This window comes from Lacerta agilis, chromosome 2, assembly GCF_009819535.1.
Source record: "Lacerta agilis isolate rLacAgi1 chromosome 2, rLacAgi1.pri, whole genome shotgun sequence".
NCBI lineage: Eukaryota > Metazoa > Chordata > Lepidosauria > Squamata > Lacertidae > Lacerta > Lacerta agilis.
In genome coordinates, this window is record NC_046313.1 from 117,369,082 (window position 1) to 117,503,419 (window position 134,338).

At 45.9% G+C, this 134,338-nt stretch overlaps 5 protein-coding genes, 1 non-coding gene and 1 pseudogene across 8 annotated transcripts; 4 read left to right on the forward strand and 3 right to left on the reverse strand.

Annotated features, from left to right (window-relative positions):
* Positions 1-8,728: 8,728 nt before the first annotated feature.
* Positions 8,729-54,138, reverse strand: LOC117042578 (annotated as a pseudogene).
* A 5,221-nt stretch (positions 54,139-59,359) lies between these two features.
* On the reverse strand, positions 59,360-63,599 carry LOC117042195 (zinc finger protein OZF-like). Of its 2 annotated transcripts, none has more exons than XM_033141715.1 (2): positions 63,213-63,599; positions 59,360-61,157 (listed from the first exon to the last, which is right to left on the reverse strand). In XM_033141715.1, exons 1-2 carry the CDS (start codon positions 63,563-63,565, stop codon positions 60,134-60,136), a joined length of 1,377 nt encoding a protein of 458 aa, XP_032997606.1. In that variant the 5' UTR covers positions 63,566-63,599; the 3' UTR covers positions 59,360-60,133. The 2 variants fall into 2 exon arrangements, with proteins under 2 accessions (XP_032997606.1, XP_032997604.1); XM_033141713.1 differs by having other exon boundaries at positions 59,368-61,143; positions 61,855-63,599.
* Positions 63,600-69,337: 5,738 nt separating this feature from the next.
* TRNAI-GAU lies at positions 69,338-69,410 on the forward strand. The gene has a single exon. It is a non-coding gene; the product is annotated as a tRNA-Ile (tRNA).
* Positions 69,411-72,742: 3,332 nt separating this feature from the next.
* LOC117042238 (zinc finger protein 420-like) lies at positions 72,743-80,506 on the reverse strand. Of its 2 annotated transcripts, none has more exons than XM_033141768.1 (3): positions 78,427-78,678; positions 77,626-77,703; positions 72,743-76,477 (listed from the first exon to the last, which is right to left on the reverse strand). In XM_033141768.1, exons 1-3 carry the CDS (start codon positions 78,466-78,468, stop codon positions 75,908-75,910), a joined length of 690 nt encoding a protein of 229 aa, XP_032997659.1. In that variant the 5' UTR covers positions 78,469-78,678; the 3' UTR covers positions 72,743-75,907. The 2 variants fall into 2 exon arrangements, 1 of the variants encoding a protein (XP_032997659.1); XR_004426057.1 differs by lacking the exon at positions 78,427-78,678 and adding an exon at positions 80,426-80,506 and having other exon boundaries at positions 76,222-76,477.
* Positions 80,507-92,685: 12,179 nt separating this feature from the next.
* On the forward strand, positions 92,686-94,729 carry LOC117042579 (zinc finger protein 239-like). The gene is made up of 2 exons (XM_033142118.1): positions 92,686-92,817; positions 93,837-94,729. Exons 1-2 carry the CDS (start codon positions 92,784-92,786, stop codon positions 94,727-94,729), a joined length of 927 nt encoding a protein of 308 aa, XP_032998009.1. The 5' UTR covers positions 92,686-92,783.
* A 5,223-nt stretch (positions 94,730-99,952) lies between these two features.
* Positions 99,953-113,258, forward strand: LOC117042217 (zinc finger and SCAN domain-containing protein 31-like). Its single transcript, XM_033141746.1, is given in 6 exon segments — positions 99,953-100,045; positions 104,740-104,871; positions 106,157-106,719; positions 108,906-109,043; positions 111,978-112,419; positions 112,422-113,258. Coding segments are annotated over 4 exon segments (1,548 nt in total). The 5' UTR covers positions 99,953-100,045; positions 104,740-104,871; positions 106,157-106,224; the 3' UTR covers positions 112,895-113,258.
* A 9,562-nt stretch (positions 113,259-122,820) lies between these two features.
* On the forward strand, positions 122,821-125,212 carry LOC117042219 (zinc finger protein 501-like). Its single transcript, XM_033141747.1, has 2 exons — positions 122,821-124,525; positions 124,631-125,212. Exon 1 carries the CDS (start codon positions 122,853-122,855, stop codon positions 124,335-124,337), a length of 1,485 nt encoding a protein of 494 aa, XP_032997638.1. The 5' UTR covers positions 122,821-122,852; the 3' UTR covers positions 124,338-124,525; positions 124,631-125,212.
* Positions 125,213-134,338: the final 9,126 nt, after the last annotated feature.

Sequence of the window (134,338 nt, forward strand, 5' to 3'; positions counted from 1 at the left end):
GTGTGCATTGTCTCCATTTATAGGGCATAGAGTCTTTTCTACAGAATAAGTTACATTTGGTGTGAGAGAAACCAAGGCCTTCAGCCACATCCCTCACCAAATGACTGAGAGACTTCTCTCCCCCTCCCTTTCACACTCCTCAACCCCTTTCACAATTGTCCCTCAGCCCTAATTTTTCCACACATTCCTTTTGAACATTTCTATGACCTAAGAGATGTGGAAAACCACCTTCATTGGTCACCTTCCACATGTGTCACAAGCCAATGCATGAAATGCATAATAAAAACAGCTTACTGCAGGTGCAAACGACCATGGAAAATGTGGTGAGTTTTTAAAAGCAACACCAAATGAACGTAAACACAGAGAGGTTTTCATCCAGCAGGAAAATCTTATCAGTAAAAAGGTCTTCAAGAGATTATGTAAAGTTCAGGTAGTCCGCGCCTGTTGAATCTCAGAAGGGATTCTGAGCCACAGGAAAAGGGCAGCCCATCATTTTGGCAGTGAAAGGGGGACGATAAAACTCAACTGACTCATTACACACAATGAGCAGTCCAGATTCACTCTCTCTCCCTCCTTGCATCTTACTTCGTATGCACTGTAAATTATACCTTCATTACTTTAATACAAATTTACATATGAGTACCAGAATTTACATATGAGTACCAGAACATTGTATGCACTCCGTACATTTAAAATTGCTTTTCCCCTTTGAGTTTTTTGATGTGAAGGAGTGAACCCTGAGTGAAATAGGGGGACGAGGGGGCTGCTTTGCCAGGAGGGAGAGAATTTAAGAGGAAAGTGGGGGCTGTGGCTGTTGGAGCGGGGGTGGGTGGTGGTTTTAAAATAAAAAGACGACGGCACATGAGAGGAGGTCGGTCCTTCCTCCCTCCCCTCTGGCAGATGCCAGGGGCATAGGAAGGGGGGTCGATGGGGGTGGCCCGCCCCATGTTCCATCATGGAGTGGGTGACAAATTATCAAGAAACCATTACTGCCCTACTAGGGCAGTTTATAGAAATCTTTAAAAAAATAAAAAGCCTGCCCCAAAGGTCTTATCTTGCTATACTAGGGATTATACAGCTATATATGAAATTCCATGCGTATCAGTTAATATCTTGACCCTCCTCCACGAAAACAGCTGTTTACTTGGCTGTTTTCCTATGTTGTGAAGGCTGAGATTTCAGTTCAGTGGAACACTTACTGTTCCCAACCCTAACCCTGCAGAGAGCCATCTAATTAGACTTTAATTTGATCTTGACATGCTTTCAGAAGGTAATTTAATTATTGTTTGATTTTATACCAATGTTATGTATGTATCTGATGTTAGCCGCCCTGAGCCTGACTTCGGCTGGGGAGGGCGGGATATAAATAAAAGTTGTTGTTGTTGTTGTTGTTGTTGTTGTTGTTGTTGTTGTTGTTGTTGTTACTTGTTATTATTCCTTTGTAAGAAAATATGAAGTAACGTAAAACAATTTTTGCAGGCAAAAAAAAAAAAATCAATTAGGGAGGGGGTGACAAGAAATTTTCTGCACTGGGTACCTTTCTATGCACCTGATCTTTGTACACCTCTGGCGGACGCTACGAGCTCTCCTTCCCGGCTGGGGCTCCTTTCCCGTGGATTTCAGACCCAGCCTCTGTGAGGGAAGGAGGCATGGGGCAGCGAGGTGCGGGCACTCCTCCTCGGCCTCCGCCTCCTCCCCCCTGAGATTACCCCCTCCGTCTGCGCAGCGAGGGATCTTTCTCCCCACAAGCCTGGGGCTGAGCCTGGGATCTGCTTCTCCCCTAGTGGAAGGGAGGAAGCGGGAGGGTTGCACAGGGCAGGGATGGCGCTGCCACTCACTAGCTCCTCCTGACTCCCTTGCCACTGGAGGCTGCGGCCCAGGCTGAGGCCCGCTCCCGGGGGGCTTCCCAAGCGGGGCGGTGGCGGCTAGGCAGACCTTCTGCAGGCCCCGGCCTCGCGGCTGCTGCTGCTGCTCCTACCATCTGTTGCCCGGTGTGACGGATTGGCCCTAGGGTGGAGGAGTTATTACCTTCCGCCTCAGAAGGAGTTAATCCACCTTCAACTCTGTGGGATGTAAAAAGGACAGGAGCAGTCAAACACAACTTTTGCTAGAGTAGACATAAAGGTTGTCTCAGTCCTCCAGCCGGAACTTCCTGGACTGAGACAAAACTCCCTTGTATGTAACTTGAGATGGGTGCGGCCTCTCCTTGAAGAACCACAGGCCGGGCCTCCATTTTGTCTCTTCAGTCTTCTTCTCTCTCATTGCCATCTTAACAGCAGCATTACTAAGATGCACCCTTGGCTCTAGGCCAAGAGAAGAAAAGGGGGACTTTCTCCCATAAGGAGATAGTCACCACGTGTTTAGTAACTTTTAAGTCTGCCTCTGGGATCCTTTGTATGAACAGATGACTTCATGTGAGTAAACGTTTTATACTTTCCTGAAGACTGTGTAGTGTCTTATTAAAAGAGGGATTAAAAGGGGAAGACACCAGGATAATATTTCTAATGACTCTAGCGAGTCTGTGCAAGCTATCCGCTGTGTGTGTGCTAAAAAGGGAATGTGAACTCTGCAGATATTATAGAACTTGTAAACACAAGTTGGGACTGGATATCTTAAACAATATATCCTCCCCCACATCCCTTAATATTCCCACAAACTCAACTGACAGCTCATCCTTTGGAGGCTGGACGGTCCCTGGTTTAAAAGGAGGGAACAGCCATTTTGACAGTGGAGAAGAGGGAGGGTGTGTGTGGAGACAGGGAAGAAGAAGGGTGTGGGGCCAGGATAGTGGTATGTTAGGTTATGATTAGTTTAACATGAAACTATAGATCGAAAGATGTTTCTGTATTACTGCAACTAAGATTGTGAATGCATGAATCTTTAAAACAACTATGTTCTCAAGAAAATAAATTTCAATTCTTTTTGGTTCCAAGGAGGAATCGTCATTATTGGTCCAGCAGGGTATCAAATCTCACAGAGGTGTGGGCTCAAGAAAGGGCAAAACTTACCTGAGGAAAGGGAGGTGATAGTTTGTGTCCTAGAGTCACCCAGAAAAGCGTTAGATGGTGAAAACCTAGAGTGCCACGAAGTTGCCAGAGTGTTGAGGCAAATCGAGACAGTGGGGATCTGAGCTGAGGGAGGCCCTTTACTGTAGGCAAGAGGTTGTTCATTTAAGTAACCCAGAGTAGTGAGGATACCAGGCCACGAAAGCTGGAAAAAGACTCTCATTACTATTAAGCCCTTGGAGTAAGAGGAGTTTGTTTTGAGGCGAACCAAGTGGAGGGGGGTTGGTTTCACCCCTGTACCATTTTGGACAAGTTTTTAGTAATCGAGAGGTGGGGTTCATCGCACCTGGCACCTCTGCTCTGCCTGCCCCGGCTCCCTCCTTGCCAGGAGGGAAAGAGCCCCGCTGGAGCTCCCGATTGGTGCAGCCGCGCCATCTGCCCTCCCACTGGGGCTACCAATTGGTGCGTCCGGCGCTTTCAGTTGCTTTGCCACTCCCCCCTTCCTCCTCCACTGCTGCCATCCATATAGTTTGTGGGGCGCAGCTGGCAGGACTCGCTGGGGTGCCCCCCAGAGGGCAGCGCCCTGGTGCAATGCACCAGTAAGGCCAAAGGGAAAGACGGCTCTGCTGATCTGTCTGACATGTTGTATGGGATAATCATTGCAGAAGATTATTGTACTTTGAGGAGACAGTGGTCAGCTCTTCTGTCTCTGGTTATCTCTTCCTGTCTCTGGTTACTTATTGCTTTCAATATCCTTGGTGAAGAGGCCCATGATGCGTCTGGTTAAGCCTGTGTTAGTCCAATAGGACACAGGTCTATAAAATATCTAGTTGTGGAGCATGCTAAGTGGGAGTTCCTCATAGACTGTGGCCCCAGTGCTATGCATCAAGACTACCTGGGGGTCACTTCACCACTTTTGACTGTGCTTCCCTGTGGCCGATTTAAGTACTTGCTTGGTAATGTATATACTGATTGCTATTTGGAATAAAATATGTATTCTTCTCAACCACTTGCGTTTGTATTGATTCTGAATCTAAATTTTAAAAGAACCATCTTGTATTTGGCAAGACACATGCTTGGGGGCAGGATATCACCTTGGGAAGGCCCTGCAGCCATGACTGTACTGTGGGCGCTCCAGTTGGAGAACAGCCTTTACCAAAGGTGTCATGGGCTTTGAAGACACTCAAACTCAGGACACAAGGGAGAAACATGCTAAGAGGAAGGCACGCTTGGCAAATTCACACCGTGATCAACTCCTTCCCAGAAGCCAATGTCCCCACTGTGGAAGGACGTGTGGATCCAGAATTGGCCTCCACAGACACTTACTGTACAGACTCATTGTTAAAATTGTGTTTATGGAAGACAATCTTACTCACCAAAGAAGAAGAAGAAGACATCTGAGGGGATTATGGTGGGCTCACTCACCTCAACCCTTATGCCTCCCTCCCTGGGTCCAACATGCCATTGGAACTGAGATTGATACAACAAATGTGATTTCTTATGAATTTCTAAAGTTTTCCCTTTGAGCCAGTCCATAAGATACATTAATCAATGAATTGCGACATTTGGGAATGTGCAGCAGAGGCTCTTTGTCTTTGCCTCGAGGTGTGGAGAGGCAAGGAGAAGCCCTGTGGAGTGGGGAGATACAGCCCCCTAAGTGTGGAGACGGGATGAGAGACCCTCTCCCACCATCTACCCAACTACAATTTCCATAGTTCCCTGGCAAGAAGTGTGGGTTGGTGACCACTCTGGGAATTGCAGTCAAAGTCAAATTCTTTATTGCATTAGCATTTAGCCATAGCATAAACCCAACAAACAAAAACCAACAGTGCCAAATACAAACAACAGAGTACCTAAATCGCATTTAGCTGCAGACATAACGGCATAAAACTTAAATTACAATAAAGCAAATAGAAGTAATATCTAAAACACCTGAGGCCGCTTATCTAAAATTACTAATAAATACCAAGCAAATAGAAACCTGGGGTAGGCTCTAAAGGTTGAACTAAAACAAAATGAGGACACTGGTGATAGTCCTGATCTAGGTCGCACACCCTGTCAAGAGAATCCTGAGTTTCAATGCCTGCAGAATAAAAACGGCCACTCCATGTGAGACTTGGGGGTTTGCGTCTACTAGTAGGAATTTCAGGCAGTCATCCTTGGATATAATGGAGGGCGGGATAAGGAAAAGAAGTTTGGGTCTTATTGAATCGTATAGGGGACAATAGAAAAGAAACATAAAAGGTCCTCTATCTCTTTCATATTGCAGGGGCAGAGGCACTGATCAATAGGGATCTTAAGGTGTATACCCTGGAGGCAGGCTGTGGGCAGGGTATGGAAGCGGGCCATAGAGAAAGCTCTTCTTAATGCAGGCTCCGTCAGATCACTCAAGTTGTTGGCGAATGATCTTACGGCCTTCACTCTAGGGAACCACATTGAGAGGTGGGCTGGCTTGGACTGTGCCAAGTCCATAGCTTCATCTTTAGCTAGAATCCAGTCATGAATTTTATACTGATCCCAGGATGACAGCTCAGGAAATTCCAGAAGGGAATAACGAATAAGGATGGCCTCCATGTGTAACTATGGGGAAAAGTTTTAAAAGCCGGGGTTCGGCTAGTAAGGAAGTTGGCGCATCTGCTAATTTTTTATAGAAGCTGATGATCCTAATATGAGCTCTCGCTACAATGGAGGGAAGGCCCAGTTCCATTCTTAACTGGGCTGCTACAGACCCCTTGGGAAGACCGATGATCTTTCTCACAAAGGAATTTTGCAGGGTCTCTATTCGTTGTAGGATTTTTAGATTCCATCCCCAAATTTTGACGCCATATAGTAAAATCGGAAGTACTTTGGTAATGTAAGCCTTTCTAATTGGCGGTACCAACTGTTGTGATATTAGTACAAGCCGAGCTGCGAACGCCTCAGCAGCGAGGTCACCTGACTATGAGTCATGTATTCACCCTGTGGGAAACACACTGGCCATACCAGCCTCCCACACATGTGATGTCATTGTAATGTACTGATGTACTTTACTTTCTGTTCCGGCTCAGAGATGCTAGACGCAAGTATAGACAGCTCTGTATTTATGAGCTGGCTACGCAGAGACATATTCTGCATTTTAACTGCAATAAAGTAGTTTTAGCCTTAAAGGCTTGTGTGTGTTGTTCTTGACGCTGGGAACAATCACATATTACTGATGTGCCCCTGGACTCGAGTAGCCAGGAAGGCACAGAGGCTTCGTTCCTGCCTGGGGGTCAGTCTAACAACTTGCCCCCCCCCCGGGAAGTCTTTTGCATAAAAGAATTTCTCCAGGGCTCCGATGGTTCTGCGGGCAGCCAATATGGTTGTTTTTAAATGAGCTGACTGAAATATGATACCTAAGTATTTAAATGTCACACATTGGCTGATGGAATGGCCCTCTATATTCCAGAAAGGCTTCTGTTTTGGTATGCTGAAAGACAGCACTTTAGTTTTAGAGAAGGTGATTTTGTTTTTGTTTTTTTTTTTTTTTAAATATTTATTATTATTATTTTATACTAAATTACTACAAAAAATACATATACATTCAAATACATTTTTCAGTTTTGGCTAACATAGCCGTGACTTCCCTCAGACCTTCCACATGGCATTCAGAATTATATCTTAATATTATACTTCTTTAATCTACCATTGCTTACATTATCATAAATCTCTTACTCTAACTACCATACTTAACAATAATATTTCTACACATTAACTACAAAGCTTCTTGAAATCCTATTAGCATATTCAACTGCAAATTGTTTGTCAAATAATTCGTAAACTTTAACCAGTCTTTGATGAATTTCTGGTCCCACTGTTCCCGGATTCTTCCCGTCATTTTGTCCAGTTCTGCATATTCCATCAGTTTCACTGTCCAATATTCATTGTCAGTATTTCTTGTTTCCACCTTTGTGCTAGCAAAATCCTAGCTGCAGTCACTGCGTATTGGAAAAGTTTAACATCCTGTTTTTCAATGTCTATACCTATAATACCTAGTAAAAAGGCTTCAGGGTTCTTAACAAAATTATATTTCAACAAGAAGGGGGCGACCGAGGATGAGATGGTTGGACAGTGTTCTCGAAGCGACTGGCTTGAGTTTAGCAAAACTGTGGGAGGCAGTGAAAGATAGGCGTGCCTGGCATGCTCTGGTCCATGGGGTCACGAAGGGTCAGACACGACTGAACGACCAGAGCACGCCAGGCACGCCTATCCTCCACTGCCTCCCACAGTTTGGCCAAACTCATGCCAGTTGCTTCGAGAACACTGTCCAACCATTTCATCCCCTGTCGTCCCCTTCTCCTTGTGCCCTCCATCTTTCCCAACATCAGGGTCTTTTCTAGGGAGTCTTCTCTTCTCATGAGATAGCCAAAGTACTGGAGCCTCAACTTCAGGATCTGTCCTTCTAGTGAGCACTCAGGGCTGATTTCTTTAAGAATGGATAGGTTTGATCTTCTTGCAGTCCATGGGACTCTCAAGAGTCTCCTCCAGCACCATAATTCAAAAGCATCAATTCTTCGGCGACCAGCCTTCTTTATGGTCCAGCTCTCACTTCCGTACATTACTACTGGGAAAACCATAGCTTTAACTATACAGACCTTTGTCGGCAAGGTGGTGTCTTTGCTTTTTAAGATGCTGTCTAGGTTTCTCATTGCTTTTCTCCCAAGAAGCAGGCGTCTTCTAATTTCGTTACTGCTGTCACCATCTGCAGTGATCATGGAACCCAAGAAAGTGAAATCTCTCACTGCCTCCATTTCTTCCCCTTCTATTTGCCAGGTGGTGATGGGACCAGTGGCCATGATCTTAGTTTTTTTGATGTTGAGCTTCAGACCATATTTTGCACTCTTTGGATTCTTATCTCATTATACATAACAAAGCTATCTTTAGCCATCTCACCCCTTGCCTTTCCCTGCAAGACTAATTGCAGCCGTTAAGAGTCGTCAACAGGTTTTCCACACCTATCAGCTGATCACCCATTCCCACCACCCTTCTGAGTAATACCCCTCCCCACTCCCTCACTATATTTAAGGATCTGGTGACTTCTGTTTCAGTGTATCTGAAGAAGTGTGCATGCACACGAAAGCTCATACCAAGAACAAACTCAGTTGGTCTCTAAGGTGCTACTGGAAAGAATTTCCTATTTTGTTTCGACTATGGCAGACCAACACGGCTACCCACCTGTAACTTTATTTTCCACAGTTGTTCTCATAAAGCAATTCGGTCAATATTGTGTACTACATCTCTGGCCCAGCTTATCATTGATGATTCCATCATTTCATTCTTTGTATCCCACTCAAGTTTTGTTCTGCAGATCCATTTTTAAAAATCTAACTTAAATGTTGCATTCAGCTGATGGTAACTTGACCAGTCTACCTCCCACCTAGAGGAAGAAGTTCCCTTTATACGGACCCCACATACAACACGACCCTAAACCTAACCTCCTAATACATCTACCTCAGTGGGTAAACTATTGGTCTGCAGTGTCAAAGTTTTACTGGACGTTTGGACAATATTGGCGAGAGCACCTGTAATCTCACAATCACCACTTCCCCTGGAATAAGAATCACTTCCGTCCAAACCAGTATGTCTGTAATTATGACAATCTGACCAATGACTTAAGCCCTATATCGTACTGCTCTCCATGGATTTCCCCCCGCATATAGCACATGGTCCCATCCCCTGGACATTCTCATACTTACAGAAGTCCATATCAAGGTCATGGAGGAATAGATTCCGAATCTACCTTTCTATTATTTACCCTGCTGTGAGTCCTTGAATTGACTTTTTGACGAGTGAAATTCTATCCACATTCCATGCGCTGATATGCTTTCAACCCTGTATGAATTATTTGGTGGGCCGTGAGAGTGGCACTCTGATTGAAGCTTTTCCCACATTCCAAACACTAAGAAGTTTTCTCTCTTGTATGAATTCTTCGATGGGAAGTCAGATGGTGGCTGCGACTGAAGCTCTTTCCACAGTCTAAGCACTGATAGGGTTTCTGCCCTGTATGAATTCTTTGATGGGAAGTCAGATGGTCGCTGCGACTAAAGCTCTTTCCACATTTAAAGCAGTGGTGGGGTTTCTCCCCTGTATGAATTCTTTGATGGAAAGCGAGACCGCCACTCTGGCAAAAGCTCTTTCCACATTCCAAGCACTGATAGGGTTTCTCCCCTGTATGAATTTTTTGATGGGAAGCGAGACCCCCACTCTGGCGAAAGCTCTTTCCACATTCCAAGCAGTGGTAGGGTTTCTGCCCTGTATGAATTCTTTGATGGGAAGTGAGAGAGTGGCTTTGACTGAAGCTCTTTCCACATTCGAAGCACTGATAGGGTTTCTCCCCTGTATGAATTTTTCGATGGGAAGTGAGATGTTGTCTGTAATTGAAGCTCTTCTCACATTCGAAGCACTGATAGGGTTTATGCCCTGTATGAATTCTTTGGTGGGAAGTGAGACTCTGCCTGTGACTGAAGCTCTTCCCACATTCCAAGCACTTATAGGGTTTTTGCCCTGTATGAATTCTTTGATGGGAAGTGAGACTCTGCCTGAGACTGAAGCACTTTCCACATTCCAAACACTCATAGGGTTTCTGCCCTGTATGAACTTTTTGATGGGAAGTGAGACTCTGCCTGTGACTGAAGCTCTTCCCACATTCCAAGCACTGATAGGGTTTCTCCTTTGTATGAATTCTTTGATGGGAAGTGAGATTTTGTCTGTGAATGAACCTCTTTCCACATTCCAAGCACTGATATTCTTTCCACCCTTTGTGAATTATTTTATGGATCGTGAGATGGGAGCTTTGACTGAAGCTCTTTCCACATTCCAAGCACTGATATGGTTTCTCCCCTGTATGAATTCTTTTATGGGTTGTGAGATGGGAGCTTTGACTGAAGCTCTGTCCACATTCCAAGCACTGATAGGGTTTCTGCCCTGTATGAATTCTTTGATGGGAAGTAAGAGAGGTGCTTTCACTGAAGCTCTTTCCACATTCGAAGCACTGATATGTTTTCTCCCCTGTATGAACTTTTCGATGGGAATAGAGACTCCGCCTGTGACTGAAGCTCTTTCCACATTCCAAGCACTCATAGGGTTTCTCCCCTGTATGAATTACTTGATGGGTAGTGAGGTTATCCTTCCGAATGAAGCTCTTTCCACATTCCAAGCACTTATAGGGTTTCTGCCCTTTATGAATTCTTTGATGGGAAGTGAGATTTTCCTTCAGACGGAAGCATTTCCCACAGTCTAAGCACCGATATGGTTTCTCCCCTGTATGAATTGTTTGATGGGAAATGAGACGGTTGTTTCGACTGAAGCTCTTCCCACATTCCAAGCACTGATAGGGTTTCTCCCCAGTATGAACTTTTTGATGGGAAGTGAGAATGTCCTTTCGACTGAAGCTCTTCCCACATTCCAAGCACTCATAGGGTTTCTCCCCAGTATGAATTCTTTGGTGGCAAGTGAGTTTCTGACTGTGCTTGAAGCTCTTCCCACATTCGAAGCACTGATAGGGTTTCTCCCCTGTATGAACTTTTTGATGGGAAGTGAGACTCTGCCTGTGACTGAAGCTCTTCCCACATTCCAAGCACTGATATGGTTTCTCTCCTGTATGAATTCTGTGATGGGAAGTAAGATCACCACTCAGACGAAAGCTCTTCCCACATTCCAAGCACTGATGGGGTTTCTCCCCTGTATGAATTCGTTGATGGTAACTGAAGCTATCCCTCTGAATGAAGCCCTTTCTTTGAAGGGAGGTAGACTGGGAGCTCTGATGGATGTTCTCGCCACACTCTGAATATTTATCTGACTTCTCCACTATGTGGATTCTCTTGTGGTCCTCCTTGTTCTTCCCTTCCAGTTCACCACCATCTGTAATGAAGAGAGAAGCTAATTAGAGCCTCAGTAAGAAATGGAGCTCCAGATTATTGAACAATGTTAATGAATGCTTGTGATAGAGGAAGAGTTGAAGAGAGTTAGAGGTGAGGCCTTACTATAGTTTTCACTGCCTTTGTTGGTGGTATTAACTAACATATTGCTTGGCTTTTATCTAGGATAGATTTTGTTTAGCTCAATCATGGAGTCCACTCCATCTCAAAGGTCAGTCATCTCTTTGGTCAACCAAATGCAGACAGAAGCCAAAACAACAAACCTGACAGAAGTTACTTAAACTTCCCCCCCAAAAAATCTGAAGCCAACATTTAAGAAGGCCTGGGCAGTTCAGACAAAGGCATTCCCCAGGCAAAGAATATTCACAGAGAACAGAGTTGATATCCCTGCATTCAGGGCTCATAATGGGGATGTTAGAATCCAAGATGCTGTTGGTCTCCATCAAAATAGTGGAGGTTCATCACATAGAGGTATGTATGGAATTTAAACCACAACAGCTCCTGAATAGACATAATTTGATATTGAATGCTCTCTGTTCTCTCCTATTTCCCATATTAGTGTTCCAGTTTAATTCAGTTTATAAACCCAGAACTCATACACTTGCCATTAATAATGAACCATATGTTATAGGCATTCCTGCATATTTATTCTGCTAGTTTTGATATACAAATGACCTGGTCTACATGTTTGTATCATTTATTATTCATATGTTCCTTGTTTTTAAAAGCAAATAAAAAGTTATCCCAAAAAGAAAAGAAAAAGGCAACACACAGAGGCCCTGTCTGCATTCAAACTGCAAAGCAGGATCACGTTACTAAAAGAGTTGTTGCTTCTACTGCTTTGTGATGGAGCGGTAAGTTGTCTGACATTGGTAAGGCATTCTAAAATGTCGTACCAGGGGAGGAGGTTTTCCGTGTCAACATGTATGGACAATGCGTGTATGATGAGCTGCAGACCAAGGTCCCTAGACAGCGTGTTTATGATGAGCAGCAGACCAAGGTCCCCCTATATTCCTGTATAAGATAACCCTTGACCCCACTCAGTGTACCCACTTTTAGGTTAGATTCCTGGGATGGGGAGGTGAGCTGGAAAAACTGTATAAGAACTACTGGAAAACTGACTAGCTTTGTACTTGCTTGGGTGTTTGAACACTGCAAGTGCCTCTGCATGCAGAATAAATCTTTCTCTCGTGTCTCTTGACTGCTTCCGCCTTTTCTCTCTGGGCGCAACCTGAGGAACCCTGGGGAGCAAATAAGGCTCCAAGATCACAGCACTAGTATTAGACATTTTGAGCTGCCACTACATCGTGATGGCTGGGGAGCTGTGATGTATTCCTAGCTCAAATTTCCTGCAGATGACAAAGATTCAGGAAGGCAGGCAGGCAGGTGGAGGAGCCCGAAAATATGCTCACCTTCTCAATCTCCATCCACCTGCCTGCCTCCCCCGCTACCCCCAAGGTGAGCAAGCCCCGATACCTCTCCAGCTCCATCCCTTCATGTCCCCATCTCCACTCCCCTGGAACTCACCAGATCTCTTGGAAGTCCCTGGGAGGGAATGCTCGGAAGCCGTGAGGAGGGATGCAGGAGACAACCTGACTAGGTCAACGGTCCATCTTCCCCCTTCCATCCTCGCTAGCTTTGCAGGATCCGTCTCTTTTATCCTTCCTGAGGAGTCAAGAAGCCACAACAAGCTGCAGGGTCCTGGGAGAGAGGAAGAGGCAAAGGGAGCCTCAGAGGCCCTGCAGGGATTCTCCTGCCCTAGATATTCCCCTGCTCCTGGAGAAGCACAAATGGGGCAGCCCCTTCCCAACAGAAACCCCATTTTAAACATCTCCAGTGATTCCAATTTCATCTGTTTACTCCTCACCCCACTTTGTAAGGCCGGCATGGTCTGCACAGTAGTGACCAAAAGATCATTGAACTCAGTGGAGCTTATGGACAGAACTTGGTTATGGACAGAACTTGGTGCAAAAACCAGTCACCATCCTGTCCCCAAGCCTGAAAACTGCAACACCAGGCATGCTTATCTATGGTATCATAAGGCAAAAGTTCATAAATGTTTTCATAGTCATAATAAGAAGCTCTATTCTTAAAGTTTGGAAAAAATATAAAGATTTATTTGAAAAGAAAACAGCATGGTGACTTTCCCCATTAGAAGCAGTATCTTTGGAAAAAATAAATATAAGGATAAATTGGCTGACATATAGAGAGCTGTTAACAGAAATTGACAACCAAATAAAATTAAAAGACTTTGAAGAAGTAAGAGAAAATGTAATAGACTGGTTACAATATTTCCAACTAAATGAAACTTTAAAAAATCATAAAAAAGAAAGGATTTAGTTATCAAGTGTCAAGATTTCAGAGAGAAATAGTAGAAGGTAGTACAAAACTGCTGTCAAAAATGAACAATCTGCTTTTGGAATGGGACACTAAAGAGGAACAGGTCAAATGTGTTATGATAAAATGGGCGAAGGATGTGGGACATAATATATTAATGACAGATTGGGAAAGGCATTGGAAGTTAGATTTGAAATTTTCTGCATGTACTTTACTGAAGCAGAAATACAAAAAAATGGTGTATAGGTGGTATTTGACCCCGGTTAAATTAGCAAAAATGTACTTCTCACTTGCTGGATCAACACCTTGTCATGTTGAGTGGGCTTAGAAGCGTAGGAAGTCGCTCGGGCACCCGGAGCGGCAAACATGATGTGCACCCAGGGGGTGGGGGGTCACTACGAAGTGCGCATGCTCAGCGTCACTGCATACATGCGCTGTACATGCGCTGCACATAGCGGGTTGCCAGCGGTGCCGTTCCAGCGCTGTACAGATGGTGCCGGGATCCTCTGCTTTAAAGAGGCGTGGCTTCTAGTGCTGCGTGATGGATCAATAAGTTGTCTAACATTGGTAGGGAATTCAATCACGGTACTGGTTTTAGACATTTTGAGCTGCCAATATGTTGTGGTGGCTGGGGAGCTGTGATGCATTCCTAGCTCAAATTGCCTGCAGGTGACAAAGGCGCAGGCAGGCAGGTGGAGGAGCCCCAAAATGTGCTCACCTTCTCCATCTCCATCCGCCTGCCTGCCTGCTTCCTCCCACCCCCAAGGTGAGCAAGCCCTGCTAGCTCTCTGGTTCCATCCCTCCATGTCCCCATCTCCCCTCCCCTCCCCTGGAACTCACCAGAAGTCCCTGGGAGGGAACGCTCGGAGGCCGTGAGGAAGGATGCAGGAGACAACCTGACTAGGTCAACGGTCCATCTTCCCCCTTCCATCCTCACTAGCGTTGCAGGATCCGTCTCTTTCATCCTTCCTGAGGAGTTGAGAAGCCACAACAAGCTGCAGGGTCCTGCGAGAGAGGAAGAAGCAAAGGGACCCTCAGAGGCCCTGCAGGGATTCTCCTGCCCTAGATATTCTCCTGCCCCTGGAGAAGCACAAATGGGGCAGCCCCTTCCCAATAGAAACCCCATTTCTAAACATTTCCAGTGATTCCAATTTCATCTGTTTGAGCCTCATTCTTCGTAAGGCTGGCATGGTATGCACAGTAGTGATCCGAGAGTGGACCCCATTGAACTCAGGGGGCCTATGGACAGTTGTTGTTGTTGTTGTTGTTCAGTCGTTCAGTCGTGTCCGACTCTTCGTGACCCCATGGACCAGAGTACGCCAGGCACGCCTATCCTTCACTGCCTCTCGCAGTTTGGCCAAACTCATGTTAGTAGCTTCAAGAACACTGTCCAACCATCTCATCCTCTGACGTCCCCTTCTCCTTGTGCCCTCCATCTTTCCCAACATCAGGGTCTTTTCTAGGGATTCTTCTCTTCTCATGAGGTGGCCAAAGTACTGGAGCCTCAACTTCAGGATCTGTCCTTCTAGTGAGTACTCAGGGCTGATTTCTTTGAGAATGGATAGGTTTGATCTTCTTGCAGTCCACGGGACTCTCAAGAGTCTCCTCCAGCACCATAATTCAAAAGCATCAATTCTACGGCGATCAGCCTTCTTTATGGTCCAGCTCTCACTTCCGTACATTACTACTGGGAAAACCATAGCTTTAACTATACGGACTTTTTAAACTATGGACAGAACTTGGTGCAAAAACCAATCACCATTCTGTCCCCAAGCCTGAAAACTGCAACCCCAGAGCATGGGCAGAAAATAGCCAAGTAGCTATTACATGTAGGTGCCCCCACGTTTCAATGCAAGAGATGACTTAGCAGTTGAGCTGGCTGGGCCCAAAACCTCTTTCTGCTCATCATGATATCTGCTGAGAGACCCTATAAGGTTGGTAATAGTATCTGGCTCCTGCTGTTTCTTAGCCCCCTACTCATTTTCCTTATTCATGTAAAATTGAGTGATTTTTTGCTTGTGCTTTCTTTAGAGAAGCTCTCTTTGGAGGAGAGCCCGTGGCACTGGGGGGAGACCAGAAATTTTGCAACCACTCCAAGTCAACACCATACTTCACCTTAATTCCTTATCATGTTTCCTTATACCATTTGAAGCAATTAAAGCTTTTCTAACTTTTTCTAGCGCTGTGGGTTAAACCACAGAGCCTAGGGCTTGCTAATCAGAAGGTTGGTGGTTTGAAACCCCGCCAACGGGGTGAGCTCCCGTTGCTCGGTCCCTGCTCCTTTCAACCTAGCAGTGCAAAAGCACGTCAAAGTACAAGTAGATAAATAGGTACCACTCCAGCTGGGTGTTCATCAGTATGTGGATGATACCCAGCTCTACCTCTCTTTTAAATCAGAACCAGTGAAGGCGGTGAAGGTCCTGTGTGAGTGTCTGGAGGCGGTTGGAGGATGGATGGCGGTTAACGGATGGAGGTTGAATCCTGACAAGACACAAGTACGGTTATTGGGGAACAGGGAGCGGGCTGGTGTGGAGGACTCCCTGGTCCTGAATGGGGTAACTGTGCCCCTGAAGGACCAGGTGCGCAGCCTGGGCGTCATTTTGGACTCACAGCTGTCCATGGAGGCACAGATCAATTCCGTATCCAGGGCAGCTGTCTACCAGCTCCATCCGGTACGCAGGCTAAGACCCTACCTGCCCGCGGTCTGTCTTGCCAGAGTGGTGCATGCTCTAGTTATCTCTCGCTTGGATTACTGCAATGCGCTCTATGTGGGGCTACCTTTGAAGGTGACCCAGAAACTACAACTAATCCAGAATGCGGCAGCTAGACTGGTGACTGGGAATGGCCGCTGAGACCATATAACACCGGTCCTTAAAGACCTACATTGGCTCCCAGTATGTTTCTGAGCACAATTCAAAGTGTTGGTGTTGACCTTTAAAGCCCTAAACGGCCTCGGCCCAGTATACCTGAAGGAGCGTCTCCACCCCCATCGTTCTGCCCGGACACTGAGGTTCAACGCCAAGGGCCTTCTGGCGGTTCCCTTACTGCAAGAAGCAAAGCTACAGGGAACCAGGCAGAGGGCCTTCTCGGTAGTGGCGCCCTCCCTGTGGAACGCCCTCCCATCCCATGTCAAAGAGAAAACCAACTACCAGACTTTTAGAAGGCACCTGAAAGCAGCCCTGTTTAGGGAAGCTTTTAATGTTAAATTGATTATTGTAGTTTAACATTCTTTTGGAAGCTGCCCAGAGTGGCTGGGGAGACCCAGCCAGATGGGCGGGGTATAAATATTATTATTATTATTATTATTATTATTATTATTATTATTATAGTAAATGGTGTTTCCGTGCGCTGCTCTGGTTCACCAGAAGCGTCATGCTTTGCCACATGACCCGGAAGCTGTACGCCGGCTCCCTTGGCCAGTAACGCGAGATGAGCACTGCAACCCCAGAGTCGGACATGACTGGACCTAATGGTCCCTTTATCTTTACCTCTGTTCTGCAGAATGCGGAGGCCGGACTGGTGACTGGAAGTGGCTGTTGAGACCATGCAAGACCGATCCTGAAGGATCTGCATTTGTTCCCAGTATGTTTCTGAGCACAATTCAAAGTATTGATGCTGACCTTTAAAGCAGAAAACGGCCTCGGCCCAGTATACCCAAAGGAGCGTCTCCACCCCCATTGTTCAGCCTGGACACTGAGGTCCAGAGCCGGGGGTCTTCTTGCGGTTCCCTCCCTGCGAGAAGTGAGGTTATACAGGGAAGGAGGCAGAGGGCCTTCTCGGTGGTGGCGCCCTCCCTGTGGAACACCCTCCCATCAGATGTCGAGGAAATGAAGAACCACACAACTTTTAGGAGACATCTGAAGGCAGACCTGTATCAATTAGTTTTTAATGTTCGGTGTTTTTTATGTTTTTATATGTGCTGGAAGCCGCCCTGAGTGTCTGGGGAAACCCATTCAGATGGGTGGCAGGTAAATATTATCGTTGTTGTTGTTGTTGTTGTTGTTGTTGTTGTTATATTATTACTATTCACACAGGATGCTGATGGTGGCGGCAGTTTCTCCCCAGTACCTTCCCAGGGCAGGAGGGGCATGGGTCTTCCTAAAAATATTTAGCTGAGCAAGACTGGATGCGGTCTGTGCACTTGCTCAGTTGGGAGGGGGCAGATGTTTATCTGCTGATCCATCACAAGGTTGGAAACCAGATCTCACCCGGCCCTAGTGACTCCTTCTGTGCAAAATCCTGGGAAGCAGAATTGGTTCAGGGCGCTGAGAGTTGCAAGGAGACACCTTCAGTCCTGCTGCCCAAAGACTGCAATTCTCAGAGTGGTCAGCAATCCACACTTCTTGCCAGGGAACGCTGGGAATTGCAGTGGATGGGCAGATGGTGGGAGAGGGTCTCCCTTCCAGTCTCCACACTTGGGGGGGGGGCTGTATCTCCACAGGGCTTCTCCTTCCTCGGATCCCTTGGATGCTTACCTCTGTTATGAAATGCGACTTTCCCCCTAAATGTGAAGGGGGCTTATTTGCATGCCCTGTTTCTGCTGCCCCAAAGACCCCTCCCCAAAAAGGAAGGCAGCACCTCGATCCAAAGGAAGAACAGAGTTGCAGACCTGCTGGACACTCAGCCCCTCCCTGGCTTGGCAGAGAGGAATTGGGGGCAGGACCCTCTGCTCCCTGACTTGGGGGGTCTTCCCCCCCCATGCACGAGCTGAACGGGGGGGGGGCTTGCCTCCTCCCTTGCAGCCCTGGGACCCCCTCCTCCCAGTTGCATCCTAAGGGGGAAGAGAGAAGAGACTCACCAGATTCCAGGAGGGGCACCGAGGGAGTTTGTGCAAAGCAGAGAGAAGAAAGCAGCCTCCTCTTTGCTTGCAGGAAAGGGCTTCTGCTCTGGAGGACCTTGCCCCCCCACGCCCTCCACTTCCTGTGCTCTCTAGGAATCCAGCTCTGCTCCTTTTAACCATTGGGAAGCCGAGGGCATGGAGACCGCCCCTCCCTCCCTCTCCCTGCCTGCCCTTTTCCTGCTTCTGCGGAAACTGAGGTTCTGCACACACACACTCCCCCTCATCCCCCCCAAAATCCTGGATACGTCAGGAAGCGAAGGCGCCAGGAATAAAGAACAAGAGATTCTCTCCAGGGTGCAAAATCCCAGAGCGCATTTTCATGAACACAAGGGGAATCACAGCACCAAACAACAAGATGCTGCAGTTCAGGATACAATTTCAAGTTAGTCTCCAGTAGCTAAAAGGAAGCGGCAACTCAGTCACCTTTCGCAAGGCAAGTCAGTGTGGAATCATCCTGGAATGGCGGGGGATGGAAGTGTACCAGGAAATTGGAAGGGTGGCGGGGTGAGACAGACAGACACACACACACACACACACACACACACACACACACACACCAGTCTTGCCTATCCACACCTGGAGGCAAAGACAAAGAGCCTCCGCTTCACGTTCCCAAATGTCGCAATTCACTGATAAATGTATCTTATGGACTGGCTCAATTGGAAAACTTCATAAGAAATCACATTCGTTGTATCAATCTTCTCTCTTCCAATGGCATGTGGGACCCAGGGAGTGAGGTATAAGGGTTGAGGTGAGTGCGCGCACCATAATCCCGTGAGATGTCGTCGTCTTCTTCTTTGGCGATCACTTGTAGCCGAGTAAGATTGTCTTCCATAAACACGGTTTTAACAACGAGTCTGTAAGTGACTGTGGAGGCCAATTCTGGATCCACACATCCTTCCACAGTGGGGACATTGGTTTCCAGGACGGAGTTGATCACGGTGTGGATTTGCCAAGCATGCCTTCCTCTTAGTATGTTTCTCCCTTGCGTCCTGAGTTTGAGTGTCTTGAAAGCCCGTGACACCTCTGGTAAAGGCTGTTCTCCAACTGGAGCGCCCGCAGTACAGTCATGGCTGCAGGGCCTTCCCAAGGTGATATCCTGCCCCAAGCATGTCAGACAGATAACCTTCTCATTCACCATGCCTACCCACCCCATAGTGGGGCAAGACAAAGGCGTGTATTTAACTTGACTCAAGGACCAGGGAACTGTAAATGTTTTCCTTTGCACTGTGATGAAGTAAGTGTGAAAGACTATATTTGAGTGACAGGCACAACAACTGGATCTCAGGTTATACCTGAGACCACACCTTTTCTGTGACATATCTATTATGTCTTGATGATGCTTCTGGAAATGTACTATGGGAACTTAAAATACTTATCTATTGTTTGGGGCTTCTGGCTGCTCTCTGTCTCATTTCAGCAGGTGACTGGGGGGCGGGGATGAGAAATATGGAGAACAATATGCCATGCCAGTAGGGGGAAGCAAGATTCAGGAGATGGAAGAGAACTTCAGGAATCCAGGAGGAGAGTATAATCAGAAGAAAAACCCAGTGGAAGAAGGCAAGAAGACATATTGGCCCGGGATTAACCTCCATGAAATTCCAGTTCAGGAACACAATCTGAAGGGAAAGAAAAGCAAAATCTGCCCCATGTGTGGGAAACACTTAAGCTACAAATCTGATCTCAGCGTTCATAGGAAAATCCACACGGGTCTGAAGCAACACAGATGTTTGTAATGCGGGGTGAGTTTTAGGCAGAGCGCACACCTCACTACTCATCAGACAAATTTATAGAATTTTCAATTTAAAGCAAAAATCATTACATGGTTAAATTTTTCATACTCCCCCCTCTCCCACCGAGGAGAGCAAAATATCCAAACCCCGCTCTCACAGGAGCAGATATAATATCATTTCACATTTAACCCATCATTGAATCTGCACCAGTTAATTCATTTGAAGGACAAGCCGCAGCTGACCTCCCATGAAGGGATCCAGACAGGGGAGAAACCATATTGGTGCTCGGTGTGCGGGAAGAGCTTCCATCGGACGTCCAACCTGAAGTCGCATCAGAGGATTCACGCAGCAGACAAACCCTACAACTGCTTGGAATGCAGCAGCAGCTTTTATGAAAAATCATGCCTTCTCACACACCAGAGAATGCACACGGGGGGGGAGCCGTATCAGTGCCCCGAGTGCGAGAAGAGGTTTCACGATAAGTATAAGCTAAAGAGCCATCAAAGGAACCATGGGGGGGAGAGAGAAGCCGGTCACATTGCGGCGTGTCAAAACGGCTTCCGATGGTTCCCCCGTCTTGCAGCCTCTCAGAGAATTGACACAGGGACACCAACACATGATTATTGAGATAGAATAGCAAGGATTTGCCTCAGCCTTTACAAACATTAAAGAATCCACCTTGGAGATGAACCTTCCCCTCCCTCCCCCACTCAACAAATAATTGAGGTGGGAAATGGCTTAACCAATGGCTTCAAGTTACAGGGAAGTGGATTCTGACTAAACAAACAGGAAAACTTTCTGACAGTAAGAGCTGTTTGAAAGTGGAATGTTCTCCCTCAGTAGGTTGTGGACTCCCCTTCCTTGGAGGTCTTTAAGCAGAAGTTGGATGGCCTTCTGTCATGGATACTTTAGCTGAGATTCCTGCATTGCAGGGGGGTTGGACTAGATGACCCTTGGGGGTCCCTTCCAACTCTAAGATTCTATGATTCCAATATAGATCATTGGCAAACCAATACCTTTTAATTTTTTATTTTATTTTTGTATTGGCATTAAAAATGTACAAAAATAATGGGGAATACAAGACACACACCTCCAGCCCCACATATGCAGCCTCATCCTTGTACCCACAGTGGCCTCAGGTTATATATCTACATATGTGATCCTTTTTGATCCATAAAGGATCTGTTCAGTGTTCAGGGGCCTGCTTTATTCTAGGGTTGTGTGAAGTGTGGAATGTAGTTCAGATCGAAAGAAAACCTTACTATACACCAGGCAAATTCACATTTAAATGTATGGCGTGTGAAAAGGGGTTTAGTCAAAGTCGGTCACTTAAGAACTCACACAGGAGATAAACAAGTTGAATGTGAAGTCAAGCCTTAGTTCACATGAGCAAACTCATACAGGGCATAAACCATTTAAATGTATGGAGTGTGGAATGAGTTTGTTAGAAGGCACAACTTACTTTGCACCAACAAACTCACACAGGGTAAGACTTTCACTGATAGTAGAAGCCATGCAGAACATCAACAAACGGGGAAACCCATTTAAATGTATGGAGTGTGGAAAGTATTTCACTCAGGGTTCACTCCTTCACATCAAAAAACTGAAAGGGGAAAAGCAAATTTAAATGTACGGAGTGCATGCAATGTTCTGGTGTTCATATGTAAATTTGTTTACCTATGTATTAAAGCAGGGATCAGCAAGGTTTTCTGGCCATGGGCCGGATCATTCCCACGGATCGTCCATGGGCCGGACATGCGCAGCGCAATGCCAGAAATCATGTCTGCGCATGTCCGCGGCTCCGGAAATCACTTCTGCACATGCCCAGACACTGAAAATCGGGTCTGGGCATGCACAGATGCGTTTTCTGGTATCTAGGCATGCACAGATGCCATTTCCAGTGCCACTCGGCGAGTCCCTGTGCATACAATGTTCTGGTTGTTCATATGTAAATTTGCTTAGCTATGTATTAAAGTAATGAAGGTAGATTCAACAGGCGCTGACTACCTGAATTTAACATAATCTCTTGAAGACCTTTTTGCTGATAAGATTTTCTTGCTGGATGAAAAACTCTGTTTTCATTCTTTGGGTGTTGCTTTTTTAAACTCACCATGTTTTCCGTGGTCGTTTGTACCTGCTGTAAGGGGTAACTTGGGAAACGTGATATAGAATCATAGAATCATAGAGTTGGAAGAGACCACAAGGGCCATCCAGTCCAACCCCCTATATAAATGGCCGTGTCTCTCCATGTCAAGAAGGAGACACAGGCGGCTTCCACAGAAGGGTGTGTGAGCAAGACTTAAACACTTCAGCTGCCCAAGCAGCTTTGTCCCCACTGACCCTCACCACGGGGTCCATAACTGCATCTTCCATACCACTGGGAAACTGACCATTCCCTGTGCTGTTCATTAATGTGCTCGAAATACTATATTGTTAGTGGATAGGCTATGATTAGTCCTTCTTAAGACCTACAGTGTTTTGCTTTTGTAATCTGTTTTACCACTGTTCTTCCTCCCTTCCCCACCTTTTATTCTATCCACCATTCCATGCGTTCTTTTGGATGCTGTGTTTGATTTCAGGCAGGAAATGAGGGTTTTCATCTCATTACAGGAGACTGGCTTACATTCTACTATATTGTTAGTGGATAGGCTACGATTGGTCCATCTTAAGACCTCTTATGGGACGCGGGTGGTGCTCTGTCCCTGCTCCTGCCAACCTAGCAGTTGAAAAGCACATCACGTGTAAGTAGATAAATAGGTACCGCTCTGGCGGGAAGGAAACGGCCTTTCTGTGCACTACTCTGGTTTGGCAGAAGTGGCTTTGACACATGACCCGCAAGCTGTACGCTGGCTCTCTTGACCAATAAAGTGAGATGAGCGCCACAACCCCAGAGTCATCTGCAACTAGACCTAATGGTCAGGGTACCCTTTACCTTTAAGACCTACAGTGTTTTGCTTTTGTAATCTGTTTTACCTCTTTTATTCCTCCCTGCCCCACCTTTTATTCTATCTACCATTCCATGTGTTCTTTTGGATGCTGTGTTTGATTTCAGGGAAGAAATGAGGGTTTTCATCTCATTACAGGAGACTAGTTGCCATTCAGCCTTCCTCTGATGATCTGTCTTAAATTAAACCCTGGGCCACCAGCTCCCAGCATTTGTCTTCCCTCTGTTCCAGTAGCTAGTCCCAAGGGCTTTCATATTTTCAGTTTTTCGTATTTTCAGCCTTCTTGTTGTGGAGCATTCTTGGATTCCAACCTACGTTTGATCAAATTTTCCGTGGATTCCTCTGATGGATTGTGATGTCTTAATTTTCTTAGCTAGAGCTTTCTTAGCTGCTTTGAATCAACCATCAAACCAGCCAAGGTTTGTTGATTGTATTTAATTAGTAATTGTAGAAGTTATCTCTGATGGGCAGCTGAGCTGGACCAGAGTCAGGGGGTGCAGTGCCTCAGAATTCCATGAGAGGGCTGGTACCTCTCTCTGATTGGCTACCAAGACAGGGGGTGGAGCCAGCACTTTGGGAGGGGGAAAAACGAGCAGTTTCTGAGAGAGTGGAGGGATAGTTTTGTGGGAGAGGAGGGAGGGAGGAGGGTTGGTTCTGGTCTGTGTATGGAATCCACTCTGAGGAAATTATCCAAAGCTAGAGAAAGGGCACTCTGAGCTTAGAAAGACTAGTGTCTTGTGAGAGTATTCAGACAGGAGTTAACTGGAAGGCTGGAAGCAAGAAGAAGTAGAAGCTGTGAGGATACTGTCTACTTGGGTCTCATTCAGGGCCGTCTTAAAGGGATCGGCCGCCGTGGCGCAACGATCCCTCGGCGCCCCCGGCGGGCCGCCTCTCCGCCCACCTCCCCTCCCGTGCTGGCTGCCCCTCGGGAGGGGGGGCAGGGATGAGGAGCATGGCGCTGCAAGCCGCCCGCCCTCCGGAGCCCCAGCATCCGTGCCACGCTGCATTGAGGCAGTAATTGATGCAAAAGGGGCTCAAACCAAGTACTGAGTACATATGCATGCTTCTAATTTTCAGAGGTCCAATATTGTTCTATTTGCAATCCTTGTTTTGTTGATTCCATTTAATATTCTAATTTTCTGAGATTGTCAATTTGCGGTTTTCATCAGCTGTACACCATAATCATCACAATTATAACAAATAAAGGCTTGACATATCTTGCTTTGCATGTCATGAATCTATCTCATATATTAGTTCCACCTTTTAAGTAAAATTACTGAAATAAATGAACAACTTTTCCATGATATTCTAATTTTTCGAGTTCCACCTGTATAAAAACTGTATATAAACTGTATAAAAACATAAAAACTGCAAGATAACCCATTGTGGTTATATAGTCAAGACTGACTGAAGAAACTGACTACAGTGGTACCTTGGTTCTCAAACTTAATCAGTTCTGGAAGTCTGTCCGAAAACCAAAGCATTCCAAAACCAAGGCGCGCTTTCCCATAGAAAGTAATGCAAAACAGATTACCGTATTTTTAGCTCCATAGGGCGCACCGGACCATAGGGCGCACCTCGTTTTTAGAGGAGGAAACAAGGAAAAAAATATTTTTTCTGGTTTTCCTCCTCTAAAAGCCCTGTTTTTTTTGAGGATCAGGTAAAAGTTTTGCAGCTTTTTTGCAAAGGGAAAAGCCCTGGTTTTTTTGAGGATCAGCTAAAAGTTTTGCAGCTTTTTTGCAAAGGGGGGAAAGCAAAGCTCCTTTTGCAAAGGGGGGAAAGCAAAGAGGAAAAGCCCCGTTTTTATTGGGTTCAGCTCACATTTCTGCAGCTTCTAAAGGAAAGGGAGCCTTTTCTACAGTTTCCAGACAGATAATCTAATCAGCCAGTCACATGTTGCTGGGGAAACAAACAACCTCCCTCTGCAGCACATTCAACAATGGAGGCCTGGGCAAGAGGGCGGGGCTGAAAGGGAGCCGGGACTCTTAGCTCTCTCCTGATCTCTTTCAACACCCCCTTTTCTCTTTGTAAAATAAAAAGCATGATCCTCTTTTGGCCCCTGGGCAATTCAGCTCCAGGGACCACCATTCGCTCCATAAGACGCACAGATATTTCCCCTTACTTTTTAGGAGGAAAAAAGTGTGTCTTATGCAGCGAAAAATACGGTAATCCGTTCCAGACTTTTAAAAACAACTACTAAAACAGCAATTTAACATAATTATACTATCTAACGAGACCATTGAACCATAAAATGAAAGCAATAAGCAATGTACTGTACTGTACTATAAAATAAAGAAGACAGTACTGTAGATTAAAATTTAAATTATTTTTTTTCCCTTACCTGCACTGATGATAGCCATTGTTTGGATGGGGGGCTTTTATACATTTCCGCAATAACACAATCAATCAAAAATGAAGAACAAGCCACAGTCACAAAAATGAAAAAATAGAAGGACCATATATAAGCTCCAAATATCAACTCAGAATACTGCAATCGGAAATGGAAGGCTTTGATTACAATGGGGGGGGGGGACGCAAAATAGCATCACAACAGCAAAAATGGGAGGAAAAAGGGTTTGATTACAATGGGGGGGTGCAAATTAGCAGTGCAACAGTAAAAACAGAAGCTCAGGAGCATGTTCACCTTCCAAAGCAAAGTTTGTAAACCGGAACACCGACTTCCAGGTTTGCAGCGTTCGAGTTCAAAGTTGTTTGGGAACTAAGCTGTTTGGAAACTGAGGTACCAATGTAAATAGATATGGTTGGCATACATCCAGAATTGTAAGCAGTGTCTGGGTGGAAATTGCTGGAATGTCTGGGAAAATCCGGACGTATGGCAGCCCAAGTGTAGATTTCTGCAAACTTCACTTAAAATAGATACCCCACCCCCAGTTCCTTCAAGCACTCCTCATAAGGCCTGGTTTCAGACCCTTGATCTTCTTGGTTGACCTCCTCTGCATCATCTTCATGAAGTTTTCCCTTAGCATGTAGCAAGCTGTAAACCTTAAATTTACTTTCGACAGTTGTTCTCATAAAGCAATTCGGTCAATATTGTGTACTACATCTCTGGCCCAGGTTATCATTGATGATTCCATCATTTCATTCTTTGTATCCCACTCAAGTAATATGTTATACATTTTAGATAACATTTTAACCCTGGAGCCTAATAACTCCCTTTCAAACTGCGAGTTTTGTTCTGCAAATCCATTTTTTAAAATCTAACTTAAATGTTGCATTCAGCTGATGGTAACTTGACCAGTCTACCTCCCACCTAGAGGAAGAAGTACCCTTTATAGGGATCCCACATACCACACGCCCTAAACCTAACCTCCCAATACATCTACCTCAGTGGGTAAACTATTGGTCTGCAGTGTCAAAGTTTTACTGGACGTTTGGACAATATTGGCGAGAGCACCTGTAATCTCACAATCACCAGTTCCCCTGGAATAAGAATCACTTCCGTCCAAACCAGTAAGTATGTCTGTAATTATGACAATCTGACCAATGACTTAAGCCCTACATCGGACTGTTCTCCATGGATTTCCCCCCGCATATAGAGCATGGTCCCATCCCCTGGACATTCTCATACTTACAGAAGTCCATCTCAAGGTCATGGAGGAATAGATTCCGAATCCACCTTTCTATTATTCACCCTGCTGTGAGTCCTTGAATTGACTTTTTGACGAGTGAAATTCTATCCACATTCCATGCGCTGATATGCTTTCAACCCTGTATGAATTAATTGGTGGGCGGTGAGAGTGGCACTCTACTTGAAGCTTTTCCCACATTCCAAACACTAAAAAGTTTTCTCTCTTGTATGAATTCTTCGATGGGAAGTCAGATGGTGGCTGCGACTGAAGCTCTTTCCACAGTCTAAGCACTGATAGGGTTTCTCCCCTGTATGAATTCTTTGATGGGAAGTCAGATGGTCACTGCGACTAAAGCTCTTTCCACATTCCAAGCACTGATAGGGTTTCTCCCCTGTATGAATTCTTTGATGGAAAGCGAGACCCCTACTCTGGCAAAAGCTCTTTCCACATTCCAAGCACTGATAGGGTTTCTCCCCTGTATGAATTTTTCGATGGGAAGCGAGCCCCCACCTCTGGCGAAAGCTCTTTCCACATTCCAAGCACTGGTAGGGTTTCTGCCCTGTATGAATTCTTTGATGAGAAGTGAGAGAGTGGCTTTGACTGAAGCTCTTCCCACATTCGAAGCACTGATAGGGTTTCTCCCCTGTATGAATTTTTCGATGGGAAGTGAGATGTTGTCTGTAATTGAAGCTCTTCCCACATTCGAAGCACTGATAGGGTTTATGCCCTGTATGAATTATTTGGTGGGAAGTGAGACTCTGCCTGTGCCTGAAGCTCTTCCCACATTCCAAGCACTGATATGGTTTCTCCCCTGTATGAATTCTTTTATGGGTTGTGAGATGGGAGCTTTGACTGAAGCTCTGTCCACATTCCAAGCACTGATATGGTTTCTGCCCTGTATGAACTTTTTGATGGGAAGCGAGCCCCCACCTCTGGCGAAAGCTCTTTCCACATTCCAAGCACTGATAGGGTTTCTCCTTTGTATGAATTCTTTGATGGGAAGTGAGATTTTGTCTGTGAATGAACCTCTTTCCACATTCCAAGCACTGATATGCTTTCCCCCCTTTGTGAATTATTTTATGGGTCGTGAGATGGGAGCTTTGACTGAAGCTCTTTCCACATTCCAAGCACTGATATGGTTTTTCCCCTGTATGAATTCTTTTATGGGTTGTGAGATGGGAGCTCTGACTGAAGCTCTGTCCACATTCCAAGCACTGATAGGGTTTCTGCCCTGTATGAATTCTTTGATGGGAAGTAAGAGAGGTGCTTTCGCTGAAGCTCTTTCCACATTCGAAGCACTGATATGTTTTCTCCCCCGTATGAACTTTTCGATGGGAATAGAGACTCCGCCTGTGACTGAAGCTCTTTCCACATTCCAAGCACTCATAGGGTTTCTCCCCTGTATGAAATACTTGATGGGTAGTGAGGCTATCCTTCCGAATGAAGCTCTTTCCACATTCTAAGCACTTATAGGGTTTCTGCCCTTTATGAATTCTTTGATGGGAAGTGAGATTTTCCTTCAGACGGAAGCATCTCCCACAGTCTAAGCACTGATATGGTTTCTCCCCTGTATGAATTGTTTGATGGGAAATGAGACGGTAGTTTCGACTGAAGCTCTTCCCACAGTCTAAGCACTCATAGGGTTTCTCCCCAGTATGAATTCTTTGGTGGCAAGTGAGTTTCTGACTGTGCTTGAAGCTCTTCCCACATTCGAAGCACTCATAGGGGTTCTCCCCTGTATGAACTTTTTGATGGGAAGTGAGACTCTGCCTGTGACTGAAGCTCTTCCCACATTCCAAGCACTGATATGGTTTCTCTCCTGTATGAATTCTGTGATGGGAAGTAAGATCACCACTCAGACGAAAGCTCTTCCCACATTCCAAGCACTGATGGGGTTTCTCCCCTGTATGAATTCGTTGATGGTAACTGAAGCTATCCCTCTGAATGAAGCCCTTTCTTTGAAGGGAGGTAGACTGGGAGCTCTGATGGATGTTCTCTCCACACTCTGAATATTTATCTGACTTCTCCACTATGTGGATTCTGTTGTGGTCCTCCTTGTTCTTCCCTTCCAGTTCACCACCATCTGCAATGAAGAGAGAAGCTAATTAGAGCCTCAGGAAGAAATGGAGCGCCAGATTATTGAACAATGTTAATGAATGCTTGTGATAGAGGAAGAGTTGAAGAGAGTTAGAGGTGAGGCCTTACTATAGTTTTCACTGCCTTTGTTGGTGGTATTAACTGACATATTGCTTGGCTTTTATCTAGGATAGATTTTGTTTGGCTCAATCATGGAGTACACTCCATCTCAAAGGTCAGTCATCTCTTTGGTCAACCAAATGCAGACAGAAGCCAAAGCAAAAACAACAAACCGACAGAAGTTACTTAAACTTCCCCCAAAAAACTCTGAAGCCAACATTTAAGAAGGCCTGGGCAGTTCAGACAAAGGCATTCCCCAGGCAAAGAATATTCACAGAGAACAGAGTTGATATCCCTCCATTCAGGGCTCATAATGGGGATGTTAGAATCCCAGATGCTGTTGGTCTCCATCAAAATAGTGGAGGTTCATCACATAGAGGTATGTATGGAATTTCAACCACAACAGCTCCTGAATAGACATAATTTGATATTGAATGCTCTCTGTTCTCTCCTATTTCCCCTTTTAGTGTTCCAGTTTAATTCAGTTTAAACCCAGAACTCATACACTGGCCATTAATAATGAACCATATGTTATAGATATTCCTGCAAATTTATTCTGCTAGTTTTGATATACAAATGACCTGGTCTACATGTTTGTATCATTTATTATTCATATGTTCCTTGTTTTTAAAAGCAAATAAAAAGTTATCCCAAAAAGAAAAGAAAAAGGCAACACACAGAGGCCCTGTCTGCATTCAAACTGCAAAGCAGGATCACGTTACTAAAAGAGTTGTTGCTTCTACTGCTTTGTGATGGAGCGGTAAGTTGTCTGACATTGGTAAGGCATTCTAAAATATCGTACCAGGGGAGGAGGTTTTCCGTGTCAACATGTATAGACATTGCGTGTATGATGAGCTGCATACCAAGGTCCCTAGACAGCGTGTTTATGATGAGCAGCAGACCAAGGTCCCCCTATATTCCTGTATACGATAACCCTTGACCCCACCCAGTGTATCCACTTTTAGGTTAGATTCCTGGGGTGGGGAGGTGAGCTGGAAAAACTACTGGAAAACTGACTAGCTTTGTACTTGCTTGGGTGTTTGAACACTGCAAGTGCCTCTGCATGCAGAATAAATCTTTCTCTCGTGTCTCTTGACTGCTTCCGCCTTTTCTCACCGGGCGCAACCTGAGGAACCCTGGGGAGCAAATAAGGCTCCAAGATCACAGCACTAGTATTAGACATTTTGAGCTGCCACTACATTGTGATGGCCGGGGAGCTGTGATGTATTCCTAGCTCAAATTTCCTGCAGATGACAAAGGTTCAGGCAGGCAGGTGAAGGAGCCCGAAAATATGCTCACCTTCTCAATCTCCATCCACCTGCCTGCCTCCCCCGCTACCCCCAAGGTGAGCAAGCCCCGATACCTCTCCAGCTCCATCCCTTCATGTCCCCATCTCCACTCCCCTGGAACTCACCAGATCTCTCAGAAGTCCCTGGGAGGGAATGCTCGGAAGCTGTGAGGAGGGATGCAGGAGACAACCTGACCAGGTCAACGGTCCATCTTCCCCCTTCCATCCTCGCTAGCTTTGCAGGATCCGTCTCTTTTATCCTTCCTGAGGAGTCAAGAAGCCACAACAAGCTGCAGGGTCCTGGGAGAGAGGAAGAGGCAAAGGTTACAATATTTCCAACTAAATGAAACTTTAAAAAATCATGAAAAGAAAGGATTTAGTTATCAGGTGTCAAAATTTCAGAGAGAAATAGTAGAAGGTAGTACAAAACTGCTGTCAAAAATGAACAATCTGCTTTAGGAATGGGACACTAAAGAGGAACAGGTCAAATGTGTTACAAAATGGGCAAAGGATGTGGGACATAATATATTAATGACAGGTTAGGAAAGGCATTGGAAATGGAAGGGGTTAATTAGCTAACCTATATATATTCACCTGAATGTATTGTTAGTCCAGTGAATGTATTAAGTATAAAATAACTTTTTAAGTTTTTCTGTATGAAACTGCTCTGTAAAGCTGTGAACTTTGATCTGCATTGTATTTCTCTCTGGCAAGCTTTGCCTTACTAAGTGTCTGGAGATAACAGAGACCTTGCGCAGAGAGTAACTGTCCTCGCATAGAGAGGAATTGTTTGGGTCACAGATAGGATGGCCTTGCTGGAAGTGCGCATGAACCAACACTGGGCTAAATGTCCTTTTGCCTTATATGTATAACAAGAAATGTACAACAGGAAATGTTCCTTATATGGACAAGAGGAAGTTTTCTGGGGTGGGAAGAAAGCCAGAGAACTGTCTATAAGAACTGTCTGAAAATTGGCTAGTTTTGTACTTGCTTGGCTATCTAAACACCGAAGTACCTCTGCATGCAGAAATTAAATCTTTCTCTCTCTGAAGCCAGAAGCCTCAGGTCTTTTCTGCTTCCATGTTTTCTCACCGGGCGCAACAATGGGAACCCGTAGGGGCAAATAAGGCTCCATAACGTGGTGCGTTGGCCGGGAACCCTTCGCTGTTCCCCGGGATTGAGAAAACAGGGAGTCCGAGGCGTCGCCGCACAGCGAAAAGGCTCTCCTGGTCTGGCGTTTGCTGGCCCCAAGCGCGCTTCCTGCCTGTTTGTGGGAAGGGACTGGCTTACCCCAGGGGGAGAGCCAAACTGCACCGTGGCGACGGGAGAAAGAGAAAGCGGCCGCAGGGGGGAAGGGAAGTAAGATCTGCAGAGGACAGGTAAGCTCCACAGGGGGAGCAGCTTCCCAGGGAAGGGGAAGCGCAGGATGTGATCGATCTCCTGCAACGGCAGTGAGCCATAGGGCCGCCGTTAAAATCCGGTAGTGTGCAAGTAGAGTTGCCACCGGAGCCTGGCCGTGAGCCATAGAGGGCCGCCAGGAGCCTGGCCGTGAGCCATAGGGGGCCGCCAGGAAGCCAGCAGAGAGCAAAAGGTTGCCGTTGGCTGTGGGGAAAAGAAGGGGGGTGCCCTCTCTGAAGAGAGAGAAGGGAAAGTTAAGAATTTTTCTGTGATTTTACTCTGTGCATGGTGAATGGTGTATGTGGACACTCCAGTGAATGGTGCTGAGTGAATGAGACGCGGGGGTTCAGAACCCCTAAGCGAAGCGATTTGTGGCCCTTTTGGTGCATTTTTTAGCGAGGCAACTCCGTCTAAGTCACCAACTGGGTGCGAAGAAAGGTGTGTGCACGTGTAAACGTTAGGTGGAAGGAGTGTCCCAGGTCGAACCTGAGCTAGCTGAGATGGGGAATTGGAATTTTTGTTGCTGTGTAAAATTTATGACTTGTAATAATCTTATGAACCTGTTGAATATTTTTCCTTCAGTATGTGTGTGTGTTGTATGAGTTCTGTGTCTGCAGTGATTGTGCAGTGTGATTTTTGTGAGTTTTTCTGTATCTGTAGTGCCTGTGTGTGTGTGTTGGTCCCTGTTTGAGGCTTGCATTCATTTTGGAAAGGTGGGGCAGAAAGCAGCCCTAATCTGTGTGTTCCCAAACTCTGTGTTCCCAAAATTGTTTCATTTTTTGCTGCATTGCTAACGAAGTCTGGGAAGTTCGTTTTTCCTTGTATATGTGGTTGCACAGCGGCAGTCCTCTTGTATTTGTTGTTTTGTTTTGTTGTCCCTTCAAGGAATCTGTTTGAACCCCAGGGTTAGGTGAGTGTGTTTTGGAAATTGTTTGTGTGCCAAGGCATGTGTCTTCAATAGAATGGGCTGTAAAAGTATTTCTCTGCAATGTTAAGGTGAATGTAAAAGTGTGTCTGAAGCATTGAAAGGAGGGCTGCTCTTGCAATCAGGAATGTTTGTTAGTTTGTTTTTAAAGCTGGTACAGTCTTATTTTGTTTCTTAATTGACCTTTGGTAAAGCAATGAGAGTGGGGAGATGGACAGAAACAGAGAGAAGCCTTAGTTTAAACAGCAAGGATTTTTCTCTTTGCAGCAGTGGACCTTGCAAAGGAAGGGAATTTGCCACCCACAAGGGGGGGAGAAGATTATGTCTTCTGAGCAGTTTGATTGTTTCCAACAGAAGTTGATTAGAGGGAAAAGTTTTATTTTATATCCCAGGTTTTAAGTTTTTCAGGGAAGGTTTTGAAACAGAAGAAATGGCTTCTTAGCAGAATGTATTTGGGAATGTAGATGTAGGTTTGTGGGATGTAGAATGAAGGAGAAGAGAATGTTGAAATAGAATGGTTAGCAACTGACAGTGTAGCCCTGACAGTGTAAGTTAAAGTTAGGATTTGAAGGAAGTTTGAACCTCAGGAGGAAAATGGGGCAGAAATTTTGGAATGATTGGAAGAAAAATTGATGATAAAGTGAAGGTATACATATCATAGAATCATAGAGTTGGAAGGGACCCCAAGGGTCATCTAGTCCAACCCCCTGCCCAGCAGGAAACAATATTGAAGGCAATACACCACCCTCCATGCCAAGGTTGCAGAGCACATCTAGGGGGGTGAATCCATTGTCCAAACCATGGAGAGGACCGCCAGGTTGTTGCCATGGAAGCATGAGACAATGAGAGAGGCCTGAAGATGGCTCTGCTTCAGAGGTGGTAGATATATAGTAAGCCCTTCAAAGATTGTTTTAAAAAGACAGGAGTTTTTCCTATTTCCTGTCCATAATTTGTTGTTACCTAAAAGAAACCTGAAAATTGTCATTATTTGAATGAGCACATCAAGGGTTCAACTCCATTGTCCTAATGAAACACCGTTGTGAGGAGTTAGCAATTTTGCTAAGCTGGCCGCCATGTGTGAGATGATGAGAGTGACCTACCGATGGCTCTGAAGCGAGATAAATAGGCCAAGTTCTATTCTGTCTGACAACCCAACTCTGTCAGAATTTGTTCCCTACTGCCCTGTTCCCACCTTAAGTCCTCCTGAGGGTCAAAAATAGGTTGGTGGTGGTGAGTTAATTCTTGGACACAAGGTCCTGATAGACTTGGTGAGGTGGTAAGTAGAAAATTAGGTACTGAGGATCAATGGCTGGTGCTTGGATGCAGGAAAAAGAAGAGGAGGGGAAGTTAGTCTCTGATATGGCTGTTGGAATTGGTAATATAATTGGGATGGAGAAATGGAACATTAGGAAAGAGAAAACAGTAAGGAGAAAATAGCTATACCCAAACACCCTAGATCACTTGTACAATGTTATATTGGAAAAGATTAGTTGCTATGTAAAAGTTTTTTTTTTAAAAAAAGGGAGAATGTTCTGAAGGATGTCAAGATAGTGAGAATTGCAATGGCTCTAGTAGTGTGTCTGGAAGGTGATGTTGAAGAAGTGGATCTTATTTGGGAAAAATTGTATCTTTCTGTTCCCTGACATTAGCAGAGTTTTATGTTAAATTGGTCTGAAATTGTGGTGATAGTATGATTGTATTGTGTATTTGTTTATATTTGTGTGTATTCCAAGTTTAGAGTGTTCTAAACTTCAGCTCTCTATATTGGACAAACAGGCCAAACCCTACGCCAAAGGATAAATGGACATAAATCTGATATCAGGAATCACAAGACAGAGAAACCAGTAGGAGAACACTTCAATCTCCCAGGACATTCTATAAAAGATCTCAAAGTAGCTGTCTTACTACAAAGAAATTTCAGAAATAGACTGGAAAGAGAAGTGGCTGAATTACAACTAATCACCAAACTTAAAACCACGGAGAAACCTGGTCTGAACAAAGACATTGGATTCTTATCTCATTATACATAACAAAGCTATCTTTAGCCATCTCACCACTTGCCTTTCCCTGCAAGACTAATTACAGCCATTAAGAGTCGTCAACAGGTTTTCCACACCTATCAGCTGATCAACCATTCCCACCACCCTTCTGAGCAATACCCCTCCCCACTCCCTCACTATATTTAAGGATCTGGTGACTTCTGTTTCAGTGTATCTGAAGAAGTGTGCATGCACACGAAAGCTCATACCAGGAACAAACTCAGTTGGTCTCTAAGGTGCTACAGGAAAGAATTTTCGATTTTGTTTTGACTATGGCAGACCAACACGGCTACCCACCTGTAACTTGTCTAACATTGGTAGAGCATTCAATCACAGTACTGGTTTCAGACATTTTGAGCTGCCAATATGTTGTGGTGGCCGGGGAGCTGTGATGTATTCCTAGTTCAAATTGCCTGCAGGTGACAAAGGCACAGGCAGGCAGGTGGAGGAGCCCCAAAATGTGCTCACCTTCTCAATCTCCATCCGCCTGCCTGCCTGCTTCCTCCCACCCCCAAGGTGAGCAAGCCCTGATATCTCTCTGGTTCCATCCCTCCATGTCCCCATCTCCACTCCCCTGGAACTCACCAGATCTCTCAGAAGTCCCTGGGAGGGAACGCTCGGAGGCTGTGAGGAGGGATGCAGGAGACAACCTGACCAGGTCAACAGTCCATCTTCCCCCTTCCATCCTCACTAGCTTTGCAGGATCCATCTGTTTCGTCCTTCCTGAGGAGTCGAGAAGCCGCAACAAGCTGCAGGGTCCTGGGAGAGAGGAAGGAGCAAAGGGAGCCTCAGAGGCCCTGCAGGGATTCTCCTGCCCTAGATATTCTCCTGCCCCTGGAGAAGCACAAATGGGGCAGCCCCTTCCCAATAGAAACCCCATTTCTAAACATTTCCAGTGATTCCAATTTCATCTGTTTGAGCCTCACTCTTCGTAAGGCTGGCATGGTATGCACAGTAGTGACCTGAGAGTAGACTCCATTGAACTCAGTGGGCCTATGGACAGAACTTGGTGGAAAAACCAGTCACCATTCTGTCCCCAAGCCTGAAAACTGCAACCCCAGAGCATGGGCAGAAAATAGCCAAGTAGCTATTACATGTAGGTGCCCCCACGTTTCAATGCAAGAGATGACTTAGCAGTTGAGCTGGCTGGGCCCAAAACCTCTTTCTGCTCATCATGATATCTGCTGAGAGACCCTATAAGGTTGGTAATAGTATCTGGCTCCTGCTGTTTCTTAGCCCCCTACTCATTTTCCTTATTCATGTAAAATTGAGTGATTTTTTGCTTGTGCTTTCTTTAGAGAAGCTCTCTTTGCAGAAGGGCACGTGGCACTCGGGGAGACACCAGAAATTTTGCAACCACTCCAGGTCAACACCATCCTTCCCCTTAATTCCTTATCCTGTTTCCTTATACCATTTGTAGCAATTAAAGCTTTTCTAACTTTTCTAGTGCTGTGGGTTAAACCACAGAGCCTAGGGCTTGCTGATCAGAAGGTCGGTGGTTTGAAACCCCGCCAACGGGGTGAGCTCCCATTGCTCGGTCCCTGCTCCTTTCAAACTAGTAGTGCGAAAGCATGTCAAATACAAGTAGATAAATAGGTACCACTCCAGCTGGGTGTCCATCAGTATGCGGATGATACCCAGCTCTACCTCTCTTTTAAATCAGAACCAGTGAAGGCGGTGAAGGTCCTGTGTGAGTGTCTGGAGGCGGTTGGAGGATGGATGACAGTTAACGGATTGAGGTTGAATCCTGACAAGACACAAGTACGGTTATTCGGGAACAGGGAGAGGGCTGGTGTGGAGGACTCCCTGGTCCTGAATGGGGTAACTGTGCCCCTGAAGGACCAGGTGCGCAGCCTGGGCGTCATTTGGGACTCACAGCTGTCCATGGAGGCACAGGTCAATTCCATATCCAGGGCAGCTGTCTACCAGCTCCATCTGGTACGCAGGCTAAGACCCTACCTGCCCACGGTCTGTCTTGCCAGAGTGGTGCATGCTCTAGTTATCTCTCGCTTGGATTACTGCAATGCGCTCTATGTGGGGCTACCTTTGAAGGTGACCCGGAAACTAGAACTAATCCAGAATGCGGCAGCTAGACTGGTGACAGGGAGTGGCCGCTGAGACCATATAACACCGGTCCTGAACGACCTACATTGGCTCCCAGTACGTTTCCGAGCACAATTCAAAGTGCTGGTGTTGACCCTTAAAGCCCTTAACGGCCTCGGCCCAGTATACCCGAAGGAGCGTCTCCACCCCCATTGTTCACCCCGGACACTGAGGTCCAGAGCCGAGGGTCTTCTGGCGGTTCCCTCCCTGCAAGAAGAGAAGTTACAGGGAAGGAAGCTGAGGGCCTTCTCGGTGGTGGCGCCCTCCCTGTGGAACACCGTCCCATCAGATGTCAAGGAAATAAAGAACCACAAAACTTTTAGGAGACATCTGAAGGCATTCAGATGGGTGGCAGGTAAATATTATTATTATTATTATTATTATTATTATTATTATTATTATTATTATTATTATCATTACTATTCACACAGGATGCTGAAGGTGGTGGCAGCTTCACCCCAGTGCCTTGCCAGGGCAGGAGGGGCATGGGTCTTCCTAAAAATATTTAGCTGAGCAAGACTGGATGCACTCTGTGCACTTGCTCAGTTGGGAGGGGGCAGGTGTTTATCTGCTGATCCATCACAAGGTTGGAAACCAGATCTCACCCGGCCCTAGTGACTCCTCCCAAGAATCCTGGGAACCAGAATTGGTTCAGGGCGCTGAGAGTTGCAAGGAGACACCTTCAGTCCTGCTGCCCAAAGACTGCAATTCTCAGAGTGGTCAGCAATCCACACTTCTTGCCAGGGAACGCTGGGAATTGCAGTGGATGGGTAGATGGTGGGAGAGGGTCTCCCATCCAGTCTCCACACTTGGGGGGGGGGCTGTATCTCCACAGGGCTTCTCCTTCCTCGGATCCCTTGGATGCTTACCTCTGTTATGAAATGCGACTTTCCCCCTAAATCTGAAGGGGGCTTATTTGCATGCCCTGTTTCTGCTGCCCCAAAGACCCCTCCCCAAAAAGGAAGGCAGCATCTCGATCCAAAGGAAGAACAAGAGTTGCAGACCTGCTGGACACTCAGCCCCTCCCTGGCTTGGCAGAGAGGAATTGGGGGCAGGACCCTCTGCTCCCTGACTTGGGGGTCTTCCCCCCCCCCATTGCATGAGCTGAACCGGGGGGGGGGGCTTGACTCCTCCCTTGCAGCCCTGGGACCCCCTCCTCCCAGTTGCACCCTAAGGGGGAAGAGAGAAGAGACTCACCAGATTCCAGGAGGGGCACCGAGGAAGTTTGTGCAAAGCAGAGAGAAGAAAGCAGCTTCCTCTTTACTTGCAGGAAGGGCTTCTGCTCTGGAGGACCTTGCCCCCCCCACGCCCTCCCTCGCCCTCCACTTCCTGTCCTCTCTAGCAATCCAGCTCTGCTCCTTTTAACCCTTGGCAAGCCGAGGGCAGGAGACCGCCCCACCCTCTCCCTGCCTGCCGTCTTCCTGCTTCTGCGCCTGTGCCTTACCGGGAAATTGGAAGCCGGTAGGAGGCAAAGACTAGGAGGCAAAGACAAAGAGCCTCCGCTGCACATTCCCAAATTTCGCAATTCACTGATAAATGTATCTTATGGACTGACTCAATGGGAAAACTTGAGAAATTCATAAGAAATCACATTCGTTGTAGCAATCTTCTCAGTTCCAATGGCATGTGGGACCCAATGGCATGTGGCACCTCATAAGGGTTGAGGTGAGTGAGCCCATCATAATCCCCTGAATCATAGAATCATAGAGTTGGAAGAGACCCCAAGGGCCATCCAGTCCAACCCCCGCCAAGCAGGAAGCACCATCAAAGCATTCCTGACAGATGGCTGTCAAGCCTCTGCTTAAAGACCTCCAAAGAAGGAGACTCCACCACACTCCTTGGCAGCAAATTCCACTGTCGAAAAGCTCTCACTGTCAGGAAGTTCTTCCTAAGTTCTTCCTGAGGTGTCTTCTTCTTCTTCTTTGGCGAGTCAGATCGTCTTCCATAAACACGGTTTTAACAGTGAGTCCGTAAGTGACTGTGGAGGGCAATTCTGGATCCACATGTCCTTCCACAGTGGGGACATTGGTTTCCAGGACGGAGTTGATCACGGTGTGGATTTGCCAAGCGTGCCTTCCTCTTAGTATGTTGCGTCCTGAGTTTGAGTGTCTTCAAAGCCCGTGACACCTTTGGTAAAGGCTGTTGTCCAACTAGAGCGCTCGCAGTACAGTCGTGGCTGCAGGGCCTTCCCAAGGTGATATCCTGCCCCAAGCATGTCAGACAGATAACCATCTCAAAACAAAATAAAAATAAAAAATAGGAATAAAAAATTCCTACCAGTAGCACCTTAGAGACCAACTAAGTTTGTTCTTGGTATGAGCTTTCGTGTGCGTGTACACTTCTTCAGATACCTCGTGCATGCACACGAAAGCTCATACCAAGAACAAACTTAGTTGGTCTCTAAGGTGCTACTGGTAGGAATTTTTTATTTTGTTTCGACTATGGCAGACTGCAGCACATAGGCTAGGTCTGGTTCATAGGCAGTGGTTTTTATTCGCAAAATGTCACGCAGGTGAGAGTCACTTAGTCTTGTCCTCACGCGGTTCTTGTTAAAGTTCATAGCAGAGATTGTCTTCTCACACAAATGTTGAGCCACAAAAGCGATGCATGCCTGCTCAAAAAAATATTTATGCACAGTTTTTACACTTTATGCCTGTTCATTCACACATGCACAGGTGTATGTGCTCAGTCTGTTCTGTGTGCGCATGCATCTTAGATAGAAATATACGCCGTTGGAATGCAGTGAATCTCCTGACGCTGCAGGCATTGTGATCTCCGGCACAGTTAGAATTGGATGTGGACAGTGATGTGTGTACAACTTGTCGTGAGGCTGGTCCTAAAATTAACTTCTGGAGCACAACAAAGTCTTGGCACTCTACTTGAGTCATGCAGGTGTCCTTGTGTACAACGGTGCTTGCTCTTTGATGAGTATGCCTGGTATTAAAATGGAAAGAATCCCTAAATGTGTAAATGTGATATTGGTGTGATACTTGGGAGCTTAATCCTATTTAATTTTTGTTAGCTTTCAATGCATAGGGCAAGAAGATTAGTGAGATGTCTGCTGCCTCATCTTAAACTGAGATCCAAGTCTGATTATTTTTAAGCACCTCATTCAATAATACAGAACCCTGATAATAAAAAGGGAAAGAATAAATTGTTCTATTGTGGTGATGATGAGTATTCTCCTCAATGCCTATCTATATATATAAAAATGTTTCCATTGCGTGCACGCGCAACACCACCTTGCAAAGAAGTGTGCATGCACACGAAAGCGCATACCAAGAACAAACTCAGTTGGTCTCTAAGGTGCTACTGGAAAGAATTTTTTATTTTGTTTCGACTATGGCAGACCAACACGGCTACCCACCTGTAACCACCTTGCTCCGTAACTGCTGCACCAAACAGCATCAAATTAGGACAAAGCGTAACATGACCATTGAGGAAGGATCTAGCATAATAAATTTTTTAAAAAACCACACCTGTCATGCCTAAAATATAGAATAAAGGCAAAAAAAAAATTGGCGCGCACACTACGTGTCACCAGCAACAGAACTGAAGACTCCAACAGCATCCAATAGAAAGGCGGATTGCCTGTTGACGTCATCAGACCTGCGCCAAAAAGAAAACCCCGTCCACCATTTTATAACTGCCATCTGTAAGCACCCAAGGACTTTCTGACACAAACTGCTTAGTGGAAATGTGGGGAAAAGACGGAGCAGGAGGCAGGGCAGTTGCGGAAGAGAGGGGGGAGGAAAAAAATGCGGGAGCGAAATAAGCCCAAGGCTGCCTGAGAGGTCGCAGGGAGTAAGACCGGCTCTGAGGGGATTTTGTCACTGGGGTGCGTAATTTTGGGACTGGGGTGGGGGAGAATGCTCTTTTTAATGGTGTAGAGCAGTGTTTTTCAACCACTGTTCCGTGGCACACTAGTGTGCCGCGAGATGTTGCCTGGTGTGCCGTGGGAAAAATTCCAGCCAGAATATCAGCTTTGTGTTCAGCCAAACAGGCCCTGGTTGCGCACTGAATAAAGTATTTTATAATTTTTCATATTTCTGTTTACTTACTATTTCATAATAAAGTAATTATAAAATACTTTCTTTGTGTTTATTTGATTCCTATTCAAGAGAATTACTTTATATATAGTCAATATAGGCACAGAGTTAAAAAAATTTAACATTTTCTAATGGTGGTGTGCCTCGTGATTTTTTTCATGAAACAAGTGTGCCTTTGCCCAAAAAAGGTTGAAAAACACTGGTGTAGAGCATGGGGCCAGTTAACTGTGAGGAGGGGGGTGTTTGTGTGTGGGGGGTGCGCTTTTACAGTAAAAAAAACCAGAGCAGGGCCCGCAGTAGGCCTCCATAAAGTGGCCAGTGCCCTCACCTAAAATGGCCGCCGCAACTTCGCATGATGAACACGCACAGTCCCAAGTGATCAATACCACCGGCCCGGCCCCTTGCTGACCCCTACTCTACAGGGACAGGGAAGAACGAAAACAGGAGCTTCCAGAATACTTTCGGGGTCAGAATTTAAAAAAGCAAAAAAAAAAAAAAAAAAAAAAAACCCACCACTGGCCGGGCAGCTAGTATCCTATATTATTATGTCAGACATTTTTAATGATAGACTTTTCAGCTAAGCAAGCACAACACATTTTCTTTTTAAAAGATGTGGGGGAAGAGAATTCCTGAGCTGCCTATTATTGTTTGAAACTACAGTTCCCTTTCTCTGATCCTTTATTTACGGTAAAAACATGCAAGTTCCCCTCTCCCAACACTGCCTGTTATCAAGTGTAACACACCAGCTACACTGTTCACTCTGCTGTGTGTATGGTCTCTTTCTCCATTGATTTTTTCTCTCCTGAATTAGGCCTGTCAGGTGTGTCAGAATGATAAGTCTGCTATAAAAATCAATTCTGTGTGGCGTTTTAGGGGTGAAACTTAATTTTTGCAAATTTCTTCAGTGAGGGGGGTATTACAAATATCAATATGGTTCCAGTATCAAAGTAGTCTGGATCTTTACTTTAGATTATTACCTGAAGCAGATGTGGTGCAGAAAATGGATGCAGAGATCAGTTCTGACTAGAGATGTGAAGGCCCGGGGAAAAACCGGAAAAATTTGGAAAAAAACATTTTTTCCCCCTGAAGCCTTTTTCGTTTTTTTCTGAAAAATTGGAAAATTTGAAAAACTAAAAAAAATAGATTATGGAATGTTTTATTTTAACATGATGAATAAAATATTTTAAGATAAGGGGTTGAAATATTTTATAAACCATTTCTAAAAAAAATAATAATGTATGGTATATCAGATTATTCTAATTTCTGTGAGGACAAGCAAATCCCAGGTTACAAACTGAACTCTCCAATGCAAGAACAAGATACATTTCTTCCTTTAGGAGGTGCTGTTGTCACCAGAAAAGAAAAAGGTTTCAGTTTTGTTTTTGCATATGTGTGGTATGCATTGGTTCTGGTCCTCTTCACTAGGCCTCAAAGCACGGGAAGAAAATATAGAGCAACAAAAAGGGCCTGAAAGTATATACTTAATTACAGCTCAGAAAATGATTCTGATTTAATTTCATGCCCATTCATTGAAACTTAGTCCCACTTCCTTCTTCAGTTCTTTTTATGAGAATGTTTTTTAAATACTGTAGAGAGGAAATATGAATAATTGTTACTTCTGGATTTTTAAAAATTGTTTTGTGGTTTTGTTTTGTTTTTTGTTCCGCATAAACTAGTAAACAGTTCAGGAGATTGTTGCTCCATTTGTTACAAATACAAATATATTTTTTTTTTAAAAAGTAAATTTTGTTTGTAATACCGGGTAATTATTTGGATACACTATATTTTTAATATGCCAGTTGTGATAATTTTATGCCCATTAAAATTGTCCATAGTTATATTTTATGTTTCTAAAGTAACAGAGTGACTTTCAATCTGGAAAAGAAAAAAAAAGTGCTAATGTAGCATTTTTTTCAATTCCCCCCGAAAATTTCTGTTTCCCCCCCGAAAAAAATCAGAAAAAAACCGGGGGTTTTTTCCGAGCTTCAAAATTTCCGGAAATTTTACATCTCTAGTTCTGACTGACGGAAGCTTTGCCTACAATCTAGAAGTCAGTCATAGTCTGGAGGGCAGAGATTTTTCTAAGGAAAAGAAGACACTCCCAAACCCAGTGAAGGGTGGGGCGTGGAGAGCCCTTTGGTCTATTACTTAAAGTACTGGTACCCCAGGAGCAGGATTGTTAAAGCGGGTGGATAACTGAAAGAAAGTATCATCCTATAAAGGAACCAAACCTTAACATAAAAACGACTGAGAATGAATTAAAGTGAAACCACGCTGTATTCCTAAAGTAACCTGAGTTGAATCCATTTCTGTTATTTACTATCGTGCCTTAAATAGATCTTTATTGTTTATTTAAAGAAAACCTGTCTGAGGCTCCGACTTACTAGTTACCCCCCTCACAAAGATCCCCCCCCCGCAGGATACTCTGGGCTAGAAGTTTAAGGGGAAAGGGAAAGAAACCTTCGAGTAAAGGGTTGTTCAGTGAGGTGGGGGCAATTTATCTGAGTGAGAGCGGGCCAAACAGCAGGAACACATGGCACCAATCCTGGCCCGGCTGCATTAGTTTCCGGGCTGGTTTTGACCTATAAAGACACTGTACTGGGAGAGCCAGTGTGGTGTAGTGGTTAAGAGTGGTAGACTTGTAATCTGGTGAACCGGGTTCACATCCCCACTCCTCCACATGCAGCTGCTGGGTGACCTTGGGCTAGTCACACTTCTTTGAAGTCTCTCAGCCCCACTCACCTCACAGAGTGTTTGTTGTGGGGGAGGAAGGGAAAGGAGAATGTGAGCCGCTTCGAGACTCCTTCGGGTAGTGATAAAGCAGGATATCAAAATCCAAACTCTTCTTCTCTTCTTTAAGACCACAACACCTCAAGAGCAGCCTCCCCCATATGGGAGGTATAGCTGGTGCCATATTTCCTTTTTACTTTGGCTTTAAGGCAGGCATCCCCAAACTCCGGCCCTCCAGACGTTTTGGACTACAATTCCCATCATCCCTGACCACTGGTCCTGATAGCTAGGGATCATGGTCCCCACCTTTTATTCTATCCACCATTCCATGAGCTCATGGGGATGCTGTGTTTGATTTCAGGCAAGAAATTAGGGTTTTCTTGGCAGGAAGGTACATGGCATTTCCATGTGCTGTCCTGGGTCGTGCTGACCACATGACCCGGAAGCTGTCTGCGGACAAACGGCGGCTCCCTTGAGCGTTGCAACCCCAGAGTCGTCTGCGACTGGACCTAATGGTCAGGGATACCTTTACCTTACTACATATTCTATTCCCCCCCCCCTTCTTGTTTTCCCAGTTTTATATCAATTTTTTGTTAATTGCTCTTTCATTATTCCATTGGCCTGCCCATATTGCATCAGTTCAGGATCTATGAGCTTGCCTGTTGATTTTATTGCATTGCATAAATAAAGTTCAACAACTTTGACCTGAACCCCCCAAAAGGGGGTAGATCACTGCCAGTTTTTTTAACTCTGTGAGTAGACCGCAGTCTCTTGGGAGTTGGCCACCCCTGGCATAGAGTGTGCAAGTATAGCTCAGGTGACCCAAAATAATCAAAGAGATGGAACAATTCCCCTGTGTGGAAGGTTTGCAGCTTTGGGGGGGGGCTTTTTAATTCAAAGCAGGGCAGTCCAACCCCTCACACCAAATAGGCCGCAAGAATACCTTGACACGGGACCCAGGGGCCACTCACCAAATTAGAATTAGCGATGTGTGTTTATACTCCCCCCCCCCTCCATATCAGCACAGAGAATATTTAGGGTTCAGGGAAGACTTGCAGCCTCGTCGTTTTATTTAGCATGTTTCTTTACTTAAGCAAACACAATTCAAGATTACAAAGGAGAAAAATGTACGTTTCCCAAACTCATACAGAAAATGCCACCTAGCAAATCAGCACAAAAGAAAACAAATAATTCCCTAGGCGCAGGCCTGATTCTATCAACAAGAGAAGACTGAGTTGGTGCCCCCAAAGGTGGCAACATCTATACCCCGTCTCCCCTCTGAAGAGGAAATTTTTACAATACACATTCAAAATGATTGGTCATCTTCACAATTGCCAGAGGAAAATATCTCTTTTAGACGAAAGGAAAGCTATCCGATTTGTAGGAGATCTGTACACAGGGGGGAAAAGCAATCGTTCTAATATGAAGGCTACACATACAGCTGTTTTCATCGAAACATCCTTTACTTTGATATTTGATGTGCTTAGACTAAAAGCTGGCACTCAGTAGATCTGGATTTCTACCAGGTCACATAGTTCCTTTTCAGTCTAGACAGAGATTAATTGGCACATCGGTCCTTTAATTTGCCGAGCAGTTTGTTATAAAGATTTTATTGTTGACAGCAGAGAGACGCTTTGAGACTTGGCTTGTGTTGGGAAAGGCCAGGGGGTTGGAACGCACTGCTTGGCACTTCCGTCAAGGGAGCTCCTGGGTTCTTCACCAGCTCTCTGAACTGAATTACGCTGGAGAAAATGGGGTATTCTGGTTAGGTGGTCCAGGCTTGCTCCTTTTTCTTTGTGGAAGTGGAAGAACACAGGACATCCACAACAGCACAACAAACCACTGGCGGGTATAGGTGTTTGTGGGTGTTTAAATGGCCCTTTTGTGATTCGGAAAGATATGAATGATTTGACGCCATATCAGCAGATAAGTATAGTGATACGACTGCCCTGTAAACAAATAAGAATGAATGCCCAATGACACTAGATTTAGTCTAACCGCCATGCTTCAACTGCGGATGAATGCGGAATAATCGGAATAAGCAAGACATCTGGAAGAGACCATAGGCTTAATAAGGCCTGGACAGAAGCTTTAACCACAGAGTGATCAATTCTGCTGTCTCTCTCTTTATATGATAGATAGTAAGGGCCTCATTGTGATGGGACATCCATAACGGTCAAGCCCATCATGGAAAAAAACTGGGCTCCCCCACCCGTTTATTACAATTTTTCAATAATACATATAACAAAAATATTAGTACGCATTGCTTATTCCATAAATTTCTGTAATAAACAAAATGAGACAAAAACAAAGGCGGGGGAGAGGAAAGAGCAAGACATTGGACTAGATGACCCTGGGGGGGGCCCTTCCAACACTACAATTCTCTGATTCCAGGGAGAGTGGAACTTTCAATCCGTGGGTCAACACATTTCATTCTAATTCAAGTTGTTGCAAATTCCATGCTATTTCATATGGCTGATCCACTGTATGGGTTCTTTGATGTGAAGTAAGTTTACAGCTTGTACTGAAACTCTTTCCACACTCAGCGCATGTACAGGGTTTCTCTCCCGTGTTGTTTTTCTGATGTAAAGTAAGACTCCTACGAGAATTAAAACTCTTTCCACACTCCAGACATTTGTATGGTTTCTCCCCTGTGTGGATTTTTTCATGCGAACTGAAGTTTGCCTTTCGAGTGAAGCTCTTTCCACACTCCAAACACGTGTGTGGTTTTTCTTCTGTGTGGATTCTTTGATGTTTAGCAAGTGCTCCATTGTCCATGAAACCCTTTCCACACTCCAGACATTTGTGCGGCTTCTCCCGTTTATGGATTCTCTGATGTGAAGTAAGGTGCCCAGTTTGACTGAAGCGCTTTCCACACTCCATGCACTGATATGGTTTCTCTCCTGTGTGTGTTCTTTGATGTGAAGTTAAGCGTCCATTTTGACTGAAGCTCTTTCCACATTCGTGACATTCGTATGGTTTCTCCCCTGTGTGGGTTCTCTGATGTAAACGAAGGTGTCCACTCTGACTGAATCTCTTTCCACACTCTTTGCATTCGTATGGTTTCTCCCCTGTGTGGGTTCTCTGGTGCGAAGTTAGGAGGCCACTCTGACTGAACCTCTTTCCACATTCACGGCATTCGTATGGTTTCTCCCCTGTGTGAGTTCTCTGATGCAAAGTAAGGTGTCCACTCTGACTGAACCTCCTTCCGCACACTGTGCATATATAGGGTTTTTCTCCAGTGTGGGTTCTTTCATGTGAAATAAGGTTTCCAATGTAACTGAAGCTCTTTCCACACTGCATGCATTCATACGGCTTCTCCCCCGTGTGGGTTCTTTGATGTAAACTTAGGTGTCCACTCTGACTGAAGCTCTTTCCACACTCCGTGCATGTATACGGTTTGTCTCCCGTGTGGGTTCTTTCATGTGTACTAAGGTTTCCCATGAAACTGAAACTCTTTCCACACTGCATGCATTCATGCGACTTCTCTCCTTTGTGGGTTCCTTCATGTGTAGTAAGGCTTCTGCTATGAGCAAAACTCCACATGTATTTATATGGTTTCATCCCTGTGCTGGCTATTTGATGTTCAATATGTGCTCCCTTAGCAATCTCTTCCTGCACTCCTTGCATTTATACGGCTTCTCCCCCGATGGGGGCTCCGCAATATTTATTTAAATTTGGTTTATTTTGTAATATTCCCCCTCTCCACCCCAGGACTCTTTCCCTTGCTTATTGTCCCTTTGTCATATTCCACTGGGAAGGATTTCTCTCACTGTATCTCTCTCTGGTTTCCTTTGTGCCTCAAAGATATCCTTGGATTTCTAGATGTCTGTTTTCTTCCTTCTTCTGCTGACACCACTTATGATTTCCTATAATTTTATTTGTCCTGCTTTTGACCTGTTTGGGGAAATAAGAAATGAACATGAAAACCTGTTAGGTGTTCAAGCCTGCTACTCTTTATTTATCATCTCCAGAGTTCTCTCTCTTCCTCTTTCTATGCCCTGCTGAATAAATTGATCATGCTACTGTATGAAGACAATAACATAAATTCCTTTCTGGTCCCTCTTGATACCTCTCATTATCTCCCAAGCACACCTCTCCCTTTCACATGTGTGGGTTTATGAGGAATTTTTTATCGGGAGGAGGGTAAAGGAGTAAAACTCTGAAAGGGTAGAACAGACTAACTTCTTAGGAGAAAAGAGAAGACTGTTATCTAAATTTCAGTGTTTTTAGCTGGGAATGTGGAGACTGTGTTTCATTCTGGGGGCATCAAATTTGACTTTCACAAGTGCCACCTGTGGGCATCAGATTAGCGAGCCCTGAATTAGGTATACACACAGCCTCTGTGGTGAGCCAGTGTGGTGTAGTGGTTAAGAGTGGTAGACTCGTACTCTGGTGAACAGGGTTCGCGTCTCTGCGCCTCCACACGCAGCTGATGGGTCACCTTGGGCTAGCCACACTTCTTTGAAGTCTCTCAGCCCCACTCACCTCACAGAGTTTGTTGTGGGGTGGGGAGGGAAAAGAGAATGTTAGCCACTTTGAGACTCCTTAGGGTAGTGATAAAGTGGGATATCAAATCCAAACTCTTCTTCTTCTTCTTCTCTTTAGATCACCTGACATTTTTAGTTTAGGACTGCTCTTCTATGTTTTTAAGGTGCTCCCTGCTTTTGTTTTAGAGCTGTTTTATGTTCTCAGTTGCCTCTCTTACCCAGTAAGAGAGTAGATAAATTGAAGTTAAAAATGCATACCTACAAATAAATAATCTCGTAATATATCTTATGGCCTTGTGCGTCCTGTGCAAACATCTCCCCCCCCCCCGCCCCAAAGCAGGAGATGAGCTCAGATTTCCTGAGGAAGCAAAAGCATAACTGCTATTCATGACATTCACGAGACCACATAACACCGGTCCTAAAAAGACCTACATTGGCTCCCAGTACGTTTCCGAGCACAATTCGAAGTGTTGGTGCTGACCTTGAAAGCCCTAAGTGGCCTCGTGTGGTGTAGTGGTTAAGAGTGGTAGACTCGTAATCTGGTGAACTGGGTTCACGTCTCCGCTCCTCCACATGCAGCTGCTGGGTGACCTTGGCCTAGTCACACTTCTCTGAAGTCTCTCAGCCCCACTCACCTCACAGAGTCTTTGTTGTGGAGGAGGAAGGGAAAGGAGAATGTTAGCCGCTTTGAGACCCCTTCGGGTAGTGATGATGATGATGATGATAATAATAATAATAATAATAATAATAATAATAATAATAATATTTTATTTATACCCCGCCCTTCCCCGCCAAACCGGGCTCAGGGCGGCTAACACCAACAAAATCACAACAAAAACATAAAACAATTAATTAAAATACACAGATTAAAATACAATTTAAAATTAAATCTAAACTGCAGCCTCATTTTTAAGTAGCCCACCAATCACACCAAAAGAACGAAACATCAAAGCAGGATATCAAAACCGAACTCTTCTCTTCTTCTTCTCCTCCTCAGCCCAGTATATTTGAAGGAGCGTCTCCACCCCCATCCCTCAGCCCAGACACTGAGATCTAGCTCCAAGGGCCTTCTGGTGGTTCCCTCCCTACGAGAAGTGAGGTTACAGGGAACCAGGCACAGGGCATTCTCAGTAGTGGTGCCCACCCTGTGGAATGCCCTCCCGTCAGATGTCAAGGAAATAAACAACTATCCGACTTTTAGAAGACATCTGAAGGCAGCCCTGTACAGGGAAGTTTTAAATGTTCGATGTTTTATTACACTTTTATATTTGTCGGAAGCCACCCAGAGTGGCTTGGGAAACCCAGCCAGATGGGTGGCGTAGAAATAATAATAATAATAATAATAATAATAATAATAATAATAATGGCTCCAGCAGAAATCCCAGCCACACTCACGCCAATGTTGCAGGTTCAATCCCCATACGGGATAGCTACACGTTCCTGCATTGTAGGGGGTCAGACTACATGATCCTCGGGGTCTCTTCCAACTCTACGTTTCTACGATTCTAATTCAAAGGATAACAAGTGTTGGGTTTCTGTGTGTGGGGCTCTATGTGGGGCTGCCTTGGGAAAGTGCTCAGAAACTTCAGCTGGTTCAAATGAACTGCAGTCAGATTAAAATAAAATAAAAATTCTTTCCAGTAGCACCTTAGAGACCAACTAAGTTTGTTCTTGGTATGATCTTTCGTGTGCATGCACACGAAAGCTCATACCAAGACAAACTTAGTTGGTCTCTAAAGTGCTCTAAGGTGCTACCGGAAAGAATTTTTTTTATTTTGTTTTGACTATGGCAGACCAACACGGCTACCCACCTGTAACTGCAGTCAGATTGTTAACCAGGGCTGGTTATGTGGAGCATTAGACACCCTTGTTGCAACAACTCCACCGGCTAGCCGTCTGCCTCCAGGCACAATTCAAAGCAAGCTATGTTAAAGACTGTATTCTCTCCTGAGAACCTACCTGGGTTTTGAGATCTGCAGTGGAGGCCCTTTTTCTCTGTCCCGCTACCCTCCCAGGCACATTGGGTGGGGACACGGGAGAGGGCCTTCTTGGTGGCTGCTCCCCCACTTTACAATTGCCTCCCTAGAGAAGCCAGAGAAGCTCGCTCCTTGGTGTCTTTCCGCCGGCAGGCCAAGACTTTCTTGTCCCAACGGGCTTTTGGAAACTGACTGCTTTTCGCTGTTCTTATTTTATCCGTAAGCCGCCTTGAGTCTCTGTCGGGAGAAAAAGTGGAGTACAAATAAACATAACGACAACAACCTGGTAAGGTGGGCTGGTCTGAGAGAGGTTTAGCTGCCCCAACCCCAACCTCAACCCTAAACCAACCCGAGCTGTCATACGGGCCCCACCTTACAAAACTCTTGTGAGACTGTACCTTGAACCCTCAGCCAATAGTTTCTACTTTCTGTGGGAACGTTTATATAATATAGTTGCAGAGTTAAACGTTCTTTATTTAAACCTGCACAGCGGCAAACGGCTGCTGACTCGTTTGAGTCTTTCGTCCTTTTCTTGATTGTCTTTTTCCCCCAAATCATATTTATTAAAGTTTCCAATACAACAAAATCATATGAAACATTCCAAATTACATTCCAAATTATTTCTCCAATTAGCATTAAAACAAGAAAGGTTCCAAATCAACCGAATTATTATTTTAAATTTTATTTAAGGCTTCCCATGCTTCAAATTCCAGGTTTTTTATCTTGATCATCAATTCCTTTATCCCCTCAAAATAAAGATCCACATGAATCTGATTAATAACCAAAGTAAAGGATGTCATATAGAGGAGGGAGAAAGGTTGTTTTTTGCTGCTCCAGAGAAGTGGACACGGGGCAATGGATTCAAACTACAAGAAAGAAGATTCCACCTAAACATTAGGAAGAACTTCCTGACAGTAAGAGCTGTTTGACGGTGGAATTTGCTGCCAAGGAGTGTGGTGGAGTCTCCTTCTTTGGAGGTCTTTAAGCGGAGGCTTGACAGCCATCTGTCAGGAATGCTTTGATGGTGTTTCCTGCTTGGCAGGGGCTTGGACTGGATGGCCCTTGTGGTCTCTTCCAACTCTAGGATTCTATGATTCTAAAGTAATTTACTGACAGATTCATTCATGTACATATTTAGGTTACAGAACAAAAGATATAAACTATATAAACTATATTAGTGAGTCTCTCAACACATCTTTAAGCAGCAGCAGCCTAACCGACCAACAGACCAAAACTAACTAACACAATGTGGCAGTTGGTCCTCCCTTAGAATGTTGGACTTGACTGAAATCATCCCACACTTTCTACCTTCGCTGTAGACCCAAAGATTCCGGACTCGTAGTTTTAGTTTTGAATTATGGTGCTGGAGGAGACTCTTGAGAGTCCCATGGACTGCAAGAAGATCAAACCTATCCATTCTCAAAGAAATCAGCCCTGAGTGCTCACTAGGACAGATCCTGAAGTTGAGGCTCCAGTACTTTGGCCACCTCATGAGAAGAGAAGACTCCCTGGAAAAGACCCTGATGTTGGGAAAAATGGAGGGCACAAGGAGAAGGGGACGACAGAGGATGAGATGGTTGGACAGTGTTCTCGAAGCGACTAGCATGAGTTTGGCCAAACTGCGAGAGGCAGTGAAGAATAGGGGTGCCTGGCGTGCTCTGGTCCATGGGGTCACGAAGAGTTGGACACGACTGAACGACTGAACCACAACAAAGTTTTAGGCATGCCTCCCGAGGCATGTAAAAGTCGGCATGTCTTTTTCATCTGCAATTCTGCTGACAATTTACCAGGATGCAAATTTCATTTAAGAAGTAGTGGGGACTGCTCTCTCTCTGTGTGTGTGTGTGTATTTCTGTCAACGGTGTCTCAGAATTTTTTTTTACACATCACTTAGGAAGACAGGCGAACTAATGCCAGTGTCCTGGAAGAAGCAAATATCACCAGTGTTGAAGCAATGATTCTTCAACATCAACTTTGTTGGACTGTGTCAGGATATTATTACACGCTGAGCTGCAAAAGCAGCAGCAAGGCCGACGTGAATAGGTGTCTGTTTTTATCCTGTGAGAAAGCCACCAGTCCTATCCGCTTTCTCACACATGTGATGTTATTGTACCTTTACTTTCACTTCTGGCTCGAGAAATGCTGGACACGCAGATGCACAGCTCTGACTTACTCAGCTGGCAAGCAGAGACACACTCTGCATCTTATCTACAATAAAATAGTTTAGCCTTAATGGCTTGTGTGTGTTGTTCTTCACACATATCAATGTGCCCCTGGACTCGAGTAGCCAGGAGTGCACCCAGGCTTCGTCCCTACCTGGGGGGGGGGGGGGTCAGTGTCACAACTTGCCCTAGCGGGACGTTTGCTAACAGACTGGTCATGCTGTGCGGATGCCTGATTGTCGTCTTCCAAAGCAACTACTCTATTCCGAACTTAAAAATGGAAAGGGTAATGCTGTTGGTCAACAAAAGAGGTTTAGAGACTGTCTCAAGGCAATTTTTAAAAAAATGTGGTATAAACACCAGCAATTGGGAAACACTGGGCTACGAGTGCTCCAATTGGAGAACAGCCTTTACCAAAGGTGCCATGGGCTTTGAAGACACTCGAACTCAGGAAGCAAGGGAGAAACGTGCTAAGAGGAAGGCACGCTTGGCAAACCTTCACCCTTATCAACTCCTACCTGGAAACCCATGTCCCCACTGTGGAAGGACGTGTGGATCCAGAATTGGTCTCCACAGTCACTTACGGACTCACTGTTAAGACCGTGTTTGTGGAAAACCATCTTTCTCGGCTATGAGTGATCGCCAAAGAAGAAGAATTTGTGTGTTACCGGAGAGGGTGGTAGTGGCAGCCCCAGAAGAGAAGGACCCTTCAACTCAGCACCATTCTGCTCGGAGCCAGTCCTGCAAGAGAAGCCCAGACCAACCCACCAGTTCCCTCCATCAAACACCTGCAGAAACACCTTCCAAACTCCAGGTGAGGAGGGAAGCAAATATTGTTTAATTCCTCCAGCCTTTCTAACAAGGCCACTGACAGCCTGGTTCTCAGGATGCTAGTCAGTTCCAAATGCCACCCCACCCCCCGCTTAGCAGGAAGGAAGCCGACCAGGCTCCTTTATTTTATTTTATTTTATTTTATTTTATTTTCGGGCCAAGGAAAAAAGCAAAGAGCAGTTCACCTAATATGAAAATAACACACCTGAAAACAAACCAACCAAATATCCAAAATAAACTATACCACATTAAAGGTAAAGGCAGGGGTCAGCAAACTTTTTCAGCAGGGTCCACTGTCCCTCAGACCTTGTGGGGGGCCGGACTACATTTTGAAAAATATATATGAATGAATTCCTATGCCCCACAAATAACCCAGAGATGCATTTTAAATAAAAGGACACATTCTACTCATGTAAAACAGGCTGATTCCCAGACTGTCCACGGGCTGGATTTAGAAGGCGATTTGGCCGCATCCGGCCCCCGGGCCTTAGTTTGGGGACCACTGGGTAAAGATAAAGGGGCCCATGACCATTAAGTCCAGTCGCAGACGACTCTGGGGTTGCAGCGCTCATCTCGCTTTATTGTCTGAGGGAGCCGGCGTACAGCTTCCGGGTCACGTGGCCAGCATGACTAAGCCGCTTCTGGCGAACCAGAGCAGCGCACGGAAACGCCATTTACCTTCCTGCCGGAGTGGTACCTATTTATCTACTTGCACTTTGACATGCTCTTGAACTGCTAGGTGGGCAGGAGCTGGGACCGAGCAACGGGAGCTCGCCCCATCCTGGGGATTCGAACTGCTGACCTTCCGATCGGCAAGCCCTAAGCTCTGTGGTTTAACCCACAGCGCCACCCGCGTCCCACATTATACCACATTATTAGCTTTTAATACTTTCATTAGCTTTTAGTCTCCTTCCCCAGAGGTTTTTAAGCAGAGGTTGGATGGCTATCTATTATGGAGGCTTCAGATGAGTTTCCTGCACTGCAGGGGGTTGGACTAGATGACCCTTGGGGGGTCCCTAGCAGCTCTAAGATTCTAGGATTTCATAACAGGAAAGCAGCAGAGCCCTCCAACCTTCCCCTTTCCCAACCACGCCATATTCTCTGCATTGAGGAAAACCCCATAGGACTGTTGGAAGGGACTCAGTGCTGGCTGCAGCTGGATAAGTCTGGATTCTTTGAGATGGGGGTCCCTCTTTATTTTTGTGGGGAAGGGGAGGCAGGAGCAGCCCTGCTCCTGCTGCATCCATCTCACTCTGGGCAAGGCTGTTTCCTCTGCATCCAGGCGCTTGCTTCCCCCCCCCCAACCTGTGTCGTCTGTGCTCTGGGATTTGGGGGCGGTGGGGGGGGGGGCTTCAAAGGATTTCGTGCAACAGAAAGCCATGCATCCGCCTGGCCTCCACTTTGCAGCTCCTTTGCATGGATTAGCAACCCCCCACCCCGACCTTCTCCCGTGGATCCTTCCTTTCCCATTCCAAAAAATAAAAATAAAAATAGAATTATCCTCCCCTCTTCCCCCTTTTACCTGTTTGACCTCTCCAGGCATCAGCCTCCTCCCCCCTCGCTGAGAAGACGATTTCCTTCCCTGCGAAAAAGAAAGGGAGGGACTGTGACCCCCTTCCTCCCCTATGCAAAAAACCAAAAAAAACACAAAACCTCCTGCCCCTCTAGGAATCCCAAACCCTGGCCGGAAACCGTCTCTCGCCACTCAATCTCCTCTTTTCCACGCATTTCAAGTGCCTCAATCGCAACTTCGGGTTCGTTTTCGAACGCAGAGAGAGAGAGAGAGAGAGAGAGAGAGAGATTGAGATTGAGCCGTAGAGCTATTGGGTTGTACAGCAAACCCGTAAGACTCCTCCCTGCGTTCGAGTGGGAACCGGAAGTGATGGTCTCTCTCTCTCACTCACACACAGACACACACACAGCGCGCTGGACAAAGGGCTAAAAGGAGCTGAGATTTAAGCATTGAAAAAGCTGGGTGGAAAGAGATTTTTTTGTTAGTGGGGGCAGAAAAAGCTGTCTCTGCCTAGATCACTGGTTCCCAACTTTTTTTGGCCGTGCCCCACCTAGAGATGTGAAGGCCGGGGGGAAAAAACCAGAAAAAATTGGAAGAAAACTGGTTTTCCACCAGTTTATTTCCTGAAGCCTTTTTCATTCCCCCCCCCCACCAAAAAAAATGGAAAAATAAAAAATAGATTATGGAATGTTTTATTTTAACATGATGAATAAAATATTTTAAGATAAGGGGTTCAAATATTTTATAAATCAGTTCTAAAATATATATATATGGTATCAGATTATTTTAATTTTTGTGAGGACAAGCAAGTCCTAGGTTAAAATCTGAACTCTCCAATGCAAGAACAAGATACATTTCTTCCTTTAGGAGGTGCTGTTGTCACCAGAAAAGAAAAAAGGTTTCAGTTTTGTTTTTGCATGCGTGTGGTATGCATTGGTTCTGGTCCTCTTCACTAGGCCTCAAAGCACTGGATGAAAATATAGAGCAACAAAAAGGGCCTGAAAGTATATACTTAATTACAGCTCAGAAAATGATTCTGATTAAATTTCATGCTCATTCATTGAAACTTAGTCCCACTTCCTTCTTCAGTTCTTTTTATGAGAATGTTTTTTTTTTTAATACTGTGGAGAGGATTGTTACTTCTGGCTTTTGAAAAATTGTTTTGTGGAGTTGTTTTTGTTCCACATAAATTAGTAAACAGTTCGGAGATTGTTGCTCCATTTGTTAGAAATAAATATTACTTTAAAAGTAAATTCTGTTTGTAATAATTGTTTGGATACACTATATTTTTTAATATGCTAGTTGTGATAATTTTATGCCCATTAAAATTGTCCATAGTTATATTTTCTGTTTCTAAAGTAACAGAATGACTTTCAATCTGGAAAAGAAAAAAGAAGTGCTAATGTAGCATATTTTTTTTCAATTTTCCCCAAAATTTCCGTTTCCCCCTGAAAAAACCCAGGGTTTTTTCTGAGCTTCAAAATTTCTGGAAATTTTACATCTCTAGCGCCACCTAAGCATCTCTAAAATCCTGGTGCCCCCTCCCCCTGTGACATGTAATTATTATTCAAAAAATGAACTCCTATTCACATGGAGGAAGCCTAAAAGGTTAATAACTCATTCTCGAATTGCCCCCATGTGGGGCGTGTGCCCCACGTTGAGAACCACGGGTCTAGACTCTGGAACAAGTGAAGAAAAAAATGCTGATAATGTCTTTGTCTTAGAAAGCTTAGAAAACAAAGTGGCATTTTTTAACCTGTTCCTACCATCTGGATTTTTCTGGATCCTATCTACTGGAATCCAAATTCATCTCTCAACTATCCCCTAAGCTAAACCCACAGGAAACTGTGTTTCCACTTTTTCTTGGAGTTTTCATTTTATTTCCTAGTTTCTTAAATGCCTAGGGTCAATATGCGCTAGAATTTAATTAAGATATTGTGGTGTCAAAGCTGATTTCCTCAGAGGCGATAGCTAGACTCCTGTGCATTTAAACCATTGGAACTCACGAGGATATAAGTATGTATGTATATATGTGTTTTTGTTTGAATTAATTTGTTTAATTGGAAAATATAATAAATTATATTTTAAAAAAAAACAACCATTGGACCTTGTAAATCCTTAGCTACACCCTGGGTCCATCTTTATTCTAGGTCAAGACAGCATGAATCCTATTCACAATTTAAATAATCATCATCTTCAATGGCAATCACTTGTAGTCAAGTAAGACAGTCTTCATCCTCAATAAGTTGAAGAGGTCTTTGGTTCCAGTGGCCTCCATTTCACCTTGGAGGGATTTAAATTTTTAAGTAATCTAGTGATTATAATCTAGTAATCTAGTGCTATGCTATGGTTTTCCCAGTAGTAATGTACGGAAGTGAGAGCTGGACCATAAAGAAGGCTGATCGCCGTAGAATTGATGCTTTTGAATTATGGTGCTGGAGTAGACTCTTGAGAGTCCCATGGACTGCAAGAAGATCAAACCTATCCATTCTCAAAGAAATCAGCCCTGAGTGCTCACTAGAAGGACAGATCCTGAAGTTGAGGCTCCAGTACTTTGGCCACCTCATGAGAAAAGAAGACTCCCTGGAAAAGACCCTGATGTTGGGAAAGATGGAGGGCACAAGGAGAAGGGGACAACAGAGGATGAGATGCTTGGACAGTGTTCTCGAAGCGACTGGCATGAGTTTGGCCAAACTGCGGGAGGCAGTGGAGGATAGGGGTGCCTGGCGTGCTCTGGTCCATGGGGTCACGAAGAGTCGGACACGACTGAATGACTGAACAACAAAGTGATTATAGTCATGACGGATGCCTGTCTGCCTGTCCGATGAATGCGGGTGGCTGTTACTGCTAGAAGATGCCATGGAAAGTTCAGAGAACACAGTAGACCAGTATTTGCCAGCATGACACACCTGACAAAACAGCCAGAGACCTATTTTGTAAAATGCAATGCTGCTTTCTGGCTTAATTTCAACACCCGTAGGCCCTCCCCCCTGCTGCTCAGCAAGTTCAAGATTTCATAATCCCATCATCACTGGAAGTGTGCCCCCTCCTCACAAATCATCCTTGCCCATGCAGTGGTTGTTTGGGGACACTAGCTGCTCTCAGGGGTGGGATCAAATACTGGGCACAACTTTCCTCTGCACCAAGTTCCCCCCACCCCACTGGCATACCACCCCCTCTATCGACAGGGAGGACTTGACTGGCAACAGAAAGAACAGCAAAAGTGTTTTACCTCTTTAGGAACCAAAATTTTGTGTTTTTGCCATCAGAGAACTGACATTTTTTTCCGCTTGGTGTGTGTGTGTGTGGGGGGCGCTGTACCCTGTGAATTTTGCTCCCTGCCCACTCTCTCTCCAGTAGGGCCTGTTTTTCTACCAACACCGTATTTTTTGCCCCATAAGACGCACCTTGAGGAAAGGGGGAAAGTCCTGGTTTTTTTTAGGATCAGCTGAAAGTGGTGCAGCTTTTTTGCAAAGGGAAAAGCCCTGCTTTTTTGAGGATCAGCTGAAAGTGGTGCGGCTTTTTTGCAAAGGGAAAAGCCCTGCCTTTTTGAGGATCAGCTGAAAGTGGTGCAGCATTTTTTTGCAAAGGGAAAAGCCCTGTTTTTTGAGGATCAGCTCAAAGTGGTGCAGCTTCTTTTTCAAAGAGGTAAAGCCCTGTTTTTATGAGGTTCAACTCACAGTTCTGCAGCTTCTAGTCCTACAGCCATTTCTACAGTTTCCAGACAGATAATCTAATCAGCCAGTCACATGTCGCTGGGGAAACAAACAGCCTCCCTCTGCATTCAACAATGGAGGCCTGGGCAAGGGGGCGGGGCTGGAAAGGGAGTCTTATCTCTCTCCGATCACTTGCTAAACAGCTGTTCAGCGGCTTCCTTTCTACACCCCCTTCTCTCTTTGTAAAAAAAAGAGCACGATCTGCTTTTGGCCCCTAGGCAATTCGGCTCCAGGGACCATGCATTCGCTCCATAAGACGCACAGACATTTCCTCTTACTTTTTAGGAGGAAAAAAGTGTGTCTTATGGAGCGAAAAATACGGTAATTTGATGAGGATGCCCTCCACCTTCAATATTACCTGTCCCCCTCCATTAAAAAAAACAACAGAAAGAACAACAAAAACGTTTTGCCTCTCTAGGAACTAAAGACCCATGCTTTTGCCATCAGAGAACTGAGCATTTCTCCCCCTTGGTGCTGGGTGGAGGGGACGGGACACCTGTGAATTTTGCTCCCTGCCCATTCTCTCTCTCCAGTCATCCTCATCCTGCTTGGGGCCTTTTGGAAACCAGATGGGTATATTGGTTCAGGTTGTTGTTGTTGTTGTTGTTCAGTCGTGTCCGACTCTTCGTGACCCCATGGACCAGAGCACACCAGGCACCCCATCCTCCACTGCCTCCCGCAGTTTAGCCAAACTAATGCCAGTCGTTTCAAGAACATTGTCCAACCATCTCATCCTCTGTCGTCCCCTTCTCCTTGTGCCCTCCATCTTTCCCAACATCAGGGTCTTTTCCAGGGAGTCTTCTCTTCTCATGAGGTGGCCAAAGTATTGGAGCCTCAACTTCAGGATCTGCCCTTCCAGTGAGCATTGTATTTGTCCATGGAGTTTTCTTGGCAGGGATACTGGAGTGGCTTGCCAGTTCCTTCTCCAGGTGGATCACATTTAGTCTAAACTCTCCGCTATGACCTGTCCATCTTGGGTGGCCCTGCACGGCATAGCTCATAGCTTCCCTGAGTTATTCAAGCCCCTTCGCCACGACAAGGCAGTGATCCATTGGTTCAGGTACCTCCTCTTATACCAAGCTCAGAGTGACCTTTGTTGTTGTTCAGTCGTGTCCAACTCTTCGTGACCCCATGGACCAGAGCACGCCAGGCACGCCTATCTTTCACTGCCTCCCGCAGTTTGGCCAAACTCATGTTAGTTGTTTCGAGAACACTGTCCAAGAGTGACCTTATCTCTGCCGAGAACAAACTTAGTTGGTCTCTAAGGTGCTACTGGAAGGAATTTTTTATTTTATTTTGTTTTGACTATGGCAGACCAACACAGGTACCTACCTGTAACTTATCTCTGCAATTATTGCAGCTCCCAGATGAAATTTCCAGTTTCATGGCTGGTGATGCCTGGTGTGACCCATTTCAGCTTATGCAGTCAGCTGATATAGACACCTAGGTGTTTGGCTGAGGGGGGTAAACTGGTCAACCGGAGACCCAGATAACAATCAGAAGCAGAAATCACATTTGGGGAAATTGTTTTTTTAAAAAATCGTCAGCATAATAAAAGTGAATGCAATTCATTTTATTTAAGGTGCAATCATCTACCATTCTTCACAAAATAACACTATGCAACACATTGGTTAAATGGGAGAAAGAAGTTGTGAAACTAAATCTATGAAAGTATCTGGTAAAGTGGGCATTACCTGAAAGCTATAATCTAGCTCAGGGGATTAAAATTAACTATGAATTTAACCATAGCTAAGTATATGCATTCGCCCAGCTAAATTCTACCCCTCCTGTAATCTAATGTTTCTATATTCCCAGAGCGACGTCTTAATTTAACAGAAGCTGCCAACAGAGAGGTTAACCCCAGGGAACAAGCTCCTCTGGTCTTGGAGGCAGGTTAGACCCGAGGTCAAACTGGTGTCCAGGATAAACATCAAGGAAAATGCAAGATACAAAATTAGCTCCCATTGCAGCTCTTTTCCTATTCCATTCACTTAGAGGGTTTCCTCCATGGTGTGGGTTTTGTGGTGTGATATGAGACTTCCCTTATCATGGTTCTTTCCACACTCATGAATTTCTCCCCAACAAGGGTTTTGGATAGAAGTTAAGGCTTCCACTATATCTGAAACTCTTTTGATGTACCATACATTTAAAGAGCTTCTCCCCTGTGTGGATTGGTCGATGGGATCTGAGGCTCAGAGAGGTTCTTTCCACACGCCATGCATTTAAATGGCTTCTACCCTGTGTGGGTTCTTTAATGCTTAGTAAGGTCACCTTTCCCAACTGAAGTTCTTTCCAAACACCATGTATAAATATGGCTCCCCAGTGTGGATTCTTTGATGTAAAATAAGAGGGTAAGAACAACTGAACCTCTTTCAATACTCCATACATTCATGCAATTTTCCCACTGTGTGGGTTCTTTTATGTAAAGTAAGATTACTCCTTTGACTGAAGCTCTTTCCGCACTCAACACATTTAAACGGTTTCTCCCTGTTATGGGTTCTTTGATGTAAAGTAAGATTACTCCTCTGACTGAAACACTTTCCACACTCAACACATTTAAATGGTTTCTCCCCACTGTGGGTTCTTTGATGTAAAGTAAGATTACTCCTCTGACTGAAGCATTTCCCACACTCCACACATGTAAATGGTTTTTCTCCTCTGTGGATTTTCTGATGTAAAGTAAGTTTACTCCTCTGAGTGAAGCATTTTCCACACTCCATGCACTTAAATGGTTTGTCCCCTGTGTGGATTCTTTGATGTAAAGTGAGTTTACTTCTCTGACTGAAGTTCTTTCCACATTCCATGCATTTAAAGGGTTTCTCTCCCGTGTGGATTCTTTGATGTAAAGTAAGTCTATTTCCCTGACTGAAGCTCTTTCCACACTCCATGCATTTAAAGGGTTTCTCCCCTGTGTGCATTCTCCGATGCACAGTAAGGTCACAAGTCCTACGAAAGTTCTTCCCACACTCCATGCATTTAAACGGTTTCTCCCCTGTGTGGATTCTTTGATGTGATTTGAGGCTTCCCCTATCACAGAAGTTCTTTCCACACTCCATGCATTTATAGGGTGTCTCCCCTGTATGGGTTCTTTGATGCACAGTAAGGTCACTAGTCCTACGGAAGCTCTTTCCACACTCTCTGCATTGAAATGGTTTCTCCCCTGTGTGGATTCTTTGGTGCACAGTAAGGGCACTACTCCTAGGGAACCTCTTGCCACACTCCATGCATTTAAATGGTTTCTCCCCAGTGTGGATTCTTTGATGTGATTTCAGACTTCCCCTATCACAGAAGCTCTTTCCACACTCCATGCATTTATATGGTGTCTCTCCTCTATGGGTTCTTTGATGTAAAGTAAGATAGTAATTGCGACTGAAGCTCTTTCCACACTCCATACATTTATTTTTTTTTTTTTATAAGATTTTATTATTTTCTATTAAAACAAAGGGAGAACATAACATAAACAACAACATTCACAATATAAAAATACAAAATACAATACATAAACACAATACAAAAACATAATCAAACAATCACAATAAAAAGAAACATATACAAACCTTTAAACTAACATTTATCCTCTTACTTTTCTTGTTACTATCTTCTCTATTTTGAGGGACTTCCCCCATTCCCTCCACTGTCTTCAAAATCATATATATCTTCAAGGTAGCTTTGTATCTTGTTCTATTCACATTAACTCAATTTTTAATACACTTTACTTTGCTTAATCATATCTTAACTTTAACACCAAATCTTAACACGATTCCTAACAATTAAATTTTTCACACAAAAAATATCTTACCAACAATTTTATCTAACATATATCTACTAAAGCCGCTATTCTATTTAATTCTGCTCAGATATTCAATTTTACTGTTTTGACTAAATAATCCTTAAATTTCTTCCAATCCCTTGACACCTTCTCCTCCCTCTGGTCCCGGATTCTGGCGGTCAGCTCTGCGAGTTCCATATATTCCATCATCTTCATCTGCCATTCTTCCACCGTTGGTATCTCTTCGCCTTTCCATGTTCTTGCCAATAAGATTCTAGCTGCTGTTGTGGCATACATAAAAAACACTCTATCCTGACTGGGTACCACACTCCATACATTTAAATGGTTTCTCCCCTGTGTGGGTTCTTTGATGTGCAGTAAGGCTTCTGCTCTGGCTAAAGGTCATTCCACACTCCATACATTTCAGTAGTTTCTCACTGGTATGGGTTCTGTCATGAACAGTAAGGTTACGTCTTGAACCGAAACTCTTTCCACACACCATACATCTGTGAGGTTTTGCTCCTGTGTGCGTTATCTGATGTGAAGCAAGGTTTCCACTCTGACTAAAACTCTTTCCACACTCCATACATTTAAATGGTTTCTCCCCTGTGTGGGTTATTTGATGTGCAGTAAGTCTTCCCTTCTGGCTAAATCCCTTTCCACACTCCATACATTTAAATGGCTTCTCTCCAGTATGGATTCTTTGATGTGCAATAAGGCTTCCTCTCTGGCTAAAGCTCTTTCCACACTCCATACATTTAAATGGTTTCTCCCCTGTGTGGGTGATTTGATGCGCAATAAGTCTTCCACTCTGACTGAAATCCTTTCCACACTGTATGCATTTAAATGGTTTCTCCCCTGTGTGGGTTTGTTGATGGAATCTAAGGTTTCCACTTGTACTGAAACTCTTTCCACACTCTATGCACGCATATGGTTTGTCCCCTGTGTGTATACTTTGATGTACATTAAGATACCCACTGCTACTGAAACTTTTTCCACACTCCATACATTTAAATGGTTTCTCCCCGGTGTGCGTTCTTTGATGCTGAGTAAGGTCACCTCTCCCACAAAAGCTCTTTCCACACTCCATACATTTAAATGGTTTCTCCCCTGTGTGGATTCTTTGATGTGCAGTAAGGTTTCCACTCTGGGTAAAGCTCTTTCCACACTCGATACATGTGTAAGGTTTCTCTCCTGTATGGGTTCTTTGATGTGAATAAAGGTAACCTCTCCAACTAAAGCACTTTCCACACTCCTTGCATTTAAATGGTTTCTCCATTGTGTGTGTTGTGTAATGCAAATTAAGGCTTCCACCATGTCTGAAACTCTTTCCGCACACCATACATTTAAACGGTTTCTCCCCCGTGTGGGTTCTTTGATGTAAAGTAAGGGTATTCTTATGAGTGAAGTTCTTTCCACACTCCATGCAGTTGAACGGTTTCTCCCCTGTGTGGGTTCTTTGATGTAAAGTAAGGGTATTCCTATGGGTGAAGCTCTTTCCACACTCCTTGCATTTATATGGCTTCTTCCCTGTGTGGGTTTTTAGATGCTTAGTAAGGTTACTAATGCCACTGAAGCTCTTTCCACACTCTTTGCATTTAAATGGCTTCTCTCCTGTGTGCGTTGTTTGATGCTGAGTTAGAGTTCCACTGCGACTGAAGCTCTTCCCACACTCTAGGCATTTAAATGGTTTCTCCCCTGTGTGAGTTCTTTGATGTTGAGCAAGAGTTTTACTATGACTGAAGCTCTTTCCACACTTCAAACATTTCAGTGGTTTCTCTCCTGTGTGGATGTTGTAACGTATATTAAATTGAGTTGGGTGACTATTTAGTTTGCTGCGTTCTAGACATGCTTTCCCAGGGTTTTCTGTGTGATCTTCCTGTGAACTCGGGGGTACATGGACATCGGTGTCCTCAGTAGCCGAGGATTTAATTCCACCACTCTTCAACATGTTTCCTACATGCTTTTGGGGTGCCCCTTGATAAACAAAAGTCTCTTTCCATGCTTCTTGCTCTACATTTTCTGATGACACCATGGATGGCTCCCCATTATTCTCCCTGTTTTGCCCATTACCTTTTTGGAAGAGAAGGAGAAAAAGAAAACGTCATTCAAATTGCAAGGTAGAAGCAGACACTATGAATCTGGCCCATTTCTCTGCTACTCTGACTTTCTCCACACCCATCATTCTGCTTGGACACTGAGGTCCAGTGCCAAGGGCCTTCTGGCGGTTCCCTCCCTGCGAGAAGCCAAATTACAGGGAACCAGGCAGAGGGCCTTCTCAGTAGTGGCCCCCACCCTGTGGAACACCCTCCCATCAGATGTCAAAGAGAAAACCAACTAGCAGACTTTTAGGAGACATCTGAAAGCAGCCCTGTTTAGGGAAGCTTTTAATGTTTAATAGATTATTGTATTTTAACATTCTGTTGGAAGCCGCCCAGAGTGGCTGGGGAGACCCAGCCAGATGGGCGGGGAATAAATAAAAAATTATTATTATTATTATTAAACATTTTCAAGCATCTTCCCCTACTTCTTTCCATGCCCAGCGGAATCGGAGGTTAGCAAGGGATATGTGTCATGTAGTTTGTGGGGGGGGGGAGTCCCAAGGACTAGCTGGAGAAGCTTTCGGGTCCACATTTGTCCCTGTGGGCTATTCCAAGAGCCCTACATGGGCCAACTAGATGTGGACAGGAATCCAGAAGCAAGACATAAAGGGAACAGACCTCTCCTTCCTCTCTTTCCAGAAGAAAAAGAAACCCACAACACAACCTACCCACAACCTACCTGCTGAGGTCACCCCTTATTTGAGATCCTGGAGAAATGGATTGTGTCCTTCTTCCCAACAGGAACGGAGGTCTGATTCTTTCAAGGAAATAGACAATGATAGATACCTTTAATCACAAAACATCCAGCCATTTCTAATCAATCTGTATCTACGAGTTCAAAGCCAAGGAAAGGGATTATTTTGATGCTATGAATGACTAGGAGAGGCCTGTGTGGTCCCTGCTATTGCTCTTTAAATGTATGGTACATCAAAAGAGTTTCAGATATAGTGGAAGCCTTCTTTTTACAAAGAGAGAAGGTGGTGTTGAAAGGAAGCCGCTGAACAGCTGTTCAGCAAGTGAGTGGGGAGAGTGATAATGTATTATGTATTATGTATTTACTCCATAGGGACGCGGGTGGCGCTGTGGGTTAAACCACAGAGCCTAGGGATTGCTGATCAAAAGGTCGGCGGTTCGAATCCCTGCGACGGGGTGAGCTCCCATTGCTCGGTCCCTGCTTCTGCCCACCTAGCAGTTCGAAAGCACGTCAAAGTGCAAGTAGATAAATAGGGACCGCTCTGGCGGGAAGGTAAACAGAGTTTCCGTGCGCTGCTCTGGTTCGCCAGAAGTGGCTTAGTCATGCTGGCCACATGACCCGGAAGCTGTACGCTGGCTCCCTCGGCCATTAACGCGAGATGAGCGCCGCAACCCCAGAGTCGGACATGACTAGACCTAATGGTCAGGGGTCCCTTTACCTTTATTTACCCCATAACGTTATGCCCATAAGAAGTTCACACGCACAAGAAGAATAAAAGAAGACTGGTTAATTACTTGAAATGCACGTGTAAATGGTCGATACCAGGGAAATGCAACATGGTTTGATTTCAGAAGACAAAACTTCCCCCAAATGAAGAGGCTGGTGAAAGGAAGTTGGTAAATCATTCCACTTGATTTTATACTCTAGATCAGGAAAGGTACCAGGACGGCAAAGAGGACATTGGGATGGTTAATCAGCAGAGACAAAGAAGCAGCGAGAGACTAGAAGGCTTCCTTCAAAAAACTGAAATCTTGTCCAAATGAAGAGAACAAATGACACAAAGAGCAAATTCACGCCTCCAACGTCTAACAGCCAAGAGGAATAAAAAATGCATCCTTACCTAGAGAGGCCACCATCTCATAATTCTCCTCCGTGACTTCCTTGTGCAGAGCTCTTTGGCCGGGATCCAGCAGAGCCCACTCCTCCTCCGTGAAAAACACGGCCACCTCCTCAAAGGTCAAGAGGGCCTGGAAGAAGAAGAGGAAGAAAACAGAGCTTCTCTTAGATGCCCATCATCCCCACTCAACACAGAGGGAAGCTGGGTTGTCCCATCTGTGCCTCTTCCCTCCTCCCTGCTCCCGTTGCTCTTTCGCTACCTGAAGGAGCTGCCTGGCTCCTCTTTCCATCTTTCCACTAAGAAGAGATGGTCCAGAGGGTGTCTCTGAGGCCACAGTGGTGCCTGGGGGAGAGACTGTAGAGGAAAAGGTCTAAACTGGGACACTCAGGTGTTGCTGCGATGCACTTCAAATCAGGGAACAGCTCTCAAGTGGCACCATTGCAGGGCCTGCAGGAGAGACAGGGAACAGGTTACATGTCATCGTATGTACAGGAGGTTTATACAGTCACACCTCGAGTTTCGGCTGCTTCAGGTTGTGTGATTTCGGGTTGCGCACCGCGCCGAACCCAGAAGTAACGGAACGGGTTACTTCTGGGTTTCGGCACTTTGCGCATGTGCAGAAGCGACGGAATGCGTCACGCACGTGCGCAGACACAGCGGTGTGGGTTGCGAATGCGCCTCCTGCATGGATCGCGTTCGCAACCCGAGTGTCCACTGTAGTATTATAAGCTGTCTCAGCCTGTAGGGGACATTCAGCATATTTTCATCCAGATACACAAGTTAGTAAAGTTTTAGGATCAAATTCAAAAACACATAAAGAAAGTTACTTTTTTTTTATAAGAATTTTATTATTTTCTACAATAAACAACAACACATAAAGAAAGTTACAGGTAGGTAGCCGTGTTGGTCTGCCATAGTCAAAACAAAATAAAAAAATAAAAAAATCCTTCCAGTAGCACCTTAGAGACCATAAAGACACATAAAGAAAGGTTATTGTTAATAAATAATAATAATAATAATAATAATAATACTCTGCCCATCTGGCTGGGTTTCCCAGCCAGTCGTGGCCGGTTACAACACATAAAAATGGTAAAACATTAGACATTAAAAATTTCCCTAAACAGGGCTGCATTGATGCCTTCTAAAAGTAAGATAGTTGTTTATTCCCTTGACATCTGATGGGAGGGTGTTCCACGGGTCCTCTGCCTGGTTCCCTGCAACCTCACTTCTCACAGTAAGGGAACCAGCAGAAGACCCTCGGCGCTGGACCTCAGTGTCTGGGCTGAACGATGGGGGGTGGAGATGCTCCTTCAGGTCTACAGGGCCGTTTAGGGCTTTAAAGGTCAGCACCAACACTTTGAATTGTGCTCGGAAACGTACTGGGAGCCAATGTAGGTCTTTCAGGACTGGTGTTGTATGGTTCTGGCGGCCACTCCCAGTCACTAGTCTAATTGCCACATTCTAGATTAGTTGTAGTTTCCAAGCCACCTTCAAAGGTAGCCCCACGTAGAGAGCATTGCAGTAGTCCAAGCGGGAGATAACCAGGGCATGCACCACTCTGTGGACACAGTCTGTGGGCAGGTAGGGTCTCAACCTGCATACTAGATGGAGCTGGTAAACAGCTGCCCTGGACACAGATTTTGACCTGCACCTCCATGGAGAGCTGTGAGTCCAAAATGACTCCCAGGGTGCACACCTGGTCCTTCAGAGGCATGGTTACCCCACTCAGGACCAGGAAGTCCCCCACACCTGCCCACCCCGTCCCCCACAAACAGTACATTGGTCTTGTCAGGATTCAACCTCAATCTGTTAGCCGCCATCCATCCTCCAACCTCATAGAATCCTAGAGTTGGAAGAGACCCCAAGGGCCATCCAGTCCAACCCCCTGCCAAGCAGGAAACACCATCAAAGCATTCCTGACAGATGGCTGTCAAGCCTCCGCTTAAAGACCTCCAAAGGAGACTCCACCACACTCCTTGGCAGCAAATTCCACTGTCAAACAGCTCTTACTGTCAGGAAGTTCTTCCTAATGTTTAGGTGGAATCTTCTTTCTTGTAGTTTGAATCCATTGCTCTGTGTCCGCTTCTCTGGAGCAGCAGAAAACAACCTTTCTCCCTCCTCTAGATTACATCCTTTGATATATTTGAACATGGCTATCATATCACCCCTTAACCTTCTCTTCTCCAGGCTAAACATACCCAGCTCCCTAAGCCGTTCCTCATAAGGCATCGTTTCCAGGCCTTTGACCATTTTGATTGCCCTCCTCTGGACACGTTTCAGCTTGTCAGTATCCTTCTTGAACTGTGGTGCCCAGAACTGGACACAGTATTCCAGGTGAGGTCTGACCAGAGCGGAATATAGTGGTACTATTACTTCCCTTGATCTAGATGCTATACTCCTATTGATGCAGCCCAGAATTGCATTGGCTTTTTTAGGTGCTGCATCACACTGTTGACTCATGTCAAGTTTATGGTCTACCAAGACTCCTAGATCCTTTTCACATGTACTGCTCTCAAGCCAGGTGTCACCCATCCTGTATTTGTGCCTTTCATTTTTTTGCCCAAGTGTAGCACTTTACATTTCTCCTTGTTAAAATTCATCTTGTTTGCTTTGGCCCAGTTGTCTAATCTGTTAAGGTCATTTTGAAGTGTGATCCTGTCCTCTACATTTTACTCTCCCTATCATCCTGGCCCACCTTACAGAGTTGTTGTGTGAGCACTGCCCAAGTGGTGGGCTTTAGAACCCCTTTAACGCTAAGAGGTTCCCCCTGTCAATCTGGATGTTTTCAAGGCAGGGGAGGAGGGCGGACGAGAATCAGGCTGGCAGCCCCAGCAGAGAAAGACCCTCAGCATGCCTGAGCTGAGCCAATCCTGCAAGAGAGTCCAGATTCCCCCTCCCAAAAAATGTGGAGGCTTTGATCTCCCCCTCCAACAACTCCCAAGAGGATTCACCCAGCCTTGAGACTATTTAGAAGGCTTTTAAGTCCCTAATCCATTTCATATCCCTGCACCAAATGCAAGGACATTTGGAAGTCCCAGAATCCACCCCTCTGTTCAAACACGGATTAAGAAGAGGGTGTGTATAGGTGGTCCCATCACCTCCTGGCAAATAGAAGGGGAAGAAATGGAGGCAGTGAGAGATTTCACTTTCTTGGGTTCCATGATCACTGCAGATGGTGACAGCAGTCACGAAATTAGAAGATGCCTGCTTCTTGGGAGAAAAGCAATGACAAACCTAGACAGCATCTTAAAAAGCAAAGACATCACCTTGCCGACAAAGGTCCGTATAGTTAAAGCTATGGTTTTCCCAGTAGTAATGTACGGAAGTGAGAGCTGGACCATAAAGAAGGCTGATCGCCGAAGAATTGATGCTTTTGAATTATGGTGCTGGAGGAGACTCTTGAGAGTCCCATGGACTGCAAGAAGATCAAACCTATCCGTTCTCAAGGAAATCGGCCCTGAGTGCTCACTAGAAGGACAGATCCTGAAGTTGAGGCTCCAGTACTTTGGCCACCTCATGAGAAGAGAAGACTCCCTGGAAAAGACCCTGATGTTGGGAAAGATGGAGGGCACAAGGAGAAGGGGACGGCAGAGGATGAGATGGTTGGACAGTGTTCTCGAAGCTACTAACATGAGTCTGACCAAACTGCGAGAGGCAGTGAAGGATAGGCGTGCCTGGCGTGCTCTGGTCCATGGGGTCACGAAGAGTCGGACACGACTGAACGACTGAACAACAACAACAACAAGTGTTTAGGTGGGGGTTAAAGACTGTTATCACCTGGTGACTGTTCAATAGCCCAGTCAGCTTCCATAGGCTGGGGGTGAGTGCCATTTTCTTGTTCGTGTCAGACAGCAAAATGCTTTCAGCCCCCCAGAGGAGACTGGGTTGCTCTCTGCCTGGATAGCTCAGTTGGTGAGAGCGTGGTGCTGATAACACCAAGGTTGCAGGTTCGATCCCGGCCCGGGCTGGGACAGCTGCATATTCCTGCATTGCAGGCGATTGGCACCAAAAGACCCTCTGGGTCCTTTCCTAGCCTACAATTCTACGGAAGGGGTTTTTGTAATGTCGGGGGTGCCAACTTGAATAAAATATTTGCGGGGCAGGAAGGAATGGCTATGGAACAACTAGAATACAGTATGCAGGCAGCAACGGAGGATAACTAGAATGAGCCATAGTCAAAACAAAATAAAATAAAAAAATTCCTAAGGTGCTAATGGAAGGAATTTTTTTATTTTGTTTTGACTATGGCAGACCAACACGGCTACCCACCTGTAACTAGAATGAACCATGGAAGGGCGGGGTGGGAAGTTGATCGTGTATTGTTTTCCGCTGGTGAATGTAAAGGTGGAAACTCGTAAAAGTGAAATTATAATATATATAGGAGGAGCAGGGAAGCCCCACTTTGCACAATCAATCACATGACACGACACGCGCACACACACACACACCATTTGAATGGGAATGCCCATCAACTTGGGGTGGTGGTAGCAGTCACCTCAAATATTTTATGGGGGGCATCGAAGGGACCTCCCTCCCGCTCCTAGGACCTGGCTCCTCTGGGTGGGGTGGAGAGACCACACTTTGCAGCTGGATGGCCTGGATCAACGTCCCAGGGGGAGGGTGGGCGCTCCTTCCTGCTTTTCCTCCCATTCTCGCCCCCCAGCCCCAACCCCCTCCCCACCCCCCAGCAATGCAAATTACCCCCAAATGTGTTGCAACTCTTTCCCTTTCTTCCTGCTCCTCTCCAGGCCTGCTTCTCTTCCGGGGAAAGCGGGTTGCCCCCCCCCAATCGCCTCTCCACCCCCTGCCTCTCTAGTAGCCGGAGGTCATTGCACGGAGGGGGTGAGATCTCCCTCTCCCTGCGAGCAGAAACCGGTGGCGCCACCACTGTCTGCTCCCATCCGCAGATCACAAGCTGGGAGGGGCGGCTCTTGTGCTTCGTAGCTCTATGGGCCGCCGCGTTCGAAAAGGAACCCGAAGTGTCGCTGCCACGGCTTCCAAAGCTGCAGGGAGCGCTGCTCGAAGGCAGTTTCCAAGCGGGGTGGGGGGCGGCAGGGAAGAGTAGGGGAGGGGTCTCTAAAGTGGGGAGGAGAGACTTCAGAGGATACCCCTCCACTCTTTTTCCTGGTAGGGGAAACCCGCGAGGTCAGATCCCTTGGACTGAAGGGGAGGCTGGTTCCTGGGGAGGACAAAGAGGTGAAGGCGCAGATTTTTTTAGGGGGGTGGTGATAATCGGGGGTGGGGAGGAGGTGGGATGGGGGATCTGATCCATGCAATGAAGATGCAGCTAAAAACTTGCAAGTTTTGCATTGCGCAACATTTTTTTTGCATTGCACAATTCTTATTTCTTTCGCATTGCACAAAATTGTTTGACGACCCCTCTCCAGTTTCTTGCACGGGAGGAGGGCAGCACGAGACATGTTGCAGAGGGAAATGGCCGTAGTTGAACTGGGTGAGAGGACAAGCTCTTCCCACCCCCCACCCCCAACGAGAAAAAAACAAAAGGACGGCGAAAAGACCACCCTCCCTAGGTATCCACAGCTGTCCCTTACGGGGATCGAACCTGCAACCTTGGCATTATCAGCCTTCCTAGGTGCTTAGAATGGGGCAGTTTTAATCTGTTTTAGCATTTTGACTTTTGTATATTGTAGAATATGGTGACAGCAGTCATGAAATTAGAGGATGCCTGCTTCTTGGGAGAAAAGCAATGACAAAACCTAGACAGCATCTTAAAAAGCAAAGACATCACCTTGCCGACAAAGGTCCGTATAGTTAAAGCTATGGTTTTCCCAGCAGTAATGTACGGAAGTGAGAGCTGGACCATAAAGAAGGCTGATGGCCAAAGAATTGATGCTTTTGAATTATGGTGCTGGAGGAGATTCTTGAGAGTCCCATGGACTGCAAGAAGATCAAACCTATCCGTTCTCAAGGAACAGGAAGGTAGCCGTGTTGGTCTGCCATAGTCAAAACAAAATAAAAAATAAAAAAATTCCTTCCAGTAGCACCTTAGAGACCAACTAAGTTTGTTCTTGGTATGAGCTTTCGTGTGCATGCACACTTCGTATCTGAAGGAAATCAGCCCTGAGTGCTCACTGGAAGGACAGGTCCTGAAGCTGAGGCTCCAATACTTTGGCCACCTCATGAGAAGAGAAGACTCCCTAGAAAAGACCCTGATGTTGGGAAAGATGGAGGGCGCAAGGAGAAGGGGACGACAGAGGACGAGATGGTTGGACAGTGTTCTCGAAGCGACTAGCATGAGTCTGACCAAACTGCGGGAGGAAGTGGAAGACAGGAGTGCCTGGCGTGCTCTGGTCCATGGGGTCATGAAGTCGGACACGACTAAACAACTAAACAACAACATATTGTAAAATACTGTACAGTTGTATCCCACCTCTCATTCATAGAATCATAGAATCACTTTAGCTGTCCTGGCATCTCCCAAGGAACCCTGGGAACTGTAGTTTGCTAAGGGAGCTTAAGGTATGGTAAGGTAAAGGGACCACTGACCATTAAGTTACAGCCTCCTACCATAGCCTACCACCTCCTACCATAGAGGGTGGTGTTTGTGGGTTAAACCACAGAGCCTAGGGCTTGCCAATCAGAAGGTCGGCAGTTCGAATCCCTGCGACGGGGTGAGCTCTCGTTGCTCGGTCCCAGCTGCTGCCCACCTAGCAGTTCGAAAGCACGTCAAAGTGCAAGTAGATAAATAGGTACCGCCCCGGCGGGAAGGTAAATGGCGTTTCCGTGCGCTGCTCTGGTTCACCAGAAGCAGCTTAGTCATGTTGGCCACATGACCGGAAGCTGTTCTGCCAGGACTTGGAAGCATTTTTCCGCTGTTTACGCCTGGAGTACTTTCAGACACACAAGAACAAGACAAGTAGAACTAACAACATCTGCACAACACAACACCTCTCAACCTACTGGGGAACAACCACCACCCTCCCAACACATTAATGAACAGAACACTGACCACCAAGTACCACTGAAAAATGTTACACAAAAAGGGACTCCACATGGACCCCTCTTGATGGACGCAATACCACACTTTTGGTATCTGAAGAAGCGTGCATGCACACGAAAGCTCATACAAGAACAAACTTAGTTGGTCTCTAAGGTGCTACTGGAAGGATTTTTTTATTTTATTTTGTTGTTGACTATGGCAGACCACACGGCTACCTACCTGTAACTGATTTGTAGAAAAATGTATCTTTTGGGGGGGGGGGTGGAAGACATTGCACATACTTTTGTAAACCAAGAGATCTTTAATAAAATATGTAAACAAAAAATGAACAGGTGGCTGTTTGGAGGCATGATGGTGAGCCGGTTTTTGGCTGTGTGCTCTGCTAAGCCCATGGTCGGAGGGGAAAAGCTACTGCTGAGAGGAAGCCACACCGAACAGGAAGTTGAGGGACGGAGTTAGAAACCACCAGCAGATATACTTAGCCCTATTGCAGCTTCCGGGAACTTGTGAACAGGAATGTTTGGTGGAGGATTTGAGGGCGAGACTTGCAGTACTCCCTCAGAATGTACACGGGGCATAGGAAGGTGAGGGATCTGTTGAAAGGACTTGCCACACTGTGCCACGTTCATCTTCCTGCCGGAGAATGTGCAAAAGCACACCTGTCACAAGCGCAAATTGGTTGCCTTGCTGGAAGAGAAGGTACAGCGACTTGAGGCCCACGTTGTTGCCAGACTTTGAGCTTTGGGGGGATGATGTGGGTCCCTTGACAGAGCTAAGTGGGCTGCGCTGTAACACCAACTCGGATAGGTGCCCCTACAGAGGTGGAAGATCACCCACTGCAGGAGACAAGATGCCTGGAGGTATGTGGCACAGGAGGAGGTCTGTCAGGAGTCAGGCCGAGTCATTTGAGATGCAAAATAAATTCCACAGCCTCACCTCAGACACCACAGTTTCTGGACCAGAGGAGCTAGGACAGCAGTTGCTGACCTCAGAATGCACCAAGGTGGCACCCCAAAGGTAGTGCCAGAATGATTTCTGCCACACATACCAGAGGAGAAGATTGACTTAGAGGAGTCGTTTTTCATTCTGGATCTAAACCTTTCAGATCCAAGGCTACTGATTGTGGATGCTCTGACAACTCATATATTCTAAAACTTTAAACAAAAAAAAATCCCAGGAAACATCATCAAATGTCCAAAAACATTAAAGCCGCTTGTTTTTGATGTGTGAGCAGCCACAGTGAATACATAATTCTGCCACTCCGCAGAGGTGAAAGAGGCAGTGGTAGGTGCCTCCCTATTGAGGGGGAGAGAGGCAGCAGTGCGCGGAGGAAACAGTGTCCCGGGAGGTGTGTTGTCTTCCAGGTGCATAAATTCAAGATTTTGCAGAGAAGTTGCCAAGTCTTATAAAGCCCGCTGGTCAACTATCGGTTCCCTTCTGATTCACAATACCGCCACACACATCCTTCAACATCTAACAGGGACTCTGGGCAGGAAGCTGAAGGGCTTTGGGGCACAGGTGGTGTGTTCCATCATTTCTTCTTGTTGAGGGTTGTGGCCCAGGGAGAGAGGAAAATACTGCAAATAAACCACTGGCCGTGCAAGGAAGGGTTAGGCTTAAGCAAAAACCCACCAAGACTTTGGTTGCAGAAGTCCTGGAAGGTGGCCATCACAGTCACCTGACTTGAACTCAACAGAAAAACTCATAGAGGCAAAAGCTGCTCTACTAAGTACTAAAGATTCTTGGCATGAAGTGTTTGAATATAGTGAGACTGGATAAGCCAGTGTAATTGCATGCCAGCGGAATTTAGGGGGAACCACTGGAAGCATCCGTTGTGTTGAGTTTTTTCAATTGCTTTTCTTTTGATTTGCTCATTGCAAACAGCTGAAAGTCTGTAAATTTTGATAATGAACCCGTTTTGCAATGGAGGCCTGAATAATTTCAATTGCAACTGTATATTGAGAGAAACAACAGTGACCTTACTGGGGTGCTGGTCTGGTATAGATTCCTAAGCCAGACTGAAAATTTGGATGATGCCTTTGGAGAGCAGATGACCCACATTAAAAAGTAGATATAGTAGTCATCGGAGACTTGAGCTATCCCAAACTCTGTTGGAACTGAAATTCTTCCAAGAATGTAAGGTCCAGTAAATTCACCCATTGCCTTGCTGACTATTTCATTTCCCAGAAGATGGAAGGAGCAGCAAAGAGATATTTTATCTTGGACCCGTTGCTCACCAACAGAGAGGAACTGGTCGAAGTACTGGGAAACTTGGGAGGAAGTGATCATGTCCTCTGGGTTTCACGATACACAGCAAGGAAAAGCTGAGCGTAGTCAGCATGCACTCTGGACTTTTAAGAAGGCCAATTTCAAAAAAGCTTAAGGAGCTCCCACGGTCAGAAATACTCCCAAGAGGAAGGGAGTCGAAAGTGGATGGGAGTTTCTTAAAGGTGAAATACTGAATGCACAAATGCAGACAATCCAAACAAGACAGAAATGTGGGAGGCAGCTAAAGAAAGTGGTACGGCAGCTAAAGAAAGTGGTACGGAGATCAGCTGAGAATTAACAAAGGCATGTATAAGAAATGAAAGTTGCAGGGTGAATGTCAAAAGCTCAGGCTTGCAAGAGAGCTTAACAAAATAAAGTTTTCTTCAGCTATGTTCAAAGCAAGAGGAAGAACAAGCAAGTTCAAGGTCCTCTCTGTGGAGAAGACTGAGGAAACACTATTGAGTGACGAAACGGAAGGCAGAACCACTCAAAACCAACTTTGCCTCCGTCTTCACCCCAAAGGAAGCAGTACCAAACCTGGTGACAACAGAATAAATAATGTAAGGAAGGAGCTGCAGCCCGAGATAGAGAGAGAGGTGGTTCTGTGATTTTATGATTTCTTCTTTGTGTGTATTCTTTTGTGCTTAGTAAGGTCACTTTCCCACTGAAGCTCTTTCCACACTCTGCACATTTAAACGGCTTCTCCCCTGTGTGCGGTCTTTGATGTAAAGTAAGGTGAGCACTTTGACTAAAGCTCTTTCCACACTCCTTGCATAGGAACGGTTTTCTCCTTGTGTGGATTCTCCGATGCTTAGTAAGGTCACCGACCCCACAGAAGCTTTTTCCGCAATCCGTGCATTTAAACGGCTTCTCCCCTGTGTGCGTTCTTTGATGTAAACAAAGTGAGCGTTCTCGCTAAAGCGTTTCCCACACACCTTGCATAGGACGGTTTTCCCTCGTGTGGATTCTCTGGTGCTTGGTAAGGCCGCCCCCCCTACTGAAACTCTTTCCACACTCCGGACACTGAAACTGTTTCTCCCCTGTGTGTGCTATTGATGCTGAGTAAGTTCACCACTCCCACTGGAGCTCTTTCCACACTCCAAAGAGTTAAACTGTTTCTCCCCTGTGTATGTTCTCTGATGAAAAGCAAGGTGAGATCTTTGAGTAAAGCACTTTCCACACTCCAGCATTTGAAGGGATTCTCCCTCGTGTGGATACTGAGATGCTTGGAAAGGTCACCGCTTCCAGCGAAACCTTTTCCACACTCCATACACTTGAACGGTTTTCTCCCCCGTATGTGTTCTTTCGTGTAAAGTAAGGTGAGCGCTCTGACTAAAGCATTTTCCACAATCCATGCATCTGAACGGTTTCTCCCTTGTGTGGATTCTCTGATGCTTAGAAAGGTCCCACTTCCAGTGAAACTTTTTCCACACTCGGTACATTTGAATGGTTTGTCCCCTGTGGGATTCTGTGATGCATGCTAAGGCTACCACCGTGGCTGAAGCTCTTTCCACACACCGTGCATTAAATGGTTTCACCTCTCTATGCGTTCGGTAATGCGTTTTTAATTGTGATTTATATCTAAATATTTCACCACACTCTGTACATTTGTTCTCTTTGTGATCTTTCTTTGAGACGACGGGTTCGTGGACATCAGTGTCCTGAGAAGTGCGGGATTTCTTTTTCGCTTCCTTTGACTTGTTCCTTTCATGAACTGGGGTTTCTTTTGATGCTTCGTATTCTGAGTTTTCTGACGACACCACGGCGGATGCCTTCCCACAATTCTTCTTGTTCTGGCCCGTTGCCTGTTTCAGGGGAGGGAGAAAAAGGAAATGTCACTCAAACCGCAAGCAGAAATCTTGTTATGGAATGAGCCCAGTTCTCTGCTTCTCTGATTTTGCCATTTTCAGAGTGGCTGGGGCAAAAATAAAATCATCATCATTATTTTTATTATGATTAAGCATCTTCCATTTCTTCTCTCCATGCCCAGCTGAATCTTAGGTAAGCTTCTGAATATCCTACAGTCTCAAGACGACAACAACCCAAGCCCCTTCCTGCTCTATCTCCCACCTGGCTTCACTAAGCACAGGTGTGTCTCTTTGCCTTCTTCCTTTGATGCAACTGGGGTTGGGGTTGGAGAGATAAGACATGAATAAGGCTGGGGAAAGAGACCAAGCGGGGAACAAAGCGCTCCTCCTTGATTATGGTTTTGGCTGCTGTCAAAAGACACATAGCACAGAAATCTGCCAGGCGCTCAGCAAGAACGTCTTGTTTTTCTTGATAATTTAATTGATAAAGCTTACAAATAAAAATCTAATTCAAAGGGAAATCTGAGCACCTCTCGCTCTTTCATTTGGGAGGAACGTATCACCTGTTGCTCGCTGCCCGATTTGATTCAGGTAATTGGGATTTAAACAGGGTTACTCAGCTCTGAAGACCCTGATGTTGGGAAAGATGGAGGGCACAAGGAGAAGGGGACGACAGAAGATGAGATGGTTGGACAGTGTTCTCGAAGCGACTGGCATGAGTTTGGCCAAACTGCGGGAGGCAGTGGAGGATAGGGGTGCCTGGCGTGCTCTGGTCCATGAGGTCACGAAGAGTCGGAAACAACTGAACGACTGAACAACAACTCAGCTCTGCATCAATGATATTGTTTTTAGAATGGTTATTCTGATATTTTATCAGGTTTTTATGTCATTAACCTAATTGATCTTCTTTTCTGATTAAGTTCTGTGAAGAAATGTACTTTCCATGTGCTGGAATGCTCACCCTTGTACACTAGACTGATACGACTAACTTCCTTAATGTGGCAGATGTTAAAGAAGGAATCAAGCTGAAAAAGTTACCTAGCCGTCAGCTCGGTTTCTGCTGTGCAGAAACAGGTGTAGATCTGTCCTCCAAACAGATCGAAATTGTCACACCTTCAAATCTCCTGAGCGAAAACACAACCTACCTGCTGATGTGTCCCCTCCTTTGTCGTCCTGAAGAAGCTGCTCTTGCCTTTCTTCCCAGTACGAACTGAGGTCTGATTCTTTCAAGGAAAGAGAGAGCAGTTACTTCGGACCACAAAACACCCAGCCATTTCCAGTCAAGCCAAGTCTACGACCTCGAACCCAAGAAGGATAATTCCGATCCCTTATTGACTAGTAAAAGAGCTCAGCGTGAAATGGAGCTCAGCACGAAACGTCTGTTGCAGGGACGGAGCTGCAAACCTTAGCGAGCTAAGCTGTCTTGATTTGGACTACAACAGCTCAAAACACAGAAAGCAAAAACCAGCCCCTGGAAGCCAGTCCTTCTTCCTCATCCCAGCAAACCAAGGCTGCGGGGTACTTCAAATTTACAATTTGAGATATAAAGTACCATCATGCAATGAGACAGCACCTGACCATAAGACGCACATAGTTTTTAGAGCAGGAAAACAAGGAAAAAAAATATTCTGAATCACAGCCTCCTCGGGAGGAAAGCAATCCGCGCAGAGGCTTGGGAGGGAAGCTGCACGCGCCCCAGCCATATGGTTGGCGGGGCGCAGCTTCCATCCTAAGCCTCTGCAGGGATCACTCTCGTCCCGCAGATGCTTGGGAGGCTTTCCCTCTCCCCGCCTTTTTCTCCCCCTCCCCAAGCAGCACAGCCCCCTTTTCCATCCTCCTCCTCTCCATCCCTTTTGCCCAAACTCCTCAGAGACACCGGCCATTTCTCCCCTTCGCTTCTGCCTCTGCTTTGCCCTCTACCATGACTCTCCACTCGTGGCACCTACCTCCTCTCCCTTCGCCCAGCTTCTCGGTCCTCTTCTCGCCATCCTCCGGACATCATCCCCGAAGCCATCAGGGGAAAGGGGAGGCCTTCGGCAAAGCCTCCTCAGAGTGAGCAGGCCAGAGAGCACGAGGGAACGTCGCACAGCCTGCTCGCGGGTCCCAAACCTTCCCGGGGCTTCAAGGGAAAGGGGAGGCTGCCGGCAGAGCGGCGTGACTCTGCCCCCCACCCCCAAAGATACTAGGAGCCTTCCCGGGGCTTCGGCTGCCGGCAGAGCGGCGTGACTCCACCCCCCACCCCCAAAGATACTAGGAGCCTTCCCGGAGCTTCGGCTGCCGGCAGAGCGGCGTGAATCCGCCCCCCACCCCCAAAGATACTAGGAGCCTTCCCGGGGCTTCAGGGGAAAGGGGAGGCTGCCGGCAGAGCGACATAACGCCGCCCCCCACCCCCAAAGATACCAGGAGAGTCCCGGGGCTTCAGGGGAAAGGGGAGGCTGCCGGCAGAGCGGCATGACTCCGCCCCCCACCCCCAAAGATACCAGGAGTCCCGGGGCTTCAGGGGAAAGGGGAGGCTGCCGGCAGAGCGGCGTGACTCCGCCCCCCACCCCCAAAGATACCAGGAGAGTCCCGGGGCTTCAGGGGAAAGGGGAGGCTGCCGGCAGAGCGGCGTGACTCCGCCCCCCACCCCCAAAGATACCAGGAGAGTCCCGGGGCTTCAGGGGAAAGGGGAGGCTGCCGGCAGAGCGGCGTAACTCCGCCCCCCACCCCCAAAGATACCAGGAGAGTCCCGGGGCTTCAGGGGAAAGGGGAGGCTGCCGGCAGAGCGGCGTGACTCCGCCCCCCACCCCCAAAGATACCAGGAGAGTCCGGGGCTTCAGGGGAAAGGGGAGGCTGCCGGCAGAGCGGCGTGACTCCGCCCCCCACCCCCAAAGATACCAGGAGAGTCCCGGGGCTTCAGGGGGAAAGGGGAGGCTGCCGGCAGAACGGCTGACTCCGCCCCCCACCCCCAAAGATACCAGGAGCCTTCCCGGGGCTTCAGGGGAAAGGGGAGGCTGCCGGCAGAGCGGCGTGACTCCGCCCCCCACCCCCAAAGATACCAGGAGCCTTCCCGGGGCTTCAGGGGAAAGGGGAGGCTGCCGGCAGGGCGGCGTGACTCCGCCCCCCACCCCCAAAGATACCAGGAGCCTTCCCGGGGCTTCAGGGGAAAGGGGAGGCTGCCGGCAGGGCGGCGTGACTCCGCCCCCCACCCCCAAAGAGCAGCCCAGGAGCACGGGGCAATGGCGAACTGCCTGCCTGCCAATCATAAACCTTCCTGCAGTTTCAGGGGAAAGGGGAGGCTGCTGTCAACCCGGGAGGGCGGGGCAACAGCGCGCGCCGACTCGGGCGATTCGGCTCCAGGGACCACACATTCGCTCCATAAGGCGCACAGACATTTCTGCTTACTTTTCTTACGGGAAAAAATGGTTTTTCCCATAGAGATTCAAGCCACTGCAACATTTGTGGGTTCACAGAATTGTAGAGTTGGGAGGGACCCCGAGGGTCATTTAGTCCAACCCCCTGCAATGCAGGAATCTTTTGCCTGATGTGGGGCTCAAACCCTGACCCTGAGATTTAAGAGCCCATGGACGGAGCTAATGGAGGAGAGGGCTAATGCTTTTGGAAACCGAACATCTGACGGGCTTCAGAACGTTTTGGAAGCCGAAGGACTTCCGGACATATTCCTTCGACTTCTGATGTACCACTGTAATAATATTATAATAAATCTGAGGCTACATGCGAAAGAGGAAGATTTCATCGGTTTGCTCTTAAGATTCCACCAATATATCGGTTTTCTCTGGAATGCCGGAACCACAGGTGGGGAAGGTGTTCTTAATGCTAAGATCCTGCTTGCCGGCTTCCCCACAACTTTTTCTGGGATGAACAGGATACTCCGTGAAGGGGACACGGGATGGGTCACTGGATGGACCAGTTATCCTGCACTGCACGCAGAAATATGTTTCTTACCCAGAGAGGTCACTGTCTTGTAAATCTCCTCCATGACCTCCCTGTTCAGAGCTCTTGGCTTGGATCCAGCAAGCACACTCCTCCTCCGTGAAACGATGGCCACCTCCTCAAGGTGACCAAACCTGGAAGAAGAATCATAGAATCATAGAGTTGGAAGGGACCACAAGGGCCATCTAGTCCAACCCCTGCCAAGCAGGAAACACCATCAAAGCATTCCTGACAGATGGCTGTCAAGCCTCGCTTAAAGACACTCCAAAGAAGGAGAATCCACCACACTCCTTGGCAGCAAATTCATTGTCTAAACAGCTCTTTCTGTCAGGAAGTTCTTCCTAATTTTAGGTGGAATCTTCTTCTTGTAGTTGATCCATTGCCGCGTGTCCGCTTCTGCGAGCACAGAAAACAACCTTTCACCCTCCTCTATATGACATCTTTTATATATTTGGCATGGCTATCATATCACCCTTAACCTCTCTTCTCCAGGCTAACATACCCATTCCCTAAGCCGTTCCAATAAGGCATAGTTTCCACGCCTTGACCATTTTGGTGCCCTCCTCTGGACATGTTACCAGCTTGTCAGTACCTTCTGAACTGTGGTGCCAGAACTGGACACAGTATTCCGGTGAGGTCTGACCAGAGCGGAATACAGTGGTCTAGATTACTTCCCTTGTCTAGATGCATACTCCTATTGATGCAGCCCAGAATTGCATGGCTTTTTTAGCTGCTGCTCACACTGTGATCATGTCAAGTTTATTGTCTACCAAGAAGAGATGCCCCTTCCCCGTCCTGATGTTCTTTCCTACCTTGGGTCCTGCTTGTCCCCTCTTGTACTCCCCACCCCTAAAAGAGACCCATTGCCTCTGACGCCATTGCGCTGCTGTGGAAGGATAAGCAGGCAGAAACTGGGCTGCACTGCAACGAAGGATGTAGTTCGCAAGTGTGGTCCCTGCAGGGGAGAGACAGAGGAGGGGAAGAATTTCATCCTTTATATGGAGCAGGGTTTATTTGATTTAAAATCAAATCGTTAGTCAGTAAGACTTGATTTAAATCTTTTTTGCAGAAAGACTCATTCTTGGGTGGTATAATCTTAATCTTTACAACCAGATAAAGGTTTCTTTTCTTTCTTTTTTTTTTGAATAATGAATTCTCAGAGTAGTTTTACAGTTATATCAAAAAATTTGGTATGGAACAAACTATTGGTTCAAATTGGGAAAGGAGTACGACAGGCCTGTATATTGTCTCCCTGCTTATTTAACTTATATTAGAATTCATCAGCGGAAAGGCTGGACTGGATGAATCCCAAACTGGAATTAAGATTGCCGGAGAAATTAATCAACACCTCAGATATGTCTGATGATATACCTTGATGGCAGAAAGTGAGGAGGAATTAAAGAACCTTTTAATGAGGTTAAAGAGGGAGAGCGCAAAATATGGTCTGAAGCTCAACATCAACAAAACTAAGATCATGGCCACTGGTCCCATCAACCTCAACAAATCAGTCAGGGCAACAGGCATCACAATCAAATCTCCTGGCAAATAGAAGGGGAAGAAATGGAGGCAGTGAGAGACTTTACTTTCTTGGGCTCCACGATCACTGCAGATGGTGACAGCAGTCACGAAATTAGAAGACGCCTGCTTCTTGGGAGAAAAGCAATGACAAACCTAGACAGCATCTTAAAAAGCAGAGACATCACCTTGCCGACAAAGGTCCGTATAGTTAAAGCTATGGTTTTCCCAGTAGTAATGTACGGAAGTGAGAGCTGGACCATAAAGAAGACTGGTCGCCGAAGAATGGATGCTTTTGAATTATGGTGCTGGAGGAGACTCTTGAGAGTCCCATGGACTGCAAGAAGATCAAACCTATCCATTCTCAAAGAAATCAGCCCTGAGTGCTCACTAGAAGGACAGATCCTGAAGTTGAGGCTCCAGTACTTTGGCCACCTCATGAGAAGAGAAGACTCCATAGAAAAGACCCTGATGTTGGGAAAGATGGAGGGCACAAGGAGAAGGGGACGACAGAGGATGAGATGGTTGGACAGTGTTCTCGAAGCTACTAACATGAGTTTGGCCAAACTGCGAGAGGCAGTGAAGGATAGGCGTGCCTGGCGTGCTCTGGTCCATGGGGTCACGAAGAGTCGGACACGACTGAACGACTGAACAACAACAACAACAACAAAAAATTTGGTCATACTATTAGAAATACACAGACTGATAATTATTGTGATAATAATGATTTACTAATTATACTTTTAATAAGTTAACTGTTTATATTTGGCCTACCTTTCTGCTGTACTTTATTGGAAGGAGAAAAATAATAATTTCCGTAATAACAATGTAAACAATTTATTTAACTAAAACAATAACATTATAGCATATTTATCCACGTTTGTTAACTGCTGTGGTTAAACACTTTAAAAAAGCAACAACTTAAGACTGAGTAATAGCACACTTAAAACAAATCCTTATTTCCTGATGAATAGCCTTTGGACTGTAATGGAACTTAAATAGAAAACTATCTATATAAAAGTTTTTCCCCTCCAAAAGCATTTTGTTTTAAAAATCCAATTTAAATTTAAAACAAATCTAACCTATGACCCTGAGATTAAGCAGCACAAACAATTAATTATTGAGGCCGAAGGAACATCACCCGGCTATTGTTTTATTTATTGATTGATTTAATATGCTGTAAACCGCTTTGAGATTTTTTATTAAAAACATAAAGCGGTATATAAATATTTACTTACCGGTATGTATTATTCTTATTTACAGTGGAACCCCGGGTTACGCAGGCAATCCGTTCCTGGGTCGCCGTGTGTAATGCGGGCGTGCATAACTCGTACGCACGTAAAAAACCCGAAAAACCAGAAGTTGCGTGATTTGAGCGCTTCTGCGCATGCACGAAGTGCGCAGAAGTGTTCTGCGCATCCGGCGGCCGCATGCGCTCAGGGAAACACTTCCGGGGGCGGGAGTGCATATCCTGAACATACGCAACGCGGAGCGTACGCAACACAAGGTATGACTGTATTGAATTTGCATACTGCCCTAAATCCGCAGGTCTCAGGGCAGTTACAGCATAAAATCACAAAATCCAAAACAAAAACCAATCCAATAAAACCCGCTCCCCAACATATTTTAACAGGAACTTTGGAACTCCCTGCCTATGGATATCAGAGAAGCACCTTCCCTGCTTTCTTGCTAAATATATCCTTATTTAGTCAAGCCTTCTAGATGCGGGTGGGTTAAACCACTGAGCCTAGGGCTTGCTGATCAGAAGGTCGGCGGTTCAAATCCCTGCCACGGGGTGAGCTCCCGTTGCTCAGTCCCTGCTCCTGCCCACCTAGCAGTTCGAAAGCACGTCAAAAGTGCAAGTAGATAAATAGGTACCGCTCCAGCGGGAAGGTAAACGGCATTTCTGTGCGCTGCTCTTGTTCACCAGAAGCGGCTTAGTCATGCTGCCCACATGACCCGGAAGCTGTATGCTCGGCCAGTAAAGCGAGATGAGCGCCGCAACCCCAGAGTCGGACACGACTGGACCTAATGGTCAGGGGTCCGTTTACCTTTACTTTACCAGATGCTCAGAAAGTTTGTATGAGTTTCAATTTGCTATAGTCTATTCTACTTTGGTTTTAACTGTTACCATGTTTGAAATGGTTGTCGTAACTTTTTCTTAAGTGATAATTTTACGGTGTTTTTTGTTTTTGTAAACCGCCTTGGGGTTCCCCCCCCCTAAAACCAAGAGGTGAAGAAATCTCCTCCAGCCCCTGCCTTGACTCTTTGTCAAGAGCCAAGGAATCTCACTTGGCCAGTTTGCCATTGTTTTATTACTCACAGGCTATTATCTCCTCCAAAGGCCGTTTCTATTCTTTTGAGTTGGGGGTTACAAAAGCAGAGGGGGGGGGAATCCTAGGCTTCCTTCCTCTGTAACAAAGATTTACCTCCCCCACCCCCACCAAGCAAGACCTGGGTTGAGCTCTACAGAGAGGTGAAGGCAGCTCCAGAGAGGATCTGCTGCAGTTGGAAGGGGGCACCGCTCAGGGTCATCTAGTCCAACCCCTTTGATGCAGCAATCTCAGCTAAGGCATGCATAGCAGAGGGCAGAATCTATGGATTCCCTTTCCACTCACCATAACAACATAAAGAGAGCCAATGGCCTATCCAGCCCAGCACCCAATTCTCACAGAAGCCAACCAGATGCCCGTGGGATACAAGCAAGCAGGTTTCGAACACAAGGCCACTCTCCCCTCCTGCTGCTTCCAACAACTGGCATTCAACGTGGGGCACCAGAGCACAACCTCCCAGACTGGCAGCCCATTGATAGCCTTACTTTCCCATGAGTTTGTCTCAATTCAAAAGCCACCCAAGGATGGCCCATCGCTGGGGAGCGAGTTCCACAGTTTGATTCTGCACTGCATGTAGCTGATCGAAGAACTGTAGAGTGGGGAGGGACCGCCACCCCCCAGGGTCATCTAGTCCAACCCCCTCTAATAATAATAATAATTTATTTATTTATACCCCGCCCATTTGGCTGGGCCTCCCCAGCCACTCTGGGCGGCTTCCAACACAATATTAAAATACAAATAATTCACCACACATTAAAAGCTTCCCTAAACAGGGCTGCCTGTAATGCAAGAGCAGGCAGCCTGTCCCACACGGGTGGGTGGGGATCGAACCTGCAACCTTGGCCTTGTCAGCACCACCCTCTAACCGACTGGGATGCTCTAGCTGAGATTCGTGCATTGCAGCGGGTAAGACTAGATGGCCCTTGGGGGTCCCCTCCCGTTTCTACCATTCCTGAAACTTCCAACTTGCAGCTTGGGGTGGTGTGAAAGCTTTTTTCTCCCTCTCCCACAATGCTAGAACAGGGGGTGGGTGGGGGGAATACACCACTTAGGAGAGGGAGAAAAACTTTTCCCCTACATGCCATGCTTGCTTCTACAAACTTCTCTAAAATGCAAACTTCTTCATTCCCCACCTCAAAATTTTTTTTTTTAAAAATTAAAATTCCCCCCTCCCTCCTCACGGGGGTGGGGTGGGGTGGGGATACACCAGTTCTAGCATTGCAGGAGGGAGAAAAACTCCTCCCCCCCTCCATGCTATGCTTGGTTGTGCAAACTTCTTCATTCCCCACCTCAAATTTATTTATTTTTTTAAAAATAAAATTCCGCCCTCCTCCTCACAGGGGGGGGGTACACCAGTTCTAGCATTGCGGGAGGGAGAAAAACTCTCCCCCCCTCCATGCTATGCTTGCTTCTACAAACTTCTCTAAAATGCAAACTTCTTCATTCCCCACCTCAAAAAATAAAAATAAATAAAAATTCCCCTCTCCCTCCTCCTCCTCACGGGGGGGGGGGATACACCAGTTCTAGCATTGCAGGAGGGAGAAAAACTCTCCCCCCCTCCATGCTATGCTTGGTTGTACAAACTTCTCTGAACTGCAAACTTCTTCATTCCCCACCTCAAAATAAAATAAAATAAAATAAAATAAAATTCTCCCCTCCCTCCTCCTCCTCCTCACGGGGGTGGGGGGGATACACCAGTTCTAGCTTTGCAGGAGGGAGAAAAACTCTCCCCCCCCCTCCATGCTATGCTTGCTTCTACAAACTTCTCTGAACTGCAAACTTCTTCATTCCCCATCTCAAAAAATAAAAAAATTTCCCCCTCCCTCCTCCTCCTCCTCACGGGGTGGGGTGGGGGGGGGATACACCAGTTCTAGCATTGCGGGAGAGGGAGTAAAACTTCCCCCCTCCATGCCATTCTTGCTTCTACAAACTTCTCTAAAATGCAAACTTCTTCATTCCCCACCTCAAAAAATAAAAATAAAATTAAAATTCCCCCCTCCCTCCTCACGGGGGGGGGATACACCAGTTCTAGCATTGCAGGAGAGGGAGAAAAACTCTTCCCCCCCCCTCCATGCTATGCTTGGTTGTACAAACTTCTCTAAAATGCAAACTTCTTCATTCCCCACCTCAAAAATTAAAATTAAAATTCCCCCCTCCCTCCTCACGGGGGGGGGATACACCAGTTCTAGCATTGCAGGAGAGGGAGAAAAACTCTTTTCCCCGCCTCCATGCTATGCTTGGTTGTACAAACTTCTCTGAACTGCAAACTTCTTCATTCGCCACCTCAAAAAAAAATTAAAATTGAAATTCCCCCCTCCCTCCTCCTCCTCCTCTCCCGACTGCCAGGTTTGCAGCTGCTTCAGCACGGGGAGGGGTGCAAATATCCCCAGCCACCCAAAACATCTCCCCCAAATATGCTCCACCTTTTCTGAATGCTTCCCTCTGCACCCGCCTCGCCTCCTTACCCGAGGTCTCCCTTCCGCACGTGGCTGCAGAGACCACCAGCGCCCCACATAAGAGCCCCTCCCGCCTCCTCTGGGACTTCCTGCCTCTCTAGGCAGCCGAGCTCTTTGTCCCACGTGGGAGGAAGGCGTGGCAAATGGTCCCCCATCATACTCCTCCGGGCAACCCGGACGGGATTCTAATCTAAAGTGTTTCATGGAATTTTGAAGGGGCACCCAAAGTCATCTAGTCCAACCCCACTGGCCTGCAAATGCAAGGACTCTTCCACCTGTTACGGAAATTATGGGGGGGGGGTGGTCACCTAAGCAAAGTCTCCTCCCGAGTAAACTCATTTGGGGTATGGAGCGATGCCCTTAAGGGGACCCATCTCTCTGCCATGATCCAGTAGGCGAGAGACCACGTACACAGGGAAATGCCGCAGCAGGTAATCTCTGGGTGCTTCAGGAAGCCACTGGGCTAATATCCCTCAGCTGGGATCCCATTGTTCTCTCCCAGATAAGTGCTCAAGGTATCCTTGACAATGTTGTTGTTGTTGTTCAGTCCTTCAGTCGTGTCCGACTCTTCGTGACCCCATGGACCAGAGCACGCCAGGCACGCCTATCCTTCACTGCCTCTCGCAGTTTGGCCAAACTCATGTTAGTAGCTTCGAGAACACTGTCCAACCATCTCATCCTCTGTCGTCCCCTTCTCCTTGTGCCCTCCATCTTTCCCAACATCAGGGTCTTTTCTAGGGAGTCTTCTCTTCTCATGAGGTGGCCAAAGTACTGGAGCCTCAACTTCAGGATCTGTCCTTCTAGTGAGCACTCAGGGCTGATTTCTTTGAGAATGGATAGGTTTGATCTTCTTGCAGTCCATGGGACTCTCAAGAGTCTCCTCCAGCACCATAATTCAAAAGCATCAATTCTACGGCGATCAGCCTTCTTTATGGTCCAGCTCTCACTTCCGTACATTACTACTGGGAAAACCATAGCTTTAACTATACGGACCTTTGTCGGCAAGGTGATGTCTTTGCTTTTTAAGATGCTGTCTAGGTTTGTCATTGCTTTTCTCCCAAGAAGCAGGCATCTTCTAATTTCGTGACTCCTTGACAATACTTAACACCCATTCACATTGGCCCAGGGCTATCTCCCTGATACTGCTCTGTTTCCCCATATGCTAATCTTGTCTTTCCTATATGTCAATCATGTATAACCCTTCCCTTTCGTGATGTAGTGATGATGTAGTAATGATGTTTCCAAACTGTATTCTGGGATAGGATAGGAGTTTTTAAAAGTTCTTGTAACGCTGTTCTGGGTGTGCAGTTTTGACTGTAACCTATTGCACAATAAGCCCTGTCTTGTCCTTGCTCCAGTGGCTGGACTTCTTTTATTTAACTCCGCAGAAACCAGTGGGCTTATCCCTAAGGGCCAGGTGGCTGGGCAATTCCACACCTGGGATTTTTCTTTTACACACCCAACACTGGGGCTTGAAACTGCAACCCTTGACCATGAAGAGTCTCTTTTTTTAGGTATAATTGATCAGGTTGCCATGTTTCAAAAAAGTGAAAATCCGGATACATGGGTGTAGCCAGGATTTTTTTTGGGGGGGGGCAGAACCTCAGTTTGTTATGTTTTTAATTTTATTGATTTATAGGAAGGGCTTGGTTATGCCCATATCCGGACACAACAACTGTTAAGCTTTTCTTAAGCAAGATCGCGCACAAACAAAAGCAACCGTACACTTCCAACGCGGCTGCTATTTCCTGACATTTAAAACGGAAATTCTGACCAGCGGTATAGAAATCTCGAATTTATTTATTTGTTTGTTTATTATTTTATTTTGTTTTATATAGTGGCATAGAAATTAATAAATAATTTTAAAAAAATTTAAAAAAGGGAATGCCAGGATGAACATAGGCTATGAGATTAACCCCACTCAGTGGACCAGAATGTGGTCTAAACCCCGCTTTAAATCCATATCAACGGAAAGGAAAGAAGTCACTCTAAAACTCGCCTGCAGGTGACAAGAATGCACCAGAAGCTTACGAATCAATATGGTTAACCTGATCCAAAAAACACCCGCCCACCCCACTCACACATGAAAACAAAGTCTTCTGGAGGTTATATACAAAACAAAATAAAATAAGAAATTCCTTCAGGTAGTACCTTAGAGACCAACTAAGTTTGTTCTTGGTATGAGCTTTCGTGTGCATGCACACTTCTTCAGATACACTGAAACGGAAGTCACCAGAACCTTAAATATAGTGAGGGAGTGGGGAGGGGTATTACTCAGAAGGGTGGTGGGAATGGGGGATCAGCTGATAGGTGTGGAAAACCTGTTGAGGACTGTTAACGACTGTAATTGGTCTTACAGGGAAAGGCAAGGGGTGAGATGGCTAAAGATAGCTTTGTCATGTATAATGAGATAAGAATCCAATGTCTTTGTTCAGACCAGGTTTCTCCATGGTTTTAAGTTTGGTGATTAGTCGCAATTCAGCCTGAGGTTATATAGTTACTCATCTCCTTGACATCTGATGGGAGGGCGCCACTACCGAGAAGGCCCTCTGCCTGCTTCCCCGTAACTTCGCTTCTCTCAGCGAGAGAACCACCAGAAGGCCCTCGGAGTTGGACCTCAGTGTCCGGGCTGAACGATGGGGGTGGAGATGCTCCTTCAGATGCTGAAGCCATTTAGGGCTTTAGATGTCAGCACCAACACTTTGAATTCTGCTTGCAAATACTATCAGGGGGGCAGTGTCCATGCCTGACCTGGCATGAATTTTCAAGGCCTTGAAACAGCGACCGTCCAGATTTCCCCAGTCCAGAATCATCAATATGACGCTTCTGCCCTAGCTTCAATTTATCCTCTACAAATGCTGAACGAAACATATCAGCCCTAGAGCTGGCATTTCAACAGCACAGGCAGCTAACATATGCAGCGTCGGGCATAGCTGTCAACTTTCCCCTTTTTTTCCAGGGAAATTCCCTTATTCTGAATAGGATTCCTCGCAAGAAAAGAGAAAAGTTGACAGCAAACGAGTTATAAACCAGTGCTGTTCACTGGAACAGGAAGGAGCCCTGCAGCATCCCAGTCGATGAGTTTCAAGTTCTGGCACCCGACCTCCATTTTAGCTGGTGCGAGTTTCTTACGCGTGCAAAACTTGCCTTGCACAAGTGAAAACTTGCCTGTCTCATAGCTCCCTTTTCCTGACCCCTGGTGAAAGCTTGTCACTTCTGCCTCTTGGATATAACCTCTCCCCCCAAGGCCAGATTTAGGTTTGATGAGGTCCTAAGTTACTGAAGGCAATGGGGCCCTTTATATGTCCAGCTGTTCTTTGTCAACAACAAATTGTCGCTGTTTTTTTTGGTCAGATATATGCAATATGGTAATTTATGGACCTAACAGGTATCTAAAGCCATTTGCACGCAACAAAATATGTATTTATCAAAGTAATTGTTGAACTGAAATACAATTAAGAAGAAGTACACACGAAAGTTCATACCAAGAACAAACTCAGTTGGTCTCTAAGGTGCTACTGGAAAGAATTTTCTATTTTGTTTCGACTATGGCAGACCAACACGGCTACCCACCTGTAACTGGAATTAATAGTGAAGTACAATTAAGAATAAGTATATTAAACCAGTGATATTTTAGGGAGCAGGCAGGGCCCATGACTTACATCACTACAGCCTACACAACACAAAACACTTGCTGTATGTAGGTTTTATTTTATTTTATTTTATTTTTAACTTTTTTGGAAATGCACATCCAGGTTTTTTCCATTTAATTTTTTGGGGGCTCCCCAAGAGAGTGGGGCCCTAAGCTATAGCTTGTTTAGCTTATATTTAAATCTGGCACTGTTCTCCCCAACCCCCGCCCCCCAAAATAAAACAACTCATGTTAGAATATGTAGAAGAGGAACACATGCAATCAGGGGACCACTATTATGATCATTTCATCTCTATGCTGAGCACATCATGCTCTTAATTTTGTACACTTGTTGCATTGGGCGAAATGCCCTTCTTCTGAGCTACGCCAATAAAACACAGAGACTTGAGAGGAGCTAGGAGTCCATTTTGTTTTCTTTATTGCAAAGCTATAAGGTTTACAGTCGAATCGTTTTGCAGATCTGCAACCCCGCCCAAAGGTCTGGGCAGGGGTATTTATAACATTTCAGACAAAGGATTTCAATTTAACCAGTCATATTTCATTACCGCATTTCAGTCTAGTACGCATGTACATTACCTAATCTAATACGCATGCGCAAGAAGCATTGTTAACTAAACCTTGATTCTCAGAGATTGTTACATTCTGTTAGTGTGCAATGCATGGGAACCTGTGTTACGTGTAGCCATTTTTATGTTCTAGCTTATGAATGCGTCTTTATGATTGAATATTTGCTTGTTCTTCTGTCTCGGTGTGAGACGGCATCTTCCGAAAATCACCGGCTCCTTAAAGCAGCAGGTTACCATAATTCTCTATTAGAAGCATATTCAAAGATTTATAGGGGTTCACATTATCACATTTTTAGGGACCTTTGGGCCACTGCCACACACACACACCCCTGGGATCTTTGGGGAAAATGGTGGTATGTATAGGGTTGCCAGGTGTCCACTATTTGAGTGGACAGTCCACTTTTTCACATTATGTTCACTATTTTTTTATTCAAATTTTTTTAATGATGAAATGGTATTTTAATACGTGTTAAAATGTTTGTAAGAAAATAGATAATTTAATTCCCTCTCCCCCCCCCCCTTGTCCGCTATTTTTTGGAAGGAAAAGAAACAATAAAATAAAACAAATATGTGCCGAAGGATGCAAGGCTGTCATCGTGTCATATTTTGGGGGTTGAGGTATTCTCAGCACCATAAAGTTGTTGCCTATGACTGTACTACACTGCAGGGCTGTTGTACAGGCCGTTCTCTTGATCTTATCTCCTGCCCAGCGCTGCAGCAAGGGATCTCCCTCCTCCCTTTCAGCCTAGAGTCACGTGTCCCCCCCCAAAAAAATAATCCCTGCAAAAACTGCTTTTTTGGATCATTTTATTTTCCATCCTGCTGGTGGGTGGGTGGGGGGGAGAGAGAAAGCCAAAGGGTTAAGGGAAGTGAGGCGCGTGGTCCTAGAGGGGCAGCTGAGCTGGAGGAAAGCCCACTTTCTGTCTCCCAAACACCTCCCTCCCCCCCCGCCCACCTGCAGAGAGTGAGAGTGAGAGTGAGAGTGCGAGTGTGAATGAGTGTCTCCCCCCTGGCAGAGGAGAGACCCTGATGCAAGCCTGCCTGCTTGCAGGGAAAGCATTGCAAGCCCAGCAAGGGTAGGAGGGGGAGGGATAATAAATATTTTTCTGGTTTTCCTCCTCTAAAAGCCCTATTTTTTTTGAGGATCAGCTAAAGGTTTTGCAGCTTTTTTTGCAAAGGGAAAAGCCCTGTGGGTTTTTTTTTTTTTTGAGGATCAGCTAAAAGTTTTGCAGCTTTTTTTGCAAAGGGAGAAAAGCAAAGCTCCTTTTGCAAAGGGGGAAAAGCAAAGAGGAAAAGCCCCGTTTTTATGGGGTTCAACTCACATTTCTGCAGCTTCTAAAGGAAAGGAAGCCTTTTCTACAGTTTCCAGACAGATAATCTAATCAGCCAGTCCCATGTCGCTGGGGAAACAAACAACCTCCCTCTGCAGCACATTCAACAATGGAGGGCGGGGCTGAAAGGGAGCCGGGACTCTTATCTCTCTCCCAATCTCTTGCTGATCAGCTGCTGAGCGGGGTCCTTTGAACACCCCCTTTCTCTTTGTAAAATAAAAACCATGATCTTCTTTTGGCCCCTGGGCAATTCAGCTCAAGGGACCACCATTCGCTCCATAAGACGCACAGATATTTCCCCTTACTTTTTAGGAGGAAAAAGGTGCGTCTTATGGAGCGAAAAATACGGTACTCTTCTTTGTTCTTATGCCATTTTTGGGGGAGTGAGGAGAGGTTCTTACTTCTCACCTTCTTTCTTTTTCAGGGTCTGTTGACTTTTGAGGAGGTGGCCGTGTGTTTCGTGAAGGAGGAGTGGGCTCTGCTGGATCTGGACCAGAGGACTCTGCATTGGGAGGTCATGGAGGAGAATCGCCAGAACCTGGCCTCTCTAGGTAAAGCTCCCGCTTCCATTGGGGACGAGAGATCATTGTCTGCTTCTGCAGAGCCTATTCAACAAAATTGGTGGTTCTATATGACAGGTGGCGCTGTGGTCTAAACCACTGAGCCTATGGGCTTGCCAGTCGGAAGGTCAGCGGTTTGCTCCCGTTGCTCGGTTCCAGCTCCTGCCCACCTAGCAGTTCGAAAGCACATCAAAGCGCAAGTAGATAAATAGGTACCGCTCCGGCGGGAAGGTAAATGGCGTTTCCGTGCACTGCTCTGTTTTCGCCAGAAGCGGCTTAGTCATGGTGACCACATGACCTGGAAAAACTGTCTGCGGACAAACGTCAGCTCCCTCGGCCAGTAAAGCGAGATGAGCGCCGCAACCCCAGAGTCGTTCGTGACTGGACTTAACTGTCAGGGGTCCTTTACCTTTACCTTTTTATGACGTGCAATACAGTGGTACCTCGGGTTACATACACTTCAGGTTACAGACAGACGCTTCAGGTTACAGACTCCGCTAACCCAGAAATAACGCTTCAGGTTAAGAACTTTGCTTCAGGATAAGAATAGAAATCGTGCTCTGGCGGCGCAGTGGCAGCGGGAGGTCCCATTAGCTAAATTGGTGCTTCAGGTTAAGAACAGTTTCAGGTTAAGAACGGACCTCCGGAACCAATTAAGTACTTAATCAGAGGTACCACTGTAATTTGTACCCACCATTAGAAATGGAGTTTTACTTAAAGGGAGCCTTTAGTAAGTCCTTACTGTTCTGTATCCTCAGATGTCAGTACTGGAGACACTCCCCAGCCACTCTGGGGGGCTTCCAACACATTAAAAATAATATAACATCAAACATTAAAAACTTCCCTAAACAGGGCTGCCTTCTAAAAGTCAGATAGTTGTTTATTTCCTTGACATCTGATGGAAGAGTGTTCGACAGGGCGGGTGCCACCACCGAGAAGGCCTTCGTTGTTAAGGTCCTAGGTTTCTGCCTAATCCAAATTTTCCCTCTTTCCGCTTCCTGAATTTTCAGGTGATGAGCAAGACAATGAGAACTGCAAGGGGTCCCCTGTGGTGCCATCGGAACCAACTGAGCAGGAGTCTGAAAAAGAGCCGTTTGGTTTCCTGTGTGCTGCGTTGGTCAAATTGAAGAACAGGGTGAAGAAATCTGCTCCTTCTCCAGATCCCAACCCAAAGGCACCCCTGATCCTACAAGATCATCCTAAGCGGAAGGAAAAAGGAAAATGTGTGATGTCTGTGAAAACATTCAGGGACGATTTGAATGGGCATCATCAAACCCACCAAGGGGAGAAACCACAAAACTGCACAGGTTGCGGAAAAAGTTTCAGTCACAATGGCGATCTTGGCGCACATCAGAGAACCCACACCAGTGAAAGATCCTATAAGTGCCTGGTATGTGGGAAAGGCTTCAGCCAGAGCTGCAACCTTACATCACACCAGAGAACCCACACGGGGGAGAAACGATACAGGTGCGTAGAGTGTGGGAAAAGCTTCAGTCGCAGCAATACCCTCATTTCACATCAGAGAACCCACACGGGGGAGAAACCCTACAAGTGCCTGGTGTGCGGGAAAAGCTTCAGCCAGAGCTGCAACCTCACGTCGCATCGCAGGACCCACACAGGGGAGAAGCCGTACAGATGCGTCGAGTGCGGGAAAAGCTTTAGTCGTAGCACAACCCTCATTTCGCACCAAACAACCCATACAGGAGAGAAGCCGTACAAGTGCATGGAGTGCGGGAAGAGTTTCGGCAGTAGCGAAAGGCTCAATAGACACCAGAGGGCTCACACGTTAAAGAAACGTGAACTGTGGAGGGTGGAAAGAGCTTCAGTTGGAGAGTGCATCCTATTGGACATCAGAGAATCCACGCAGCAGAGAAAGGATTTAAATGCATGGATATGTTACTAAGCAGTGAAGAACACAGATTCAAGTCTTTGGCTAAAGCAGTTTTTTAAAAATAAATAAATCAGGATGGATATTCCCCACCCCAAAGTCAGAATAAGGATTCTTCACCCATAGAATCATAAAATTGTCGAGTTGGAAGGGACCCCCAAGGGTCATCTAGTCCAACCCCCTGCAATGCAGGAATCTCAGCTAAAAGCATCCATGACAGAGGGCCAATCCAGTCTCTGCTTAAAAACTTCCAAGGAAGCCATGCTGCAATAATGGAATAATGAGTTGGTTGTGCTACTGCACGCAGTAGTTTAAATTAACAAATGTGTTAGGGGATGGAGGAGAGAGAATAATTCAGGGGTCCCCAAACTAAGGCCAGGGAGCCGGATGCGGCCCAATCGCTTTCTAAATCTGGCCCACGGACAGTCCGGGAATCGGCGTGCTTTTACATGAGTAGAATGTGTCCTTTTATTTAAAATGCATCTCTGGGTTATTTGTGGGGCCTGCCTGGTGTTTTTACATGAGTAGAATGTGTGCTTTTATTTAAAATGCATCTCTGGGTTATTTGTGGGGCATAGGAATTCGTTCATATTTTTTTTCAAAATATAGTCCGGTCCCCCCACAAGGTCTGAGGGACAGTGGACCGTCCCCCTGCTGAAAAAGTTTGCTGACCCCTGGAATAATTTGAATAATAGTTTTTTGTGTCGCATCGTTGCATTTACCACCCTGGCATTTTGTGATATTGCAGTAATTTTTTTTATTATAAAAGCCTGTGTCGAATAAAACAGAACATTGACATGTGTAATTAAAAATTGCCCTTTCAAACTTGCCTGTTTTGCCTCCTCCCCCCACACTAAAATAACAAAGTGAGTTTGCTGCCACCCCATTTCTCAGATTATTGATAAGAAATCCCATACTTTTGTGGCCACTGAATTATTGGTTCCATATAGTCGTCCCCGGTGCCACTTGCCCTATGAAAAAATCGTTGTTCGGAATAGTGGTTTGCATGTCCCACAAAGGAAGATAGCACAATAAAATCCAGAACAGTAAGAATTAATAGCACATTTATTCCAAATCCGATAATTAATTAATTCAACAAAACCGATGAATTTGATCTGGTGATGCTAGCTTTTCAAAGTCTATGATAGTTATTTACATCTCCAATAGGTAAAGGACCCCTGGATGGTTAAGTCCCGTCAAAGGCGGCTATGGGGTTGCGGCGCTCATCTCGCTTTCAGGCCGAGGGAGCCGGCGTTTCTCCACAGACAGCTTTCCAGGTGATGTGGCTAGCATGACCAAACCACTTCAGGCGCAACAGGACGACGTGACGGAAACCAGAGCGCACAGAAATGCCGTTTACCTTCCCGCAGCACCAGTACCTATTTATCTACTTGCACTGGCGTGCTTTCAAACTGCTAGGTTGGCAGGAGCTGAGACAGAGCAACGGGAGCTCACCGCTATTGTGGGGATTCGAACCGCCGACCTTCTGATCAACAAGCCCAAGAGGCTCACCTGCTGCCTTGTCTCTAGTGCCCCCCTAGGTAATCCCATTGCCTGACCCCAGGGGGCACTACCACTCAATTTAGGAACCACTGATTTGGATCAAGCATTTTTTGATTGGGTGTGAGGAAACATTTTGAGGTATTTGGGTACGGAGGAAAGTAGAAGAGTTTAAAGTCTTAAAAGTTTCATCTTAAAAGTTTTGGTTGGAGAGAAAAACACAGATCCCAAACTACGGTACATTACGGTGCTGGGTGACCAGCCCTTTTTTTACGGGTTAGTGGCACTGTGGGTTAAACCACAGAGCCTAGGGCTTGCCGATCAGAAGGTTGGCGGTTCGAATCCCCGCGATGGGGTGAGCTCCCGTTGTTTGGTCCCTGCTCCTGCCAACCTAGCAGTTTGAAAGCACATCAAAGTGCAAGTAGATAAATAGGTACCACTCCAGCGGGAAGGTAAACAGCGTTTCTGTGCGCTGCTCTGGTTCGCCAGAAGCAGCTTTGTCATGCTGGCAACATGACCCAGAAGCTGTACGCCGGCTCCTTCGGCCAATAAAGCGAGATGAGTGCCGCAACCCCAGAGTCGTCCGCGACTGGACCTAACGGTCAGGGGTCCTTTTACCTTCACCCTTTACCCTGTCAACTATTCTCAGTCATCTCTTCTCCAGAATAAACAGACCCAACTCCCTCAACGATTCCTCATATTAATATTTTCATATGATTTTATATTGTAGGGTTTTATAAATAAATGTTGCAAAGAGCTCTGATGATTTTCATGGATAGCTGTAGTTACAGGTAGGTAGCCGTGTTGGTCTGCCATAGTCAAAACAAGATAAAATTCCTGGAAATTTAGGGAAGTTTTTAAACTGTGATATTTTAAATGTATTTTAATGTTTGGTGGAAGTCACCCAGAGTGGCTGGGGAGACCCAGCCAGATGGGCGGGGTACAAATAAATTATTATTATTATTATTATTATTATATTTTATTATTATTATTATATTATTATTATTATTATTAATTTTATCTTGTTATGGATAGCTGTATATATGCATTTTTGTAAATAAATAACACGCGCACGCACACATGGTTAACAATGCAAATCACCGATCATCTGCTAATCATTACTGAAGGTTTTTTTCTTAATTCTCTACAAAAGCCTGGATGCACAGAAAACTTACTAATAGAAACAGTTCTAAACAAATTATTTAAAACATTAGAAAAAAAAACCTAAAACCAGTGATAAGGGGTGAAAAAACAGAATATACGTATCTGGGTAGGCTTGTCCAAACAAAAATGTGTTTTTGCTGGGGGCCCCCCAAAAGTAGAGTTAAAGTGCCTGCCTGGTGTCAATCAGCGGGGAGTTCCACAGTTCTGGGGCTGTCACAGTAAAACATCCATTTTCTTTCAAATGCAGAACAGGTGTTATGTGGGACCTGTAACAGTCCCAGTCCTCCAGATGCAAATTGCCAAATATGAGGCAGTGCGATTTTTCTTCTTTCCTCCCCCCCCACCGCTTGCCCCCCAAAACCTCCTGACAGCTCCCTCCCTCCCCCTTTCCCAGTCTTAAGGTGTTTTATCCCTCCCTCCCTCCCCCTTTCCCAGTCTTAAGGTGAAAGCCGTCCACCAAGCCATAGCAGATAATACTTAAATGGAATTATCTCCCATTAAATTTTAGCTTAATTTTAATCTAACATGGGATCTGAAATAGTATTGTTAAAAGACGATATTTAAGAAATACTTATATTATGTACTATCGTTTTATTTTCTCTTTTGCTGGTCTATGACCGTAATAAAGTTTATTATTATTATTATTATAAGGTGTTTTATAGAAAAATCATTGAGCTCACTTGGATTACCAAACAAAGACAGCAGCCAGGAATAGAAGAGCAAAACAAACGACCCATTCCTGGATGGATTGCCATTGTCCGATGGGATGACTGCTGGTCTGGCACCCGTTTGCCAGGATGCCAGTGGTTACCTCTTTTGCAAGAGGCTGCTGTGTACGTGATCCCAGGTTTCGGGGATTATGGCTGCCCAAATCCCAGACTCTCCGCTTCGTAAGCCACACCTTTCCCGAACAGAACAAAGTTGCAGTTACAGGTAGGTAGCCGTGTTGAGTCTGCCATAGTCAAAACAAAATGAAATAAAAAATTCCATTTCAGTGTGTGTGCATGCACACAAAAGCTCATACCAAGAACTAACTTAGTTGGTCTCTAAGGTGCTACTGGAAGGAACAAAGTTGGAATGATACAAATCCACACTGGAGCGATTTTATCTGACTTTCTAAACTAGTTACAGGTGGGTAGCCGTGCTGGTCTGCCATAGTCGAAACAAAATAGAAAATTCTTTCCAGTAGCACCTTAGAGACCAACTGAGTTTGTTCTTGGTATGAGCTTCCGTGTGTATCTGAAGAAGTGTGCATGCACACGAAAGCTCATACCAAGAACAAACTCATTTGGTCTCTAAGGTGCTACTGGAAAGAATTTTCTATTTTGTTTCGACTTTCTAAAGTTTTCCTAGTGAGCCAGTACTTAGATAACATTTATCAGCAAATTGTTAATATTTGGTAATATGCAGCAGAGGCCCTTTGAAAAGAGATGTGATGCAGAAACGGTGATGGAAGTGTTTTGTGGGACATTTGCCTAAGTGATTGTGTTGATTTTGGCAGTCGGTGTGTGTATTGTGTATGATATCTGCTGGAAGGGCAACCCCCCCCCCTTATATAAATTCCTGCAACGGGTGGAAATGCAAACTGGGAACCTTCTGCTTTAGCAGAGGAGGAAGGAAAGATGCTGCAAGGTGTAGTAGGTTTGCAGCCAAAAAGGCCGCCCTCCATTTGGGGGAAAGTGGAGGGGGGGTGTGTGCAATCAAGACCCGACCCCCCTTTTCCTCCCAGCATGCTCCTCTCCTCTCCCTTTCCTTGCAGACTGGACCCAAAATGCACTCACCAGCTCCCTTGCAGATTTTTTAATTTTATTTTATTGGTTGCGGTGGGGGAGATAGAAGAAGGGATGCAGCAGATGGGGGGGGGGCAGGAAATAGATGCTTCATGGCCTCTCTAGGCATCCTGCTCTCTCTCTCTCCCTCCTTAACCCTGTGTTGGGTTACTCTCCACAGGAAAAAAGGGGGGGGAGAGGAAAAGTGGGGTAAGCTTTGCACGCTCCCCTTGGGAAAACAAAAAGAAACAGAAAAGCAAAGGGTTTTTCATTTTTTGCAGGCAGTGGGCTTGCTTTTTCCTCACGCCTCTGGTGGGCTTCCCTGCATCTAGCATAAGTGGGTTTTTCCTCTGCCTTTGCAGTCACAGAATCGCGGTTAGAATTGCAAACGGAATTTTATTGCAATGATTGCAAAAATGGGGATACATACATACATACATATATATATATATATATAGAGAGAGAGAGAGAGGAGAGAGAGCGCAGTATTTTTGCAATCATTGCAATCAAATTCCGTTTGCAATTCTAACCGCGATTCTGTGACTGCAAAGGCAGAGGAAAAACCTCGCAGTTAGAATTGTAAACAGAATTGCAATGATTGCAAAAATGGGGATATATAGATACATATATATATATAGAGAGAGAGAGAGAGCGAGCAGTATTTTTGCAATCATTGCAATTCTGTTTGCAATTCTAACTGCGAGGTTTGCAAAACCTCTTTGTTTCCTTTCCTACGGGCGAGAGAGCGAAGAAAATGGGTTAAATAAGGTGGGGGGGGAGGCGCCTGCGCTTTCCTAGACAGGCACCGAGGAAGAAGAGGAGGAGGAGGAGGAGGAGGAGGAAGCGGAGACGGGAAGGTCACTTCCTCCCCCTTTTTGGGAAAGTTGGGAGGGGTCTGGTGAGTGAAATGGGGGAACTGGGGGGGGACGTGCGGCTGGGGGGGTGCAGGAGGAAACGGCGGTCCTTTTTGGGGTCGGGGAAGGTCCTGGGGAGGGAACTGGGGCGAGAGCCAAGTTGGGGGAAGGGAAGGGAAGGGAGGTTGTCGCTGGACTCTTTTGTGGCGCAATCGCGACACGGTCGCGATCGCAGCGCAGGAGGATCTCTTTGATCTCCCACCCCCCTCTCCCCCGCACCCTCTCGGATAATAATCGCAATCGTAAACAATTCCAGGCAGGGAAAGAAAAGGTCGCCTCTCCATTGGATCCCGCTCTTCCCTCTTGCCTGATGCAATCTCTTGACTCCGCGGGGGGATGGCGGGGGGCTGTCACATCTTTTGTGGGTTTGGGGGGAGACCACCCCCAAAGCCAGAAATTGTCTGTCGGTGCATCTTTGGGGGTTGCTGCGGGCAGATCGGGGCGGGCCACGTCTCCCCCCCCCCGCCCCGTGGGATCTGGGGAACGCAAAGCAGGCCGTGGGGGGCAGGAAAGAGGTGGAAAGGGTGGGTGGGTCGGGGGTGTCACTGCCAAAGCGCCTGCGTTGCATTATTATTATTATTAATTATTATTTATTACTGCTACAGCTCTCTGCATTACATGAGGCTCTGCTTAACGCTCTGCATTGTTAATAGTATTGTTGCAATGTGCATTAGCCTGGAGAAGAGAAGGTTAAGGGGTGATATGATAGCCATGTTCAAATATATCAAAGGATGTCCTATAGAGGAGGGTGAAAGGTTGTTTTCTGCTGCTCCAGAGAAGCGGACACGGGGCAATGGATTCAAACTACAAGAAAGAAGATTCCACCTACACATTAGGAAGATCTTCCTGACAGCGAGAGCTGTTGGACAGTGGAATTTGCTGCCATGGAGTGTGGTGGAGTCTCCTTCTTTGGAGGTCTTTAAGCGGAGGCTTGACAGCCATCTGTCAGGAATGCTCTGATGGTGTTTCCTGCTTGGCAGGGGGTTGGACTGGATGGCCCTTGGGGTCTCTTCCAACTCTATGATTCTATGATTCTATGCATTATGGTTATCGCGGGCTGGAGTTGGAAAGGGACCCCCAGCGGTCATCAAGTCCAACTCCCGGCATTGGCAACTGTGCTCTGCGTCACTATGCAATGTTATGATTTATCATTCATCATAACAGCAATTAGACCGATGAATGGTTCATTACCCTGACGTCCCCTAGCGACTTAACAGGGCGTGGGGGGAATTGAGAGTGGCTGGGGAGACCCAGCCAGATGGGCGGGGTACAAATAAATTATTATTATTATTATTATTATTATTATTATTATTATTATTATTATTATTAACTGCCAGCGTCAGACCTACTGGGCCATCTAGCTCAGTTGTGTTTGCACGGACTGGCAGCAGCGGCTTTCTGGAGTTTCAAGTAAAGGTGTTCCCCCCCCCCCCCGCCGCCCCAACTGGAGATGCTGCCCAGGGGTTGAATCCCGGGACCTAATGCATGCAAAGTACACGCTTTGTCGCCAACCTGTGGCCTTTCAAATTGCTATGAGATACGCCTCCCATTTTTCATGGCCGTTGGCTGCTGGATCGGGCCAAAGGTGGGGGTGGTCATAGTCCAAAATCCTGTCCTCACAGTGGCCAAACTTGTGAGTCCCAGGAATGTGTATTGCAAACCACATTTATTTATTTTTAATTTATAGTGGTTGGCATTTTACAAAAAAATAAATAAATAAAAATAAACTGGTGTTATTCAGAGGCATACTAGCTCTGACAGTGCAGCAGCCAGTAACACACGGTTGCAAAGTACTGGCTCCCCGTCTTCTTAAGGGTTAAGGGGTGATATGATAGCCATGTTCAAATATAGAAAAGGATGTCATATAGAGGAGGGAGAAAGGTTGTTTTCTGCTGCTCCAGAGAAGCGGACACGGGGCAATGGATTCAAACTACAAGAAAGAAGATTCCACCTAAACATTAGGAAGAACTTCCTGACAGTGAGAGCTGTTCGACAGTGGAATTTGCTGCCCAGGAGTGTGGTGGAGTCTCCTTCTTTGGAGGTCTTTAAGCAGAGGCTTGACAGCCACCTGTCAGGAATGCTTTGATGGTGTTTCCTGCTTGGCAGGGGGTTGGACTGGATGGCCCTTGGGGTCTTTTCCAACTCTATGATTCTATGATTCTTCTGGCCTGAATTCATAGTGTTTGGTGGCAAGTCAGAAAGCCCTGAATGGTTGGTTCTCCCTCCGCTATTACAGGCAGAATACCTCTGGAAAAACCCAGTTCCTGGGACTCTGAATAGGGCACCCTCCCTTATTCTTAACACAGCTTTTGCCACTGTGAGAGCAGGATGCTTGGCTGGGTGAGCCTCTGTTTGGGCAGAGCCAGCTGCTTCAGGATTCTGCTGATATATTACAAAACCCTAGAACTGTAGACTTGGAAGGGACCCAAGGGTCATCTAGCCCAACCCGCTGCGATGCAGGAATCTCAGCTAAAGCCTCCAGGACAGATGGCCACCCAACCTCTGCTTAAAAACCGCTAGTGTTCTTCATGTACATCGGATGAAATATGCATCATGTGTTTTGTTGCACTTAGGAAATGTCAACCCATTTTAGTCAGTCATGGGTCTGGCTTAATTCAACATTTCCCCCTCAGCGTCTTCCCTCCAAAACTTCTCCTCAGAGCACAGTGGTGAGGCATAAGGGGCCCCCGCTTCCTGATTGGCTCACTTTCCTCTCAGGGCTCCACCCCATTGGCTGTCTCTTGCGCCTGTCTCATTATTAGACCAAATGAGGGTCCTTGGAGGGAACATTCTCTTCAGACCACAGAGGAGGCCGGGGCCTTAGGGGCCCTGCTTCCTGATTGGTTCGCTCTCCCCTCAGCGCTCCATCTGGTTGGCTCTCTCCCATGCCCGTCTCATTAGACCAGCTTTTCCTGCTGTTTCATCTCCCAATACAGAGCCAGGGCATCCCAACTGTCATTCCCTCAATAAAATAAAACTGACATTTTCACCAACCGTACACCCAAAACAAAACAGCTCCAGAGCACCCATTTTTCCTTTCACTGCTTTATTATTATTATTATATTATTATTATTATTATTATTATATTATTCTATACTATACTATACTATACATACTATACAATATTATTATTATTATATTACCCCGCAAATCTGGCTGGGTTTCCCGAGTCACTCTGGGTGGCTTCCAACCAATATAAAAGCATAATAAAACACCAAACATTAAAAACCTCTCTGTACAGGGCTGCTTTCAGATGTCTTCTAAAAATTGTGTCGTTCTTTATCTCCTTGTCAGACAACGTAGAAGGTAGCCAGATTTGTTGAGAGGGCCATGAAATTGAGGGCTGCCAGCTGAATAACAGTGCCCCCTCATAATTAAGATCTCATTTATTCTTGTTTTAATTGTGCCGAATCCCGATTCAGCTCATTTTATTGGTTATATACGGTTTTTTATCAGTATCTGTAATATGTGTCTTTCTGATGCAATGGCCTGTGGGCTATGCAAATAAATAAAGTTTGTTGTTGTTGTTATCTCCTTGTCATCTGGTGGGAGGGCGTTCCACAGGGAGGGCACCACCACCAAGAAGGCCCTGTCCCTGGTTCCCTGTAACCCAGTGAGAGAACCAGCAAAAAACCTCCATGTCCGGGCTGAACAATAGGGGTGGAGACGATCCTTCAGGAATACTGGGCTGAGGCAGTTTAGGGCTTTCAAGGTCAGCACCAACACTTTGAATTGTGCTCGGAAACGTACTGGGAGCCAATGTAGGTCTTTCAGGTATTATATGGTCCCAACGGCCACTCCCAGTCACCAGTCTAGCTGCCACATTCTGGATTAATTGTAGTTTCCACATAGAGTGCATTGCAGTAGTCGAAGCGGGGGATAGCTAGAACATGTACCACTCTGGCGAGACAGTCCGCGGGCAGGTAGGGTCTCAGTTGGCATACCAGATTGAGCCTGAAGACACTTGGATCTGGACTGCTTGCACATTTTTGGTTGCAGGATACTGGCTTAGATGGATATCAGGTGTGATCCAGCAGCTTGTTGTTGTTGTTGTTCAGTCGTTCAGTCGTGTCCGACTCTTCGTGACCCCATGGACCAGAGCACGCCAGGCACCCCTATCCTCCGCTGCCTCTCGCAATTTGGCCAAACTCATGCCAGTCGCTTCGAGAACACTGTCCAACCATCTCATCCTCTGTCGTCCCCTTCTCCTTGTGCCCTCCATCTTTCCCAACATCAGGGTCTTTTCCAGGGAGTCTTCTCTTCTCATGAGGTGGCCAAAGTACTGGAGCCTCAACTTCAGGATCTGTCCTTCTAGTGAGCACTCAGGGCTGATTTCCTTCAGAATGGATAGGTTTGATCTTCTTGCAGTCTATGGGACTCTCAAGAGTCTCCTCCAGCACCATAATTCAAAAGCATCAATTCTTCAGCGATCAGCCTTCTTGATGGTCCAGCTCTCACTTCCGTACATTACTACTGGGAAAACCATAGCTTTAACTATACGGACCTTTGTCGGCAGGGTGATGTCTTTGCTTTTTAAGATGCTGTCTAGGTTTGTCATTGCTTTTCCCCGAAGCAGGCGTCTTCTAATTTCGTGACTGCTGTCACCAGCAGCTACACTCTTCTTAAGTTCTTCCTGGGGAACCTGCTCTCATGAACAACATCCTCCTTGTTTTTACAGGCTCGCCAGGGAAGCCTCGGCTGCAGAGGGTGCCAGTTGCTGTGACGGAAGCAGAAGCCTTTTGTGGCCGGGATCTCTGAGCATTGGTGTGGAGCGATCCAGCAGACTCTCATCTGTGAGACCAGAGCAACAGTTGAGTGGGGGGAGGCTGTAGGATCTTTCCCTGCCCCGCTGCCTTCCTCTGTCACAGGGGCAGGAGGGAGGGAGGTTGATGGTGGGCGGGATGAAAGAGGACCAGGAGATATCTGGAGGTCACTGTCTGGCAAAGGGGTTCTGCTTAGAGATTCCAGCTTTGCATGCGTGAGCCGGTCTTCAGTTTTCTGTGCCGGGAGCGAGGATGGCATCCATAGCTCAGTTGGCAGAGCACGTGGTTTGTATGCAGAAAAGCCCCTCCCTAGGATCACTCGCCAAAGCGTCCCATTAAATGGGTGCCATTTAGAAGAGCTGGAAGAAGCCAGTTGGAGGAGAGGTTTTTCCTGGGCTCTTTCTGGGTCAGTAGGCGGAGGGGCAATGAACACGGTACATCCCATCAAGCCAATTTGGAAGGGGGTTTAGGATCTGTAAGGTTCGCGTGATGGTGCTTTACGAGAACCGTAACAATAAATCTATCTTTATTTCATAATACGTACACATTGCTTTATTGAAAGGGGGGGAAAGCCTCAAGGCATTTTACAAAAATAATAAACCGGAGGAAACAACAGACAGGTCTTTGTGCAGAAATGGGAGAGATATAGAGCGTATCTACAAGGCATTAATAATGGTATAAATTCTGTGGCGGCCTTTGAGTGACCCTGGAGGTAAAATAACTGTATGACACAAACTGAGGCTGTATCCGGGTTTTTAGAATGTTTTGCAAATAATATAAAGGATAAAAGAAAAACATTAAGTACTTTCGCAAGCAGGAAAGGAATGCTCATCGGAAAAGATAGGAAGTCTATAATTTATTAATTTTTAATTTATTTTATTATTTGTATTATTATTATATTAATTTTGCGACAATACATCAAAAAGTAAATTGGAAATGTGCTGTACAGACTATCTGTGAGGTGATAAAAGAGAATGAATTATATGAAAGACGAAAAAGGATATGAAGTTTTTGGTTTTAAACATTTTATTAGTTTATGGAACAGAAAGGTAATTTGTAAATTATGCAAATGACAGTACATTGGATGCTTATAATAATGATAATAAAGGATTTTGCATTAATAATAATAATAATAATAATAATAATATAATAAACCAGTAAAATCATCAATAAATTACGATAAATATCAATAACAATAAAACTAAAAAGCAGTTAAAAACAAACTTTTGTAAAGCTTTCGAAAAGAATTAAATGGGAAACTGAGAACAGATTAAAATACATGTCAGCGTCCTCTGGCTTTTGGGTTTCTCTTTTCTTTTTCCTTTCCTTCAGATCAGAGAGAGGCATCCGTTGAATTGCCCGGAAACTCGTCGACTTTGTGAGGCAGAGAAGGAGCAAGGATGAAAGTGAAGCTGGAGCAAGGAAGTCCTTTGGAGTCATACGGGGCTCCGCTTGAGCACGAAGAGAAGTTCCGCGTGGAAAGCCAAGCGGGCGAAGAATCTGGGAAAGGGGCGGGAAGAGACCCTCACGCCTTGGAGCCCAGGGGCAGCAGGGAATTCTGGGTAGGAAGCGTGCAGGAGATCCTGGGCGGGGACACAGTCCGCTCAAAGGGACCATGCCAGCGTTTCAAGAATCTCCGCTACCAGGAGGCCGAGGGCCCCCGCGAGGTCTGCAGCCGACTCCACGACCTTTGCCGTCTGTGGCTGAAGCCGGAAAGGCACACCAAAGCCCAGATGCTGGACCTGGTGATCCTGGAGCAGTTCTTGGCTGTCCTCCCCCCGGAGATGGAGAGCTGGGTCAGGGATTGCGGAGCGGAGACCAGCTCCCAGGCGGTGGCCCTGGCAGAAGGCTTCCTCCTGAGCCAGGCGGAAGGGAAGAAGCAGGAGGAGGAACAGGTGAGTATTTCATCCTGATCTCGGAGTTGAAAATACTGGCTTTGCTCGCCAGCCCTCCTGATTCCCGCTCTCCAAACCTCCTGCACAAACCTCACTAACGGCCAGGGCTGGATTACTAAATAGGTAGAGTTGGCACCGGCCTATGGCTCCCACGACTCCCTTGACTCAGAAACCTACATTATTGGGGGGGGGAGCAAGATTTTTACTTCCCAGGGTTTAATCCGGCATTGCCAGACATCATCGTCATCACCATAATAATTTTTTATTTGTATCCCGCCCATCCGGCTGGGTTCCCCCAGCCATTCTGGGCAGCTCCCAACAGAATATTTAAAACACAATAAAACATCAAACATTAAAAATAATAATAATAATATTTCTTATTTGTACCCCGCCCATCTGGCTGGATTTCCCCAGCCACTCTGGGCGGCTTCCAACAGAAATCAAATACAAAAATATCACACATTAAAAACTTCCCTAAACATCCCCACGCCCTCTAATCTCTTCACTCACCAGCACTTCCCGCCCCACTATAAAATTGTTTTATTTTCATTTCTTCATTTCAACCACTTTTATTGGTGGTTCCCAAACTTATCGCCCCCGCCACCATTATGTTGTTTGTTGTTCAGTCGTTCAGTCGTGTCCGACTCTTCGTGACCCCATGGACCAGAGCACGCCAGGCACGCCTATCCTTCACTGCCTCTCGCAGTTTGGCCAAACTCATGTTAGTAGCTTCAAGAACACTGTCCAACCATCTCATCCTCTGTCGTCCCCTTCTCCTTGTGCCCTCCATCTTTCCCAACATCAGGGTCTTTTCTAGGGAGTCTTCTCTTCTCATGAGGTGGCCAAAGTACTGGAGCCTCAACTTCAGGATCTGTCCTTCCAGTGAGCACTCAGGGCTGATTTCCTTGAGAATGGATAGGATTGATCTTCTTGCAGTCCATGGGACTCTCAAGAGTCTCCTCCAGCACCATATTTCAAAAGCATCAATTCTTCGGCGATCAGCCTTCTTGATGGTCCAGCTCTCACTTCCATACATTACTACTGGCCACCATACACACCTTATTTCTATAACCGCACACCCAGTGCGCCCCCTCCCCATAAAAAGCATTATTTAGTGTAGTGGTTTGCAGAGCCCGCCAGTGGAGATAGTAACACAATAAATTAATTGGGCAATAAAATTCAAAGCGATTCAAACCCTCTGCAATGGCAGGATCGCAGCTTAGAAAGACCTCGCCTCCTCCACGCGCCTGAAACATTGCAGAGCCAACACATTTCCCCCGTGTATTACGCGCCCCCATGCATAAGACGCCTCCTATTTTGGGGGACTCCAAATTCAGCTTTGTTGAGCAGTTTTTTTACGGGAAGATAGCTCAACGCTGCGTCGATAAATACACCTATCCTCACGCCAGCAGAAGCAGGCAATCTCCAGCACTACAGCCAATCAACACGAGCCCTTGCCGCAGCCAGCAATAGCACGCCTTATAGCCGCCGACAATTTCCGGCTCGCGGCAGCAGTCACTCCCACGTCTCCCCTTTGCACTATCCGCGTATAAGATGCCCCCCAATTTTTCAGATGCTTATATATATATTTAAAAAGATCTAGTCTTTTATATGGAAAGGTATGGTACTGTGGACCCTCGGGTTACGTACCACTCTGGATACGTGATCTTCAGGTTGCGAAAGTGGCAAACCCGGAAGAAGAAGAAGAGGAGTTTGGATTTGATACCCCGCTTTTCACTACCCGAAGGAGTCTCAAAGCGGCTCACATTCTCCTTTCCCTTCCTCCCCCACAACAAACACTCTGTGAGGTGAGTGGGGCTGAGAGACTTCAGAGAAGTGTGACTAGCCCAAGGTCACCCAGCAGCTGCATGTGGAGGAGCGGAGATGCGAACCCGGTTCACCAGATTACGAGTCTACCGCTCTTAACCACTACACCACACTGGAAGTGTATTCTTCTGGGTTTCGCCTCTCACGCATGCTCAGAAGCGCTCTATCACGTGCGCTCAGAAGCGGCGCCTCTGGTTACGGATTTTCCGGGGTGTGCACGGACCCCCGAAATGAATTATATTCATAACCAGAGGGTCCACTGTACTTCCAATCACTGTGGGCAATGCACTGGAGGAGTACAAATTTTCACACTCTTCTTGGGCTCGCATGTTAATAGGGAATTTTTCTTCCTATGCAAGGTTCCTGTGTCCTTTGAGGAAGTTCCTGTGCCTTTCACTAAGGAAGAGGAGGAGGAATGGGCTCTGCTGGACCCAGGCCAAAACGCCCTCCCCAGGGAAGTCTTGGTGGAGGACTTTGGGAATCTAGCCTCGCTAGGTAAGTTTTGCTCTGAGTTGTTAATATTATATATATATATGTATATATCAATAACAATAGCTTAAGGGTCCCAGGGCCCAAAAGAAGCCAGATTATCCTCCACAGGGGCCAGGGCTTTTTCAGTGTTGGCTCCAACTTGGTGGAATACTCTGTCCCACGAGACTAGGACCCTGCGGGACCTGACCTCCTTCCGCAGGGCCTTTAATCTAGCCTGATCCCCTATTCCTTCTCCCCCTTCCCTTTTTTCTGAAGAAACCCTTCTGGGTCCCCACACTAAAATTCCTTCCTGGTCTCCCTACTGGCCTAGCATGACTAACCTGGCCAGTTAGCTCTGGTGATCCCATTGATGTTAGTTTTTAGCTGTTTTTTAAGTTGTTTTAATCATTGTCTTATATTTGTTGTTAGCCGCCCTGAGCCCGGTTTTTGGATTGGGAAGTGCGGGGTAGAAATAAAAAATTATTATTATAAACATTTTCCAACCTTCTTTAAACGTATGTGCTTCTTGTTCTCTTATTCTATATGTTAAATCTGCAAGCTGCACATATTCCATCTGTCAGGAAACCCCCCTCCCCACTGGAGGGAACATCCCAGGAACGTTTGCAGTACAGGGAACCCACCCCGTTGTTCACCAGCTCGTCATCCCCCTCCTCAGAAGGAAGTGACCATTCCTCCAGTGGGGAGGGGGAGTTGGAAGCAGGAAGTCGGTGCAGGGGCTCTGAAGGGATCGCAGAGCCTGAGCACCAAGGGGGAGGCGGGGAACAGGGACAGTTTCCCGTGCCCCGAGTTTGCAGACAGGAAAGACGTGGAAGGGGGAGACGAGGGTTCAGGATCCCATGCCTCTTTTGCTGGACAAAGAACCGGAAGGGTTCATTCCCGGACTCTGCAGAGGGATGAGATGGACGTTTGCACTTTTGCTCCACTGTAAATATCTGCACGATAAAGAACTTAGTTTTTAGAAGTTCCGCGTTTGGCTGATTTCTCATGAGCAACCACTGAACGTCCTTACACCATCAATTTGCCATTCTTCTTTAGTTAGGACTTCGCTCGTTTTCCATCTTTGGGCTAACAAAACACAGGCATACATAGTCTTTTTTGACACCTGGGAATTTCTGTCTGAATTATCTTGCTCTCTATTGCAAGTGAGGGGCTGCTATTGAGCCTCTGTGGACCTGCTGCATGATCTTCTGGCCTGTCAGGATTTTGGAATGTCTTCACAAGTAGGAAAAATCTGTACTTGGTGGTCCTCAGCCAGAGCTGAATGTTCCCAATGAACAGGTGGCTTTCAAGTTGAGGTTTTCATTCCTTGTGCTGAGATGTTACTGACGGGCCACCCATGGGTTCCAGGACATAAGGAGAGCCGACATGGATCAGGCCAATGGCCCATCTAGTCCAGAATCCTGTTCTTGCAGTGGCCAAGCACATGCCTGTGGGAAACCCACAAGCAAGATTTGAGGAGGAGGTTTTGCTCCTGTCATTTCCAGCAACTAGTATTCAGAAGCCCAGGGACGCGGGTGGCGCTGTGGTCTAAACCACAGAGCCTCTTGGGCTCGCTGATCGGAAGGTCAGCGGTTCGAATCCCCAGGACGGGGCGAGCTCCTGTTGCTCTGTCCTAACTTCTGCCAACCTAGCAGTTCAAAAGCATGCCAGTGCAAGTAGATAAATAGGTATCACTGTGGTGGGAAGGTAAACGGCGTTTCTGTGTGCTCTGGCACTCGTCACAGTCCTCCGCGCACCAGTAGTGGTTTAGTCCTGCTGGCCACATGACCCGGAAAACTGTCTGTGGACAAATACCGGCTCCCTCTACCTGAAAGTGAGATGAGCGCTGCACCCCATAGTCGCCTTTGACTGGACTTAACTGTCCAGGGGTCCTTTACCTTTACCTTTATTCAGAAGCATTGCTGCCTCTGACTGTGGAGGGAGCACATATTATTATTATTATTATTATATTATTATTATTATTATTATTGCCACAAATTATTAAATCATATACAGTCCTTCATCAAGAGACCAGTTTGAAGATGGTATTTAACACCAGTTAGATCAAATCAAATAAACAAGGAATTTTCAGAGTTATGTTTTAGGGGACGCCAGGAAACAGGGAATTATGTTCACATGTGGTAGGGTGTAAATATGCACAATTCTTTATGGCAAAGGGTGTTTAAGGAGATAACAGAAATCACTGGGTTAAAGCTGACCGAAAGACCAGAGTAGCATTATTATCAATTTACGATGGGGTGGACGTTACGCAGGCTATCAAGGCCTTGCTCACAAAATTTATGACAGCTGCACGAGTTGATAGCTAGGAAGTGGAAGGGGCAAGCAGAATGTAAAATGGAAGAATGGTATAAAGAGGTGTAGGATATAGCTATTAATGTGTAAATTAATATGTGACATTAAGGTAAGACGGGGAATACGCAGCAGAAATGATTCTGAGGAGATATGGAGGGTTTGTAGAATTTGTGTTAAAACGGAAAGGGGTCAAACCATCGCAAGAGGTGTTGAAATTTTGGGAGGTTGGATGGTTACAATGGAATGGTCTCAGTGGTGGGGTACATATTTTATTCTTATTTATTTAGGATTATTACTTTGTCATAATAATAATAATAATAATAATAATAATATATAGACCACAGGGAGGTTTACAACATAGCGCTTGAGGGTAGTAATTCTCCAAAGGAATTGCACTCCAAAGGAATCCAGCAGGAAAACACTTGTAAGATTTTGAGTGCTCTTATGGAAGCAGAAACCAATTTGAATGGGGATTTTGTCCACATTGCTGCCTGGTCTTCCTCATCTTTTTTCCAACCTAGCGGTTCTTGCGAAGTCTTTGGCAGGGCCAAAGAAGTAGAACCACACATGTATTAATTTGCCACACCACGGGTCGGACACAAAGGTTCCTTCTCGCCTGTTTTCTTGACTCTCTTTCTTTTCCAACAGGTGGATGGCCCAGTAAGAACAACAACAACAGACCCTGCGAGAGAAGCAAGCTTCAAGAAATGGAAGAGAACTTCAGACATCCTGAGGGACCGACAGAACAGGAGGAGAACCAGATGGAGAAGTGGCTGGATGAACCAGTCGCTTCCCAGGGTGAAAATTTTCGTGAAATCGTGGTTCAGCCAGAAAAATCAAGAGGAGCAAGAAGGAGTGCCTGCCCGGCGCTTGTGAAAAACGCCAGCCACAAATCGGACGTTAACGGCCACTGGAAAGTTCACACGGAAGAGAAGCCGTACAAATGCATGGAGTGTGGAAAGAACTTCAGCCAGAGCACTCTCCTTAGGTTGCATCAGAGAATCCACACAGGGGACAAGCCCTACAGCTGCTCCGAGTGCGGCAAGAGATTTTATGACCGGTCTCATCTTAACAGCCACAAAAGAACCCACACGGGGAGAAGCCGTATAAGTGCCTGGAGTGCGGGAAGAACTTCAGCCACAAGGTCAACCTTACCTCCCACCAGAGGATCCACACGGGAGAGAAACCTTACAACTGCTCGGACTGCGGGAAGAGCTTTTGCGACAAGCAGAACCTCATCAGACACCAAAGAATCCACACGGGAGAGAAGCCGTATAAGTGCCAGGAGTGTGGGCAGAACTTCAGGCAGAGGGCGACCCTCACTTCGCACCAGAGAGTCCACACCGGGGAGAGACCCTACCAGTGCTTGGATTGCGGGAAGTGCTTTTTCAGGAAAGCGGAACTGAACAGACACCAGAGGATTCACAGAGGAGAAGAAAGGCCCGTCATCTCTTGGAGCGTCGAAATGGCTTCAGACGGGGTGTCGATTTTATGTCCCATCAGAGAACTGGCACAGGAAAACCAGCCTATAACGCCCGTGATTAAACAAGAACAGTATTGCTAGAATAAGAGCCCCGACTCGTCTTCAAAATAATTTGCATGAGAGACACACAAACACACACTTCCCCCCTCTCCCCCAATAAATGTTTGGGAGTGTGGAAAGAGCTTCAGCTAGAGCAGAACATACAATGTACAGTATGCATACTGAGATCTCTGTGAGGAAACAAACTTTTAATGCAGATCATCCCTGAGGCTGATGGACCAGGCTCCATTCACGAGCAAAGAGCTAGCGTCCTATTCCTCGGCTTCCAGTGTGTAAATCTCTCATGTGCCTTACTGAGTCCTGTCATCACTTGCGAAAGCTGACTATTCAGCCTGCTTCCTTTGTGCCTATTTTCCTATTAAATATACACATTTGACGCAAAAAACAACTCCTGTCCATTGAACTGTAGTTCCTTCTGTGCTCTGCCTCTCGGAGCGATGCGTATTAAGACACATTTCGCTAACTGAGAGTTGTCGTGCTTTTTGTAGCTGGAATGGTGGACTTAAATGATCGTAGAATTACCTGAAGAAGGTAATTCTGTATCTGAAGAAGTGTGCATGCACACGAAAGCTCATACCAGGAACAAACTCAGTTGGTCTCTAAGGTGCTACTAGAAAGAATTTTCGATTTTGTTTTGTAGAATTACCGTATTTTTCGCTCCATAAGACACACTTTTTTCCTCCTAAAAAGGGGAAATATCTGTGCGTCTTATGGAGCAAATGGTGGTCCCTGGAGCTGAATTGCCCAGGGGCCAAAAGAGGATCATGCTTTTTATTTTACAAAGAGAAAAGGGGGTGTTGAAAGGACCCCACTCAGCAGCTGATCAGCAAGAGATCGGAGAGAGATAAGGGTCCTCGGCTCCCTTTCAGCCCCGCCCTCCTTTGTTGAATGTGCTGCAGAGGGAGGTTTTTTGTTTCCCCCAACATGTGACTGGCTGATTAGATTATCTGTCTGGAAACTGTAGAAGAGGCTCCCTTTCCTTTAGAAGCTGCAGAAATGTGAGTTGAACCCCATAAAAACGGGGCTTTTCCTCTTTGCTTTTCCCCCTTTGCAAAAGGAGCTTTGCTTTTCCCCCTTTGCAAAAAAAGCTGCAAACCTTTTAGCTGATCCTAAAAAAAAAAACGGTTTTTCCCTTTGCAAAAAAGCTGCAAAACTTTTAGCTGAACCTCAAAAAACCAGGGCTTTTCCCTTTGCAAAAAAGCTGCAAAACTTTTAGCTGATGCTCAAAAAAACAGGGCTTTTCCCTTTGCAAAAAAAGCTGCAAAACTTTTAGCTAATCCTCAAAAAATAGGGCAGGAAAAAATTCCCCCTGGCTTTCCTCTAAAAATGAGGTGCGCTCTATGGTCCGGTGCGCCCTATGGAGCGAAAAATACGTTACCCCCAGTGTAGATACGTTGAGGTTCCAGTCCCCAGATTCTGGTGTTGCTGGCTAAGAGTGAGTAGAGATGAAGAAGGGGCTCACGGCAGTGTGAATGCTGTCCTGGAAGCCCCTAGCTTAACGCCTGCTTCCTGCTGCATAGCAGCAAAGCCAATACTGGAATATGCTACAGACATTGACTAGCAAAGGGGTGGATTTTCTGCCTGCAACCTACAATAGAGCGAGGCTCACCAAGTACGTTTGTCAGGGGTGGGGTACCACAAGCCTGGGGGCCAAATGCAATGCACTGGGTCTCTATATCTGGCCCCTAGGGCTCTCTTAAATTCACACCCCTTGCCAGCTCTGCTTTGCTCCCCCAAGTCAGTGGAGCCCTAATAATGTGTTGGATTTGGGCCAGAAAAAGGAGAATAATAATAATAATAATAATAATATAATAATAATAATAATAATAATGAAAGGAGACCACCGGGAGGTTTACAACATAGCGCTTGAGGGTAGTAGACATCAGTAGTCCTATCCTCAATAAATTTCATCCTGGAGAGAAGTGACTGGTGGGGTTTTAGAAGACATCTGAAGGCAGCCCTGTTTAGGAGTGCGTGATGCGCAGGTGCGCAGAAGCGTTCTGTGCACTTTGTGCATGCACAGAAGCGCAGAAACCCACGAACTTCTGGTTTTTTTTTTTTGTTCGTTCTTGTTACGTACGCCCGGGTTACGTGGCGCGACCTGGAACGGATCGCGTACGTAACACGGGGTACCACTGTACCCTGTTGCAACAGCTTTTAATAAAAAGATCAGGCTTAACTAGCTGCCTTGCTTTTTGTTAGAACTCTGGGTCTGGTCTCTGTCATTTCTGCTCAGGCAGGGGTTTCAAAATAACGTCCTGCTGAGGTTCAGGATTCCAACCAGAATTGGACCCTTTACCGGGATAATTCCCTTAAATTCTTACAACACTGATAATGGTCAGTCATTGCTCAACCTGGGCAGTCTGGACATTCTTTTGTGATGGTAAATACTTTAGTTCCTAAATCTCTTACTTAGATTGATTGCTCAGCTTAACAGATACATAATACTGGTCTTGAAAGACCTACATTGGCTCCCAGTACGTTTCCGAGCACAATTCAAAGTGTTGGTGCTGACCTTTAAAGCCCAAGGAGCATCTCCACCCCCATCATTCATCCCAGACACTGAGATCTAGCACTGAGGGCCTTCTGGCAGTTCGCTCACTGCGAGAAGCCAAGTTACAGGGAACCAGGCAGAGGGCCTTCTCGGTAGTGGCACCTGCCCTGTGGAACACCCACCAGATGTCAAAGAAAAAAACAACTACCAGACCTTTAGAAGACATCTGAAGGCAGCCCTGTTTAGGGAGGCTTTTAATGTTTAATAGATTATTGCATATTGCATTTTAATGTTCTGTTGGAAGCCGCCCAAAGTGGCTGCGGAAACCCAGCCAGATGGGCAGGGTATAAATAAACTATTATTGTTGTTATTATTATTATTACTACTACTACTAACTACTACTAATTGTCTGATGTATTTGCACAAAGGGAGGTAAAATGTGGCTGACAATGCTACCATTCAGTGGATTGTAACTGGCTGACTGACCGAACCCAAAGACAGGTGCTCATTAACGGCTCCTCTTCATCCTGGGAGAAGTGACTAGTGGGGTGCCCAGGTTCTGTCTTGGGCCCAGTCTTATTCAACTCTTCATAATGACTTGATGATGGGCTTGAGGGCATCTGATCAAGGTTTGCAGATGACACAAATTGGGAGGGGTGGCTAATACCCAAGAGCAGTGTTTTTCAACCTTTTTTGGGCAAGGGCACATTGTTTTATGAAAAAAATCACGAGGCACACACCATTAGAAAAATGTTAAAAAATTTAACTCTGTGCCTATATTGACTATATATAAAGTAATCTCTTGAATAGAATCAAATAAACACAATTTTCCCACCGGCACACCAGGCAACATCTCGCGGCACACTAGTGTGCCGCGGAACAGTGGTGAAAAACACTGCCCAAGAGACAGGATCACACTTCAAAATGACCTTAACATATTAGAGAACTGGGCCAAAGCAAACAAGATGAATTTTAACAGGGAGAAATGTAAGTACTACACTGGGCAACAAAATAAAAAAAAAAAAAATGAGAGACACATATACAGGATGGGTGACACCTGGCTTGAGAGCAGTACATGTGAAAAGGATCTAGGAGTCTTGGTAGACCATCAACTTGACATGAGTCAACAGTGTGATGCAGCAGATTAAAAAGCCAATGCAATTCTGGGCTGCATCAAAGGAGTATAGCATCTAGATCAAGGGGGAAGTAATAGTACCACTGTATTCTGCTCTGGTCAGACCTCACCTGGAGTACTGTGTCCAGTTCTGGGCACCACAGTTCAAGAAGGATACTGACAGCTGGAAACGTGTCCAGAGGAGGGCAACCAAAATGGTCAAAGGCCTGGAAACAATGCCTTATGAGGAACGGCTTAGGGAGCTGGGTATGTTTAGCCTGGAGAAGAGAAGGTTAAGGGGTGATATGATAGCCATGTCTAGTATATAAAAGGATGTCATATAGAGGAGGGAGAAAGGTTGTTTTCTGCTGCTCCAGAGAAGCGGACAGAGGGCAATGGATTCAAACTACAAGAGAGAAGATTCCACCTAACATTAGGAAGAACTTCCTGACAGTGAGAGCTGTTGGACAGTGGATTTGCTGCCAAGGAGTGTGGTGGAGTCTCCTCTTTGGAGGTCTTTAAGCGGAGGCTTGACAGCCATCTGTCAGGAATGCTTTGATGGTGTTTCCTGCTTGGCAGGGGGTTGGACTGGAGGCCCTTGGGGTCTCTTCCAACTCTAGGATTCTATGATTCCAGGTGTAAGCCCCTTCAGTCCATTTCCCATTTCCTTCCTCCTTGCAGAGAAATTTGAGGTCAATTTGGAAGAGTCAGTTACAGGTGGGTAGCCGTGTTGGTCTGCCATAGTCAAAACAAGATAGAAAATTCTTTCCAGTAGCACCTTAGAGACCAACTGAGTTTGTTTTTGGTATGAGCTTTCGTGTGCATGCACATTCTTCTTTGGAAGAGTCAAACAGCTTCAGGATTGCTCCCCCGTACTGTTTCAAACACTATACTTATGCATGTGTGTTTGCCTTGCATATTTATGAACATTTATTTTCTATATGTAAGACCTTAGAATTCCCATAACGTCTTCTGTTTACAAGCAGAACATTTAAATAGCTACATTTCTACCGGCAGGAGGCGGCGGGGAGGGGGGCACGGGAAGGAAATAAGATCTGAAGGGGGCAATGTTCGGGAAAAGGCTAAGGGGACACTGGGCTCCATGACCGGGGGGGGGGTTCTTCCTTTCCCACTACATTCCTATGACTCTGCTTCCAGTGAGGATCCCTCCCCCTCCCCTTAAGTAAGTGAACTTCCTATAGAGAGGCCGGAAGTGACGGAGGAGGGCGCGGGGGGGGGGAGGGTAGAGGCAATGTCGGAGGGGTGGGGCCTCCATGCACATCCCAGAAAGAAAAAGAGGCTTGCAAAAGAGGAGAGAAAAAGGTGCAACATTTCGAGGGGTGATTTGGGGTGCAGGGAGGGAGAATAATTTGCTTTTCCTCCCCCTGAATCTACAAACAGGGCGGGAGGGGGGGGAAAGGTGAGGGGGGGCATTAAAGCAAGGAAGGTCTCTCCCCCCCTTTCCCTTTGGCAACCAGGAGAGGTAATCTACAATCTGCTGCAAAGGGGTGTGTGTGTGGTTGTGTGATCCTCTTTCCCCAAACAAGGTTTGCATTGCAGGATCCTCTTGGAAGCGGTAGTAGTAGTAGTAATTTTATTACGACCATTGGTCCATATCAAAACAACAATAACAACAATACATCATGTAACATTTGAACCGATACAATTTAAAACAGTTTTCCAAATTAAAACAGCCTCTATATATATACAAAATTCCAGTTGGATAAGACAGTTGTATTCAATAAAATTCATTCGTCCATCTAAAACTTAATTTAGACTCTATCAAATAAAATATAATTTTACAGCTAAGTTCTGGTTCCCATTAATGGTTATTTGGTTTAGGCTAGCTGTGATCCATTTCTCTTCTTTTGAAATAAAACATTAATCAGAAATCTAGCGACCATAAGGGATTTGCTCGACTCTTCATCGTTCAGTAAGTATATTAATTGGGCTTCCTGAGTTTCACCCGCAGTTCGCAATAAAAATGGAGACAGAAGCGGAGAGATCAACCAGCCTCCTTGTGGGGAAGGGGAAGATATTTGCTGCCTGAGGCGAACCAGAGAAGGGTGCTCTCCCCACTCCACCCCCTATGCCACCTGACCCCCCCCCACCCCCTATGCCACACTGAACCAGTTGTGCCAGTTTCACCCCACGACCATGGGTCCCTGGGGCTGTGGGTGCCATGCAGCGTGCATTGCCCTGGCACCGAAATTTGTGGGTGCCCGGCCCCTTTATGGGGAATTTGGTGGGTGCCCAGGGACCCAGGGAGTTGGCACCTATGCACTGAAAGTCGCCAGGTTAAGCCCCCACCCCCATCTTAGACCCAGCCACCTAACCCATCCTTATGTATTTATTCACACTCAGCCTGGAATACAGCCCCCTCCCTCATACTCCTGGGTCAGGTAGCCAGTCTGGGTGGGAGGGGAGATAGGAGAGAGATACACAAATACACCAAAAGTCAAAAGTTTCTGTTGTGATAATCTCAAGTGTTCCAGAGCTTTTCTAATTAGAATTTGGGAGTATTAATTTATTATTGGTATTTGTACAGTATTTGTAAAATGTATGCTCTAAATGTCTCCCACTCTAAATAAATCCACCTTTCTATGAACTGCTCTCAGACATCCGGGTATAGGTTGGTAATAAATACAATCTGTAATAATAATAATAATAATTTCTGCATTTTTCTCCATAAAGAGCTGCTCCCTGCATTGAAATGCATCGTGGCAACAACAGAGATTGTCCCAGAAGTGGCCCAGTTTATGCTTCCTCCTCCATCCTTTCCACTGGCAACGCAATGGCCACTGAGACACCCTCTGGACGGTCTCTTCTTAAAGGTGGAGTGCAAAGAGGAGCCAGGCAGCTTCCTCAGGTAGGGAAAGAGCAATGGGAGCCGCAAACCGTAGGCCGCATGGCGGCCGTTTCTTTCAGCGGCTCTGGGGAGGGGGTTTGACTAGGCCACACGTGTGATGATGTGCGGCGCGCATTCGATCTTAGGAGGGTCCACTCCACAGGTTCTCATTGCATATGGACGTGTGTTAACTTGCTATTCCTTTTTCCCGCAGTTTTAGCGTGTGTGTGCAGTTAGGTTGACTGGTTCTGTCGTTAACCCCCCCCCAATCTTCTGATAAAAAAAACCTTGTAGAAAATAGCCAATATAGTAGCATAAAGACAAAAACTAAAAAATCCACTTGCCCATCTTACTCAGGCCTTTAGTGGTGCCAGTAGTGGTTTGCTCACTTCAAGGTGCATCATGTCACAAGCCGTGGCCACTGAACAAAAGGAAAGTTCCCCTCCCCCTCTCACACATGAAGTCATAGTGGAGGGCACCCCCAAAACCGCGGTGAAGGGCACTCCGAGCAACGCTGTAAAAGCAGCCAATAGGATTAAAAAAGGGCCTTTCCCTCCAATATTACTGTTTTATGTTTGTTTTAATGGATTTGTTTATTGCATTCCTGTTCTCCCCTTTTTCTCCAAGGAGTTCAACGTGGCCCCCATGGTTCTCCCCCTCCTCATTTAATCCCCACAGCAGCCCTTAGACTGAGAGAGGAAGTGACTGGCCCAAGGTCACCCCGTGAGCTTTGTGACCGACTGGGGGTGTGAAGCCAGGTCTCTCCCAGGTCCTCATCCAACACACTGCCTTGTACTTCCCCTCTCTGTGTAATCCCCACAACTAGGTTGCCCGATGAGTTTCAAGGCTAACAAGTGGGGACTTGAACCCCAGTCTCCCAGGTCATAGTCCCAACAGTGTTCGAAATTAGCCAGGCTCCAGGCGCATTTTGCACCTGGCTTCCGACCTCTTCCGACCAAATGAAGATGCTTTGGTGCCAGGATAGCTAGCGCCTGACATCTCCACCATCTGGGGATCATTGGATCCCGACTGTTTTTGCACACTCAGACCCCACCCTGTAGAATTCTTTTTTTTTTTAAAGAGAATTTATTGGTTTTCCAAAACAAAGAATCACATATCACAAACACAAACACAAACACAAACCCAAACCCAACATTCAAACCATAACCATACAAATACAAATACACCAACAATTCTTTTTCTTGTTACATAAAAAAAAAAACTTTTCTTGGTTGAATCATTGTACAATGACTTCCCCCGCTATCTCTCCTTCAGTTCCAATTCCATATCTACTTTAATAACTTGTCATCTCTGAAAAAATCATTTAACAAACCGAACTTAACATAGTTCTTAAACTCTTGTTTTTAATACATAATAATAATCTATTCCACAATAGCTTAGATTGAATCTAATCCCATTTTAACTTCATAACAATTAATAAATCAACTTCATAACACCACATATTCTTGTTTCAAATCATATCCAACATCTTCTTCAGACTGCTGCTAATAATAAAAAATTAAAAAAATTACGGATATCTCTTCTCTAGTTCCAAAACTTAAAATCTTAAAACACCGACTTCAAGGTACCAATAAGCCATCCCAAATTTATCCTTAATACAATTCAGCCTATCCCTTTTCTATCCATTTTCTTCCACCTCTTACCAATACCATTTCCCAGGAAGTCCTCTTTTCTTAAAAGTCCACAGTTCCAGACATAATCTACTACAGTCCTTGCAGGGAGCATCAGGGTACGCAAATCTTCTCCTTCCTGCATCTCCAGTTCAGAATCCCATTCCTCTTCTGATTGTGAATATAAAAGTCTTTTCCCCATCATTTCTGGGCCCTCACCCCAGAAATTGGATATAAATGATTTTCTCATCCTGGATCTTTCATCTTCTCGGAGTTGCAGATGCATCCTGTTTTGTTCTTCAATAATTCCCCTCAGCTCCCCACCAAGGTTTTCTTCCATTCCAAAATGAAAAGTCTTTTCTGTGGGAAATATTTTTTCTGCCATATCCTGGTTCAGCAAAAACAGTTTCTGGTTTGCCAATTCTAACTTCAGAAAAATAATCCTTTGTTCATGCGTCAGTCCAGTGACCAAAGCCAACTTAAAAACGAAACCTAACATGGTAGAAATGGGCATAGAGTGTCAAGTTTCAATGTTTATCCCTCTTTGTCCCTGCACATTTCCGTTTCACACAAAGATCTCCGCAGCCATTTTCGCAGCCATTTTCCCCGAAGTCAGGGGTAAAAGATTACAGTTCATCCATTTTAAAAGAGAAATATCCACCACCTACTTACCCCCGAAAGGGATTTAGTCAGTCTCACTTGTCAAAAAATCCAAACATTGTATCCATCACTGTAACAGCAGTCACTTTTCAAGCAGTTACTTCTTTATTTCACCAAAGGGAGAAAAACGGGCTCCCCCTCCGATATCTCCCGGAGCGCCAAATGTCAAAGGTAGATCCCGTTATTTAGGTACTCACGGCCACCGGGTTTTGTTGTTTAAATCCTTCTGCAGGTAGAACGATGTCGCTCACCACGATGTCGCCCACCCTGTAGAATTCTATCGGTTATATCTTATCTGCACAATCGGAGTGAATTTCTAGAACCAAATAGCTTTTTCTGTGCAGCCAGAGCAATAGCAGTCACCATTAAGACAAAGAGGTCAGAATTGGCTGATATAGATGTGGATCAAGTCCCTGGATCAAGTGACTTTTCTTTTTTTTAAACAAAATAAAAAATAAAAAATCCTTCCAGTAGCACCTTAGAAACCAACTAAGTTTGTTCTTGGTTTGAGCTTTTGTGTGCATGCACACTTCTTCAGATACTTCAGATTCTTTTTTTAAGTTCTCAGAGCTCTTAAACTAGCTCAAGGCTGCCATCTGAACCAGCCAGATGTTTAACTGACAATCAGTCACAGCCCATCATTTGTTAAACAAGCCTTTAGAGCAGTTTTGCCCCAAAATGGCAACTAGAAATTCCGTTTTGGCGATAGCAACATTGGATTAAGAAGCCATTTGGTGCCTAGCTTAAATATCTGAGTTTCTAACACTGTTAAGTCCAAACGCTAACAAATACATCACAACTAAGCTCTCATATTTTATGTATTATTTGTTGCACAATGTTTAGATTTTGTTTAAAAATATTAAGCAGTTATCAATGGTTTTAATAACATTTTTTTAAAACAAAAACAAAAACACAAATCTTGTCCAAACGGATATCACTGTTGCATGACAGGAGAAGAAAAACACACACATATCTGTGTTTACAAAAAGCCAGAGGAAAAATGTCCAAAAAGGAATTGATGTCATTGTCTCTATCAGTGGTGTGTTTAGAAAGTGCATAGAGGAATGAAATAACCTAGCAAGATGTGTGTTGAGATCTTCAGTTTCTGCCTTGCAGTCCTAACAAGGGTTTCTTGTTTCCTTTTCCAACTTAGCATGCAATGGGCACAACAGTGAGAGTTCCAAGGAGCCACTGTGTTGATGGAAACCTCAACGCTCGAAGCAGGAAGGGAGATGTTTGGTCGCCAGAGAGAACCCGAGAGGCAAATGGGAAAGCAGTCGAAGAATGAGAATAAAAGATTATGTGCTTCTCAGGAAACGATCATCTGTAAACTCCAAATCCGACAAGAGGACCAGAAAGGAAAGATTAGGAACGAAACCCAGGTTTCCAGGAATATAGTTGATGATGGTTCCAAACTAAATAGGTATCGCAGAACCCCCACAGGGAAGAAAACCTATGAATGCACGGAGTGTGAAAGGAGTTTCACCAGCAGCTATGGTCTCAAAGTACACGGAAGAACTCACACAGGAGAGAAGCCGTTCCAATGTATGGAGTGTGGAAAGGCCTTCACTCAAAACCCGGACCTTATTGTACACCGGCGAACCCACACAGGGGAGAAACCGTTTAAATGCACGGAATGTGGAAAGTGCTTTGCTGCGAGGGGAAATCTCATTCTGCACAAAAGGACCCACACAGGGGAGAAGCCATATCAGTGCATGGACTGTGGACGATGTTTCAGGGAGAAGGGGAAACTAACCATACACCAGAGAACTCATGCAGGGGAGAAGCCCTATAAATGCGTGGAGTGTGGGAAGTGCTTCGCAAATAGCTCACCTCTTGCTCGGCACAAAAGGACCCACACAGGTGAGAGACCGTATAGATGCCTGGAGTGCGGAAAGAGCTTCAGCGATTGTGGGACCCTTACTAAACATCAGAGAATCCACACAGGGGAGAAGCCCTACAAGTGTATGGAATGTGGAAAGAGCTTCAAATTGAGCGGGAACCTTACCTCGCACCAGAAAACCCATAAGGGGGAGAAATCGTATGAATGTGAGGATTGCAGAAAGTGCTTCAGTCAGAAGGTAGATATTAAAATCCATCGGCGAATCCACACAGGGGAGAAACCATATAAATGCACCGAGTGCGGAGAGTGCTTCTCTGTAAGTTCGTCTCTTATTGTACACAAAAGAACCCACACGGGGGAGAAACCCTATAAATGTGAGGTGTGTGGAAAGAGTTGCAGCCAGAAATCACATTTTAAGACCCATCTGCGTATCCACACGGGGGAGAAACCGTACAAATGCACCGAGTGCGGAAAGAGTTTCAATACAAAACCGTCCCTTGTTGTACACAAAAGAACGCACACAGGGGAGAGGCCATATAAATGCACCGAATGTGCAAAGAGCTTCACAGACAGGGCTTCGCTTACTAAGCATCGAAGAATCCACACAGGGGAGAAGCCATATAAATGTATGGAATGTGGAAAGGGATTCGTGGAGGCCCAGGGTCTCAGTTCTCACCTGAGAACTCACACAGGGGAGAAGCCATATACGTGTGAGGACTGTGGAAAGAGTTTCCGTTTGTCGTCGTATCTGAAGGTTCACCGACGCATCCACACAGGGGAGAAACCGTATGAGTGCAAAGTTTGTGGGAAGTGCTTCTCTGAACGCGGAAATCTTAAAGTGCACCAAAGACGCCACACAGAACCATCCATATAAGTGTGTGGAAAGACCCAACTGTCTTTGCGTTGAAGAAGCCCCAAATGAGTTGGCTCGTTTGCAGAACGTTTATGAAGCACAAAAGAACCCAGCACATGAAGTATGGAATAAAGTTTCAGTGATAAGAGACGTTACTAGAGAGGAAGAAACTCCCAGAAGCATAGAAATGATTGGCATGTGGAAAGTTGGTCAGTATCGGAGTGTTGATACAGAGAGAGGGAAAAAATTATACACTTCTTATTCTTTAGAATTAGATACTCGTGTCACTGATTTCATCCTTCGTTCTTTTACAGCCACGGGAAAGAGATAGCGCACCCTCTTTGAATTCTGTGGTAATAGCAGCCATCGATTCTTTAGCAGGTCTTAAAACTAGGTGAGCACAACCTCAGGTGGACAACAATGCAGGGCATATTATACTGCGTCGTGATTTACGTGACAGAAATAAATCCACAATGGAAAAGCCATGTGCAGGGAAAAACTAAGCACGCCTTATGATTCTGTAACTTGTATAACCACCTTTAGCAGCAATAACACGAAGTAATTGTTTTCTGTAGGACTTTATCTGTCTCTCACATTGTTGTGGAGGAATTTTGGCCCATTCTTCTTTACAGTGTTGCTTCATTTCATTGAGGTTTGCTGGCATTCGTTGATGCACAGCTTTCCTTCCTTCCTTCCTTCCTTCCTTCCTTCCTTCCTTTCTCTATCTTTTAACTATTTTTATTGAGAAAATTTTAAATCAATACAATTTATCAATTCTACAGCCAATAACATTTCTCCCTCCCCTCCCTCTCCCATCCTCCCCGGTCTTCCCTCAGCTCCCTTTTCTGATTTATTTATTCATACTGCTTCTGCATGTTATAAAATTGTACATATCACTTCCCTGTTTATTCATGTTCTAAAAAAAAAAATTGTATGTTTATTCAAAACCTGCCAATGAGTCTAAGTCTCTTTGTTGTCTTTTCAGATAATTTGTGAGAAGTTTCCATTCTTCTTTAAAGTCCCGATTGTTCTTCTCACGTAATTTATATGTTAGTTTTGCCAGCTCCACATACCAGTGTGGTGTAGTGTTTAAGAGCGGTAGACCTCGTAATCTGGTGAACCGGGTTCGCGTCTCCGCTCCTCCACATGCAGCTGCTGGGTGACCTTGGGCTAGTCACACTTCTTTGAGGTCTCTCAGCCCCACTCACCTCACAGAGTGTTTGTTGTGGGGGAGGAAGGGAAAGGAGAATGTTAGCCGCTTTGGGACTCCTTCGGGTAATGAAAAGCAGGATATCAAATCCAAACTCTTCTTCTTCTACCAGTAGTTCATCAGCTTTTCTTGGCCATTGTTCCATTCATTGGAATTTCCTCCATCTTCCAGCCTTGTGCTAGCAAAACTCTTGCCGCAGTTGTAGCATACATAAACACGTTCTTTATTTTCTTTGGCGAGTCTTGACCTAAAATCCCTAATAAAAATGCTTCTGGCTTTTAACAAATGTCATTTTGAACATTTCTTTCATTCATTATATATCATTTCCCAATATTTTTTGACTTCTCTACATTCCACCACATAGGATAAAAGGTCCCTTCTTTTCTTTGCATTTCCAACATATATTTGACCAGTTTTGTACATTTTTACCATTTTGACTGCTGTAATGTACCATCTATACGTCATGTTCATATATTTTCCTTCCAACGGAGAACAATCTGTAAATTTCAAATTCACTTTCCATAGCTTTTCCCATTCCTCAATTGTATATTGTGTCCTAGATCTTGTGCCCCTTTAATCATTAAGGTCCCGGACAGCAATTTCAATTTGGTTGAGGTCTGGGCCATTGCAACACCTTGATTCTGTTCTTTTTCTGTTGTAGTTTTGCTTGGTGTGCTTGTCCTGTTGCATGACCCAGTTTCAGCTCTCCACCACTGTGCTTTGACAGTTGGTATGAGGTCCTTGTGCTGATTATGCTGTGTTTGGTTTTTGCTAAACGTGGATACATCACAACAGTTGATGCTGAAAACAGAGAAAATTGCTCATCCATTGAGAAGTTACAAGGCGGGAGCCCAGGTGCTAAGTTGTTTAAGAAAAGAAAAGCTGATCAGAGTTAACAGCGCTTCCGAAAGCAAATGAAAAGGTGTATCTGGTAATAATAGACCCTTCAGAGGGTGAACCTCAGGTGCTCAAACAACATCATGCTCAATTAGGGCACCAGGGAAGGACAAGACAGGCTCTCCGTAGCCTTGGGAATAGTTTATGCACCAAACTTTTCAGATGCAGTGCAAGAAATTAGCTCACCTGCCATTGTGCCTAATGCTTTGTTGATTGCTTTCGCAGGCAATCGCCGGCTCAATCCCTGGAGCTTTGGGAAGAATAAGAATAATTATAAGGGAAAGAAGCATCGCCTTGGCAGCATTCCAGAGTCTCTGTGTCGCTTGTGGCGCAGGTGCAGAGCGGAAGAAAAACATGTTTATGGGATGTCACAGAAGTGTCTCCCTGGTGTCGACATGGCCATTAATGGACAAAGCACTTTCATAAAATTGGGAGACCAATATACTCTTTTACGATGTGTGTGTGTGTGTGTGTACAAACACCATGGAATCATTATTTCAGAACATCGTGAGTTCATTAAACTACTACTAGGGGTGCCATACGCCCAAGATTTCCCGTTCATGGCAACCCATGTCGGAAGTGCTGATTTTTTTTGGCAAATTTCCATAAAAAAGCTCAAAAAGGTCAACTTACCCCCACAAAAATAGCAAGATTCCTGTGGCCCCTTCCGAGTCTACAGATTTCAACAGGTGTAGGGTTGGCAAGCGTTTTGACACCAGGGGTCCACATTCCCTTCTGCATAACCTTCAGGGGGCCACATGTCAGTGCTAGATGCAAAAGTGGGCGGAACAAGAAATGCGCACCTTACCTATGCAAAGTAGCCTAGCTCCTACACACCCACAATGTTATCCTCCATCCAGCAAGGCAAGCAGGGAGCATTATTAGAGAGCCAGTGTGGTGTAGTGGTTAAGAGCGGTGGACTCGTAATCTGGGGAACGGGGTTCGCGTCTCCGCTCCTCCGCATGCAGCTGCTGGGTGACCTTGGGCTAGTCACACTTCTCTGAAGTCTCTCAGCCCCACTCACCTCACAGAGTGTTTGTTGTGGGGGAGGAAGGGAAAGGAGAATGTTAGCCGCTTTGAGACTCCTTCAGGTAGTGAAAAGCAGGATATCAAATCCAAACTCCTCCTCTTCAGAGCACCAGGACACATTTCAGCTGAGGAGAAGCATTCAGGAAGGGTTCAAAACATAGGCAGTGGCAGGATTGGCTAAGGAAAGGTGGTGGGCCTACAGATAACTCTGAGGGCCACACAGGGAGGCTTGGAGGCCCCTTGGCCTGAGGTTCCACATCTCTGCTTTACTGAATCAGAACATAGACTAATCAAGATCAATATGGTCGGTGCTTTTTTCTTAAAAAATGTTTAGGGTTACTCCCATTTTCCTAAAAGGTAAAGGTAAAGGGACCCCTGACCATCAGTCCAGTCGTGTCCGCCTCTGGGTTGCGGCGCTCATCTCGCTCTATAGGCCGAGGGAGCCGGCGTTTGTCCGCAGACAGCTTCCGGTCATGTGGCCAGCATGACAAAGCCGCTTCTGGATAACCAGAGCAGCGCACGGAAACGCCGTTTACCTTCCCGCTGGAGCGGTCCCTATTTATCTACTTGCACTTTGACGTACTTTCGAACTGCTAGGTGGGCAGGAGCTAGGACCGAACAACAGGAGCTCACCCCGTTGCAGGGATTCGAACCGCCGACCTTCTGATCGGCAAGCCCTAGACTCTGTGTTTAACCCACAGCGCCACCTGGGCGTACATTAATTGTTATATATCTAAATAATAAACTATATATAATAGGGCACACACACATAATTAAATAATAATGATAATAATTCCAGCTCTACAAATCTATGATTCTATGATGGCTCTTAATTTTCCTTAGTAATAATTTTATCTTTTTTTTTGTCCACCGCTTTGAGATTGTTGTCACAATCTGGCGTCTATACATTTCATAATACCAAAGTAATAAAAACGAACGAAAGGAAAAATAAATAAATGGGGCGGGGGGAGGGAGAGAGAGACAACACAAAGAAATGCCCGGGGGGGGGAGGTTTCAAACCCCCAAATCGAAGTTGCCAGCATACATTCCCAATAGCTCAATGAACACTCGTGCGCCCACCTTTCCGCTCCCCCCTTTGGCGTCCTTCCCCGTCTCCTGGGCGCCTCTGTTGAAAAGCTGCTGGACAATACAGGTTAAAGAAAGAGAATGATTTCTAGAGAGACATTTCTCACCCGCAACCCCTGCCCACCCTCCGCCTATTCCCCGTCTTTTTCTCCAAGGGATCAGATTTGGGGCACGCAGCACAATCAGGTCATAGCTGTCAACTTTCCCCTTTTCTTGCGAGGTATCCTATTCAGAATAAGGGATTTTCCCTTAAAAAAACGGGAAAAGTTGACAGCTATGAATCAGGTGGGTGCCAAGTGGGGGAGTGTCCGGTTATAGGATTTGGAGGGGCTTCACTACTTGGAAAGTTGCGCAACCCACCCCCAACCGCCCGCAGTTTGCTCGCACGCACATCTCCAAGTGCAATGGAGGCGAGGTGGCAGCGCCAACAATGAGACCCAGGGAAGGGCTGGAAGGAAAGGAAGAGGCATGCATGGGAGGGAGGAGGGAATTCCAGCTGTGAAAGTGTGTGGGGTGGATGGGGTCACTTTGGGGGATTGCCTTGATCTGGGGGGATGGGGTGGGAATGCTTAGGAATGTTGATGAGTATATATTGATTAAGATATCCTATCCCAGTTTGTGTTTGTTGTTGTTCAGTCGTGTCCGACTCTTCGTGACCCCATAGACCAGAGCACGCCAGGCACGCCTATCCTCCACTACCTCCCGCAGTTTTGCCAAACTCATGCCAGTTGCTTCTAGAACACTGTCCAACCATCTCATCCTCTGTCGTCCCCTTCTCCTTGTGCCCTCCATCTTTCCCAACATCAGGGTCTTTTCCAGGGAGTCTTCTCATGAGGTGCCCAAAGTACTGGAGCCTCAACTTCAGGATCTGTCCTTCCAGTGAGCACTCAGGGCTGATTTCCTTGAGAATGGATAGGTTTGATCTTTTTGCAGTCCATGGGACTCTCAAGAGTCTCCTCCAGCACCATAATTCAAAAGCATCCATTCTTCGGCGATCAGTCTTCTTTATGGTCCAGCTCTCACTTCCATACATTACTACTGGGGAAACCATAGCTTTAACTATACAGACCTTTGTCGGCAAGGTGATGTCTCTGCTTTTTAACAAGCTTGTGTTAACAAGCTCCAAACTTAGCAGAGTTGCATTCCCTGTTCTAAAGCACAGCAGGAACGGTTGCACAGGCTTGCTAAAGCCTCAGGATAACATATATACATTCCTGGTATGTTCCCCTTCTTCCCTCTTAAAAGTAAAGACACAACACAGTGTTCTTTAAAAGATATAAAAAGAGTTTACTTACAATCATCCTGAGTTACAGTACTGTCTCAGAGGCAGGCTAGCTTAGATAAATGTATTACATGTGTGTGGAGCTATCTCCATAAGGGAACAGGCTTCACTAGGCATCTCTTGGCTGCAAGCCAAGAGAGCATTCTGTCCCTAACATGTAGCTTCTTGAAAAGACGAATCCAAAAGAGAGAGATGGCGTCTGGTCTCAAGAGTTTTGTATACAGGTGAGACACACCCACCTCTAGGTACACAGGAAGTTATCTCAGTCCAGCTAAACAGGAAGCATTGGCTGGAGGACTGAGATACACTTCATGTCCACTCTAGCAATGGTATGTTTTGACTGCTCTGTGTTTACATCCCACAGACGGGGGACCTGGTATGGGGCGTCTGGGGGGAGGGGCAGGTGCGGCGTCGACGGCACCCGAGGGAACGAGGCTCATTTGACAGCGAGAAACTGAGCCACTCTAGAGCAGAGTTCTCCAAACTTTCACGTGTTGGTGGCCCGCTTTTTGGACAAGCATCATTTCGCGACACAGTATTTACTAGCAAACCCGGGGGTTGAAGTAACCCCTTATTAGAACGTTCCCGTGATACACCTATGGTGTCGCACAATGCACAGTTTGGAAAGCTCTGCAAAAGAGATTCTGGATGCCACTTCTGTGCCAATTTTTATTTATTTGCCTTTTTAGAATTTTATTTATAATTTTCTGCTGCAAGTGTTGTTGTTGTTGTTGTTGTTTTACATTCAATCAATACAGCCATACAATGACCATTGACTTCCCTTCCTCCTCCCCTTCCATGGCTAATATGTTTTGTGATTGAGCAGCACATAAATAAATGAAATAAATAAATGCTGGCATCAAACGTCTTCTAGGGAGGAAGAAGACCCGAAATGCCGCCGCACCCATCAATATGTGTAATTGGTTTATGGTTGTTTTGTCAGTTTACTTGTCCGCAAGGTTTCATTGGGGGGAAAGCTAGGAAATTAATGCACAAATACAAACAATATTCTATTTTTATATTATTGCTTTATAAGCTATCTTACAACACTTTAAGGTCCAGTTACAGGTAGGTAGCCGTGTTGGTCTGCCATAGTCAAAACAAAATATAAAATCAAAAAATTAAAAAAATCCTTCCAGTAGCACCTTAGAGACCAACTAAGTTTGTTCTTGGTATGAGCTTTCACGAAAGCTCATACCAAGAACAAACGTAGTTGGTCTCTAAGGTGCTACTGGAAAGATTTTTTTAACATTTTAAGTATTTTACATGTTTTTTACTTGTTTTTTTTATTCAAGATTTTCAGAGGTTACAAAAGCACATGCATTATTTACACTTAACTGCAGTGAGTTTTGTTAGCATTGGGGGGTGTTGTTGGGTCATATCAATTCATATGCTGAATTATTTTACTTATTTAAAAATGTTGTTGGTTTTGGCTTAGATACCCTTTCATTACAGAAGAGATTGGACCCAATACACAGACACACAAAAACCCAATTACAATATGTGTTGATGCTCCGGTTGTCATGGAATCAAGTATCCCCATTCATATAAATTACAATAATTAAAAATAGCACAACCAGTGCTTTCCTCCCCTCCATGCTTTGAACATTAATTTAACAGAATGGGACCATCTTGCCATCTTGGAGATGGTACTCCTCCCTAATGGAGGTGGATTGCTATTTAAAATCCAAGCTGACCTTTCCGCCCTATGCTGTCCCATGTCAAAATATGACAGCTGCTTCTCTGTGTTCTTGCAAACATGTTTTCTCCATCTCTGCATCTGCTCCTCAAGCCACAGAGAGAAGGTTGCCAGGGTGATGCTTCCCCGCCTCATAAATATTCTTATTTTTGCTGGGGATTTCTCCAGGGATTTCCCCAGAGATTCATAATTTCTCTCACCGAGTCTGAAAAGTTTGGTGCATAAAATATCCCCTGTCTTGTCAATTCCCTAAACAGCTGCAGACGGTGAGAGGGATTGAGCACACAGCCTGCATCACCAATGAAAAGTGGCTAAGTGCCCTTCCTTCTTTCCCACACACTTGTACTTTTAGGATACCTCAAATGGGCTAATTTTAAATGTCACCACAAACCTATTTTTGAGGGTGGCCGGTTGTGCACAACCATCTCACCCCCCTGCAACCCCAAGGGATGTGTTAGAGCCCCCAAACCTTCCAGGTGGCCCCTGAAATCCTATTTTGGTTCAAGAGAGGGATGAACCTAATACTGTACGTCTATTGTTTTCAGGGTGGGTTGATTGAATCCCCTATGTGAATTTCCTGTTCTTGATCACAAGGAATGGGTTTCAAGTCCCCCTGACCTATGTGGCCCCTTCAGCCCCCATGTTGGTTTAAGGGCCCAATGAACCTGAATGTTTTGCTTGGGGTGGGCTGTGAGCACTCAACACAACCAACTCATCAATTCTTTTTTTTTTTTTTAAATAGTTTTTATTTGATTTTACAACATACTGCAATCCTGCTAATGTTTTCATCTGCTTACAGTGGTCATCAACTCATCCATTCTGATCAGGAGGAATGGGTTTTGATTTTCCCCTGATCTTCATGTGCTCCCTGAACCCCCCCCCTTTAAAGTTAAGGGCCCAATGGAGCTAACCATTTTGGGGGGTTTCATGCAAACTCTCTATAAGTCTGGCCTGTTGCAGGTCCCCACAGCCATCTATGGGTCCCAGAAACACAAGGGTCCTGAGCTCAAATTTCTCTGTGGGTAGAGTTCACGTTTAGAAAAACCTATTTAAATACCTCCTTTGAATCAGTCCCTGCATACTAGGGGAATGATGCACCCATGCAGCACCTGGTTAGAGTGGGAGTAGATCCAAGAGGTGCAGCTTTGCAAATGGCTTTCCAAGAGGGAAGCCTGATTCACCGTGAGGAGAATCAGTACCAGTGCTTTGAATGTGGAAAGGGATCCAGGTGGAAGAGTAGTCTTGCTTCCCATCAAATAATTCATACAAGTGAGAAAACATATCAGGGCTTGGAATGTGGAAAGAGCTTTAGTCGCAGCTCCCATCTCACTTCCCATCAAAGTATTCATACCGGGAAGAAACCATTTCAGTGCTTGGAATGTGGAATGAGCTTCAGTCATAGGCCGGGTGTCACATCCCATCAAAAAGTTCATACAGGGAAGACGCCATATGAGTACTTGGAATGTGGGATGAGCTTTAGGACGACCAACCATCTCACCTCCCATCGAAGAATTCATAGAGGGGAGAAACCCTTTCAGTGCTTGGAATGTGGAAAGAGCTTCAGTCAGAGCACCCATCTCACACCGGTCCTGAGAGAGCTACATTGGCTCCCAGTACATTTCCGAGCACAATTCAAAGTGTTGGTGCTGACATTTAAAGCCCTAAACGACCTCTGTCCTGTATACCTGAAGGAGCGTCTCCACCCCCATCATTCAGCCCGAACACCGAGATCCAGCGCCGAGGGCCTTCTGGCGGTTCCCTCCCTGCGAGAAGCGAAGTTACAGGGAACCAGGCAGAGGGCCTTCTCGGTAGTGGCGCCCGCCCTGTGGAACGCCCTCCCATCAGAGGTCAAAGAGATAAATAACTATCTGACATTCAGAAAATACCTGAAGGCAGCCCTGTTTAGGGAAGTTTTTAACCTGTGATATTTTAATGTATTTTAATATCTGCTGGAGGCCACCCAGAGTGGGGACCCAGCCAGATGGGCGGGATACAAATAATAAATTATTATTATTATTATTATTATTATTTGGGTGGCCCTCCGTCAGGGATGCTTGAGCCATGTGGTGGAGTCTCCTTCTTTGGAGGTCTTTAAGCAGAGGCTTGACAACCATCTGTCAGGAATGCTTTGATGGTGTTTCCTGCTTGGCAGGGGGTTGGACTAGATGACCCTCGGGCTCCCTTCCCGACGCTCCCATGCTTTGCTTCTAGTAAGGGGTCCCCTGCTCCTTGGGGGCCTTCTTGCTTCTGGCCTGGGGAGGGCGCAGCTCAAGGGGGTCTCCCAAATGAGGTTACACGCGGCTCCTCCCGGGCTCCTGCCTTGGAGGAGGAGGAGGAGGAGAGAGCGGTGCTCCGGCTGTGCTCGGCTTGCCAAGGGTTAAAAGGAACCGAGCTGGATTTCTAGAGAGGACAGGAAGTGGAGGCGTGGGGGGGGGTCAAGGTCCTCCCGAGCAAAGGCCCCTCCCTCGCCAGTCCCGCGGAGGGGCTGCTTTGGTCTCCCTCCCCCCTCCCTCTCTTGCAAGAGCTGCCTGGGGGTGAGTCTCGCCTCCTTTTCCCTCCGGGTGCAACGGGGAGAAGGGGGTCCCAGGGCTGCAGGGGAGGCTGCTTTGCAGGGGGGGGGGCCTGGTCAGATCATGCATGGGGGGGCGCCAAATCGGGGTGCAGACATTCCCCACCCTCCTTCGCTGCAAATCCAGGGAGGGGGCGAGGGGGCCAGGGCTCTGTCCTGCTCTTCTTGCTTGGCATCCGGGCGCCGCTTGCCCCGTTGTGGAGAGAGGGGTCTTGGGGGGGGGGGGAAGCCTGCAGGTAAAGCCCTGGAC

Bases quoted from the DNA above. Each gene is read 5' to 3' on its own strand.
- LOC117042195 (XM_033141713.1), bottom strand. From the start codon at position 63,565: ATGGTGTCATCAGAAAATGTAGAGCAAGAAGCATGGAAAGAGACTTTT. The intron at 61,144-61,854 runs GTACCCAGTCAG...GTATGGAGTGTG, and splicing joins ATTTAAATGTATGGAGTGTG to GAAAGAGCTTCAGTCGCAAT.
- LOC117042238 (XM_033141768.1), bottom strand. From the start codon at position 78,468: ATGGCGAGAAGAGGACCGAGAAGCTGGGCGAAGGGAGAGGAG. The intron at 77,704-78,426 runs GTAGGTGCCACG...TTTCCTTGAAAG, and splicing joins GCTGGGCGAAGGGAGAGGAG to AATCAGACCTCAGTTCGTAC. The intron at 76,478-77,625 runs GTAGGTTGTGTT...CCCCTGAAACAG, and splicing joins AGGAGGGGACACATCAGCAG to GCAACGGGCCAGAACAAGAA.
- LOC117042579 (XM_033142118.1), top strand. From the start codon at position 92,784: ATGGAGGAGAATCGCCAGAACCTGGCCTCTCTAG. The intron at 92,818-93,836 runs GTAAAGCTCCCG...CTGAATTTTCAG, and splicing joins CCAGAACCTGGCCTCTCTAG to GTGATGAGCAAGACAATGAG.
- LOC117042219 (XM_033141747.1), top strand. From the start codon at position 122,853: ATGTTTGGTCGCCAGAGAGAACCCGAGAGGCAAATGGGAAAGCAGTCG.